General features: G+C 43.7%; 2 protein-coding genes across 2 annotated transcripts; both read left to right on the forward strand.

Annotated features, from left to right (window-relative positions):
• Positions 1-12,188: 12,188 nt before the first annotated feature.
• On the forward strand, positions 12,189-72,330 carry smg1 (SMG1 nonsense mediated mRNA decay associated PI3K related kinase). The gene is given in 68 exon segments (XM_034113789.1): positions 12,189-12,428; positions 15,550-15,698; positions 15,789-15,941; positions 17,962-18,098; positions 23,301-23,359; positions 23,493-23,706; positions 23,795-23,920; positions 24,409-24,481; positions 25,010-25,107; positions 25,406-25,579; positions 25,769-25,990; positions 26,235-26,336; positions 27,030-27,320; positions 28,203-28,333; positions 29,104-29,262; positions 30,306-30,424; positions 30,519-30,606; positions 30,696-30,797; positions 32,360-32,500; positions 32,951-33,177; positions 34,030-34,229; positions 34,376-34,537; positions 36,263-36,417; positions 36,523-36,656; positions 37,483-37,794; positions 39,142-39,280; positions 41,092-41,242; positions 41,876-41,996; positions 42,440-42,688; positions 43,337-43,488; positions 43,643-43,778; positions 43,947-44,091; positions 44,219-44,357; positions 45,199-45,420; positions 45,511-45,691; positions 51,032-51,193; positions 51,434-51,651; positions 52,098-52,252; positions 52,705-52,927; positions 53,560-53,806; positions 53,913-54,142; positions 54,244-54,489; positions 54,567-54,705; positions 55,563-55,672; positions 56,389-56,607; positions 56,862-57,055; positions 57,437-57,613; positions 58,387-58,442; positions 58,445-58,488; positions 58,490-58,528; positions 58,530-58,672; positions 59,441-59,465; positions 59,467-59,714; positions 60,357-60,591; positions 61,136-61,347; positions 62,257-62,413; positions 62,564-62,753; positions 63,570-63,850; positions 64,459-64,668; positions 65,053-65,190; positions 65,440-65,592; positions 66,755-66,934; positions 67,702-67,929; positions 68,796-69,007; positions 69,087-69,187; positions 69,939-70,115; positions 70,387-70,493; positions 71,117-72,330. Coding segments are annotated over 68 exon segments (10,977 nt in total). The 5' UTR covers positions 12,189-12,348; the 3' UTR covers positions 71,195-72,330.
• Positions 72,331-73,915: 1,585 nt separating this feature from the next.
• hao1 (hydroxyacid oxidase (glycolate oxidase) 1) lies at positions 73,916-83,465 on the forward strand. The gene is made up of 8 exons (XM_034113583.1): positions 73,916-74,666; positions 78,295-78,446; positions 78,929-79,193; positions 79,461-79,633; positions 79,739-79,830; positions 82,530-82,688; positions 82,858-82,927; positions 83,329-83,465. Exons 1-8 carry the CDS (start codon positions 74,530-74,532, stop codon positions 83,394-83,396), a joined length of 1,116 nt encoding a protein of 371 aa, XP_033969474.1. The 5' UTR covers positions 73,916-74,529; the 3' UTR covers positions 83,397-83,465.
• The last annotated feature ends 45,057 nt before the right edge of the window (positions 83,466-128,522 follow it).

Consider the following 128,522-nt stretch of genomic DNA (forward strand, 5'->3'; position numbering starts at 1 on the left):
AAGGATAGCAGACATTAGCAATAACATTGAAATAAAGACGAATAACTAACAACCATGGCTCAAAAATTAGCAGCAGTTAAATACAACCAAGTGACGTAGATAACATATACTAACAAAGAATTTCTAACAGAGCACTTATATACTAATAAAGGACTGGCTTATCTAAAGCCAGTTGAGTAGCACTTGAAATGGTTTGGCTCTATGAAACCTAATGTACTTATATGATTCTGTTTTCTTCTAGTTTATATCTTGTTGGTCGAATGCACTTATTGTAAGTCGCTTTGGATAAAAGCCTCAGCTAAATGTAATGTAATGTAAAAAGTATCGAGACCTTATAAAACTGAAATGTTGGGACATTTGAGCCTCGTTATTCTGCCGCTGCCTCATAATTAGACTTTTGATTGATAAAACGTTCACATTGACGGCCCGTCCACACAGCAGCGTTAAAAAAATCTTCCAACGCTTCTGCCCATTCACTTTGAATGGGGTGACGTCACTTTGCCTCACTTTTCGCCGAACTGCATTGTGGGAAGCAAAGCAGAGATTTCCAGGCATCTCAGGATTCAAAAGTTGAGCAATGTTCAACTTTTGAAGCTGAGGTGGAAGCATCAGCCAATCAAATCCCGTTTATGCAAATCTGACAGTACAAGCGCTAGCCAATCAAACCGCGTGTAAGCTGGGAGAGACATACCGCAGGTCATTTCCTCATATTCCAAAAAATGGAGGAGAAATTAATTATAGCGGTAGGGAATCACCCGGTGCTTTATGACCAGTCCCTATTTACCTACCGGGATACAAACCGGAGGAGCCAGGCATGGAGGGAGGTGGCAGAGACAGTGGTAGGTTTTCGCCTGTTTGGGGAGTTTATATCCAGTTTACTTCGGGGCTTTTTTGCTTTGTATGTCGGGGGCGGGAGATTCATGTGATTGGTTGTTGGTCGCGTTGCTCGCAAAAAATCCCCAAGCTTCAGATACGCCCACCTCCAAGATTTTTGTAACGCTGCTGTGTGGACGTACCGTGATCACTCTCACCTCAAGATCCACAAAGTAGTGCAGGAATGAGTCCTAAAACTCGGAAATGTGTTAGCATTCAACCACTTCCGGTTTCCTGGTGTGAAAGTCAAGGTTCAAGGTTCAAGGTTCAAGGTTCTTTATTGTCAATCTGACATAGCTACAGAGTAATTATGTAGTTGAAAATCTTATGTCACAGGCTTCTCGAACAATGAAACATAATAACATAATAACAATAAGAGCAAGAGCAATAGAAAAAGAAAAATAGTTATAAAATAAAGTGATGATGTGGAATAGTGCAGTACGAGTCTATATACAAGTTATTGGAATGATATATATATCTTAGGTATTAGATACATATTATTGAGTAGCTGAAGAATGTTTTTAAGTTGTTTCAACAGTTCAATTTTTTAACAGTCTCACTGCCCGCGGGAAGCGGAATATGTCAGTGAATATTTGAACATGTATTTGGCTGTTATCCTCAAATAAGGTCTGAGGTTAACACAAGCTAAAGAGAATTTCCCATTTTGTTCTACTACATCAAATGCATCAGTAAATGCCCACATCCTCACGCTGAACATTAGCCGCCTTTAGCTTAGCGATGGTGTGCAGCCATGTGACTAAGCTTTTCACTTCTGCCGATTGCATTTATGCTTAAAGAAAATCATAAAGTGGTGTTAATATGTGGAAATTACCCCGCTGAACAAAACATGTAAGTATCATAAACTGATTTTATGCAATATTTCAAAATGAAAATCCCATTGCTTTTTGTCGAGGGAGCTTTGTGACGCTAACTTCTGAGTAGCCCTCAAAGAATACATCATCACTGCACCTCTCTATTTCACATGATCTTCCTCTGCAGAAGTTGTTGCTTGTTGAAGCTTTTCAACTTTGTCTTGATCATCATTATCGATTTTGGAAACAGAAGTTGGAAAAACAATGCAACAAGGTTCAAAGTTCAGTTGATACAATTTACGAGTGGGAAGACGTATTCATATTATGCATATCTAAAGTGCATGTAAAAGCTAGTCATCAAGTATGTGAATACATGACATCATACACTCCCAGCCGATCCTCACGTACCACATGTGAGTGAGCCCTCTGCTCATACAGTGTATACAACAGGAAGATGACAGCATATGTAATGTGTGATAGGCGATGAGTAAACAGATATGGGGTGTCTCAATGTCGAGGAAGGCTCCTCCAGAGCCACTATTTCAAGGATGCTACGTCATCGAGTCCCGCCGAAGGACTGTTCCAATGTCCAGGATCCTTGGAATTCTACCGAGGCCGGCGTCCTTCGTTGCGGGGAATTTCGAGGCTGCACATGTGTATCCTCCGCGGTCTTAAAATCCCCACAATGCTTTGCGCACGGACCAATTTCCAAAATCTTTGGCGGAAATCGCTTAAGGCGGGGCCTCGCATATCACGCACACCTGCACACCTGTTAGCCTGTTCCACCATTCTTCGTTTTCCGAGGCTAGGAAGGATTCTTGCCTCGCTTCTGAAGGACCTGATTCGGAAGACATGTGCTACCAAGGAAGCGTCCTCGACATTGAGAAACACCCAGAGCCACAGAGTTGACTCTTTAATGCTATTTACGTAGAGAAACATGGGCCATATGTATGGAATTGAACGATAATCAATCAGCTTTTTTAGAGAAGTTCCCAATCCACACATTATGAAACCTGTGTTTTCACATTGTTCATCCACAAAAAGCTGATGCTGGTCAGAAGGTGTAAATTAAATACAAAAACAGGTTTTAAAAAAGCTTGTTTCTGCATGAATATGGCCTGAGACATGTGAGTAAGTCATCTGTTCAGCTGTAGAGGCAGAGTCATTAGGCGCGTTCACACCAAGTACTTTTCCCACAGTAGTTCATGAGAACTTTAGTTCATGAGAGTTCTTTTAGTTCTGACGAACTAAAGCAGATCGCGTTCACACCAAAATGAGTTCCTGGGGGTGGATTAGGCAAATGAGCCGCTGACGTCACTTCTTCTTCTTCTGCTTTGGTTTTCCTGGCAGGCCGCAAACAACTTCACGGCGAGTACAGTAGGTGGCGGTATGCACCTTAAAGTTGCAATCCGCCAAAAAACCGAGAGAAGAAGAAAAAAAAATTCCGCTTCCGCTGTATGCTTCTGTTTACCTTCCGACCTCAGTCAGACACGCTATGGAGTTGACTGAAGTTGTGGTTTTGGTGCTGAGTTATTTAAGCCCATAACTCAGCCACAAATACAGATCGCGGTTAAGAAGCCTTAACAAAAGGACTGGACGGCGACAAGCACACGCTATGGACATGTTTCGTCAGCTGAGGATGATGACCGTTATCACGCCCAAAGAACAGCAATGGTACGTTCAGTAAATCACATTAATACTATCTAATGTAGGATTTATGGAGTTATGTCGGGCTAATTTGTGTCTTTGTATGTGTTCCAGATATGCGGTGCTTGATGAAGCGAAACGACTGCAACATGGACAATATCAAAATCCAGGTGGCAGCATGTTGCGTATTGCATAACCTGTGTGAGCGTCGTGGTGATGAGTACAGGGAGGAATGGACTGCCTTACCGGCGACCCAGCTTGATGACAACCATTCATATTTTTTTGTTTATTACAAATGAAAGTAAAATATACACAAGTGTCTTGATTAAATGATTGTAGAATAAGGATTTTGGACGTTTGCCCTGCAGCCATGAATTGCATTAAAAGCAGCTTGAAACTTTGAATTGATTTCATTTTATACACATTTATATCTGAGTAGGCAATATCAATATAATCAATTACTGTAGTACATGTCATTCATTTATTTGTGATATAAAGTCTATGCCTAGGTGGTGCATATTCTGGAAAATCAATTGAGAAACAAAAAGAACAAAATCTCAAATTGTTTAAATGACTTCTGATTTGTCTGACCATAGGAAAGAGTTAGATAAGAAATAATACCACTAACATGTCTGTAGTATTGCACAGTAAATAGGCTCAGCAGTTAACACCTTTATTATATATCCTCCTATGTTCCCTTACTATAATTAATTAAAATATTGAACTCACAACACTGTTAATTACAAACTTAACCATTTATCTTTCTATAAATAGTGTTTGTGTTGATGGACGCCATTTTGAAATACAAATGAATGATCTTTTTCAAAGACACATATATGGGGTGGGACACAATAAATAAAGCTTCGCCAGTTTCATGGTGTCATGATAGTATCAGAATAATCACTTACATGTGATGTATAGGATGCTACACAGGTCACCATAAAGATAAAGTGTCAGGAGAAATAAGCAAGCTACATTTTCTGTTTAATCGCAATGTAGGTTCTCTTTTATTTATCAGCAGCAGATCAATAAGTGTCAGTAGTATCAAAACAATATAATAACAGTGGCATATATATATATAATCACAATAATACAAAATGAACTCTCCCAGGTGTAGGCAATTTGGGGTGAAGTGTCTTGCCCAGGGACACAACGACATCCTGACTGCAGTGGGGTTTGAACCTGTGCTCCCCTGATCCGAACACCAACGCACCAGACCACTGCACCACACGCCTCCCAACAAGTCATTGTACAGTTTATCAACGACGACAAGTTTTTCTTAATTTTTGTATTGAAGGCCTGTTGGATTTAATCAGCTCGCTTAGCACTGCCAGAAGCCCAGCCTGAAAGGTATTTTGTGGGGGGCCTTGTGTGAATGCAGCAGCCGTGCGTCGTGCATCTCCTTGGCACGCAGGTCCTCATTCTCCTTGCTGACCATGGCACGGCGGTCCATCGCCATGATGGTGTCAAGGAAGCTGTCATCGCGTGCCCACTTTCCTAAGGTGAAATATGCAAGATACAAGATCAGTTTAATCGCAACAACGACACAACATTGTCCAAATACCAGAAGGGGAGCAGCCCATAACAGAGAGCCCCCCACGTCAGAGTCATCACTGTGGGCGATCTCCACCTCTGAGTCTGTCTCTGCAGGCACACAACAGGAGGAACACGGGGAACACCTTTGATTTGACTATTAACATTTTAAATGGTGAAGGCACTAGCAATTGGGGGATGGAGGGCTCTCAGGACATGATAGGGAGGCGTGTGGCGCAGTGCATTGGTGTTCGGATCAGGGGAGCACAGGTTCAAACCCCACTGCAGTCAGCATGTCGTTGTGTCCCCGAGACACTTCACCCCAAAGTGCTCCTGTGGGGATTGCCCACAGTATTGAGTAGGTATAAGCTTTGGATAAAAGCGTCTAACAAGTGACATGTAATGATTCAAAAAGCTTTTGGCGGCCATATTGAATAACAAACCAATGTGGTTTACTTGTTATCCACAGTTTAGCTGCTAAATGTTACCTTTACAAAGCTATGCTGAAAACACAGCAAAGTTCATATAACGGTATTAGGTTAGTTGAACCTAATATTTTTATAGTTAAACTCAACACTTTTCTTTGTGCTCCACATATCTAAATGTATAAAGTGTGTTTTCACCTCCGTTCCCTCCTGTTTGCTGCAGTATGGCAGCAGCGGTCAGGATGGGATCCTCTGTGATCAGATAGTGGTCCTGATGGTGTCCGCTGACCGGGCGCAGGGTGTGGAGCTGCCTACTCTCAGCGGGGGGGAACTGAACGTGGAAACTGTGTTTCTCTGAGGGATCCTCCATGTAGTCTGAGAAGCCTTCTAAGGAAACAAGGTCAAACTATTTAGGATAATACTATGAGAAGGAACAATGTTTAGGCAGTAAATAGAATTTCAATTACATTTCTACTTAAATGTGCAAAAATATTAGAACATCAGTCTTTGTGGCATGCAGGTAATCAACTGTTTAAGCTTTTACCATTAACATGTAGAATGAATGTTGCAAATTACTTGAAATTATAGCAACTACAATCTATTGTTTACCTCTATGCATTCAGTGTAGCCACAGAGGTAGCATTATGTCCAGCTAGCATGCTAATTGCTAACGTTATATTATCGTTTTATCCCGGAGGGGAAAACTAGTTTCTAATCCTGAGAGAAACACCTCGCCTGAAACACACGATTAGTGCCATGAGTTAGTGAAGCAAATTACAGAACATTGCACACTTATTCACAAGTCAAAACGTGTTCATAGCGGGGACGGCTGAGAATAGCTAGCTAGCTAGATGTTATTAGCCAGCTTGGACCTAACGTTAGCAAGTTCTAGCATGGCTAGCTCGATCTACTGAGCAAATAAAAGTACATCTAAGACCAGTATTGTGCAGATTAAAACAGTGCAGTGCATGTATTTTATTTTACCTTCGTAGTCGTCCCGACATGACTTTGCCAGGTCTGCTAACTTTGCTGAGCCACAGAAACTTCATTCAGTAGAAGCTTCTGAATGTGGCGCTTCGCGTCCTCCGAGTAAATCGCCAGAAGCGCAGACACATCCTCATCACTCCACCGCTCCAATTGATTTATTTAGTGTTGCTATAATAACTGCTTTCACAAAAGGAATCTCTTCGGGTGTGCTGTAGCGAGGAAATACAATGGCCGCTTACAACAAAAAATTCAGAGTCAAACGGGCGTGGTTTGCATTCCGCAGAGCCAATCAGACGTACGAACTACTTTCTCCCACGACAGTCCCTGCTCTCTAGCAGGGCCTGAAAAGCGGGTCTGAAGAACTAAGTTGAGCTACTTTAGTTCCTGGGGCTTTTTGGTGTGAACGCAAATATATCGTAGTTCTGATGAACTATTGTGGGAAAAGTACACCAAAGTACTCCGGTGTGAACGTACCTAATGTGGTCTTTATTCTTTATGTCAAACAGTAAGTGTCCTGTACATGAAGATATGATCCAGAGATTTGAAGGCACCTTATCTCACTGCTCAGGAGGCCAGAGACTCTTTGCTCTGGCTACATCCAGACAGCAAGATAACAGCATATTAGGCATTTAATCAAATGAATTATAAAATCACTTTATATGCTGATAATCATATCATATTATACTTCATTGACCTCTTCACCAGTCCACTGTCTGATTAAGAGCAAGATGTGCTGCTATTTCATAAACTTAAGTCTGTATATAATACAAATAATATTCTGTCTCTGATCAATCATATATGGAATACTGACCCTTCAGGCAAGTTTATTATTAAATCACAACTCAAAGTGTTTTCCAAACAGCTAACACCTCTATGCACTTATGATATCATTAGCAGGGGCTAAGATATGATTCAACTTGAAAGATAGAACTAAACTGTCCATTACGCATTGGCTAAATGTGTAACCATCTACTCTGGAGTCACAGCGCTTAATTAAAGGGCAAAATGACCCACTTCAAAATGCATCTGGTCCCCATCCTTCACCCCCTCAGGAGCTGAATCCTCAACCTTCATCATATATATTTCATCCGACAATCTCTGCTCCTCACACAATGTGCGTTTAATTGACAATTGATACAACCCAGAACTGAAGTTGAGTGATGCTAAATGAAGTGACATTGAAAAGGAGTCAAAACAAATCTTAATTTTCATTCAATTATAGTGAAGAAATCCGGCCGCCGTGCCAACCAGAAGTGGCTCTGCATTGGTTTAGTGATTCAGGCCACAGAAGGTGCTCCACTCAGCTGAAGGGGAGTCCCTCTGGTGGTTGCAGGCTTAACTGCATCCTGATTCCCTTCCCCTCTGTGTGAGAGATAGAATCAGGAACAGGTTTATGCCAAGTAGGTTAACAACATTTGTCTTGGTGTTGTTGGTGCATATATAAACATACACACAAATTAATCAATGATAACATCTATTTCAAGAAAACTAAAATAACATTAAAATATAGCAATATTTACATTGAATATGGATGAAATACCTGTAAAAATATAATATAAAAATAATTGATGTGCAGTTACTATGTGCAATGTGCAGAATTCGGAGGTTTGTGCAGGACTGACAGTCATAGGATGAACAAGATATTGTTCACATGAGGTGATTAATGTAGTGCATAATGTTTGTGGGGTGGATAATAGTCAGAGTCAGTGGGGGGTCCCGATCCTTGCTCCGGTAGCGGAGGGGAAGAAACTGTTCAGGTGGCGAGAGGTTTTGGTCCTGATGGAGCGCAGCCTCCTGCCAGAGGGGAGGGGGGTGAACAGTTTGTGTCCAGGGTGGGAGGGGTCGGCCACTATCTCCCCTGCCCGCCTCAGGGTCCTGGAGGCGTGCAGGTCGTGGAGGGATGGCAGATTGCAGCCGATCACCTTCTCTGCAGAGCGGATGACCCGCTGCAGCCTGCCCTTATCCTTGGCTGTGGCTGCAGCGTACCAGATGGTGATGGAGGAGGTGAGGATGGACTCCATGATGGAGGTGTAGAAGTTCACCATCATCGTCTTTGGCAGGTTGAATTTCTTCAGCTGCCTCAGGAAGAACATCCTCTGCTGGGCTTTTTTGATGAGGGAGCTGCTGTTCTGCTCCCATTTGAGGTCCTGGGCGATGATGGTGCCCAGGAAGCGGAAAGACTTCACAGCAGTTACTGGGGAGTCATACAGAGTGATGGGGGCGGGCGGGGCTGCGTTCTTCCTAAAGTCCACAACCATCTCCACTGTCTTGAGAGCGTTGAGCTCCAGGTGGTTTTCCCCACACCAGGTCACCAGATGGTCCATCTCCCACCTGTAGGCAGACTCGTCCCCACCAGAGATGAGTCCGATGAGCGTGGTGTCGTCTGAACTTCAGGAGCTTGACAGACTGGTGACTGGAGGTGCAGCTGTTGGTATACAGGGAGAAGAGCAGAGGTGAAAGAACACAGCCTTGAGGGGAACCGGTGCTGATGGTCCGGGGTCAGAGACGTGTTTCCCCAGCCTCACGTGCTGCTTCCTGTCAGACAGGAAGTCTGTGATCCACCTGCAGGTGGAATCGGGCACGTGCAGCTGGGAGAGCTTGTCCTGCAGCAGAGCCGGGATGATGGTGTTGGAGGCGGAGCTGAAGTCCACAAACAGGATCCTGGCGTAGGTTCCTGCTGTGTCCAGGTGCTGGAGAAGGAGATACCGTATGTCTTTGGCTTTGCTTCATCTCATTAGAGTACTCAAGAATGACCCAGGAGCACAAAGTACCAATGAACTGGCCAGATGTATGGAGAACCGGGATGACTGGAAGCGACGATGGAGGGCTCGCCTGAGGACGACCTAGAGAGAGATTAGAGTAAAACGTATATAACTATTTTTTTGTTTTTTCTTTGCCTGATGAAGTGTTTTAACTGAACACAGTCATGCCTAGCATATGGTTGCTGCAGAAGAAGACCAAAGGCAAAAATAAGTAAGTCTACAGTATGAGAAAGTGTGTCACCAGGGGAGATATGACTGCAATAAAATATGAACAATTATGATTTGTTTTCCAACCATCTAGATATATTAAGAAAGGAACCCATTATTGCCTCATTATCTTTGAGTATTTAGCAGTAGGTCTAAGGGACACAACTCATTCAACTCAGATTGAAATTCATGATCTACAAATAAAACAGACTTAAGGGTATATTACAAGTAGAGACTCATTTATGGTTTTCACAAAAACATTAACCAATAAAGAAATACTGAACAAATAAAAACAAACCTCTTTTTAAATCGATGCATTCATGAACATGTGTTTTACAAAGACTATATTCAAGTTCATAAATCTAATAGATCTTTATTTTTGAAGGTTATGGTGTTCAATCAATCAAATAATCTTATTTTATTTATATAACCCAATAGCACAAATATGTGGTATTTACAGTGTGTACAGCACACACATGTATCACATGAAACACTACATTTCTGATACTGGGTTACGGAGATATGTATGCTCATGCTCGGACCCCTAACACAATGTCATGGGAACTATAGGGCTATAAAAAGCAACTAACCATGACACACAGCATGACATTGTTGACTTATTTTGATTAGAATAGGCTAAACCATAACAACACTAAACATGGTTTACTCAATAATTCTTCAAAATGTTTGTGAATATGCTGCTCATTTAAAATTGAAGCAGACGAGTGACGGTAATAACATTTCTGATTTCATTAGGGAACACTATATTAATAGGGACCATGAATATGACTTATTAATGCTAACACAACGTATATTGTAATATGCATGCTATGTTTTGTAGTCACATTCTTACTTAAACTTTATAATTTATTTTATTTTATATATCTCTTTATTGTAAATTCTAATGTTTTATATACAAATATTAAATTATATAAAAAAATCAGATGAACTCTGTCAGATAGACCTACCTAAAAGCATGTGCATGTTAGTTTCAGCAATTAAAGGCAGGGATTGCAAGTAACTAAATACGTTTACTCAAGTACTACTTACCGTATTTCCATTTTATGCTATACTTCATACTCTACTATTATTTTGAAAAATATATTGTACTTTTTACTCACTACATTTAATTGACAAGATTAATTACTAGTTACTTTGCAAGTTCACAGTGTTAATACAAATCAATCAAAAAATCATTCAAATGTTATTTATATAGCCCATTATTACAAATTACACATGTGTCTCACAGGCTTTACCGTGTGTACAGCATATGACAAAGTAAAGTACATTTACTCAAGTACTGTATTTAAGTTACATTTTGAGGTACTTATACTTGACTTGAGTATTTAAATTATTTGCTACTTTGTACTTCTACCCCACTACAATTCAAAGGTAAATTGTACTTTTACTCCACTACATTTATGTAGTACCGTTACTTTTCATATCAGTAATAAATATGATCAAGACTTTGGTTACACCTGGATTAAATGCACACTACCCTGCAGTAAATGAAGTCATTAACATGTGTTCCATCTTTACCAGCTTGATAAACACATTAATGTCAAAACATATAATATAGGCTATATGATTGTGAAATGGGCCAATCAACATAATGAGTACTTTTACTTTTGGTACTTTAAGTATATTTGGATGCTAATACTTTTGTTCTTTTCCTTAAGAAACATTCAGAATGCAGGACTTTTACTTGTAACAGAGTATTCCTACATTCTGGTACTTCTACTTTTACTTAAGTACAATATTTGAGTACTTCTACCACCTCTATTTTGTAAATTGTGTAATCTTTGTATCTTTAATTTTTTTTTAATGCATGCTTCTTAGTTCATATTAAGCTGTCTTTGGCTCTTTTCTCGCTGTAACAAATGCACATCCCCTAAACCAGGGGTTCCCAACCTTTTTTCCCAAGAGCCCCCCCAAATGACTCCTGTTGGAAGTTTAAAAGTCTAAAAAATGCTACAACTACTGTCACAAACTGGATGAATGTGAAGTATTTTGTTAAAGGAGGATGAAAGCGTAATCAAGGAGCACTATTGGAGTGACTTTGATGGTTATTGGACTCAGGATTAATTCATTTGGATTCCCGCTGTATCGCCACGTGCTGAAAAGTGCTATATAAATAAAATTGCCTTGCCTTGCCTTGCCTTGCTGTATGAAGAAATTAAAGGACGGCGCAAGTGGAAACAATTCACAAAGGGATTAAACTGTTTAAAACACATGCTCAAAGTAAGCCGGATTTTGCCGATGTGTTTATGTGGATACAAAAGTCGTAAATAATCTACAAAATGGAGGAGACCGATCTGATCGGAGCAACTGTGACAAATAATCTGAAACCGGCATGGACAATATGTTTTAAAAATGCGCTTATCCAGAAAAGCCTGGTTTGGACACTTTACGGGCAGAAGAAACATTTCTATTAAAGAAAGAATTATACATTTCTGTCTTGTTATGCCTATAATAGCTACTAACTTGAATTTTTATTCAAATTAATTAATTAATTATTTTTTATATGTTACTGTAATGTAGAGACAAGGCTTTTAGTGACAATCATGTATTGCGTTACAATTATATGTGAAGAATTTTTTTTAGTTTTTTTTTTAATCTAAATATGATATTTGGCCTCAAATCAAATCAAACCTGGCGCCCCCCCTGCGATCTTTGGCACCCCCCCAAGGGGGGCGCGCCCCCCAGGTTGGGAACCACTGCCCTAAACTATATAAAAAGTACAGCACTTGAGTAGACATACTTAGTTACATTCCACCACTGGATAAAAGGAATTAGAAGATTTGGGCAAACAGTCGAATGGTGAAAGTGGACAAGGCAAAACCTTGATTTGATCCCCTCACAGGAACAGGGCTGATAAGAGGCTGGAGGCTAACAACCGTTACCTCCAGAAGATGGCAGTAATGCAGCGGTCCACTGCCGTAAAACCGCAGCGAAGAAGAGCAAACAACACTACCATAAGCTAGCCATAACGACAAGTTGCTAACCGATTTTAGAGACTTGACAAGACATACTAGAGCAAAGTAACCCTGAGGAGCTCCACGGTCACCGCGGCCGGCGGGTCATGCAGCTCTCTGAAAGGTAATGAGCCGCAAAGCCCCGGGGTCTCGGCTCAGCGGCGCTGCCCACAGACTGCAGCCACACTGGAGTGACTGGCAGCCCAGGTTGGTGCTCACCTCCGGAGGAAGCTAGCTACAATACAGCGGGGACCTTATGGGCCTATGCTGTGTTGCTCAATTGAGTAATGGGATGGAAATACTGGGTGTCTCTGGACTAAAGCATTAAATGCTCACCGTTGTCTAAATGTCTGTTTAACCGCTGTATTGTCACAATAGCACAACACGCTGCAAGCTGTTGAGCCCGGCGCTAAAGCTAGCTTAGCATTGATTAGCTACATGCTGCTAACTCACTTAATTGACATAATTGACATGTTGGCAAAAATGAAGTCTCATATACCGCAATGATAACCCAATATTAATTTATGAATTAACCTCAAGGTGATACTTATTCTTAATGAGCTGTGTTAGTGTAGCTAGTTAGCATCACCACGATACTGTTGGCGCTGGCTAACACTTAGCCAGGGAAAACGCCACCATAATGCAATGTTATCAACTTCCTTCAGAACTTCCGGATATATGTATACACGGTGTGATTAAAACTGTACTCCGTCAGCCTTTTAAGCTGATAATAAATGTCTGGTTGAAGCATTAGGCTTCTGTGTTAGCATCACATGTGTAAACGTGCCTCACGACATCTGTAACATCATGTGTTTTTAGCGGGGTGACTGCAGCAGGGGCCCCTGTCGCTCATTGGCCCTCAATGCCCCATGTTCACTTTATGACCACTATTAGTGTGTCTAAATTTAGTTTAATTACACATTTCTTTGGCCCAAATTCTTGTTTTCCTGCATCGTTACCAAATCTGGGGCCCCATTGACACATAGGCTCTTGGGAAAGATCTATTGATATGACCTAGGCGTTTTGAGATTACATTGTGCTTACAGTGCACACATTCTCAAACAATTTATAGTGGAACTAAAGTTTCACAAATTATTACCTAAAGAACTGCATAATGCAGATACAGGCACCATAAATCATTTTTACCCGGGCCCTTGGTATAAACCTTGCATTTGTAAAAAGTTTTGACCAAGGGCCTAAACCTTAGGATCACTGTTTAACACAATGCCAGAACTTAAGGTTAGATGCATAATTGTAACCGTAATACCAACAAGCAGCTACTGTACCCACATGCATTGTTTACTTTTGGTACTTTGAACATTTGATTACACAATTATGAGGTTCAAGTGGAATATATATATATATATATATATATATATATATATCTCATAACGTCCCCCTCACTTTTCAAAGCAGGAATGTTAAAACAAATACATTCCTTGGCCTGTTTACTAAGCAGGACAAATGTGTACATGAGTAATGCTGCTCACAAAGCAACATAGTAGGAACCTATTATTAGTGGCGTTGTTCGTTTGATCCTACATTTCATGATCGGCAATTCAAATATGTTTTCATTGTTCTGGAAATGTTATACATAAGGCACGAGAAGAAAAATCTCTTGCATACACACATGTGGATAAACTGTTGGATGCATCATTTAAGTAACACATGAGTGGGAAAAAACAATACCATTTCCCTGTGTCTCTTAGTTTAGCAACACTTTAAATTAAGCAAATTAACTAATGGAATCATATAAAGTCAACAGATGATTTTGTTTCTTTTCAAGTGGCATTTATTAATAAGGTATTATTATATACATGTTCAATAGATTTGTGTTGGGTCGTTTTTCACTGGAACAATATAAGCTAAGACGTTTGATGCCATATGGTTGCTTTTATGATTTGTTGGGAGATAAGTGTTTGCTGTTCTCTCAGTTTTGACTTTTGGACTCTGAATGTTTACGCTTTCTGATACTGTAGCCGTTTGTCAGGCAACAAAAAAATCAGTAAATTGCTGAATTTATAAAACAGAAACCTGCCATTTCATAGTTGAGATTTCCCTGCTGTGTAGTTTAGCTTCTATCAGTTCTAATGACTTCAGTCACAATCCACTGAGGATGTGGCATCGGCTGCTTTCACTTTCAGTTCAGAGCCACAGTGTGGCAGGTAGTGATCAGGCAGTGATCAGACAGGAACAACCACATTTTCTAGAAAATATTAACAAAAAATCTGAACGAGTGATGTGCGAAAACCTTGTTTAGGAAGATGTAGCGCCTTTTATGAAATGGGGTTTTTCTCAGATTCTGTTTAATTTCTTTCCAGATAAGCATATTTGTCATCAGAAAAAGTGTTACAGCAATGGTAGGGAATACCCTCATACTGAACTGTACGGACTTCCAGAAAACTATGACTGGGTGAAAACCCTTTAATAAATAATCATTTAAAAGCTGTGCGCCAGTACAATGTTCTAATGAGTAGTGGCTCCTCTTTTGGTAGTATTGCAGCAGAATGCTTATTCTCCAGTGCTTTAAGGAAACTTGGTTACAGCACTGCTTTATTTGGGGGTGGACCTCACATCGTCTAGGGGGGTCTGGGGGCATGCACCCCCGGGAAGATCTTTTTTTAAATGTTGAAGTTAAATGCATCAATCTGGTGCTTAATGAATTTATGGATTGATTTCATATGAGTTCAACACTCAGATGAAAGGGAGATGTATACTTTTCAATAATCCAAACATCTTTAGAATATGATCACAACCAATAACAAATCATTTAAACTTGTGTATTCTTATCTTATGTTACCTAGTTGGCATTCTTTCTTTTTATTTATGCATATTTTACTAATCACTTCCCTTTAAACTGTTTTTTTTGTACTGTCCTATAGTACACATTGGAATGATTTCTTACTTTATTTTCTACAACTATATTAAATAGATAGGTGTGCTCTCTCTCTCTCTCGCTCGCTCACAGAGGCTGTGTGCTCCTCCGTTGCGATGACGCGAGCGCCACGTATTATTATTTTAATGTATAGGAAAAAAAATTAAAATATATATATATATATATATATATATATATATATATATATTTTTTTTGGTACCTGGCTGGCGCCCCTTAGCTTGTAAATCCAGAATGTATTCTGAATGAAGTTATGGAGATCTGAAATCAGTATTGGTAAGGTGTTTGTAAAATTCTCAGATTCCTCCCCTATTCAGTTGTGGAGTAAATCATTAAAAACATTGATAGATGATGACCTAGCAGTGAAACACTTTGTGAAGCCATTCCGGTACTTCAGTGACAGGATTTCTCTTTCTCATCTCTCTTTGTGTTCAGAGTTGAAAGTGTGTCATCCAGCCAGGACGGAGTGAAGTCCAGAGAGCTCGGTTCAGCAGCGGTGTATGACGTGTTGCCCCCCAGCTGCCCCGACCAGCCCGCCGTGCCCAGCGATGCCTACGCTCCTGCAGAGGCACACCAGGACGAGGGTGAGGCCTGAGTCCAATATCCTTCTAACCTTGTTTTTCTTTTTTAGCTTCCTATGTAATAAACAGTTCTAACCCCCTTGTTTTCCTCAGATGGATATGACGCTGGTCCGGGTGTCTGTGATACTACATTTGGTTGGAAGTCGGTGGGGCAAGAGTTGAGGCCAAATGACGTGACTACAGATTTGACTCCGTTTCAGCATGGAAACCGTGCTTTAGCTTCAAAGGACATGAGGAAATCGCAGGGTAAGCTCTCTGACAGATCGATGCTCTAACATATGATTCAGTGATAAGGGCTGCAGATGGCCTAAGATATGTTCATCTACTCCTGCATATTGAGGCTAATCTTTACTGACAAATGTACCACAGTAACCCTAACCCTGTAAATCTCAAATTGCCAACATATGTCAAATCTGTGATGTACCGATGCACCATACATCAGCATCAGCTCGTTCAAGCTTCATTTGTCTCATCTGCACATGGGCAAATAAGGTGACATGCACCAATGGCACTAGAGGATGTTTATGTGTCTAGCGGTGCCATGTGACTGCTAATAAACACATTTTTTAAATTAATGACCGATAGGGGTGTAACGGTATACGTATTCGTACCGAAAATATTCGGTATGGGCCCTTCGGGTCGGTACACGTGTGTACCGAACAAATATAACGTAGAACGTGAACAACTTTTTGGAAGTAATCTCAGGTGCTGCGTCGCAGTGTTCAGTGTAATTTGCTCCCATTGGGTTCAACGCGTCATAGAGCGACCAAGTCATTTAATTGGACGAGAGGCATACTATGAGAGCTGGTCACAGGGATGCGTTCAAATTTAGTCAGTAAATCTGCTACCTCTGTCCCTAGCGAGAGGGTGTTCTCCACAGCAGGAGACATTGTTAGTGCCAGCAGATCTGCCCTTTCGGCAAGCAATATGTGGACAAGTTAATATTTCTTAAAAAAAACATGAAAATACAATGACAAGCCTAATGTCAAGCTGGCAGCTTAGGTGAGTACTAGTACTATACAGTTCAAGTACAGATTATTTCAGTTCATCGAAATGCTGCACCTTAATGTTTATTTTATTATATTTTGTATTTATTTGAGTGAATATTCAGTTTAATAATAATTAAAAACCCAAAACAAATATTATGTTTTGTGAGTACTAGTACAGTAAAGTTCAAATACAGATTATTTCAGTTCATCGAAATGCTGCACCTTAATGTTTATTTTTATTATATTTTGTATTTATTTGAGTGAATACATTATTCACAGTTTAATAATAATTAAAAAACCCCAAAAATATTTTATGTTTTGTGATAATTTTTTCTGCTGTACCGAACCGTGACCTAAAAACCGAGGTACGTACCGAACCGAAATGATTGTGAACCGTTACACCCCTAATGACCGACAATATCTCAAGTTGGTCTTTAATTTTGAAGGATTAGAACAATGACTGAGGGGGATCAAATGTAACTTGATTGGCCTCCGCTGACTTCATGTGTGTTGACCTGAAAAGTGAGCGCTCAGTCTCCGTTCATCTTTATTCTCCATTTACCTAAAATTCACAAACTAAAAGATTCTTCTGTATATTTATAAGTTTTCTTATTTTAATAAATGGGTATTAATAGACTGATTGACAAAAAAAAAGTCACCACTGACTGTTGATACTTTAAATCTTCTCAATGAGAAGGCAAAAGTTAATTTCAGGAATTTGTACAAAGTAAGTGTGATGAATATTTATAGTAAATATGTTTTTGTTTCACTGGCACAAAAGGGGAATTAACTACAAAGAAAAATAGAGTAAGGTGTATTGGCATCACCCAAATTGTTAAACTTAAAAAAAATACTATCTGCTATGAAATTTGCAATCTGTGCAATCCAAGTCAACAATCAAGGCCACATTAGAATTACTCATGAGAAATGAGCAATATCCCGTGTAGTTACTTTGTGTTTTTTAGTTCATTACATTATATGTCACTTTGTTAGATGCGTTTACCCAAAGCGACTCCATACTGTGGGCAGTCCCCACAGGAGCTGCAGTATTTGGGGTGAGGTGTCTGCCCAGGGACACAGCCATATGCTGACTGCAGTGGGGATTGAACCAGATCTGAAGATCAGTGCACTTGAATAGCCGATAACAATATTTTTGTATTTCCTTTAGCGATTATAATGATATTTCCTGATGTTAAGGTTCATGTGACAGAATAAAAATGATGAGGATGAACCTGCAGAGTTGTTGACATGCTGTGTTGTTGTTGTTGTTGTTGCAGACAGAGGGATGGCTATCTCAGAGGAGTCTCGGCTGGCCAACCTCCTGCGCAGAGTCTCCAGGGAGGACGACCGCGACCGCAGGCTGGCCACCCTCAAACAGCTGAAGGACCTGATCAGTCACAGCGAGAGCAAAGTGGTCAGTCCCCCATCCTGCTAACATCAGAGAAACAACCTCCAGTGAATACTGTTAAATTGTCATAAAACCCGGAAATGAGTCGTCACTTTTACCACTTCCGGTTCCCTCGCCTCGAAGTTTACGTTTTTGGTTAGATGCCTTATGTGCAAACGGTTGTATCCGCTACTTTTCTCTTTCGTATAGCCCGTTCGTTCACACGAGGCCGTAACGGAACCGCGGAAACAGACCCCTCAAACGATAATGGGTCCCAAGGTGGGTAGATCTGCAAACGGAACGCTCTGGGGGGCCCAACGGCTCCGTGTGAACGCCCTATACGATCATTTCCTGATAACGATGAAGCCATAGCCCCGCCTCTCCCCACCTCTGCTGCTCACTGCTGTAGCATGGTCAGTAGCTATTGTCAGTAGCTACTGCTAGTGCTACTGCTACTGACCATGCTACAGATGTTAGTGCAAAATCTACAGCTCCTCTACCACAACCATCAGCAACAAGTGGACATGGAGAACTACATGAACTACATGTTCCTGAATCCACCGCGGGGCATAAACAGAAGGGCAACCATGCTCGGGGGTCTTCTTCGCTGCTTTTGGTGTGTTTTGTGGCGAAAGTACAGCGCCACTTACAGGCCCGGCATATGTACTACAGCGCTCCCGAGCGGTCTCGTGCGGAAGTACAGCGCCACTTACAGGCCCGGCATATGTACTACAGCGCTCCCGAGCGGTCTCGTGCGGAAGTACAGCGCCACTTACAGGCCCGGCATATGTACTACAGCGCTCCCGAGCGGTCTCGTGCGGAAGTACAGCGCCACTTACAGGCCCGGCATATGTACTACAGCGCTCCCGAGCGGTCTCGTGCGGAAGTACAGCGCCACTTACAGGCCCGGCATATGTACTACAGCGTCTCCAGCGCTCCCGAGCGGTCTCGTGTGAACGGAAGACTTTTTTGATATCGTATTCGGTTCGTTTGCGTTTCGTTTGCGTTTCGTTTCGTATGCGTTTGCGTTTGCGTGTAAATGGGGTCTTAAGCAAGATCTGTGCTGTGGTTAACACAAGCTTACAACTTTTAACATCTAGCATTTGTATTTTTGCTTCGAAATACACAAAGTGGCGTAAATAAGTGAAGTGTAAGTATCATAAACATTTGTTAGCCTCATATCTTATTTTCTGTAATATTCCAAAATCCCATTGCTCTTTCTGTTGGGGGAACCAGGGAGATGCTAACTTCTGTGTCGACCTACACAAATATGTGGTCACTGCACTACACTGTAAACACTCTGTTTGGATTTATCTTCTGCAATCTCTCATTCGTCACATGGCATTTCCAATCCATACTGTTTCACGAGAGTCCTCTTTTCCCTAAATCTTTACAATGGAGCAGAAAAAGGTAGCATAGTTACTATGGCTGTGCATCTTCACTGGTCTCACGATTCGATTACGATTATCCTGTCACTGATTCGATATCACGATTCATAACAATGCATTGCATCCTCAATTTTCTATATTATTGCACATGACTTCTTTTTCATAAATTAATACATGCAGTAAGATACATATGAACCCCCTTTTTATTATTTAGAAAGTGCGTCAGAAATCAATAACATAAATGTCTTGACATTAAATTATAAACCATAATAAATAAATAAATTGTATAGGTCTAGCCCAGGCATGGGCAAACTAAGGCCCGTTGGCCATATACGGCCCTTGGGTTAGCCGTTGGGCTTTTGAATCCGGCCCGCCGAATATTGGTACAAAATTGTCCAAATTATAGTAAAGACCGCATTCATTTTGCCTTTTTCCTGCAATACCCGGCATTTCAGTTGATCCCACTAGATGGCGCACTCTAGACTCAATTTACCTTTGCTGGAGTCTGGTCTATTTTCTCAGCTGGCCCCACTCGGCAACCCGGCAAGATCCAAGCACCAAATACGTCACGCTTACATTGGATGGGGTCGAGATTAACCTGAGCAATAACAGTTCATGGCGAGTACGGCGAATACAAGTTGTAACAAGCAGTAGCGCTGAGCAAAGTGACTAGAACGCAACCACACACTTATAAAAATACTTGTATAAAGTCAGGCAACACTAACCAGGCTGAGTGTGATTCTGTTTATTTTACCTTACTTTAATGACCATCCGTTCATTGTTATTGACCATTGTTAAGAGCAGGCAGACGTTTTCCTGTTGTTTTGTATTATAGCAGCTATCGGATAGAATCAATACATGGGCTACATGTGGCCATCACAAGTAAAATCATAACGAAAACTACGCCGGTAAAATATGCGTGTAGAAAACGGCTTATGCCACAACATGATAGCAACAAGTAGTCAAGATAGTTTGATTAGCTTTGGTTGCTATGCCAACATCACCTGTAGAATGCCAGAGAAACTTTCATAACAGCGTTGTGATGCCAAACAGCGTTCAGACTAAAACACATTCACTGATGGGGATGGGGGATATTTATCAGCTGCTTGTGTGACAGTCAGACAATGAAAACTTTACAGCGGCCGCTGCCGCGAGTTAACGGGAGAATAAACTCCGGTAGACGAGCAGCACTGCAGCGGGCAGTAATGCAGCTGAACCACATTAATAAACAATGCACCACGGCACTCAGGAGAAAGGTATAAAGTTTGAGAAGTAGTTCTGGCTTCGTATGATTAAAAACGACCCGACGCAGTCCTCTATTGATGTTGTTGTGAGCGGTGTTGCGGAGAAAATCAGCGACGTAAAACGCTGTGTGGGTCATAAGAAGGCACGTAAACGGTTACGTCATGACGCAAACGATGACGCAATAATTCACCTTCGAACCTAATTCACCTTTGAACCTGCATCTGTAACAATGAGTGGACCAAAGAAAAGAAAAGTCAACTCTCTCTCTCTCTCATATATATATATATATATATATATATATATATATATATTACAAATAAATAAATATGAGCACACATTGTCTCACAAGCACAAAAAACCTCAACAGGCCATATCCAAATCTGTATCAATCAAAGATTTCGAGCAAGGAACACCAACATGTTTGCATTGTCAGGCAAATGCATCTTTGATTGTAAACTGTCGGGAAGGTGGGGGCTCTCCATCTCCAGCTGCCGTGTTTGCTACCAGCTGGGAAAACGGAATGGGTAGGTTGTGTTTCAGGTGCAGTTTAAGGTTGGTCGTATCGCTAGCTTTTGTTGCTACCTTTTTAAAACAAATGCGACACACCGCCCGGCTCATTGAAGTCCGTAGGTTCGCCTCATTGATTTGGCTTAAATCCAAAATATTCCCACACCGGAGATGGTATTAGGTTTTGCAACCAATTCCATTTAACTTCAAATTCCCCTCGAGTAATTCACAAGTTGTCTCCTGCTTGTCTCTATTATTAATTTGACTGCTGCACGCGGAGTGTTCTGACCTGGCTGTGTGTGAGCCCCGCCCCTCACGGCGCGCCTGGCCAGCAGCCACAGCGCGCCTTGCAAAAATGCTGGTCACATCCTTATGTAAACAAACACGCATATAAACGGCAATTTATCGAGGTCAGAAAAGTTATCGAGTTCATTTTTATTTATCGTACGATAATTAATCAATTAATTGCTTATCGCGACAGGCCTAGTTCCATCCTCAAAAACAAAAAACTAATACTTCTGCAGTCTAGTTGCAGCTTCTAGCAACGGTCTTCTGTTAAAGAGAGGACAGTGAATGTCCTGAATGTGGCATCACACAGGACTTAAGTCTGAACACAGCAGACAACAGGAGTATTTACAACAAAACAAAAACAAAAATAGTGCATGTGGGTGCACACTTACATTCTCTGTCTCACTGTTACATAAATCCAATGAATGTATGAGATTAAGTTAGCTTCATCATATCTCAATCAGGGATTAAATGAATAATAAAGCCTGTCACTCATTCTTTTCAAGGGGGGGGGGGGGGGTTTGGAGGAACAGAGAGGAGACGGTGATCGCGGAAGCTTTCTTCCTGCCTTCACAAACTTGAAGGCAAACTTGGTTCTGGACTGAGTCAGAGCGGGTCATTCTGCTGTTGGTTCTGGACTGAGTCAGAGCGGGTCATTCTGCTGTTGGTTCTGGACTGAGTCAGAGCGGGTCATTCTGCTGTTGGTTCTGGACTGAGTCAGAGCGGGTCATTCTGCTGTTGGTTCTGGACTGAGTCAGAGCGGGTCATTCTGCTGTTGGTTCTGGACTGAGTCAGAGCGGGTCATTCTGCTGTTGGTTCTGGACTGATTCAGAGCGGGTCATTCTGCTGTTGGTTCTGGACTGATTCAGAGCGGGTCATTCTGCTGTTGGTTCTGGACTGATTCAGAGCGGGTCATTCTGCTGTTGGTTCTGGACTGAGTCAGAGCGGGTCATTCTGCTGTTGGTTCTGGACTGATTCAGAGCGGGTCATTCTGCTGTTGGTTCTGGACTGAGTCAGAGCGGGTCATTCTGCCGTTGGTTCTGGACTGAGTCAGAGCGGGTCATTCTGCTGTTGGTTCTGGACTGATTCAGAGCGGGTCATTCTGCTGTTGGTTCTGGACTGAGTCAGAGCGGGTCATTCTGCCGTTGGTTCTGGACTGAGTCAGAGCGGGTCATTCTGCTGTTGGTTCTGGACTGAGTCAGAGCGGGTCATTCTGCTGTTGGTTCTGGACTGAGTCAGAGCGGGTCATTCTGCTGTTGGTTCTGGACTGAGTCAGAGCGGGTCATTCTGCTGTTGGTTCTGGACTGAGTCAGAGCGGGTCATTCTGCCGTTGGTTCTGGACTGAGTCAGAGCGGGTCATTCTGCTGTTGGTTCTGGACTGAGTCAGAGCGGGTCATTCTGCTGTTGGTTCTGGACTGGTGTTGATTGTGTTGGTGGATAAAGCTGCTCCGTGTGTGGTGTCGCTGAGCCGCTGTCACGTCTGTTCCCTGATCTCTGCGTCATCGACCGATTTGATATTCGTGTGACAGAAAAAACCAAGCAAAGAAAACTCATTGTCCAGCCACGGCCGGAAAATCTGGAAGCAACATTACTACGCTATAATCGATTATGTTCTATCGATGCAGAATCATCCACGTCCGCATCGCGATGCATCGTAGACAGGATGAACTTCAACACCCCTAATAGTTACACAGCGACAATTTGGAAATGCATCAGGATCAGAAACACCGGAATATCCTTTTTGAAATGTGTTGAAAGTACTGACACGGACCTGTTCTCATACTTTGTGTTGTCTCCACAGACCCTGGTCAAACAGCTGGACACCATCCTCAGCACCTTGAATGACATTTTGAATGAGAGGTAAGATGGAGCTCTGGACTGGTGCTGTTATGCTATTGGAATGTCTCCCTTTTCATTGTAAGAGTGACTCCTCCCTCCTTGCCCCTAATGTGATTCTGTCTCTAACTGACTCCCCCCCGGTGTTGTTGTGTAGCAGTAAGCTGCTGTGGGAGCTGCGTCAGGACGCCGCAGCCTGCCTGGGTCTGCTCTGCACCGTGCTGAGCTACGAGGCCGAGCGCATCTTCAAGTGGCTCTTCCTCAAGTTCACCACGGGCACCCGGGACGAGGTGAAGCTGCTGTACCTGGTGGCAGCGCAGCGCGCCCTGGAGGCCGCCGGGGAGAGGAAGGCCTTCTCTCACGTCATGCAGGTAACCCCACAGGCTCTGAGCCGCGCTCTGTTCCCATATCATTCTCTGATCTGCAGAAGGTTTGATGGGAGTGTTTTGTGTGTTCCAGCTGGTGATGAGCAACCTGCAGTCCATCCTGGAGAACGTGGACACTCCGGAGCTGCTCTGTCACAGCGTGAAGTGTATCCTGCAGGTGGCGCGCTGCTACCCGCACGTCTTCAGCACCAACTTCAGAGTGAGTGCTTCACCACGGAGCGCATCAAAGTCAATGTCAGCTTTATTGTCAAAAATTCTACATGTGTTATACATCCAGAAATCTCTAAATATCGTTTCCCGCAGTCCTACAGTGTGACATGTATACATAAAACAAAACAAAAAGGGCCTAGATACACGGGGTATACATTTAAACAAAACAAAGAGCCTAGATATGTATGTTGCTCCACGTAGATATCAGGGCAGCAGAAAGTCTTATCGCAGACCTAAAAAACACCCGTTTCACCTGCACCATTAATCTTGTTTGAATGTATGCCTTGGAAGGTTTGGGTTATTCAAAGCCAAAGCAGCAGTACATACAAAGGTTTGGTTTATTGAAAGCTAATGGACTTTCATGTTTTTGCCTTTATGATTTTGTATCTTTATGTTTGATTGCACTGTAAATCGTTTTGTATAAAAGTGTCAGCTAGGCACACGGGGTTAACTAAGGTTTTTTCTGTTTTTCCACAGGACACAGTGGACATCTTGGTGGGATGGCACATTGATCACACACAGAAACACTCACTCACTCAGCAGGTTTCAGGTCAGTGGGGTTTTATCATTTGCACTAAACTTTTTTTGGTGTTCAAACTTTGATAAGTTCTCATGGGATAAGTTGGATTGACATTTTGTTTTTACTCCATACATCTTCTCTGCAATGAAATGTAATCAACCTGTTTATTTCTGTCTACCGGCCTGTGGCTTGAATTGACTGAATAGTTGATTTTAAGGGCTTGTCTACAGGGAAGGCATGTAAGCTCTGTTTTAAAGTCATCAACACTGCCAGTATCTACACAGGCTGCTTAAGGACTTCATTATTTTTCTCAGTTTTATAAGCTATCTTTAATAGATGACCCAAAAAAATATATCTGCTTAACAGGAAAAGAGCATTGTTTATAGATGAAATAGACAGTTCTGATTTTAATATACTATGAAACGAGGATATCCATTGATTAATGGTTTAATCTACTTGCACTTCATCTGACCATCACAGAAGTGCTAAACATTGTGCTGCTGTAGATGGCAGTCCAGTAGCTCATGTCCCCCCTCTGCCCCCCCTGTGTGTGTTCAGGCTGGTTACAGAGTCTGGAGCAGTTCTGGGTGGCAGACCTGACCTTCTCCACCACCCTGCTGGGACAGTTCCTGGAGGATATGGAAGCATATGCAGAGGTGACGCATTACATGAAGCTCCTGGACAAAATGCTGTTCTGCCACTTAGATACTCTACTGTTGTGAAGCACTTTTTATTGCTCTATGGTTTATTGTTTTACAGCCAAATACAAATTGTAATTTGAGACAAATGTATCAATATTAATAAATTGTATAGGTATTTATGGGTTTTAGGATTCATTTCTGCACCACTTTATTGGCTCTGTGAGTAAGTCATGTTAAAGTGATATTCTGGTGTAAAAGCTGTACATCCTGCCAGTTGGAGTTGATGAAGAGTTTGACTGTGTGCTCTGTTCAGGATCTGAACCATGTGATGTCAGGGGAGGTGCTGGATGAAGACATCCCCCCTCCCTCAGTGTCTCTGCCCAAACTGGCAGCTCTGCTGAGGGTCTTCAGTACGGTGGTCCGCAGCATCGGAGAGAGATTCAGTCCCTTCAGAGGACCCCCCATCAATGAGGTCTACGTCAACGATGTAAGAGCTACACCTCCAACAACCTGGGGGGGCAGAGTTAATATTATAAAAGATGTTCTGAAAAGCAGATCCAGTCACATGAACGCATGTGTTTATCTCTATCATTTGCTACAGGTCACTTCTACATTTGTTATTAATGTGATATTTCAGCGTCATGGTATCTGAATCTGGTCTGTTCTGTTTCCTCAGGTTCTGAGCCGGGTTCTGTCCTGTGTGTCAACGGCAAAGCAGGTCCAGTTCTCTGAGCTGGTCCTCACGGCGGGGAACGAGTGTGTGGGGGTGCTGCTGACCAGTGTGGAGCCCTACGGCCTGCTGATGGAGGCCATCCTCACCTACGGCCTGGACCAGCTGGACTGCTGTCAGGCTTGCGGCCCTGACTACAACCTGGCAGTGCTCAGCCTCGTCACCTTGGTAACGCCACTTTAAGAGTTTGATCACACCGGTTTCACTTTGATCTGATTACACTGTGGTTTCACACTGAGCGAGTTTCATAAAGCTTATTTGTATTGACAGTGTAGTTTTCCAGTCTATTTGTTGTTCTTGGAGTTTTACATCTATAAAGGTTTGTTTTGGTACCGTTTACTCTCGTGGGTTGTATATTATTCCTCTCTACCAAACTGTAGATTGATGTCATTTTGACTGCATTGTCTTACAGATCATAGACCAGATCAACACAAGGCTGCCCGCGGCCTTCGTTGAGAAATTGTTGGCACCCGAGTCCCGCCTGCTGAAGCTGCGCTTCCATCGAGAGAAAGAGGTGAGCATTTGTGTGTTGCTGTGTCAAAACATGTGGGTGTGTCACATTATGGGCCATTGGTTCATTTCCTAACATGTAAGGCTTGGTCTATTATTTCTATGTAGCTAATACGCTACGGAGCCACACATGTTGGGGTATCCAAACATTTCAGCCAGTCATATTGGAAAAAGCACGAGCATACATCTTTAACTGTTTTGGAAATGATGCAGTGATCTGCTCCCTTTCAGACTCCTCTTGAAATAAAGCTCCCTCGTTCAGCTCGCTCTGTGGGTGTGACTTTCTTGCTGTCATAATCATTCATATCTATACATCCATGATTTAATGATTGCTATGAGCACAACATTATTTCTAGCCTCTTATTTTTGCTCTCAAACTGCATTCAACTTTAAAATGTACCCTTTTTAGATTGGGAATAACTGTATTTTTACATTTGACTATAGAAAAATTAAATAATTCAATGTAATGTTTTTTTTTGTATATTGTTTAGCCATTATTAGAATTTAGGGGCCCAAAGCAGAATAAATAGACCCAGACCCAGAGAAGCATAATGACTTTAAAGTGGATTACTGTAAGGGCGAGGGCTATTGTTTCATGGTTGAGGTTTGGTTGTAATCATTTGAAACCAAAGAAACTGAAATAAAACACTATAATGTCCTCACACATTTGATAAACCTGCATGTGGTTATTCCCCAGGTGATGTCAGCAGTTCTGGCTGTGTACAAGGCGCTGCTGAGTCTGAAGAACATTCCCACGCTGGAAGCAGCTTATAAGCTGGTTCTGGGGGAGATGGCCTGTGCCCTGTCCAGCCTGACGGGGACCCTGGAGCCCAGTGAGAGTGCCCCGGCCCCCAGCAGCATTTGCCCCAGCATCCAGCACCCCACTTTTGCTTCCCTCACCCTACCCCCGGAGAAGGCACAGTTTATCGTGATCTTCAACCTCAACACCCTGACCACCATCGGAAACACCAAGAACTCTCTCATCGGGGTCAGTCTCTTTTTACTGATGCTCACTAAACAACACTCACACAGCTAGTAACGGCATGATCACTTGTTGTATCACTGAGGCTAAAGGCTGAGACAGCTGCTTACCGAACATATGAACTGGCTTGGTTGCCTCAAGAAAAGGATGCAGCCCCTTCCTGCTACATAGTCTAGTTACCTCCTGAGTGAACCTGGAAATGTTTAGGCTCCCAAAGCTTTATGTTAGAAATGAATAGTAGTGTCCCCAGCACATAGAAACTACTGGATGCTAACTTGCATATGTTAGACAGTTTGAGTGGTTTTGGGGGTTATTGAGGATGCCGAGTCCATTTCTGACATTTTCGCGAAAAAGGATGGCAGTTTTAACCATAAAGTGACGGTATTTGTCCTCTCAGTGGGCAGCTAAACACCTCTTACAACCTCGGCGCTCCTTACGCCCCAAAAAAACACACTTGTAAGGGTCCCTATGTTTGGTTTCGGTTTCATTATGGATTTAAAATGTTTCTATGAAGATTTCCTGTCCCTCCACATTGCACAACACTATCAACCCCCTCTTTCAGTTCTGTAGTCTGGCTATTTTAGCGTCCGCCCTAAGACTCTTGAGTATGGCGACCAATCAATAATGACAACCTGTGCCCGTTACGCAGCTCACTTAAGCCTTGTTGGACCTGATCATACTGTCACTCTGCCTGTTACTGTAAACACAGACTATGGACTGCAGTGTAGTTCATATGCTTTACTGATACATCTAAAAAAAGGCCATTGAATCCAGTTATAACCAGGTGAAAGTGAAATGCTGTATCACTAAACGCATTGTGGTGTTGTTGTCCTGATGAACTGTTACATGGCCGTGTGTTTATTGTTGGAGTGTCTTCTGTCTCTGAAGATGTGGGCGTTGTCTCCTACGGTCTTCACCCTGCTCAGTCACGATATGACGCTGGTCCACGCTGAGTTGGCTGTCTTCTACCCTGCCATCCAGTATGCTGCGCTCTACACCCTGTACTCCCACTGCACCAGGTAACACACACTCACACACACTCACACTCACACTCACACTCACACTCTCACACACACACACACACTTCAGTTTTTACCGGACTTTGACCATTTGGGTAAATATCTCTCCGGTCATATTGTCCAGTAAAAATAATTAGCCATTAACCACGAATTTAAAGTGTTCTAAAAATAGTCTAAATAGATGAGTCAGCATCAGCCCCATGACGCCACAAGCCACCAGCTGGCTGTGATGACAGCGCACACAGAGCCGTCTGAGCGCACCGGGACAACGCTACACAACTCAATTCACATTAAGTGCCGTACTGATGCTGCCTTTTGCATGCTCAAACCCAACGGTGGTGCCCAGGGTCAAAAATAGAGACGGAACACACGTTTACCCCAAAAGAACGATGGAGGATCATTTAACATCAGGGAATTGCTGTTGTATGGATACAAATATTTGTTCAACCTCAATTATAAATACAGATAATATTTGACTGAATATTTCACATTTGTCCAGTAAATTGAAATCTTAGCCGGCACAATTTTTTTTGGAAACACATACATACACACACACACACCTGTATCCCTGGCTTCAAAAGTATGTTCTTCCTGCATGTTAAATCTGTATTCCCTGAGGAGCTCCTAAGAAAGGAGACTCTTGATCTGGTGTGATGTGTCAGGTTTAAATGGAACATACCCAGTAGAGATGAATGCACAGATGAACAGTAACCTGTAGGAGCTGCTCTGATGTCACTGCTCCTCACTGCCTGTCTCTTCTGTTTGTTCAGACACGATCACTTCATCTCGTCCAGCCTGTCGTCCTCCCCCTCCCTGTTTGATGGCGCCGTCATCAGCACCGTCACCACGGCCACAAAGAAACATTTCAGCACGCTGCTAAATCTTCTGGGAGGTCTGCTAGCCAAGGAGCACCTCCCCCCCGAGGCCAGGTTCTTCATCACACCAACTTACACCACGACTAAAACTCAACGATGAACTGTCAGGACATTAACAGTTAAATAAAAACGACTACTTAGATAGTGATACCCATGCACAACCTCAGAATGTGCCACATGGAAAGCCATCCCATTAGTAGTCCACAGTGAGTGGTGAGCTAACGGGCACTAAGTGTTGTTCCACTAGGAGTCACTGCTGGGCTTCCCACCATAATGTCAGCACACACAGCAGGGTGGCACCATTCAGGATCAAATAACCATACTCGGGGAAAGCTTCCATTTTTGTATATATATTACCTTAATAAATAAGTAATCATTTCATTAAACAAACCTAATAATTAAATACAAATCATTGCGATTGCTTTCTATGGATATATTCTTATTTTTTAAACAAATTTGGAAGGGGTTTTCTCCGACTTCTTTCTTTATTTGAACATCTCAAGAACAAACGTACACAATTGCCATATTTACGTACTATTTTGTCCGGCTGCACCAATAATGACATTTCTAGAATGCCCAGCGTATACATACAAGTCATTTTACAAACCAAGAACAGAAACAATTGACGAAATCAAAACAATAACTACAGCAGACGCAACAAATAAATAAATGAGAAGAGAGATTTAAAAAAAAGAAATAAAAGAAACCCTGCATAGTCATAAAGGATGGATCCATCTCATGTCTGTATGTATTAACAGAACAGAAACAGGCTTATTGCCAAGCAGGTGAACACAAACGAAGGATTTGCCTTGGTGTACATGGTGCAAAGACACAGTTCAAGGAAATAAAAAGTCAAACAGCCAAACAAGAAACAATACAAAACAATTAGAAAACTATTATACGTTAAGATATAGAACATTATTTACATGAAATCTGGATATATCAAAAAACAACGTACACTATCAGTGCAAAGTACTAATGTAAATAATGTAATATGTGCAGTATCTAAAGAGTTTTGAGATGTATTCATTTGAGACAATAATGGGAGATAGCTGCTAAGTGGATCCACAGCTCTAACGGCTCTGTTGCTCTGTCAGGAGGCTGCTGCTGACCTGGGCTCAGGAGATCTCTGTGCTGATGAAGAAGTCTGACAACTACATCCCCCTCTTCTCCCTGCCCTCCTTCAACAAGTTCTGCAGAGGCCTGCTGGCTAACGGTGAGCCCCATACGTCCAGCAAATCTATATTTTCATCTTGCCTTTCCCACAGGTCAAGCGGCTGATGTTGTTCCTCCTCCTTTTCTGTGCACAGGTCTCAATGAAGACCAGAGTATCTGCCTCCAGACCTGCCACAGTCTGCAGGTCCTCTCCTCCTCTCTGTCCACGGAGCTGCTGCAGAGGTCAACATCAAACTAAACTCCAGCACAAACTGCTCTCAGGAAGGGATTTACATTTGGTAATGATTCCCTCTGCTCTGTTCTCCTATCAGGTGTGTGGATGTGTGCAGAGTGCAGTTGGTGCACTCAGCAGTGAGGGTGAGGCAGGCCTACGGCAAGCTGCTCAGGACAATCCCCCTCGATGTGGCTTTAAGGTAAGATTCAGCTCTCCACATGCCAAATCTGTTTGACTAAATGATATTACAACTGGAAACACCATGACTGTGTACCAGCTAGTGTTAATTAGCCTTTTTTAGTCTTAGTCCTGTGTTACATTTCCGTTTTAGTCATACTTAGTCACCTTCATCCTGTTTTTATTTAGTCAAGTTTTAGTCGACTAAAAGTCTGAGCATTTTAGTCTTATTTTAGTCAAAGAAAACTAATTATTTTAGTCTACTTTTTGTCAATGAAAACTGTTGAGGCTTTTTTAGTCATCAGATTATATAGAACATTTCAGTCAAATTAGTCTAGCCAAAACCAATAATTTGTCATTTTAGTCAAACTTATTTCACAATAAGATGATATCTTGTCCTTATTTGATGAAAAACACAGGTTGAATGATTAAGAATGCAGCTTTGCAGAGAGTGGTCAGGTTTGTGGTGTTTTTACCAGCTGTGTTAAGGCCACATTGCTTCCCTTCTGATAAAACAATGCATTCGCTTTTTTTCTCAGCCTCATTGTAGCGAAAATGGGCCCAAATATCACATCGTTTCTTTCTCCCAAGCAGTGGTGGCGTTAGACTTTTTCGTTGTCAGTCATTTTGACGGACAGGATCGTAATATTTCCGTCATAATCCATTATTACCCGTCGAGTGCACAATTTATCACTCACTCGCGCTGACGGGGGGGTATTCGGTTAACGCGAGTGCGACCACTGCTCCCAAGCCCTGTTGTTGCCATTTTATTTTCTGTTAAATAAGGTTAGTTAGACCATGAGTTAGACCCGAGTCTTCCTGACAGTTCATATTGTGCCGCTGCCCGGTGTAATTCAAATGTACCGCTGCGCGCAGCACAGACACACAGCTGCTGCCCAGCCGCAGCACCGGAAATGGAACTGCTGGGAGAAAAACTGACTTTCGGAGATGTAACGTTATCTTTAATAATATTTCGTCTCCTCATTTTTCGTCAACGAAAGTAAAGAGAGATTTTGGCATAGTTTTTATTTAGTAAACTACATTTTCGTCAACGATATTGCATGATGATTTTATTACAGTTATTGTTTACTGCCGTCGGTGCCTTCTCGTTCGTTGACGAACATATTTCGTCATAGTTTTAGTCAACGAAATGAACACTAGTACCAGCAGGTCTATTGAATTAAACACTTTTTTTTTTGTTCAACTAACTCAACATGAATATATGCACTATATAAGTTAGTTGAAGTAGGAGGGCAGAAAGCAATGCTTATAAATAATAGTCCTCCTGTGAGTTATTCAATTGTTTTTGGTCAAGGACCTCAAACCTTAAGGCGTAATAACAAAAAAGAAATGTGATAAATTGGTTTAGAAAGTAAATAAACCAAAAATACTCCAAGTCATGTACAGGGACTAAAATGATAATACAATACAAGTTTAGACTGAAGGAGTCATGTCCTAAGGAAAGTCCTTTTCTGGTTTTGAATCTCTTAATTGCTCCGATTTTTGATGTCCAAATGGTTTAACACAAGACAGGTGTCAATGAATGTGTCTGGTGTATGACTTAATGATTGTGTTTCCCCACAGTAACCACAGCCACCCTGAGATGAGGGAAATCTCTCTGGCCATCCGTCACAACATGAGCCGAGCTCCCAGCACCACCTTCCACCCCCAGGACTTCAGCGACCTCATCAGCTTCATCCTGTACGGAGTCCTGCACCGCGGGGGGTACGTCACGGCGACGGAGGCATTTGAAACAAGTTTCAACCTCTGTTACTGTTCTCTTACAGTCTCAGACATTTTGAAAGAAAGTCAGTCAACCTTCTAGCAAACATAACGGTGGTGTTCATCCATTAGAAGAGAGAACAGTGGAGTATTTTTCTTCTTCAGGAGGTCAAGTTGATATTTTAATAATACACCATTATTAAAAAGATTCCCCACAACCACTGCGTAATTGTCCATTACATTTACATATCATATAAATGTGTCTTTGGCACTGGCAAGTAAGATGAAATGAATAAGTGCAGAATGGTTTGTTCTTCCACTGTTTTGGATCAATTCAAGTATATCCAGTTTCTGGATGGCTCAGTCATGGATCCCAGCGAGTCCCTCTGCAGATGAATGTGCGTACTATAGCAGAATGTCTTTAACGCTGAGCTTCTCATTCCTGTCTGACAGGAAGGACCCCTGGCTGGAGCGCCTGTACTACAGCTGCCAGCGGCTGGAGAAGAGGGACGGCCGAGCGGCTGCAGACAGCTGCAGGCCGGGGGTGGTGCCGCGGGTGCTGCTGAAGACCGAGGCGGTGATGTGGCAGTGGGCCGTGTGGGAGGCTGCTCAGTTCACCGTGCTGTCCAAACTCAGAACCCCGCTGGGCCGCGCTCAGGACACCTTCCAGACCATCGAAGGTAGGAAGTCCAGATCCTCTGTGTGTCACAGGCACATACAATTCATTTGGGTTTCAAGCCTTTTTTATCTTGGAATGCTATAGCAGGTTGTTACAAACTAATGAGGCTAATGTGCATATGCCATTGTGGGTATAAGGGGACACCTCAGAATGTGTGTGATGTGGTCAATATGCAAAAGCCACCTATTAAAAATATAATAAAGTTGCGTTTTTTTAAAAGAGAGGCAGGGGGCAAAACACTGATTTTTAAATCACTCTGCTGTGTTTGAGAGATCGTAGGGAAATTATCCAATTTCACATAATTGGTCCAAAAAACATGATTTAGTTGCTGCAATTAATTTGCCATTGTTGAGTATCTGAACCTGCAAAGTAGTGTCTGGCTTATTCATGAAATACTCTTCCTTGACAGTTGGTGACAGTAGGTAGCGCATTAATGACCTTGTTAATAAAAGACAGTAGAAGTGATGCGCGGGATGTAGGGACAAGACGAACAGTAAAGGATACATATTTGAGAAGGGAAAATGCAGACTCTAAATTGGGTCCCAGACACAATTGTAACCCAGAGGAAAAGCTTAGGATGTGTGGTGGTTTATCTTACGTCTGGATTTACTTTACAAAATGTGTTTGTTCATGTTCAAAATGTACATTGTTTTCCTTGAACAGAAAAACAAGTTGAATATTCAAAATTGATATTTTCTGTATGTATAGAGGCATGTTGTAATTGTCAATAATTGTACAATGCTTTGGTAATACTGTAAGTCATTATGCCAGTCCCCCTGTTGGACATGACTTGGAGATGTTGTGGTTCACAGTGTCTCAAAGCTCCCTTCATTCTCCCCCCTCTGTGTTTCAGGAATGATCCGGAGCCTGGCGGCCCACAGTCTGAACCCGGAGCAGGATGTGGGAGCCTGGGCCGGGACTGGGGGGGACGGAGATGGTCACCACTCCAATCAGCTGCGCCTGGCTCTGCTGCTGCAGTATGTGGAGAACCTGGAGAAGCTCATGTACAACGCCTACGAGGGCTGCGCCAATGCTCTCACTGCCCCCCCGAAGGTGTGCAACCTGAAGCTCCACACTCCACAGCCTCTTCAGCACTAAAACTCAGGAGTGCTGAGACCTTAGAACACAATTGAAATATCAGTCATTAATAAAGAAGGCTTTATTAGCTTTAAGGAATATTCCCTTCTCATGTGTCCCAGGGTATCAGGACGTTCTTCTACACCAACCGGCAGACGTGCCAGGACTGGCTGACGAGGATCCGCCTGGCGCTGATGAGAGTCGGGCTTCTGTCGGGCCAGCCGGCAGTCACCATTCGCCACGGCTTCGACCTGCTGACAGAGATTAAAAACAGCAACACGCAGGTCGGTACAAACACACTGACTCATGCTCTACCTTCAGAGGCTGCAGATGTTTTGTTGCAGGTCGTAGCCTGCACACAGGAAGCACAGTTAGTCTCTGAGGCTTCTGTGTGCACCTTCCTGCTGTGGAACTTCAGGGTGTATAGTTTACATAGTAAAGTGATACTGATTATAAGGGGGTGGGGTCTCTAGGAAATCAGGTTGTTAGGGTTTTCTCAAGATTTGAATATGTGTCTTGATTAAGGAACCTGGGAACTATGTGTAACATAGTGACATCACTTTGTGACACTCAAGCTATTGGCTAGCACTCCATCACATTGTAAGTGATAGGCTAAGGGGCGGGAGAGTAAAGTTGGATGGCAAAATAAACAAAAACAAATCTATTCCAATCAATTTCATTAAAAAGCTAAATTGAGACACACTAGAACTAGTTTTTTCGATCGATACCTTAACCTGTTAAGCCCGAGAGGCCCCTAATCCGGGGCCTGCGGGGTGTTTTTTAACGAAACTGTGTCTCAGGGCTTCTTAATATTTGAAAACCTATTAATGTGTCATACCCATTTAACGGGAAGAAACTCAGCTAACTGACGATACGAACCATTTTTACCGAAACAAAACACAAGTCTCACAAGAAGCGTCTAAATGAGCCCTGAGCGAAAAAAGGCTAATGCACTTAGCACAGAATTCAAGGTCAAAATACCCTTATTACTTATCGTAACTGCACATACAATATATCACATTAAAGCTGAGATTCCACAGATTCTATAGGTATTGGTATCATCACTGAGCGATCAGAACTCGTGACAGGGGAAGCAAACACAGACATCACAACACGTAGCATTACGGAACATTCACGGGAGATCGTCTCACCTTTGCTGTTGTTCTGATCAAAAGTCGTGTTCAATGGCATTAAAACGATAAAAACGCTGCTGAAGGTTAATCCATAGGTTAATCCAAAGTGTCTGTCACTTTGAAATGATTACTGATAATCCATCATAACATTTTTATGTCAAAAACGGAGATTTCATATTAGCTGCTAATGATAGCCACCAGAGTGTATCGCAGCTTCCGGTTCCGGGGCATTCTGGCTGCGCAGCACTCATTCACCAATGGGTCATGTTTAGATGGATTTTAGGAACTCCCCCTCGATTCTATTGGCTCTAACGGTTAAAAAGAGATGTCAATCATCAAAATCGACCGAGGGGGGCCAGAGATATGGAAAATGCACCCAAATGACCCCAGAAGTGGGTTTTCTTTTCTAAATCTCTCTAAAAAGGTCAAATGTCACTTGTTTTGCATTAATCTTGATACAGGGTATTCCTAAAGCTTTTAGTCTACTATCCCATCATTCAAGGGTGGTTTTCACTATAAGTCATGTTTTTTCTTTTTTTGGATGGACACAATAATTTACATTTTTTTACTATGTTCAATCTGAATTTACTTTAAAATTAAAAAAATCTATATTGATTCTGACTTCTCTACATCCAACTCACAGGTTTATCTTTGCTTTGAGAAAAAAGATTATTAATTTAACCCTTTTAGAAGTGAAGATATGGTCATTTGTTCTGGGAATGTCATTTTCGAGCCTGAGACCTGAAAAACAGGCTCGGGGCTCAACTGGTTAAAGACATCCAGCACACATGCCTAGCACTAGTGATTTAGATGACACAGGTGTGTGGTTATCTGATGGTATAAACTGGTAGACTAACAGCATGTTCTGCCTCTCAGGGTCCAGAGATGGAGGTTCCTCTGACGCTGCTGGTGGAGGCTCTGTGTGAGCTGCGCTGCCCGGAGGCCATCCAGGGCCTGGCCGCCTGGAGCCTCAGCACCACGGGCCGAAGCCTGGGCTGGCTGCCCTCCGTGGCCCTGCAGGCGGAGGGACGGTGAGCAGCCCCACCTCACACACACATCCTCAGGGCTAAGCATATCCATGTGATTGGTTTGGCTATTTGGTTCCTCTATTTAAAAGTGTGTGTTTGTGTGTTCAGGTTTGAGAAGGCAGCTCTGGAGTATCAGGATCAGCTGTCTGCCGCCACAGGGATGGACTGCAGCATCAAAAGCCCAGAATGCAGTCTGCTCAAAATCTCCAGCAACACCAGCAGCCCCAAACACACCAGCAACGGTAACCAGAGATATCCACAGTATATGCAGGCCAACTACTCTTTTCTTACTTCTGCACCGCACTCACTATGTCTACATTGTAGTTAATGACCCGAAATTAAATAAGTTACAAAGATGAATGAATTTGCTAATAGTATAGGGGACATTAATAGAGCGGTGCAGTGACATCGTGTTTTTGTAGACGGCCCGGGGGTTAGCTAACGCTAAAAGCTAACGTTATAAAGGAACAACATCACGCTGACATAACTTTACGTCACCACCGTTTAAGCTAAAGGCGCCTAAAGTTAGGCGTGATGACGCTTCTCATTTAGACACTCGTTTGCAACCAAGTGTTTACTGACGTATTTTATGTCTTAAAACAAAATGTTATAATCTCTTCATCTTGTTTTAACCATAGACCTTATTTCAGACTTATAACCAAAAGAACAGCAAAAAAAGTTCATTTGGAAATGAGGGAGCCTGAAAGTGCTAAAAGCTAACTAATCCCCAGGTATAAGACTCATTCCTGCACCACCCTATAACTTACTCTGTGTAGCAGAGATGTGATGAAGCAGTCACTAACATCCCCATCATATCAGCTAGTTGTAAGATCAATAAAGTCAGTGAACGTAGAGTTGCCAGGTCCTTAGCTTCACCACCACTAACAATAATGTCTCTGTATTTTAGCTTGTTTAATTGTATGGGGTGAGATGGCAAAATAATGTTCTAAATGATAACCTTTTTATAATTTGCTGTAGTGTATGATTTGTTAGATACTACTGTTAAGACTAACGTCGTCATTGGACTGCTGCTTTTAATCGTTTTTTTTGGTCGGGTTCCTCTAAAAGGGGACAACAGGAAGACGGTGCTGCTGAAGTCCAGCGAGTGCTCTCCTGAGGTGATCAACTTCCTGGCCAACAAGGCGTGTCAGTGTTACGTGGCGCTCTGTGATTGGTCCTCTGTGAAGGAGTGGCAGGCCGCCGTCAACGGCCTCAAACAGAACTCCACCAACCCCGTCGGCATCAACCTGAGGACGGACTTCAACTACATCCAGGCGCTGAGCCGCTTTGAGGAGGGGGACCTGGCGGAGTGTGGGGCTCAGCTGGAGCTGCTGCCGGGGGAGGACTGCAGCGCGCTGAGCAGCAGCAAGGACAAGCTGGGTGAGAGACGGCACACACACACACACTCTTTGAACTGTAAATACTGTAGCTTTTTATACTAAAAGATGAAATGTAATCGTGTTTAAAGGTATTTATAGTAGCTTTAAAGAGTTTGTTGTGGCAATTTAGCACTCGCAACAGGAAAGAATGAAATAATGAGGAAACATTACCTTTGCTCTCAAGCAGTGATAGTAATGCTCCACAGACTAAAAAGATCGTGTGTGCTTTATACATGTAAAACACACACGAACATACACTTGAACATACAGCTAACACACGAACATAGATTAGTGGATATGTTCCAGATGTCGAAAGCTCATTATCTCATGACGTCTTTAGGAGTAATTCATATCTTATCAGGATATGAATTTCCCAATTAACAAAGCATATATATACACGTTTGCACATGGACGCACATGCAATCTTCCTTACATGAACTAACACACGAACCTCTATAATGATGATTATAATCTAATCAGCCTCTTTGTACTTCCTCTCACCCCTAATAATTGCGGAGGAGACGATGGGCCTCTCTGAATCTGGAAACTGTAATTCAATAACATACAGTTATTATATAGTTATATTGAGAAGGTCCAAGCCTGACATAACAAGTTAGATTGCATATTAGTTGTGTCAGCATTTCGGTTACAAATAATTAGTGCTGTTTAATGTGACCGGTAAGATTTCAATATACCGGACGGATGGGAAAAATGGTTGAATAGTATGCGTTTATTATTGAGCTTTTTTTCTATTGAACAATTGTGTTCATGGCAGATTATTTTAACTGGAGAATATGACCGGAGAGATGCTGAGGTGTACTTGAGCAAGTCACCAAACCCCTTACTCCTCTGGGGGAGTAAGGGGTTTGGTGGGTTTACACCTTTTTAAATAATGTGTAAAGGTCCTATTTGTACAAATGCATGTGTGAATTTCAGGCCTGTGTGAATGAATGTCAAATAACAGGCAACATTGATTACCCTCATTGATTCATAAAGTATGTCCTCTTGCTACAATACTGCTTTATTGATAAAGCACTTTAAAACCTCTAGACCAAAGTGCAGTTCAGAGAAATATATATTTTTTTAGAATAAACAAGAATACAACATTATACCATTTTAAATGCAACATTCTAAAAGGTGTCGACAGAAAGGAGGAAAGGTGAGTTTTAAGAAGCGATTTTATAAAAAAAAAAAAAAAGAAAATGTAGAGGCCTGTCTAATGTGAGGGGAATGATCGGTCCACAGTTTAGGGGCTGCAGCAGCGAAAGCAACCCTGTCAGCATCACCCTGAGGACAGATTTGGATGAGTTTGTTCTTCTAAATGTTCTTGTGTGACTTTGCTGGTCAGATCTGAAGCGGCTGCTGCCCTCCATCAGTCCTGATCCTACGGAGCTACAGAGAGCCATCGAGGTGCAGCTCCTCCGCAGCTCTGTGAGCGCCATGAGCAAAGCCCTGCAGCAGGAGCAGAGGACCGCAGCCAACCCAGAGTGAGTAGCCTATAGGGGAAAGCAGAATCCCTCATCGGTATAGCTTTGACTCAACAGATGTAGTTTGTGTGATGTACGACCCTGCCATGGTTTGTATTTATGGAGGTTTTTCTAGTTGTTCTGAAAGGCCTCACTGAAAGGAAACCATAGTGTTGCACTTGGTTGTAAACACAGTGCAATCATTCTGCAACCAATGCCTAAAATGGAATGATCCAATGCCAGTATCTTTGACGCCACCAGTTTCTATACTAATTGGTACTAGGTTATTTTAGTCCCTCCTTTTTTAAATTACATTGCATTAGCTGAGGCTTTTATCCAAAGCGACTTACAATAAGTGCATTCGACCAAGAAGATACAAACTAGAAGAAAACAGAATCATATAAGTACATCAGGTTTCATAGAGCCAAAACAAGTGCTACTCAACTAGCTTTAGATAAGCCAGTCCTGTGTTAGTATGTAAGTGCTTTGTTAGTAATTCTATCGCTCGAAGTGGAGTTGAAAGAGATGTGTTTTCAGTCTGCGCCGGAAGATGTGTAAGCTTTCTGCTGTCCTGATTTCAATGGGGAGCTCATTCCACCATTTTGGAGCCAGGATAGCAAACCGACGTGTTTTTGCAGATAGGAACTTGGGTCCCCCTCGCAGTGCGGGTGCAGCGAGCCGTTTGGCTGATGCAGAGCGGAGTGCACGTGCTGGGGTGTATGGTTTAACCATGTCCTGGATGTAGGAAGGGCCAGATCCATTCACAGCATGGTACGTAAGTACCAGTGTCTTGAAGTGGATTCTAGCAGTTACCGGAAGCCAGTGAAGGGAGCGGAGGAGTGGCGTGGTGTGGGAACATTTAGGAAGGTTGAAGACCAGACGAGCCGCTGCATTCTGGATGAGCTGCAGAGGTCGGATGGCACATGCAGGTAGACCGGCCAGGAGGGACCAGCCAGGAGGGAGTTGCAGTAGTCTAGGCGTGAGATGACGAGAGCCTGGACCAGAACCTGCGTCGCTTTCTGGGTCAGGAGGGGACGTATCCTCCTGATGTTGTAAAGCGTGTATCTGCAGCAGCGGGTTGTAGCAGCGATGTTTGCAGTGAAGGACAGGTTGTTATCTAGGGTCACACCCAGATTCCTTGCAGTCTGAGTCGGGGAAACAACAGAGGGGCCGATGTTGATTGTTAGGTCAAGGGTGGGACAATCTTTTCCCGGAAGGAAAAGCAGTTCAGTCTTGTCAAGGTTGAGCTTGAGGTGGTGAGCAGTAGGGCTGTACCCGAATATCCGAATATTCGTTCGTTGGAGTACTATTCGGGTTTCAATTTCGTTATTCGTTTTTCGTTTTTTTCCTGAGACCAGACTGGTGCGGATCCAGAAGGTTGTTCTGATGGAGATAACAGGAGAGTTGTTTAAAGACAGCGTGATTTAGACAGGAATGGGAGGAGAGAGACAGGCCTGTAGTTTATAACATCAGACGGGTTGAGAGTGGGTTTCTTTAGGAGAGGGTTTACTCTTGCCTCCTTGAGACTGTTTGGAAAGTGACCAGAAGTTAGAGAAGTGTTGATGAAATGGGTGAGAAACGGTAGAATATCAGGAGCGATAGTCTGAAGGAGGTTTGAGGGGATAGGGTCCCCAATCCAATTCCTAGCATTCATTACATTGCATTTAGCTGAGGCTTTTATCCAAAGCGACTTACAATAAGTGCATTCGACCACTGAAACCAAGAAGATAGCTCTCTCCCTTGTTAGACTTACCTAATAGAGATTTATATGAGCTTTTCTTCTACTTTTAGTTCAGCTCCACTGTTAGTAAACATGTGATGTGATGTTGCAGTACGTTGGTGCGCTGCCTGAAGCAGACGGGCCGGATCTGCCTGGGTCCTCTCCGCCTCTCCACCCTCACCCTGTCTGACGCCCTGCCCACCCTGCCCACCCTGCAGCTGCACTGCACCGCTGCCCTGGAAAACACGCTCACCGGACAGGAAGTATGTACACACATTTGGCTTTATTTAATAATCATAGAATGCATTCATATTAGAAATATCTGAATGGCTAGCTTTGTTATCTTAAAGGGTTTGGTCACTAGAAAATGCAAAAAAATGAAGAGGGTAACAAGAAAAATCCTTTGTCCCCTGTGCATGTCTGAACATATAATGATAACACTGTTGAATGACAGAGATGCTGGCAAATATATGTATAGCATTGTATATGCAGATGTGCGTCACTAAGACATCTCATTTGGAGCTGATCAAACAATGTAAACGATGATTTTAACTCGGCATTTTTTTGCACAGATTGCAAAGTGGCAAAGTATTATAACGTATTGTTCGAGCAAAGGGATTGCACAATTGTATTATGTATTTATTTTTTGGAGCACACAGACTTATTGAGCATTGTTTTATTATCACTGCTCTAGCAAAGTGTTTTCTTTAATTCTTTTGAAAGGAATGCTCACGTTCATATTGATGTATTTTGATAAATGTTAACTTTACGTGACTATTTGTGTTGGAGGGGCCCGACTTTTCTTTTTCTCCAGAAAGTTTGAGAACCACTGCGATAGACGCTCATTGTTAAACATGTTGGGGCTAATGAAACCCTGTGTGTGTGTGTGTGTGCAGGAGTGTATGATTCCTCTGGGCAGCGAGGCTCTGAGCTCCTGTAAGCAGCAGGATGTCCAGCCTTTCCTTCAGGCCCTCAGATACACCATGTTCCAAAGGCAACTGCTCCAGAAACTTAAAGGTAATTACCAATTCATACAATAGATGCATTAACCATTATCAAATGGCGATTCTGAATAAAAAGTTGAAAGGAGCTTTCCATTTTGAGTTTGCCATCCTCAGAATCAAAAGCAAACGGAACACCTCAGTGTGGCTTTTTCTTCTTCCTTTCTGCAAATATGAAACCAATCTTGTACCGCCAAACCTTTACATTTGTTGGGTCTTCCTTTCTTTATTGAAGAAGTTCACTACAAAAAAGTAGTTCCGTTGAGTCTGTGGTAAGCTTGTCCTATAACTTCACAATAAAAGCTCCCTTCTGGTTCACTAATGGGAAGCTTTTAATGTGAAGCAGCAACAGGAAATGTTGGGTTTCGCTCTGTCTCACACAGCTCTGGTATGGCTGAAGGAACATGTAGATAGTATAATAATGTTAATCCAAAGGTCTGCATGTCCATCCTTGTCCAGGTCACTCTCCCTCCACCGACAGCCACCTCATAGAGCTTCGTCTCACTGCTGTCAAATTTGCCCGTAAGAAAGGCAACATTGCCCTGGCGTCCCGCCTGCTCAGCCAGTGTGGGGACAGGACACAGGAAGAAGGGGGGCAGCAGGAGGGGCTGAGCCAGGCCTTCAGACATCTCTCCCTGGAGGGCACTGTGGGGGAGAGGTGGGGCGCAGAGCTGCAGATCGAGAAAGCTAAAGTCCTGAGGAATGCAGGTAAACAACTGGAGACATTCAAACTGCACACATAACAGAGCGGCAGCTTTGATTTTGTATTTGGAAAGCGTTAAAATTCCTTCAAACCATGATGTCAGCATGTTTTCATGCTTCCTCCTGATTTGCTGAAATACGTTATATTCTCCTGGTCTTATTGCTGATTACAAAACGTATTAGTCTATTGGTATTTATCACACATAATAGACAATCAATACATTTTATTGATGATTTGGCCAATACCAATAAAGTGATATTTTATGTATTTTTCATTATAGTACACGGTCAGACCTAAATACAATGAGTTTAGTACTATATATTATTTAGTTTAGAAGTGTAATACCTGCATTTGCGGTTGTCAAGGTAGAAATAAACAGGAGGCAGAGAGCTTATTTGCAGCAACAGGTTGCCTCATGCCCTTATATGTTTTAAATATTCTTATAAGGTGGAAAGGGGTGGGAATTTTGTAAAAAAAAAGAATGCACCAAATGCCCGCTTTTATAAAAACACGCACTGAGCCTGAGGGAGAAAACCCTGGGTTAACAAATCCAGTTGATGACCCCCTCTGTAGTACACGTTATCTCTGGTTAGGGTCTCTGAAGTCTGGTGTTGATGTCCTTAGCTGTCTCTAAGCAGTGTCTCTGTCCACAGGCCAGTCCATGGCAGCCATGGAGATGCTGAGCAGGGCTGCTCTGTCTTACTGTCACGTGGGGAAGAATGAAGGCGCCGCCTGCCGCTCCCTGCTGACACTCTGCAAATGGCTGCTGGCCGACTGGAAGGACATGACGCCTCAGCTGAAACAGGCATGCTCTCTCTTCATACTGATCTACTTTACATTTTGCCGAGCTGTGATATTTCAAACATTAAAATGACTTTTGTTTTTGTAATATAGTTCTTCACACCCAGTGTGCTCTGGCTGGTTGTATTGTTAATGAGATGCCTGATGTTGTGGTGCAGGTGGTGAAGCGGTCAGGAGCAGTGAACTCCTCCAGCGCTGTGGGCAGCATGTCTCCTCTGAGCCGGAACATCGGCGCTCTGCTGGAGCTCCCCCTGGAGGATCAGGGGATCCCCCACATCATCACTGAGACCTCAGGTAACACAGAGCACAGGAATAAATCCCAAATAAAGGTCAAATAGAAAATACATTAGACTAAAGATTTTAATATAAACAGATAAAGTTAAAGTAAAAAGTGTCTGCAAACTATGAAGTACAATACAGCAGTGTTCTAGCTCCATTTGAAAGTTGGTGTTGTCCCTGCAGTGAGTGTGGGCGTCGGGGAGCCAGACTTCGTGCTGGGGCAGCTCTACCAGCTCTCCACCAGCCTGGCTCCAGAGATGGCAAAGTCCTGGGCCGCACTGGCCAGCTGGGCCTACCGCTGGGGCCGGAAGGTGGTGGATAACGCCAGGTTAGTGCACCCAGCTTCACCTGTATGAGATAATGCAATTGAATGTACCACAGTCAATCAAAAGACATGAACACATGAAACGGCATACTGCAGGAATATTTCATCACATGATTTGTTTTCTCCTCAGCCAAGGGGAGGGATTGCCTCTTCTTCCTGGAGAGAAGAAGGAGATAGAGGAGCTGCTGCCGGCAACCACCAGTGAAGAAGACAAGGAGATCATCTTCAGCATCCTCGGACAGGCCATGTGTCGACCTACCGGCATTCAGGTAGAGTCTGACTTCAGTGGGGTATTTACTGACGTATTTTATGTCTTAGAAAAAACATTAGAATCTCCTTTTCAGGCTTCTAACCAAAAACACGTTCTTAAAACGTTTAACTTTGAGACAAGAGGCGCTTTCACACCGGAGTACTTTTCCCCGTACTTTTCCCTTTTAGTTCCGATAGTTCCTTGGATTTTGCGTTCACACCAAAAAGAGAACTTGGTTCATGAGAACTTTCCCCCCCTTTTTCAGTCCCTGCTAGAGAGCAGGCACTTTCCTGGGGAGAAAAAAGTTCCAATTTCTGATTGGCTGGGCGAATTGCAAACCACGCCCCGTAAAACTCTGAAAAGTTTTGTGAAGCCGCCATTGTATTTGCTGCCATTAGCATTATTAGCATTAGCATTAGCTCAGCGCACCAACGGAGAGAGACTAACTTATGGCAACACAAAAAAAAACATGGGAGCGGTGGAGATGAGGAGGTGTCGGCGTTCTGGCGATTTACTCTGAAGGCTTCAGTAGAAGCTGCTGGGAGTCCCAGCAGCTTCTACTGAAGCCAGTCCCCAACTCCGGGGACTTCGGGCGGCAGTATACGCCGTGAAGTTGTTTGCGGCCTGCCAGTAAACCCAAAGTAGAAGAAGTGGCTTCATTTGCGAAATCTTCCCTCAGGGACTTATTCCGGTGTGAACGCGATCTGCTCTTTAGTTCCATGGGAGAACTAAGTGCTGGGAACTAAGTATGGCAAAGTACTTGGTGTGAAAGCGCCTAAGGGCTCTGGAATTTTATACTTTTTTTTTCTGGTTTTGAGGACTAATTCCTGCATCAATACGATGCTTTTGATGTGTGTCAGGATGAGGACATGGCTCTGCAGCAGGAGGACGATGATGAGGACGACATGGTGGATGTGATCTGGCGGCAGCTCACAGGCTCCTGCCCCTGGCTGGGGGAGGCGGGCCAGCCCGTCACCGACGGTCTGATCCGGGTCTGGAGGCGGGTGGTGGACCGCATATTCGGCCTGTACCGGGTCTCCTGCCAGGCCTACTTCACCTTCCTCAAGCTCAACGCTGGACAAGTGAGGGATCCCCTTTGTACACTTACTGACTTCAGATCTGTGTGGCTGATGGAGAGCAGCCCTTCATCCTGAGTGTGTGTTGTGTTTCAGGTCCCTATAGATGAGGAAGACCCCAAACTCCTGCTGTCCTGTCAGAACAGCAAACAGAGCAACGACGACATGATCGTCATGGCAACCCTGCGTCTCCTCCGTCTGCTGGTGAAGCATGCCGGTGAACTGAGGGAGGGGCTAGAGTTGGGCTTAGCCTCCACCCCTACAGCACCCTGGAGGGGTATGTATGACTGAGGAGCAGTTATGAATGGACAACATATCTGAATTCTGACTGGGCGTGTGTGTGTTCAAGGTTCAAGGTTCTTTATTGTCAATCTGACATAGCTACAGAGTAATTATGCAGTTGAAAATCTTATGTCACAGGCTTCTCCAACAATGCAACATAATAACATAACATAATAACAATAAGAGCAAGAGCAATACAAAAATAATAATAGTTATAAAAATGAAATAAAGTTATGATGTGGAATAGTGCAGTATGAGTCTATATACAAGTTATTGGAATGATATATATATATTAGGTATTAGATACATACTACTGAGTAGCAGTTGAATGTTTGAAGTTGTTTCAACAGTTCAATTTTTTTAACAGTCTCACTGCCCGCGGGAAGAAACTGTCTCCGAATCTTCTTGTCCTTGCCAGGATGCTGCGGTAACGTCTGCCAGACGGCAACAGAAAGAACAGTTTGTGGCTGGGGTGATGGGGGTCTTTGATAATCCGTAGTGATTTCTTCCTGAGCCGCTGGGAGTAAAGGTCCTCCATGGATGGCAGCTCCGTCCTGGTGATGTGCTGTGCAGTTTTCACCACCCTCTGTAAAGCCTTACGATCGAGGTCGGTGCAGCTGCCGTACCAGGCCGTCATGCTGCCAGTCAGGATACTCTCTATCGTGCACCTGTAGAAGTTGCAGAGTATCCTGGAATCCATTTTGAACCTCCTCAACCTGCGGAGGAAGAAGAGCCGCTGTCGAGCTTTCTTGGTGATGGTGGTGGTGTGAAGAGACCATGTCAGGTCCTCAGTGATGTGGACCCCAAGGAACCTGAAGCTTTTGACTCTCTCCACCGTAGTCCCATTGATGGCGATGGGGGCGTGTCCCTCTCCCTGCTGCTTCCTGTAGTCCACAATCAGCTCCTTTGTTTTGCTGATGTTGAGATGGAGGTTGTTCTCCTGGCACCAAGATGTCAGGTTTTCGACCTCCTCTCTGTACGCCGTCTCGTCATCGTCTGTGATCTGGCCGATGACGGTCGTGTCATCAGCAAACTTCACGATGGTGTTGGAGCTGTGTGTGGCCACGCAGTCGTGGGTGAACAGGGAGTAGAGGAGAGGGCTGAGCACGCAGCCTTGAGGGGCACCGGTGTTGAGAATCAGGGTGGAGGATGTGATGTTTCCCACCCGCACTGCCTGGGGTCTGCCCGTCAGGAAGTTCAGGATCCAGTCACAGAGGGCGCTGTTGAGCCCGAGGTCTCTGAGCTTGATGGCCAGCTTAGATAGATAGATAGATAGATAGATCGTACTTTATTGATCCCAAATTGGGAAATTGTTTTTGTTACAGCAGCATAAAAGGCATTTTACAATAAAACAAAATATACAAGAATAGAAATAAAATAAAATAAAATATAAAATAAAATATAAAATATACATGTCAAAATACAAAATAGAAAATATACATACAGATATTATATATATATACAAATATATATATATTCAAAATATATGGAATTATGGAGTATTAAATATGAAACAGATTATGTGTGAGTAAAATGTACAAGGTGGTTTTATTTCTAGAGAAACTATGGAGCAGAGAGTTCTCTTCCAGCCAGAGGTGATTTGTTGTACAGAGTTATTGCAGTGGGCAGGAATGTTTTCCAGTATCTGTCCTTGTGACAGGGGAGCTGCAGCAGTCTGTTGGAGAAGGAGCTCCGTTGACTGTCCAGCTGCAGGTGGAGAGGATGGGTGGGGTTATCCATGATGGACAACAGCCTGTTCAGTGTCCTCCTCTCCACCACAGCTTCAAAGGGTTCCAGCTTGATGCCGATGACTGACCCAGCTTTCCTGATCAGTTTATTGATCCTGCAGGTGTCACCGGCTCTGATGCTGCCCCCCCAGCAGACCGCAGCAAAGAAGAGTGCACTAGCCACAACAGACTGATAGAAGATCTCCAGCATCTTACTGCATACGTTGAAGGATCTCAGCTTCCTCAGAAAATAGAGTCTGCTCATCCCCTTCTTGTACACAGCGTCAGTGTTGATCCTCCAGTTCAGCCCATTGTCTAAGTGCACTCCCAGGTACTTGTAGACCTCCACAACTGCCACATCCTCTCCCAGAATGCACAGGGGCAGAGGAGGAGATGTCCTCTTCCTCCTGAAATCAATGACCATCTCTCTGGTCTTGGCCACATTCAAAAGCAGATGATTTCTTCCAGTCCACTCAACAAAATCACCCACCAGCGCTCTGTACTCCTCCTCCCGTCCATCCCTTATACACCCTACCACTGCAGAGTCATCCGAAAACTTCTGCAGGTGGCATGACTCTGAGTTGTATAGAAAGTCAGAGGTGTATAAGGTGAACAGGAAAGGAGACAGCACAGTCCCCTGTGGGGCTCCAATACTACCAACCACCACATCAGACAGCACACTGCCCAGCCGGACGTACTGTGGTCTGTCCGTGAGGTAGTTGGTAATCCAGGAGATGGTGGACGAGTTTACCCTCATAGCCTGCAGCTTGTCACTCAGTAGCCGAGGCTGGATCGTGTTGAATGCACTGGAGAAATCAAAAAAGGTGATTCTCACAGTGCAACCCGATCCATTCAGGTATGAGTGAGCACGCTGCAGCAGGTAAATAATGGCATCGTCCACCCCCAGGTGAGGCTGGTAGGCAAATTGCAGAGGGTCAAGGAATGATCTCACCTGCGGTCTGAGATGGGCCAAGACCAGTCTCTCAAGCACCTTCATCACATGAGATGTGAGTGCTACAGGGCGATAGTCATTGAGCCCAGAAGGAGTTGTCTTTTTAGGGACCGGAACAACGCATGATGTCTTCCACAGCACCGGGATGGTCTCCAAGTGCAGGCTCAGGTTGAACAGGTGTTGGAGAACAGGAGACAGCTGGCGGGCACAGGTCCTCAGGACCCTGGGGCTGATACCATCAGGGCCAGCAGCCTTGCCTTGGTGGAGTTTTTCCATCTGACTCTGGACCTGTCCTGTGCTCACAGTGAAGCGGGGGGGGGGGCTTGATGGAAGGGGGGATAGAGGGGGGGGGGGTCTGAGGCAAGATGAGCAGAGGGGGGGGGGGGGTCAGCGGGCAATGTGAGCAGAGGGGGGGTGCAGAAGCCAGGCTGGGTGGTGGAGGAGAGGTGTGAAGTGTAGGTGGTGAGCAGAGGGGGGATGTTGACGCCAGGCTGAGAGGAGGAGGTGAGGTGAGAAGAGGAAGTGGAGGAGACAGCAGCGGGCGGAGAGCTAAACCTATTGAAGAAGGTGTTCAGCTCGTTGGCCCTCTCCAGGGTGCCCACAGTCAGTCTGTCTCTCCCTTTGAAGCCAGTGATAGCCTTCATCCCAGCCCAGACATCCCTGCTATTGTTCAGCTGGAGCTTAGTCTCCAGCTTCTTCCTGTACGAATCTCTGCCCCTCCTCAAATTGTCTCTCAGTTGATGCTGGACACTCTTCAGCATTGATTTGTCCCCAGACTTATAAGCTTCCTTTTTCTTATTTAAAAGAGTTTTCAGGTCACTAGTAATCCAGGGTTTATTATTGGGGAAACAGTTGACAGTTTTAGCCGGTAATATTGTTTGTTCACAGAAGTTGATGTATTCTGTGATGCAGTCAGTCATATTATTGATGTCCTCTCCATGTGGCACACAAAGCACGTCCCAGTCAGTGGTCTCGAAGCAGTCCTGTAGAGCCTCATTAGCCCCTGGAGTCCATTTCCTCACAGTCCTGGTGGATACAGGCTGCCTCTGCACCAGTGGGACATATTTAGGAGCCAAAAAGACGAGGTTGTGGTCAGATCTGCCCAGGGGGGGGAGGGCAGTGGCACAATATGCATTCTTGGTATTAGCATATAAAAGATCCAGAGTATTATTTCCCCTGGTGGGGCATGTCACATACTGAGTGAATGTAGGCAGAGATTTGTCCAGTTTTGCACGGTTAAAATCCCCAGTTATTGTTATGAATGCATTTGGGTGAAGAGTTTGGAGTTTGGCCACAGAAGAGTGAATGACGTCACCAGCCACCTCCGCGTCCGCGTTCGGTGGAATATAGACAGCAACTACGATGACAGAATAAAGTTCTCTAGGTAGATAAAATGGACGTAATCCCACAGCTAGCAGTTCAATGTCCGGGCTACAGAAACGCTCCTTCACAGTAACATGTCCAGGATTACACCATCGTTCGTTCACATACAGTGCAATCCCTCCTCCTTTCTTTTTACCGCTCAGAATAACGTCCCTGTCCGCCCGAACACTCGTGAAGCCGGGGAGAGCCGTGTTATTATCCGGGATGAGCGAGTGCAACCAAGTCTCGGTAAAACACATGATGCTACACTCACGGTATTCCCACTGCGTCTTCGTCAGCACGCGGAGCTCGTCCATCTTATTCCCCAAAGACCTCACGTTCCCCATTATGATGGCCGGTACACAGGGTTTGTACCTCATCTTCTTCTTCATCCTCAGCTTGGCCCCAGCTCTGCAGCCCCGCTTGAGCCTCCGAAGCTCCTCCGGGATGTCATGCCTGGCTCCGGGCAGCAGCACGGGTCGGCACAGCGCAATCAGCTGCTCACGCGTGTAAACAATGCCATCACTCCTCTGAGCATGGCTCTCCGACACAAAAAGTGAAAAAAGTAGCAGAAGAATGACCAGAAAACGTTCGAAGTAAAACGTGGCCATAGTTCGCTGCAAAACAAAATAAATATCCAAAGAAAAAAGTACAACTAAGAGAACTTGGAGGGCACAATGGTGTTGAATGCTGAACTGTAGTCAATGAACTGTGTGTGTGTGTGTGTGTGTGTGTGTGTGTGTGTGTGTGTGTGTGTGTGTGTGTGTGTGTGTGTGTGTGTGTGTGTGTGTGTGTGATGTGTGTGTGTGTGTGTGTGTGTGTGTGTGTGTGTGTGTGTGTGTGTGTGTGTGTGTGTGTGTGTGTGTGTGTGTGTGTGTGTGTGTGTGTGTGTGTGTGTGTGTGTGTGTGTGTGTGTGTGGTGTGTGTGTGTGTGTGTGTGTGGGTGGTGTGTGTGTGTGTGTGTGTGTGTGTGTGTGTGTGTGTGTGTGTGTGTGTGTGTGTGTGTGTGTGTGTGTTGTGTGTGTGTGTGTGTGTGTGTGTGTGTGTGTGTGTGTGTGTGTGTGTTGTAAATAAATGTGTTTTGTACTCAGTCAAGCAGTTCCAGAGTCATATCATACTGCAACGTGTCTTGTAACAAGAGGCAGTTTTCCTGCCCCACTCTCATACAAGAAAGAAAGCAGGATGTGCTATCTCAGTGTACAAACAATCATCATGTCTGCCCCCCCCCCCCCCTTCTGACAACCTACTTAAGGACCTGCTGCTGGTTCTTAACTGTAACATGTGTCCTCCTCAGGTATCATCCCCCAGCTGTTTTCCCGTCTTAACCATCCAGAGGCTTACATCCGGCAGAGCATATGCAGTCTGCTGTGTCGAGTGGCCCAGGACTCCCCCCACCTCATCCTGTACCCCGCCATCGTGGGCTCACTCTCCCTGGGAGGGGAGGCTCAGAATGCAGGTAAACTTAAATGACATGTGCAGGAAGTCTTTCACTTTTCTGATTGAATTACAAGGCATTTGTTTCTTAGACACTACATGATGTCTGTTGGCTGTTAATAGTTGAACTGATGACTGTCACTGGTCAAAACTCCATACACAATGGCATTGAAGTGAAAATAATTAGTAGCCATCAAAACAATAAGAAAGAGTGATGCATGCCAGTAAAATGCTAATACTGTAATCTAATATGCGTTCACAGGGAGTAAACTGCCGTCAGCTCTGCCCACCTTCCTGGGCAGCATGCAGGGGGAGGGTCTGGGTGGGGGGGAGGAAGAGCAGGCAGAGAGCGGGGCCCAGGGAGAGGCTTCAGAGGAGCTGTCCACCTTCTGCTCCAGTCAGGACCAGGCCATGATGCAGGACTGCTACAGCAAGATCGTGGAGAAGCTGTCCCTCGCCAACCCCACCATGGTGCTGCAGGTAGGAGGGGGCTGCACTCACTGATGTACTAATGCCTTAACTTAACCCCCCTGTCAGAAGTCTAACTCGAGCACAGTATCAGCACTTCATTCATTATTCAGTGATCATTTTAGTTATCACATAAACGACGGCCCAAAAGACGACCCATCTTTTGACAACAAAAAGAAACCTTTAATAATAATGCACAACGGTGTGTGTGTATATACATGTTAATATATGTGATATAATGCAGTACATCTTTACTTTACATTTGTATTTATTTATTTGAATATTTTTATTTGATCATTTTCCCCTTATTTTTGATGTTTTTAGGAGATATCTTTATTGTGTTTCATCTTTTTATGCACATACTTAACTTCTTGAGTTTATATCATTATTTGCATTCAATCTTTATGTTTTTATTTACTTCTCAAATGAAGATTAATGAAGGATTGTGATTGGTGCAGGTGCAGCAGCTGGTGGGGGAGCTGCGCAGAGTCACCCTCCTGTGGGACGAGCTGTGGCTGGGCGTGCTGCAGCAGCAACACATGCACGTCCTGAGGAGGATCCAGCAGCTGGAGGACGAGGTCAAGAGGGTGCAGATCAACAACACGCTGCGCAGGTGAGGCTCCGCACACACACACATCTAGAGGAACACTACTCGAGCTGCTTAGCCACAGCTGCCCTGGGGTTTTCTTTTCCAACTACAACAGTGCTAACGTTTATTGGGAAAAGGTATCCAACATCTTGTTGTGGGTTTAAAGCTCATGCATAGAAATCAAGACTTTTAGGCTCAACTGGACTCTGTTATTGTTGCAGTGCTATACATGTTGATATTGTAGGCCAGAGGGGCCAATTGCTAATCACTTCTTTGCATTTGAATGTTTACTTTTCAAGTGTTGTTTTCCCAATGTCCTGTTCTGCAGTAATGTAAAAGAGTAGAAACTGAACTACAGTGCGTGTTCAACCCTGTCTTAAAACACCTGTTAAAGTTCCATTCAGATATGCTCTTAGCTCCCTAATGGTTCTGGGTCAGGATGTTGTACTTCTAGTAACAACCTGTGTTGTCTGCAGGGATGAGAAGATCGCCATCATGCGGGAGAAGCACTCTGCTCTGATGCGTCCGGTGGTCTTCGCTCTGGATCACGTGTGCAGCATCACAGCGACTCCAGCAGAGACCCCTCATGAGACCTGGTTCCAGCAGACCTACGGGGACCCCATCACCTCCGCCCTCGAGCGCCTGAGAAACCCCACCAACCCCGCTAACCCTGCCAGCAGCTGGCTGCCCTTCAAACAGGTGTGTGTGCGTGTGTGTGTGTGTGTGTGTGTGTGTGTCTATATGTCTATATGAAAGTGATTTTGATGTGAGGATCTGTACCAAACAAGAACCTTTTTTATGAAGTCCTTAAAGGTGGGGTAGGTAAGTTTGAGAAACCGGCTCGAGATACACTTTTTGTTATAATCCATGGAATGCTCTTAACATCCCGATAGCAATGAATATCTTAAGAGCTTTGACAAGAAATCCATAACAAAATGTCATCTGTGGAAGCTGTAATACTGTAAATCTTGTGCCCTCATTGGTCATGTGTGCGTTCGTGTGTGTTGGAGGAGGGGCTCTATAAGGAAGTGGCAGATTTTCTCCGGTTGTGTATTTTCAAATTCTAGCGATCTCGAGCCGGTTTCTCAAACTTACCTACCCCACCTTTAAGATACCGTTTTTATGCCAGGACTTTTCTTCAGCTCCACAATACTTTATTCAGATATTTTGACTTAATAATCCACTAACTGTGATTTCTATATTGCACTAGCCCATATTGTGATTTCAATACAATTTAGATAAATTGTTCAGCTCTAATTTCAATTTGGTTGTCGGCTCATTAACGGTTAGTCATCTTCATTGATATAATGAATAAAGTTGTTTATGATCAGATCATGATGAGCCTGCAGCAGCGTTCTCAGAAGCGAGCCAGCTATCTGCTTCACCTGGACGAGATCAGTCCTCGCCTCGTCTCCATGACAACGACAGAGATGGCGCTCCCAGGTGAGGTGTCGGCATCAGATGCCGTCACCATACAGAGCGTAGGCAACACCATCACCATCCTGCCCACCAAAACCAAGCCCAAGAAGCTGTTCTTCCTGGGCTCCGACGGACGCAACTACCCGTACCTCTTTAAAGGTAGGAGAGCAAATCAGCAGGGGATGGGGGGGGAGCATGTTAGTGAGTCGGGGCTGATGATAACAAGTTGAAGTGTGTCAGTAGTGATGGAACTCTTGTCTCTCAGGTCTGGAGGATTTGCATTTGGACGAGCGCATCATGCAGTTCCTGTCAATCGTCAACACCATGTTCACCAAGATCAACCAGCAGGAGCAGCCGCACTTCCACGCCCGCCACTACTCCGTCACCCCCCTCGGGACCCGGTCTGGACTCATCCAGTGGGTAGACGGGGCCACGCCGCTCTTCGGCCTCTACAAGCGCTGGCAGCAGAGGGAGGCGGTGCTGCAGGCTCAGAAGGTAACGCAGCTCCTTTCCTGTTGCAACCCATATTAAAGCACTAAAACTAAAACGTTTTCTTTCTCAAGTGAAATTGACACACTTGTTCTTGTCCTGACCAGGCCCAGGACTCCTTCCAGCAGCAGCCGGTGCCCCCGGTCCCCCGCCCCAGTGAGCTGTACTACAGCCGCATCGGGCCGGCTCTGAAGGCTGTGGGGCTCAGTCTGGATGTGACCAGGCGAGACTGGCCCCTGAGCGTCATGAAGGACGTGCTGAAGGAGTTGATGGAGACTACGCCCTCCAACCTGCTGGCCAAGGAGCTGTGGTGTTCGTGCACCACCCCCAGCGAGTGGTGGAGGGTCACTCAGGTAACCCCTGCTCAGCGGACATGTCTGATTATTAAATGTTCTGTTTGGTTTCTAACCCGTCTCTCTCTCTGCTGCAGTCCTACGCCAGATCCACTGCTGTCATGTCAATGGTGGGATACATCATCGGCCTCGGTGACCGTCACCTTGACAACGTGTTGATTGACATGACCACTGGAGAGGTGGTGCACATTGACTACAATGTGTGCTTTGAAAAAGGTCAGTTTCATATTGCTTTGCTTGAGTTTGTGTAAAGTGAGTTTAACTGCTGAATATATGTGACCTGCTTTATTGAAATCATTCGGATGTCGCAAAGGTACATTCCCAGATCGTGGATTAATGTGAAAAATGTGTGTTTTGGTTGGTTTTAAAGTCTTTTAGAAAATCTATTTAGTCTACGATGCGTTGAGTTGGCCTAATCAGTATGATGGATCTCTGGGATCTATCCACTTTCTGTTGAACGTGATGAGAGGGACAGCCTGCTAACAAGCTGTTATATAGACCAACACAGATTTCAGATTCCCAGCTAATCCAATGGTGGTCCTAAGGGGGGGCCAAATGGGCCCCTTTTAAAATGACTATGGCTAAAATATTGTCAGCAAACTTTGAAGGCCTTTTTCTCTGAATGGTGTCTTGGTAACAGTCGTCTTGCTATATGAAACAGTGTATAGAATTGGAGGGATGAAGCCCTCTTTAATGGTCACACATGCACAGCACACAGAGTGAAATGAGTTCTCTGCATTTCCATCCTAGTACCAGGAGTCTAGTACTAGGAGCAGTGAGCAGCTATTGTACAGCGCCATGGGAGTGGGGGCAAGGGGGGTGTCCGGTGCCTTGCTGAAGGGCACCACGGCAGGGCCCAGGAAGTGAACTGGGACCTCTCCAAGTGCCAGTCCACACTCCATATTTAGGTCTGGTCGGGGACTTGAACCAGCGACCCTACAGCTCCCAGTCCAAGCCCTTACTGACTGAGCATGTCTAGATACAAGTCTATTCTATTGCTGATCAAATGATTTGTGCCGCACAACATAACAATGTTTGAATCTGATCTGTTTCCACGTTGTTTGCGTCACCAGGGAAGAGCCTGAGGGTGCCGGAGAAGGTCCCCTTCAGGATGACCCACAACATAGAGACGGCTCTGGGAGTGACGGGGGTGGAGGGCATCTTCAGGCTGTCCTGTGAACAGGTAACTGTCCTTTCACACTCCCAGGCCCCATCACACTCACACTGAACTGTGTCATACTTACAGCTCAGGACTTCATTGTTAAACTATTGGTAAACTTGCTGAAGCCAAAGAGTGTGCTTGGATTAGTTTTGATGTTTTTTTGTTTTTTTTACTTGCATTTTAAGAAATTTAAAACTTTACTGGGAATACACAAAAGGAAATTCTGTCAAAACTTAAGAAATAACATTTAAAAAATGAATCGTTTGTGGAAAACTGAGGAATGTTACCTTTGAGTTTGATTCAAAGTTTGCCACACATCTACTTAAAGATCGTTAACGTTTTTTTATATCACTATTGTATCTTTTTGGGCTTCAACTACTTTTTTAGTCAACTTGTTCATCTATAAATGTAAATCTCCTGACATAGTCATCCCTTGGTATTGTAAATGAATCAATAATCTTCTCCCTTGTACTTGGACCTTCCTCAGGAGAATTGCATGTATTGAATAGTTTGACACGCTCTCCATCTATCTGTCCTTTGACACACACTGGGCAGCTCAGATGGGATGTGGTAATGACCTCTTCTCTCGATAGGAGGAAGAGAAACCTGGGCATTAAACAGCTAATCTGGCATGTTCTGGTTTCAATGATTCATCTTCAGTTTTCATCTCTAACTTGAATGTTTACTGGCTCTTGCTAAATGTTTCTGGAGTGCTTAAGATGATGGTGTGATTCCAGGTGGTGCAGATGATGCGTCGGGGCAGAGAGACCCTGCTGACCCTGCTGGAGGCCTTCGTCTACGACCCCCTGGTGGACTGGACGGCCGGGGGGGAGGTGGGCTTCGCTGGCGCCGTGTACGGAGGAGGAGGCCAGCAGGCTGACAGCAAGCAGAGCAAGAGGGAGATGGAGAGAGACATCACCCGCTCCCTGTTCTCCTCCAGGGTGGCTGAGATCAAGGTGAGCTCCAACAGGAGCAGAGTGTATGAATGAGTCTTCCACTGAAGAGAGGACCATCTGAGTCGGAGATAAAAGTACAACACTCATCGGCAGCAACACCCAGTCTCTGCCGGCCCATCTGCTCATTGAAATGGTCTTTAGGTCTTTGTTATAAGAAAGACACGGCATGAACATGCTTCTATTCTCATTTCTACATTGACGTCACCAGCGCTATGTAGACTCATGCCTTAAGGGTGTGTGTGTTCTGTGTGCAGGTGAACTGGTTTAAGAATCGAGACGAGATGCTGGCCGTGCTGCCGCAGGTGGAGGAGGCGGTGGAGGAGTACTTAGTCCTGCAGGAGCTGCTCTGCCAGGGGGAGAAACTGCAGGCAAAACTACAGGAGGAGATGGCCTTCCTGGAGGGGGCCGAGAACCATCAGGACCACCTGATCCTCACCCTGGAGCACAGGTCTGACACCACAGAACTATACTATGTTAATATTATATTCCAAATCCATGTTAGATGAATCTTTAAGTAATCTTCCATTCAGATTGTAGGACATTTAAAAAAACATTAAGGTATTATTATTATTATTATTATTAATATGAAGACTTTTTTGTTGAATATATAAATATGATCATGAATGTGGATAAATACTGTATTTTAACAATACGGTATTCTGTTTTTCACATTTGTTATTTTTTTATTTGTTATTTTTTTTAATCTGTTCGAAATAAAGATTGAAATGAAAATGAAATGAAAAGGTTAATATGTCCCCTCAGTGCAGGGGAGCAGCTCATATGAGTGTATTCTGAAAGGGTATTTACCCCCCCCTCTTCCTCCCCACAGGTACTCTGAACACACCCAGCTGCAGTCGAGGCAGCGCACCGTGCAGGAGGCCATCCAGAGCAAGCTGTCGGACCTGGACCAGTGGATCTCTCAGTACCAGGCGGCGTTCTCCAACCTGGAGGCCACGCAGCTGGCCAGCCTGCTGCAGGACATCAGCAGCCCCATAGATCTGGGTCAGTCCCACAGGAAGTGATGCAAGCAGGCGGAATGGATCAACTTGTTAAACATTTGCAATTTCTTAAGTGCATTTTTGCATAAAATTGCTGTGTCTCAATTAAGACACTCAGTGAACACTGATGCAGTGATTGCATTTTAACGCCTCTGTTAGCTAGCAACCATATGTTTTGCAGTCATTAGACTGCTCAATTAACCCTTTAAATTGTTTTGTTTTTTCAAATCCACTTTAGTGGTACATTTATTAAATGGTGAAGAAAAGCCACATGTTAAACTTTTATTTGTGATAGCAGCCACAATCACGGCTTATCGTGTAACGCCGTAATGTAGCCAAGATGGTGATCATTGAGTGTGAACTTTTTAAATGCGAGTGCACCATTCTGATTCTTATAGTGCATTTTGCCATATTCAACAATGGGATGCACTCCTAACATTCAAAATGGCAATTGTTAGCACAGAAGTACATACATTGATTCACAGCATTGGGCTTTATGCAAGGCACTTTCCCTCAGTCTTGTCTTAAGCTTCTGTTACGTGATGCCTTTATTATTGAGTGTTGACTTTACATTATAGAAAGGACTGGGAACACTTTGACAAAGATATCTAATAACTCCAAACCTTTTTCCTGGAATACCACTGCCCTGTTCATGTGTCATGGGTGTCCATTTGTTTACTGTCTATAAATCATTGTGGTAGAGTAGTATTCTTAAAGGTGCCACATGGAGCGTGTTGTATTACTTTTCTTGAGCTGTGTTCCTGATTGTCCCCCTCCTCAGGTCCCCCCCAGCTATGTCCCCAGCGACGGCCTTCCTGCAGAACGCAGGCCAGGCCCACTGATCAGCCAGTGTGAGAGCCTGGAGGCGGAGGTGAGCGCCCTGCCTGCAGCAGCGCCGGGGGGCCCTGCGCGGCTGCCTGGAATGTGCAGCTGACACAGCTACGCACAGTGGCTCTGCTGTACCCCAGAGCCACCCTGCTGCTGCACCGCGCACACCAGTGGAAGGCCTGGCTGGAGGAGCTGCTGAGGGACATGACGGTGGAGCACTGCCAGCTCATCTACAGACAGTAAGCTGCCTCGGACCCTTTTCCTGCATGCCTAACATCGGGTTAATGGATTCTAATAAACTGTTACTATCTGGCTCGCGCTGAATGAACGAGCTGGCTAACAGTGTGTATAAACACACACCTGGGGGGCTCATTGTTTAGAACATGAGTGTCCAACATACGGGATGACTTTGCAAAGTGTATATATTAAATTGAAGACATTAACTGCTATTTTCACAGCTTTGATGTATTTTGTATGTATACATTTGACTAGGCAGAACCTGAACCTTAACTTAACCTTAACTTAACCTTAACTGAACCTTAACTGAACCTTCTTCCTTAATAGTTCCCACTTTAGTCTGTGTGGTGTCAGGATTACTACACAGATGTAGAAATGTATGTCAAATACGTTTCTACATCTTGACAAGTTTTTTAGATCCTAAAGTCAAATACTATATTGTTCAGTTCCTGATACTAAGAAATGTTGTTGAAATTGCCCTTATTTTTCTTTAATGTCAGGTTGTTCATAATGTTTTTGTAAAATCATAGTTCCTTCATTGTGAACATTTTCAAAATGTATTTTTTGCACAAAAACCAAGGGATCAATTTGGAGTTGTCCTTATTTATAGGTTATTATGCTATGATGTCACTGGTCCGGCCCACTTTGAGAACAAATGTGGCTGTATGTGGCCCCTGAACTAAAATGAGTTTGACCCCCCCTGGTTCAGGGCCTGGTGCCTCCTCCCGTCATGTTGCAATGCCTACAGCTTTGTTTCCCTCTTTTGACAGATACGAGGTGCTGTTCGCCCCGCAGCCCCCCCGCCGCCTCCTGCCAGTTCCTGTCCAGTGTGGAGCTGACTCTGCAGCACCAGGCGGCTGAAACCAACGAGCGCGTGCTGCACCATGCGGAGCGGCTGAAGGCGGAGGGCACCACGGCAGCCGCCTGCCAGGAGCAGCTGCAGGAGATCGAGCACTGCATCAGCGTGTTCCTGCGGGAGAACGAGGAGCCGGGGGCCCTCAGCCTGGCCGGCATCATCACATCGGCCCTGTGCACGCTCTGCAGGTTGGAGAGATACTTTATTTATCCCAACATCAGGAAATCATTTTGTTCCAGCAGCAGTGTCAAGTCTTCCACAATTTAATATGTTTAAAAGATTCAATAAGATACAAATATATGAAACATTACAATGAGCAGCAATTAGACATGTCTCTCATTCTGTGTTGGGGTAGAAGTACTCGGATCTAGTTAAAGCTCATACTACAGTGTACAAATGACTCAGTTTATTTTGATGCTAATACATATTTACTTTTGCTTAAGTAGCAGAAGTAAAAGTACTCATTATGCAGAATGGCCCATTTCAGCAACATATATTTTTACAAGTATCGATGCAATAATGTGTTTTATTATTTCACTTGGGTCAAATATGGGGTTTATTTGAATATACAGTAGTAGCATAATATTAAAATAGTAACTCAATTTTAACTTAACAGTAATTGAGTTATTGTTTTAGTATCACTCCACCATTGGTAAAGTACTTTCTAAATACATTCTATTTACCATTACCAAAATCATTATTCAGCTTTATTACTAAAACTTTAAAATACCACAATTACATCTAATTAGACCTAGTCCTTCAGACATGTGGTGCTTCCATAAGGGGAAGAAAGTTTCCTGTGAACAGGAGTGACGGAGGTTTTGTTCCAGGAGGAACCTGGTGATGGAGGGCGCAGCAGCCAGTGCAGGGGAGCAGCTGGTGGACCTGATCTCTCGGGACGGGGCCTGGTTCCTGGAGGAGCTCTGCAGCATGATGGGAAACGTCAGTGCTCTGGCTACACTGCTGCAGCGATGCCCCCTGCTGCCCCACGACCTGGACCTGCCGGCACCTTCAGCCACCACCCAGGCCGTGTACCTGGCCAACGCTGTCCACACCTGCTTACAGGTGGGTACACTCTCAAAACACATCAGTTTTTTAGATGTGTGTAACTGTGAGTGAGAATCAGTCTGATGTTGCGAGCGCATTCCGAGATAACATAGAAAGACAACCCTCTATTGGCTTTCAGAATATGAAAATATTATCGCCATATTCTGACAATTAATATATTTTGGAAGCTTGTAAAGACAGGGTGTCAACTTCAGTGATCACTGTCTCCTCTCACTCTGATCAGCACCGCTCCCCCCCCTCCCTACGTCTCCCTGAAGTAAAGAATGACAGACTGATAGTAACACAGCAGGGTTTTTTTCCTTCTGATTTATATATTAAAAAGAAGCCTTGGCTTTCAGAATGTTAAAATAATATCGCTTAATTCAGCGTTGAGGCTAAAAATATTGTCAGCAAACCTAAAGGCCTTTTTCTCAGAATATGGAGAACTGCCAACAGTGTGTGTAACTGAAAATGTGTGTCGGGGTCCATGTGAGTGATTTTGATGGAGCAGGTCACAAAGGTCTCTGTCAGAGCAGCGTGTCTGACTGTCTCTCTCCTGCAGGAGCTGAACACCAACTTCCGTCAGATCATCTTCCCGGAGGCTCTGCGCTGCATGGTGAAGGGAGAGCCCACCCTGGAGACCATGCTGGGGGAGTTGGAGCAGCTGGTGGAGCAGAGCTCTGACGGGCTGGGCCTGCAGGGCCTGGTGGACAGTCTCCAGGCAACCACAGGGCTGGAGCCCGACGGGCACAACCGCTGCCTCCACATCACCAGGTGAGGAACGGCTTTATACTGGAGTCAAATCAGACAGTGTTGGCTTAAGTCAGAGGTGGGGAACCTTTTTCCTCTCAAGGGCCATTTCAATTTTTTCAACATCCTCCAAGGGCCGTACAAATTATTGACCTCTGCTTAAAAATACTAAAATCACAGCCCATTAATTTCGCCTTTCTTTCATGCTGTGCAAAGAAAAAGCAACCTCTTAATCCAGATATCCAGATTTTTGCCAAAAACTGCGGCATGTGTACGGCTCCTTATGGGTACTGACATTTGTGAAGTGCCGGAGCGGCGTTCTGGTGCTCTCCTGCAGAACTGCACCCCTGTCAGACCAGACATATACCACGTGATGACACGTTAGGCTCATGTTGTGTCCAGGAAAAACAGGCACTCGCTTTTTTAATTTTTTTGCGGTCTAGATTTCTTTAATTTTTTTTTTTTTCTTCGTGTGTTTATAAATTACCTCGAGGGCCGTACCAAATGGTTTCGCGGGCCGTATACGGCCCGGGGGCTGGAGATTCCCCACCCCTGGCTTAAGTGATCGAAAACCTATGAATGGGACAATGTAGAATTGTTTTAAAGGGTCCCTATTCTGATGTTGGGGTTTCCCCTCTCCTGTGGTGTGTTCTCTAGGTGTTAGTGCATGTCAATGGTCTGCAAAGGCCAACATCCCTGTGTTCCCTCCAGAGGGAGTTTTTTTTTAACATTGAGGCATTTAACACAGTAAAGGCACAACATACAAATATCAACCTGAACATTAGCATAATAGGGCCCCTCTTATTACAGGAATTGTATGCAGGAAAGTACCGACTTGCACCATGTTGATTTGGGGATCTTAAGGATTCATGATAACCTTGTTTGTTTGTTTTTCACAAAAGAGTCTGAACAAATGTGTTTGTTTGTGCTCAGGATGCTGCGTGCCCAGTACTCTGAGCTGATCCAGCCTCGCAACATGGAGGGCCCGGGGCAGGACACACCCAAGATGTCTGCGGGGCAGATGCTGTTGGTGGCCTTTGATGGCATGTTCACCCAGCTGGAGACTGCCTTCGGACAGCTCACAGAGAAGGTAACCCTTAGCCTTCTTGCAGATGTTAGATAGTCGTTTTATATTGAGATTTCCCATCCTCATGCTTCCATTCTAGATTGTTTGTATGATTAACGGTTATTTGCAGTTACCTTGAGTCCCTTACCACATTCTCCTCTTCCTCACCTTCAGCTGAGCTCACTAGAGCTGCCGCTGGCCTGGAGGAAGGTGGATGTCCTGAGGGAGGCTCGAGCCACGCAGCTTCACTTCTTTGACAACCCGAGTCAGAGACAGCTCATGGAGGAGGTGTTCTTCCTCAAGAGGCTGCAGACCATCAGGGACTTCTTCAGGCTGTGTGCCTCCTTCGCTCAGACTCTGTCTGGTGAGACTTCTGCACTGATACAAGTAGCTGTGGACTCACAATGAACTCAGCAAGTTCTTTCAGACCAATGATCAGCCCCCATCCACTCACTTATGACCAGTCACATGCTAAATAAATAACAAAATAAGAATTTAAGGACAGAATTTAGTGTGCAATTAGCACAATTCAATTAACGTGTTGAAATGCTTGGAAGAGATTTTCACGTTTTGTTCTACGACATAAAATACGTCAGTAAATATCCCACTGGTGAGTGTCTGAAGCTTTTGCGCATCTGACAAACAGCGGTTGCTAAAACGTGTCTAAAAGAAACTAGTAAACACCATGCCAAACATTAGCTGCTTTAACATAGCGGGTGCGAAGTGAAGTCATGTGACTGTGTTGTAGTTCCTTTATAGCCTAACGTTAGCTTTTACTTCTGTCGATTGCATTTACGCATCAATATTCATAACGATTATTAATATGTGGAGATGATCCTGCTGAACAAAATGTGGAAGTATCATAGACATGTTTGACACTGATTTTATTTACTGCAATCATTCTGAATTCCAATGGAGAAATTCCATTGCCTTTTTTTTAGGGAGCCCCTGTAATGCTACCTTCCGGATCAGCCTAGAAAAATACGTCATAACTGCAACACTTTAAAGCTAAACTTTATACAAGAATTGTGGAAGAAATGTTTGATTTCCCCTCATGCAGTAACATATCACAATATTCAGACCAATTCATGCTGTACAGGAATATTTACCATTGTTGAAACTTCGCTCATCATCTCATGTACCTGCTGTCTAAAGAGTGTGTGACATCTTGTTTGTTCAGGTACCTGCCCCCCCACTGAGGATCTGATGCCTACGAATGGCCCTATTGCTCTGGGTAAGCCTCTGTACCGGCGGCCCAGCGCCTCAGGGCCCGGCGTGGCCGTGGTGAGCGAGGAGCAGATGACCCGCCCCATCAAGGCCTTCACGGCGGAGTTTGTCCGGCAGATGCTGATGGGTCTGCCGGGCCAGGCTCTGGGTCTGGCCCTCTGCAGCACCCTGTCGGCCCTCGGCCTCGACGTGGTGGCTCAGGTGGAGGCCAAAGACTTCGGAGCAGAGAACAAGGTACAACAGAGCCCGAGACCTTTGGTCTAATGTACAGGTATTTTGTACATGTGATAACATGTAGCCCCCCGCACTGGGTGGAAGCCCACTATAGTTTCTCTGATGTTCATGAAATTTGGTATCAACATTGCTCTACTGTGAACATATTACAAATGGGCTTTCATTAGCCACACCCACCCAGAAGTTGGCCATTTGGATTAATGTGCATTTTTTTTCTCCAGTATTTTTATACCAAACCTTTACGAACTCATCCTATTGAGTAGAGTGTAAAAAAAAATGACCATTTCACCATCAAATGTGAAGTTGCTTTGTCAAAGAAAAATTCAAATACTCGAGCAATGAGGTTTTTGCTCAAAGGAGAACATTTTGATGATATGCATGTGTCAAACTTCCACACCAATTGCATATGGGTTTCAGCGGAGGGTAATTTTATAGGCATAAATACAGTCACTTTGTGAGTTGGGACTCAGTGCACTTTATCTTCTGAAGATATTAAACTCTTAGCTGGGTATATTTGCTTTAAAGAAGGGTTTAGTGTTCAACATGTGTAGAGAGAGGTCCCTGCGATGGTCAGCGTGTGAGCAGTCCCCTGTCTGCTCTGTCTGAAGGTGCCTCTGGATGAGCTGTGTAAGAAGGCGGTGGAGCAGAGCCTGGCGTCAGGGCGGGGCCCCCAGCTGCTGCTGAACAGGGCCACGGTGCTGGCCTCCTCCTACGACACGGCCTGGAAGAAGGTGGACCTGCTGAGGAGGCTGGACTCAAACCTGGAGGCCGCCAAGGCCAGCCTGCAGAGGAGCCAGCTGCACATCGCCATGTTCCAGGTACACTCAGTCACCAGGAACAAATTAATCTTATAACTCACAAGGCTCAGGATTTGTACTTAATTGTTTGTGTAATAATAATAATACAAAATATATTTATCTTATTGTATCTTTTATTGGACATTCTTACTTTAACTTTAATCATTCCATTTTGTTCAATGTATCTTTGACTTTATTTCATTCTAAATGGAGCGATTGTAATCAGAACCTAATTTCCCCCAGGATGAATAAAGTACTCTGTTTCTGATCAACCTGTAATAGATGCGAGCTACACTAGCAAGTTGAGTTAGTGATGATGTCATGTATTTAACATTTTTTTAAAAAGGTCAGCACAGTGTCTTTCAGGTATACATGTGTTTTTTATTCTGAATGTTACCCCCTTAGTGGCAGCATGAGGATGTTCTGGGCCCCAACAACCAGCCTCTGAGTGTCAGCATCCCCCCGCGCTCCGTCATCCTCAGCAACATGAAGAAGAAACTCTACAAGCTGAGTCAGGATGAGGGATCCATCGTGGCTATTCAGGTCAGTATCAGAGCATTACACCGTACTGTGTGTCATCCATCAATCAAATGCCCCTCCCCTTTAGAGATGGTCCCATACTGGAGCCTTTATCAATTTAAGGAAATGCCAAACTATAAAGCATGTATTTACATTGTGAGCAATAGTTGGCACTTGTTGCCAATGATTGTAATTTGGGTAAAAAGGAAATCCTTTTTTTCTTGTTGGGTTGTTTTTGCTGAATACTAAAATGCAGTTTGACTGTGTCCTCAGGAGAAGCTGGCGGCACTGGAGGCGAGCATCGAGCAGCGCCTGAAGTGGGCGGGGGGGGCCAACCCAGCGCTCGCCCCTGTCCTGCAGGACTTTGAGATGACCATCAGGGAGAGACGCGCCATGGTGGCCCGAGAGAACCAGCGCACCAGCCAGGTAACACCACTGCTCCAAGCCCACTGTGAAACTTCCATCAGAGTTTTTTAGCAGCCCCAGCACCTGATAGATGACCCATGGTTGCATTCGAATAGTCCATTTAGCTTAGGAACCTTCCTAACGGAGTGAAATGACCCGGAAGTCCCTCAGTGGCAGCCATGATAAGTGCCGTTCGAATTCTCTAAATTAAAAGGAAAGGAGGTTTCAAACTTCCTTTATAACCTCCTTTAGCTTAGGAACCACTGGACCTCCCTAACCGAAAGGAGAGGAGAAAATGCTGCCCCACAATGCCTTGCGGCCGCAGCATTTGCCGTCACACAACAGTCGGCCGTTCACGGAAACAACCGATTATGAACGAGAAATGATATCATGAAAGTTACGGTGCTTATTAAGCTTTTTAAAACGTATGTGGTAAGTTGCCAAAGTGCTTTGTTTTGAACGTTCATCAGTATTATAATCAAAAAGAGAAATATGAACGTTAGTTTTTACTGAAATGATTAAATAAAGTCAACATTTCACAGTCTTTACTGAGCTGTGTGGGGTTTGTTCAACTTTTAAAAGATGTTTGAATGGTGATATACACAGTGATAGATGTTAAGGACTAACGTTTATAATAAATACATTTGTATTGATTTTAAGATCTTTTCATACAATCATACGTATTGGGATCATTTGTATTAATGTGGACCGGAGGGAGAGGGTGACGAGCATAAGTTTCACTTTCCTTTTTTATTTCAATTCCAACTTTGGTCATGAAGAATATGTTTCTCTGTTGTCCACGTTCATAAAGCATAAAACAACAGCATCAGAGCACGGTGCAGAGTCTCTAGATGAGTTTACAGTAGTCCCTCGTTCTTATTAAACATCCATGTTGTAGTCCGCTGTATAGAAAACTGTAGTTTCCATAGTTTCCCCACAGCAGCAGGCGCACATTTATGACCTCCGCTGGTGCATCATAAACACGTGGGATAGTGAAAGTGCAGTCGGATTCTCTAAAGTGCCGCAGTCTCTTCTCCTAAATCCTTTTGAATTCTCCTATCCACTATCCCTTAACCCCGTGACCTTTCACTCAGAGGTCAAGGAATAGACGATAGGGTTAGAACTTAGGAGCTGTTTTTTTGGAGTATTCGAACGCAACCCATGTTTGTGATCTTTTTCCCAGGTCACCTTCTTGTGCTCCACCATCCTGAACTTTGAAGGCCTCCGGACCCGCTCCCCCGAGGCTCTGAACATGGACGCCGCTTTGTTTGAGCTGCTGAAGCGCTGCCAGCAGACCTGCTCATACGCAGCCCAGTTCAGCAGCACTGTGTCTCCACTGGAGCTCCAGCTGCTGCACCGACTGGTGGGTGACCTCCGACCTGCACACAGGCTGTATACTGAGCTGCAGGAATGAGTCGTGAAACCTGGAAATGAGTTAGCATTTGACCTCTTCCGGTTCCCTCTACTCAAAGTCAATGTATTTTTAAGCGTTTTTGGTTAGATGCCTGGAATAGGGTCTGTGGTTAATACAAGCCGAAGAGATATTTATATTTCGTTCTACAGCATAAAACACATCAGTAAATACCCCACTGGTGAATGTCTGATTATAGGTGACCAAATCGACGACTAAAAGTCACGTCCAAATGTAGCCGCTTTTAGCATAGAGGTGGTGATGCACTGCCATGCGTTTGTGATGTCATTTCTTCATTAAAATATTAGGCCGTTCCTTTACATGTCAGACATTCTTACAATTAAAACATTTTAGTTATAATTAGATGATTCAGGTGCATCCTTGAAAAAACAATACAGGGTTAGGCCTGTCGCGATAAGCAATTAAATGAACTAGATAACTTTTCTGACCTCGATAAATTGCCGTTTACATGCGCGTTTGTTTACATAAAGATGTGACCGGCCACTCTACTCTGTCAGTGGTCTAAAATGGTCTTACAACGGTGCCGACAATATTATCGTTTATCGCAATAATTTCCGGGAAAATGTATCGTCCAACAAAATTAATTATCGTGACAGGCCTATACAGGGGCCCATTCGTTAAAAAAGAAACTGCCCTATAGCTGAACTAGAAGAGAGAAAGTCCACACCTTACTTTATCCTCTCTGTTGATCTGTACAGAGCCCGGGGCTGGACCTGCCCATCGGCAGTGCTGATTGGCTGAGCTGTGCCCAGAGGCAGCTGGAGGAGGAGCTGAGCGTGGAGCGGAGGACTCGGGAGGAGCGGGAGCAGCAGCTGGAGTCCTGCGGAGAGACCCTGCAGCTGCTGGTGGACTCCATCAAGACCACTCTGTCCAACCACAACCGCCAGCTGGCCGACGTCAAGCACCTGCTGAGAGCCATGTCCAAGGTAGGACAAGACACTGACCTGGACCTGCACACTGACCTGGACCTGCACACTGACCTGGACCTGCACACTGACCTGGACCTGCACACTGACCGGCACACTGACCTGCACACTGACCTGCACCTGCACACTGACCTGGACCTGCACACTGACCTGCACACTGACCTGCACACTGACCTGGACCTGCACACTGACCTGGACCTGCACACTGACCTGCACACTGACCTGGACCTGCACACTGACCTGCACACTGACCTGGACCTGCACACTGACCTGGACCTGCACACTGACCTGGACCTGCACACTGACCTGCACACTGACCTGCACACTGACCTGCACACTGACCTGCACCTGCACACTGACCTGCACCTGCACACTGACCTGCACCTGCACACTGACCTGGACCTGCACACTGACCTGGACCTGCACACTGACCTGGACCTGCACACTGACCTGCACACTGACCTGCACACTGACCTGCACCTGCACACTGACCTGCACCTGCACACTGACCTGGACCTGCACACTGACCTGCACACTGACCTGCACACTGACCTGCACACTGACCTGCACACTGACCTGCACACGCACACTGACCTGGACCTGCACACTGACCTGCACACTGACCTGCACACTGACCTGCACACTGACCTGCACACTGACCTGCACCTGCACACTGACCTGGACCTGCACACTGACCTGGACCTGCACACTGACCTGCACACTGACCTGCACACTGACCCGTACACCACTGCAAGTCTGTGAACATTTAATTCATTTGAAGTGAAGTCATAACACTTAGGACCTTATTTTATTTTATACATGGATGGTCAGTATCATTTGTGTTTCTGTGTTATTTCTCCAAACAGGATGAGGAGGCGGCGCTGGCGGACGGGGAGGAGGTGACCTATGAGGGCAGCGTGCGGTACTTCCTGTTGGAGTACAAAGCCTGGCAGGACAACATTCAGCTGGTGCTGTTCACGGTGGTGCAGGCCAGCGGGCAGCCTCGCAGCCAGGAGCAGCTGGAGCTGCTGGAGGAGATCCCCCCCACCCTGAAGGAGCTGCACGCCCAGAGCCAGAGGTGCTCACACACGCACATGCGCACACACACACACACACTGTATACATACTGTGCTAACACTGTGTGTGCTCCTCTACAGTGTGTACAATGGCCTGGTGAGCTTTGCCTCCCCTCTGGTGACAGACAGAGAGGGGGAGTGTTCCAGTCCTGTGTCTGCCGCTCAGACCAGCTTCGCAGCAGGTAGGACACTGCAGCTGTCACATCCAGAGATATATAACCCAGTAAATGATCTCCTCAGTCAATAAAAACTGTTCTTATTTTCCTTAAAGGTAGGGTAGGTAAGTTTGAGAAACCGGCTCGAGATACACTTTTTGTTATATTCCATGGAATGCTCTTAAGATATTCATTGCTATCGGAATGTTAAGTGCTTTGACAAAAAATCCATAAAAAATGTCATCTGTGGAAGCCGTGGTACTGTAAAAAGTACGACCAATCATTTTAGCCGGCCCGGCTAAAATAACTGGATGGCCTACCTGCCTGTCAGCCTTCCATCTGTGCACAAACTTATCTCGTGCCCTCAAGGGTCATGTGCGCGTTCGTGTGTGTTGGAGGAGGGGCTCTGTAAGGAAGTGGCAGATTTTCTCCGGTTGTGTATTTTAAAATTCTAGCGATCTCGAGCTGGTTTCTCAAACTTACCTACCCCACCTTTAAGTATTGTGGCAAAAACTTGTAGCATGACATTTTGCTGTTCCTAACTTGCGTGACATTGCACTTCCTGTGTTGTGACTGTTGCACAAGTCTCAATGTTCATATTGTGCAGCTCTGTCAACAAAACACATAGAGAAATAGGCACCTCTAGGTTCATGATTAGGTTTCTGCGTTAGTCCTTACCGCTTCATGGTTTATTAAACCTGCCTGAATTTAATTTGCTGTTCTCTACGATAGAACACTCATGTATGTTTTTGAACATGTCATATCTGCTTTTCCTCAGCTGTTAAATGCAGTGGGGTGAAGACCCAGCCAGACTCCATGTCCCAGAATGCACGGAAGGCTCTCCCCCGTAACCTGGGAACCCCCACTGACACCCCCCCCAGCACTCTGCTGGTGAACAGCAAAGGCCTCAACCCCAGCCCCAAGAGGGCGGTACGGGACCCCAAAACAGGACGAGGTACTTCTTCACTGACTGACTGCTCATATTACCCCCCCCATAGCTTCAGGAGCAACACAGTGACGCTGCTCAACCTTTAACTACCTGTTACACGTCTGTCACCCTCACAGCGTGACTAAACATAGACATTTGAATAGAGATGTGGCTTTCAGACTTTTAATAGACATGCTAACACATGTTGTCAGTTATTTAGAGAAGGTTGAGGTAGACTTTGAATAAAAGAAAAACTGAAAGGAGCATGAATGAACGCTCGATATTGATTGTGTTGCAGCGGTCCAGGAGAGGAACTCGTACGCAGTCAGTGTGTGGAAGAGGGTGAAGGCCAAGCTGGAGGGCAGAGACATCGACCCCAACAGGAGGATGAGCGTCACAGAGCAGGTAACACGCACACACACACACGGCACATTTAATCATCATTTCACTAGCAGGTAACACGCCACAACAATGTCATTTTAAAGATTTAATGAAGGAGGCACAATGAATGGGACATAGAGGGGGGGTGAAGGTGGATGCTGTCTGTCAGGCTGGTCTGAAGTCCAGGCACTGAGCCTCAGGGTGGGGGTTCTGTCTCAGGCACACTCCTATGGCATCCGTTTGTGTATTCATTCCATGCCCTTGATATCAGACGCTTACACTGGTTTGCTCTTTGTTAGCACTTAGTCATAGCATATTGTAGTATAGTCACAATAGCTCGGCACTCTGTTTTACTGAATACAAAATTCTACTAGTCACTCTTTTTCAGCGACTAGTGGCACCTTTGTCTGACTTGTTTAATTAACTAGCTAACAGGCACCTTAGACGGTACCTAGAATGAGACATCCAGGAATGGATAAATGGAGGGTGGGTTGAGAAAAGCAACTCATTTCAAAGTGTGTTTGTGGCTTATCAGCTGGAAGTCTCCCTGTAAGTCTCTCAGAGTCTGGCATATTATCAGTACTAATATTGAATGAACTGAGCAGTGTCTGATGCTCATGTGATCTTCATGTGTCGCTGTGTTTCAGGTGGACGTGGTGATCAAAGAAGCCACCAGCATGGAGAACCTGGCTCAGCTGTATGAGGGCTGGACGGCCTGGGTGTGAGCGCCTGCTCCTTCATGTCTTTGTTCCAGCGAAGGCTTGGAGATCCACCAGAGTCCAGCGGGTCTGGGGTGTCGGAACAGCAGCACCGGGCCACACTGGGGGGAGCGAACGGGAGGCGGATGCTCAATCCGCCTCCCAAACTCCTGGGCACCCAAACCGGTGCAGCGACCTCGTAGCACCGCTGCAACCACACCCCCCCAACCTCCGGCGAGCGGGCTAACACACGCTTTGTGGGCCTGCCGCCCCGCCCTCCTTTCTGGGGTTTGACCAGGCAACGCAGTGCCGGATGGGGGGAGGGGGAAGGAAGGAAGGCAAACGCCTCCTCACCCTCGACTTAGAAACACCTTCCCCCCCCTCACCTGCATAGCTCACCGTCAAGTTGTACCCATAAATCACTGCATCCTGTTGAGCCAATCAGAGTCCACCTGAGGGCAGGGTGAAGCAGGAAGTGAGCCGCCTCCCTCTGAAGCACACAGCCGCCGCGCTGTGGGTGGGACTTCACCGGGGGGGCTCAGATGGGCCACTCACATGGTCACACTTGTTTTTCTCTAATCTTTTCCGTTGTGATTGGCAGCGGGTTGGCAGGAGCTGAGAGCGAAGGTTCTTCAGGATCCTGAATCCACACCACCCAGCAGCTGCAGTGAAGGAAATGAAGGGGAACAATCAAAGTGTATTTTGGTTGATAAACAGTCAAAACTTTTACAGAATTGTTGATTGGAGTTGTTTTCTGAGGAGGTTCTTTGTGCTCTGTGGTTAAGTGAACGGCCTGTCATGTGACTAGTTTCTGATGTCTCATCTCGTAGAGCATGAGGTGACGTCACTCCACGAGGGCGGCCTCACTCTTTTTCTTGGTGTGTTTCTTCAGTCTGTGTGAGCTCTGTAACTCTTCTGTCCTTCTTTAGACCTGTAGATGTTTTCTGCCTTTTTTGAAATGCCTGTCACAAGCTGTTGCTTGCCTCATACATACTCCTCCCCCCCCCCCCCCCCCCCCCCCAATGCTTGCATTTTATTAATATTGACTTACTAGTTTTACATTTTTAGTGGGAGAATTGATCTTTTTGGTGATGGTGCAAAATGTTCATTCTTAAAGCTTTTATTGGATTTTGTTGGATGCCAAATAAACATTGACCTATGAAGTGTGGAGTGTTTCTAATGAACAATGAGAATCCATAGACGCAAGAAACCTCATTTATTTGTTTGTATAACTCCAGCTGTTTATACAGCTTCTAGATATTACGCGGGTCTGACTCACGCCTGCAAAATGATTAGGCAATGTCCGTCCGTCCCCCCCCCCTGCCTCCCCTTCAACACTGCATCTAAAATAAAGGCACTCTTTCGTCCCCAAACATATCCATGTCTTTTCCTGATAGTATGTCAATTAATTCAAGGAATTCTGACCAGGAGAATTCCTAAGTAAAGAAGGACGGACTGCTCATGTAAAGGACCCTGAATTCTGTTGAGTTCCCTGGTCCCCCTGAGGCTCATGTTCTATATGTGACCGCATTAAAGCCTGGCCACAGGTTGCTCTGTTACCTCGGTGAGGACACTTGGCTCTCCTCATTCTTTCATCTGTACGATTGTCAGATTGTATCAGTCAGTGCTTGAATTGGGCCGGTACTCACCGGTACACAGTACCGGCACTTCTGATTTTTACCCATGTGGTGCCGGCATCTTACTGAGTACCGGCAAGGTGCCGGTACTCAGTAAGATGCCGGTACTTAGCCGCATACTCAGCCGGCGGCACGTCATGACCTTTTATATATATATACAGTCTATGGTCATGATGCATGACAAGAAATATGCCCAGCGTAGATGCACCTAGATGCGTCATGCGTCATGAGATGCCGCTGGTTGTCGCCGGACAAGGAGCCGACTGCTAATACAGAAATGCTGTGCCTGTGTTAGAAATGTTGTCTGACGGGGAGCCTTCTCTGGTCGAGCCTCCTGCTCCAAGTTCTGTAGCACTAGCTCCCACAGAGCCTTCTCTCCCGTCTCTCATTGATTCCCTCTCTCCTTTCCTGCTGAAAGATGGTGAGTGTACTCAGGGACGAGGAGTCATTTAACCAGCCGCCAGTAGGAGTCAGGCTTTACTTTCTTTTATATCCATAAAGAAAAAGTAAATCTGTTTACAGTTCTGTTTCATATGGATGTTGAGAGGTATCTATCTCTTCATTTTGCTCTCAAAGTGCACCAGATTGATGCATTTAACTTCAATATTTAAAAAAAAATCTTCCCGGGGGAGCTGGCCCCCGGACCCCCCTAGAGGGTGTCAGGTCCACTCCCCACTTATAAAAATAGCACTTTACCCCTGCACCCCCTCTAATCTCAGATGCACCCTGAGTCATTTTGTTTAAGTACAGTGAGCCTTTCTAAAATATACAGTAAAGAGACAAACCCACCAGTATTAGGATATACTATGACTTTGAGCCAAATTCTTGTTTTTGGGCTGTATAAATAAATTGACTTGAAACAGTTGCTGATTTAGAGTACTGGCACCTTTTTTATTCCAATTCAAGCACTGGTATCAGTAGCACTAATTTCTTTTTTTTAATCTTTACTCATATCATGAAATGAAATAGACAGTTTAGCATTTTGCAGCCATGGTTACTACAGGGGGAAGACAAAGGCAGAGCAAGTTTATTTATACAGCACCTTTCAACACAAGGCAATTCAAAATGCTTTACAAAAATGAGAGACAATAAGAGCATTAAGAAATAGTGCAGTGGAAACGCAAACATTGAAAAGCAAAGATAATAAAACATGAATAAAAGTTACAGTGCAGTGCAAGATGTCAATAGTTCAGTTAAAACCAGAGGCAAAAAGAAAAGCCTTCAGCCTGGATTTAAGAGTTGCAGCGGACCGGCAGGTTTCTGGCAGTTTGTTCCAGATATTTGGAAATATCCCTAAAAGCAATAAACATACTGTTTCATTTGGACAGTATGTTTGGAACCAAAGTGAGGATTTAATTTTAGCATTATAGATTTAAAAGAATTATATATAACTACCAATAATATCAATGTCAATTTTATTTCATAATCCTCATAGACTTCAAAATAATGAAAAAAGTGTTACAATGTCTTTGTAAACATGCTGCTTGCCTAGTTTCAGCTTAAACACACTGTATAAAGGGCAGCCAATCGGAGGACAGAGGGTCTATGAGTGGTTTGGATAAAAGCTAAATAACATGTAGTGTTTGTTCTGTTATCTTGTGTAAACTGCCCCCCTCAGAAGTGATGCTTAGGAAGAGGCCGGCTGCAGCAGGTTAATGATTACAGCGGCTCTGTTTATCAGTGTGTGTGTCCTGTGTGTGAGGGACAGACGCTCAGGGGACAGCCATGGCAGGACAGCGTGTGTGTGTGTCCGACTTCGAGAAAGAAGCTGAGAAAGTTCTTCCTAAAGCCGTTTACGATTACTACCGCTCAGGAGCTGATGAGCAGAGCACACTGGCTGACAATGTGGCTGCCTTTAACAGGTACACACACACACACACACACACACACACACACTGAGCAGCTCTGTTGGACAGAGTCTTAGCATGATGTTCCAACACATCTACTTTGTGCCTCAGCCTTTAAAGCACAGCAGGAGTCTGATACAAAGAAGACAGAGTGGTTAAATCCATTCCAATATCATATCATTATTCCACCTCAGTGTCTCTGGTGCAACACCTGACTGCAGGTGAACATGTTCCTCTGGTTCTGTTGTGTCATTTCTTGTTTTCTGATTGATTTCATAATATCATTATTGTGTTTTGTATTGTCTCAAGCAGCTGTTTTTCTTCCTCTTTTTATTATCCTTGTGACAACATGTGCATCACTTAGCCTACATGTTAATAAAATGTGTGCATATACTCTAAAGGTTATTTTTGAATAATGTCCCTCCTAGGGGCCCCTCTTACTTAGAAAGTGAAACATATAATGCTTGAGGCTTCCTTCCTTTGGCAGGAGTTTAGTCCCTTGTGCCATAGCAGGCCCATATAACGTTCCTCAATGGACACTATGTATACTTGTGTATAAGTGTGTGTTTACTAAGATATGTTAGGAGATGTACAGGTATAAAGGTACATGATGACCACAATGCCCATAATCCTCTGGGTTTGTTCTGGACTTCATATTTTGTGTATAGGCCTACTGAGTGCGAGACGTACGGTGGCTGACAGGTGCAAATGCGTAACAACGGCCCAAAACACTTCCATTAGGAGAAACGTCTTCACCAACTTACCAAACGTGTTTACTAAAAGTGCTGCCTTAATGAAACGCTGCAAGAAGTTTAAAACACAACGGAGACCAGGGGACACTAAAAAGTGACGCACACAGCTGGGACCGGAGTGCTTAGTGACGTTCAGGGTTATAAAGCTGGACAACTGTCTCTGTTGTTGGAAATGTAACTAAAATGTTTGTTTTTCAGCTTATTTAAAAAATGTGATCACAAGACTCCTGATATTACTGTAGATCTGCTGTTAGCAAGTTAGCTAACCTATTCATTTCAAATATACTGGGTATACAATTATAACAGACAACAGAGACAGTTGTCCAACTTTATAATCCTGAACGTCACCAAGTGCCCCCGTCCCCGCTGTGTGCCTCACTTTTTTGTGTCTCCTAGTTTCAGTTGTTAAAGTGTTTTTGTTTTTTTGCTGCTTTTCGTTTATGCAACGCTTTTAGTAAATGTTGGTGTATCTTTCCTCATTTTACTTTTTGTTTTCTTTACCAACTTCTTTTTTAGGTTAAACGCTAACTGTGCCCCTCGTCCCTTTAAAAACACGCTGGTAATGATTAGAGCAGCTCTGCTCAGTGTTTGTCACTCATCAACTGTGCAGTACAGTGCACTGTGACTACATTCCATGTGTACAGTTTACACAAAACAAACTGTATTCAAATCAAACTGTCAGTAAGGACAGTGAGATGATGTTTGCCTAAACCTTTAATAATGGTAATCTTATCTCAATGGAATATATCAATCTGTCAAACCTCACTCAACACTGTTTGAAGGCTCCACGCCAAGAGATTTAATTTCCTTTTGTCTATAAAGTCAACTCTTCTATATCACCTGATGTTAAGCATCAGTCTGACTGTTTCATCATCTCTGGTTCAGCAAACATCAGTGTTGGTACACTGATCCCAATGATAAAGTCCCTTGTGACTGGTTAAAGCCCAACTAACCCAGCAGACTGTCACGATCTGGCTCACTAAGTTTATCCAATGCTGGGTGGATTTCATTCAAATCAATGTCTTTTTTTAAATTGGGCTACCAGTGTCTTTATTGTAAGAGTTGAAACATGCAGACAGAGGGGATGACATGTGGCAAATGGCCCAGGGCCCCAGCCGCCATCTCTAGCTATTGAGCTATATGGCGGCCCAAAATTCTATTTATTTATTTACAAAAAGTTCGAAAATATATATATATATATATATGAAATCATAAGACAGAATGGAGATACAGTATGTGAAACAGCACACCCTGATGAGCACTTTAGAATATGAGCCCAGACACTAAACAGATTCACATTTTGATTTACAATTGTAGGAGCCATTTAACTGAGTTTATTATATAAGTTTTGTTTTTATTTTAATTGTTAAATACTTACCTACTCACCTTAGTTGTTTACACCCCCAACTATATTTGTTGACACCCCTTGGTCTCCTATTTGCTATATTATGTCTGTTTATGGGGAAGGGGTTGGTGTTAGACGGGGGAAGCTAAACCAGTTCAACCACACACAGCAGACACACTGAGAAGGAAAGATGTATGTGGCGGCAATGGAAAATAAATGGATTCATCTTGACAAAATGGATTATCGTTTTGGATTATTTGTGCGTTGAAATCACACCCCCGTATGTTGGAAGTGGCTGCTCTAGAAACTTTTAAGTCACTACAACAATATTATGAAGTTATCTAAAATTGGAGATAGTTCACAGAGAAAGATTAGAAAATAAAAAACACTTACCAAATACCCTAAAACTAATATAACCCTCACTACTAAATGGTCCTTAATCATTAATTTAATCAGTCTGAACATGTGTTTAAAGTAGATAAGATGTTATAAACACTGACCCTATTGGAGTGAATATCATTTTCGTTTGGACAGTTAGTCATTCACACACTGAGCTCCCTCACTCACCAGCTGTTTGTCTGAGGCTGATTTAGTTCCAGATGTTAGACTGACCCAGTGTTCCCATAATATCACTACTAATGTAAAACACTCAACCAATACACACACCAAACACACAGAATAGAGTTATTGCAAAAGGAACTATAATGGGTACAGTGATGACGTACATTTGTAGGCTGACCCATTGCTTTTTGGGATGTAACAGTAAATAATCTCTGTGTCACCACATCTCCACATATAAACTCCAACTACAGCACGGTCACATGACTTCACGTCACCACCGCTAAGTTAAAGGCGGCTAATGTTGGGCTATAAAGGAACTACAGCACGGTCACATGACTTCACGTCACCACCGCTAAGCTAAAGGTGGCTAATGTTGGGCTATAAAGGAACTACAGCACGGTCACATGACTTCACATCACCACCGCTAAGCTAAAGGTGGCTAATGTTGGGCTATAAAGGAACTACAGCACGGTCACATGACTTCACGACACCACCGCTAAGCTAAAGGCGGCTAATGTTGGGCTATAAAGGAACTACAGCACGGTCACATGACTTCACGTCACCACTGCTAAGCTAAAGGCGGCTAATGTTGGGCGTGATGACGTTTAGTCGTCTGATTAAGAAAAAAATATTGACATTCATCAGTGGGGTATTTCCTGACGTATTTTAAATTGTAGAACAAAAGGAGAAAATGTATTCAGCTTTTGTTACCCACAGACCTTATTACATAAATCTAACCAAAGAACTTCCAAAAAATGTTGATTTATGACTTATTTCCAAGGTTTAGGACTCTTCACCTCCCATTTGACCATTTCACAATAGTATAGAAACGTGCAAAATCGAGATTAAACACACAGTTTGTTGAGTGTGAGTGTCATTGAATGTGTCACAGCTATCACACGTTATCCACAGTTAATCCAGCTTGACCTCTGTTGTTCCGACTGTGTGAAGCAGTCTGAAAGAATGAACTGGTGACGTTGTGCAGGTGGCGTCTCCTCCCCCGGGTGTTGAGGGACGTCTCCTCAGTGGACCTGTCCGTCTCTGTGCTGGGTCAGAAGCTCAGCATGCCGGTGTGTGTGGGAGCCACCGCCATGCAGAGGATGGCCCACCCTGAGGGGGAGATGGCCACAGCCAGAGGTACCACGCTGTGTGCTACTAGAAAATGAAATATAAATCACAGTTTTTCATTCGCAGGCTACAGCTCAGAACAACTTTTAATCTCAGACCCCAATCTAACGCAACCAGAAGATGGGGCCTTGGGCGTAAAGCCAGCCCACATTTCTGAAATCAGCTCGGTTGTTCCCCCGTTTGTAGAGATGTGGGTATGGAGGAAAAGAGAGAGGGTTTTATTTTCTGACACTTTGTGAGTTCCCTGACACACCGGGGACACATATTAATGTATAAAAGACATCAAAAAGTGCATTTTGCATGATAGGAGACCTTTAATATTATTACTTTGAACTAACATAATACAATTATGTGTAATCTGTCAACTTTTTCTATTTGTTTTGTGTATTTACTTCATATTAGGGGAGCTACAGAGCTAGTCAACACAACTCGTCATCCATGCCACACATTTATAGAGGGTGGAAAATATGTTATATTATGTTTCTACCCAGCAAGCCGAGCAGCGGGGACAGGGATGATGCTGAGCTCCTGGGCCACATCCACCATAGAGGAAGTGATGTCAGCGATGACAGCCACAGGAGGCGGGGTCATGTGGCTGCAGCTCTACATCTACAGAGACCGAGAGCTCACTCTGTCATTGGTCCGCCGGGCAGAGGAGGCGGCCTATAAGGCCATATTTGTTACCGTGGATACACCTTACCTGGGGAGGCGATTGGATGACATGCGCAACCGCTTTAAACTTCCCTCACACCTCAGGTAGGAAGCAACCACAACAGCAGAGTACCATCAAGTCCACAGAGTGTCCTAACTTGTGTGTGTGTGTGTGTGTGTGTGTGTGTGTGTGTGTGTGTGTGTGTGTGTGTGTGTGTGTGTGTGTGTGTGTGTGTGTGTGTGTGTGTGTGTGTGTGTGTGTGTGTGTGTGTGTGTGTGTGTGTGTGTGTGTGTGTGTGTGTGTGTGTGTGTGTGTGTGTGTGTGTGTGTGTGTGTGTGTGTGTGTGTGTGTGTGTGTGTGTGTGTGTGTAGCCTGTCTAACTTCTCATCAGCCTCCCTGGCTTTCTCTGAGGGTAACTATGGCAACGACAGTGGTTTGGCTGTTTATGTTGCCAAAGCGATAGACCCCACCCTCTGCTGGGACGACATCACATGGCTGAAAAAACACACACACCTACCTGTGATCGTCAAGGGAGTCCTAAATGGTATACACACACACACGCAAACACACACACAAACGTTTGCTTACCCCGATGAAGGAATTACCTTCAATCAACGTCAATCAACTTGGTGTGTGTGTGTATGTTCAGCTGAGGATGCTGTCCAAGCTGTGAACTATGGAGTCGATGGTATCCTGGTGTCCAATCACGGAGCTCGACAGCTGGATGGGGTTCCTGCCACGGTCAGTGTGTGTTTGTCTGTATATTGTTCTTTTTTTAAATAAATAAATGTTTACCTACAATTATTCCATATTGTATACTAACAACAGACAAACCAACATTGTAACAAACTCTTCTAATTCTAACTAACAAACTGCTAGCCGGTGTAACCCTTTAAAGGAAGTGTTATTCTCTACCTTCCCTATAGTGTGGTGCAGCAACAGGTCCTAAACCCGGAAATGAGTCCGCATTTTAGTACTTCCAGTTTCCAAAGTCTCGAAGTCAACGTTTTGTTTTATTTACATTTACCAAAATATGGTCTGTGGTTAACATAAGCTCTCTCATTCTACTGTATGTGTCATTAAAGCGGCGGTTGCTAACAAGTGACTAAATTAGACGACTAAACGTCATCACGCCCAACATTAGCCACCTTTAGCTTAGCTGTTTGATTTGATTTGATTAGATTTCTTTCGAATGTGTAAAACAATAATAAAAAAATGTAACATGAGAATTATTATACAATACAAAAAATAAGCAGTGTCAAATTGATATACAAAGATATTACTCTACTTACTACCTTTAGCTTAGCGGTGGTATTTTCCTAAATCCTATGGAGAAATCCCATTGGCTCTGAGACGAGGGAACCGGTAGTGGTAAAATGCTAACTCACTTCCAGGTTTTAGAACTCTCACTGCACCACTCTATTAGCTTAGCGTCGGTGACGTGAAGTCATGTGACCGGGCTGTAGTTCCTTTATAGCCCAACGTTAGCTTTTTACTTAAAGGACTCCTATTATGCAAAATGCACTTTTTAATGTCTTTTATACATAAATATGTGTCCCCGGTGTGTCAGGGAACTCACAAAGTGTCAGAAAACAAAACCCTCTCTCTTTTCCTCTAAAAATGGGGGTACAACGGAGCTGATCCAGATTTGCTGATATGACGTAATATCGGAAATGTGGGCTGGCTTTACACCCACGGCCCTATCAGAAACGTTGCTATGAGAAACAATGCGCGACGTGTTTTGGAAGTAATATGGTCTGTGTTAACATTAGCAAGCATTGCTAACACTCAGAGCTAACCTGTACTGGAGAGAGTATGTGTAAAAAAGCAGAAAAAAGAGGAACTCGCCACAAGAAAATAAGTATTTGAGCTCCATACTGTTTCAGAAATAATCCTTAAAGTGGTTTGGAACATGATATGGTGTTTCATCACGGCAGCATTTAGCTGAGTATCTCGGTAGAATTCTGAGCAGGCATAAGCTCCCCCCCCTTTTTTTCACACATTTTTCTCTAAAGCTACAGACCCAGAATCAGCACTTCTCTAACAGGGCTGCAATAGAGGGATATGAGGCAGGGCTAGAATGGGTGATCTGTTTGGTATTTTGAGCAAAAAACTTCATAGACATGTTTTTTATAAAATGTTTATATATCTGAGACCTATAATATATGCCTAAAAATTGTATAATAGAAGACCTTTAAAAATCATGTTAATATGTGAAGATTGTCCTGCTGAACAAAACGTGTCAGTATCATAAACGTTTGTTTGTCACACAGATTATTACATTTCTAAGTTTGACTCGAATAAAGGATCCATCAAGAACTTGATGGAGCTATGTGGCTGTGCTGTGTTGGGTTAAAATGATGTCACAGTAGTTCATTACATCGTTGCCACGCAGAGCAGTTAGGAATCCTGCCTACATTGATTGAGTACTATCTGCAGAGGAAAACAACATTGATAAAACACCTGGTACCAAAGTGAGTTGAGTAGAGTTGAGCCGAACCATTTGATTTAAATGGTTACAGCAATCCTGCACTCCAGAACATTATTTTTTGGTTAACGCAGGTATTATGCCACTGGTCCAAAGCCACTTCTGTAATGACTTGAAGTGACAGACCCAAAAGCACAGCCCAGAGAAACACAGTGTAGTAGCTTTACTAGATTCAAGGCAGGCAGGGGTCACAACCAGAAGTTCAGTGAACAGGCAAACGATTCCAACAAGGGGCAGGAAAGGGTATCCAAAGTTAAACAGTCAAGCAGAGGTATGTATTTGTTTTTCTATTTTATTATTGCAGTTTGGAACAGAACAGAGGAAATATGATTTAAAGGCAATTCTTTTAGTGGCTTCGTTTTAATCCTAAAGATTAACATTGTAATATCGAATGGAGCAGTAATTACTTATTTGTGTCGGCCCATCTGAAAGTTAGCATGGAAAGGCTTCACTAAACAATAAGCAGTGGGTTTCTTCTCATTGGATTTTGGAATATTGCAGAAAATACGTTTTGTTCAGTAGGATAATCTCCACATATTAAAACCATTTTAAAAATGTTTGCAAAATAAATGCAATCGCCATAAGTGAAGAGCTAACATGGACATGCACAACCGCAATGGCTAACGTTACCACCGCTAAGCTAAAGGCGGCTAATGTTCGGATTGATGACGTTAAGTCTCATTTAGACACTTGTTAGTAACCGCTGTTTTTAACACAGAAAAGCTACAGACATCCACCAGTGGGGTATCTACAGTTTTTTTTATACTGAAGAACAAAATGGGAACATTTTTACAACTTGCACTAACCACAGGCCTTATTTTGAGAATTTAACCAAAAACTAAAAGAAATGGTCTTAGAGACAGGATTTTGAGAATGAGAACTCATTTAAGGATTAAGGAATTATCCCTACATACTTTATTGTGAAATAAATGAGGAGTGTGTGTGTGTGTAGCTGGATGTGCTGGAGGAGGTGGTGAGGGCGGTGCAGGGGCGCTGTGACGTCTTCATGGACGGAGGAGTGAGGCGGGGGTCAGACGTGCTGAAGGCTTTAGCTCTGGGGGCCAAGGCAGTCTTCATCGGCCGCCCCGTGCTGTGGGGGCTCGCCTGTCAGGTGAAGAGCCACGCCCCCAAACACTCATAATCATAAAGTGAAACTAAATGCCTCAATGAATTTTTGACACATTTTATTATGTTTTATTTATTTGTCCAAACTAAACTCATATGCTCTTAGACTTTAATTTCATTAAGATTTGATAAATAAAGATGGTGTGTGTATCCAGGGGGAACAGGGAGTGACAGAGATCCTGGAACTTTTTAAAGAGGAGCTACGACTGGCTATGGCTCTCTCAGGTAACACACACACACACACACACACACACACACACACACACACACACACACACACCATCATTTGTAGGCATATCAACTATTTTTCTAATTTCTGTGTGTGTGTGTGTGTGTGTGTGTGTGTGTGTGTGTGTGTGTGTGTGTGTGTGTGTGTGTGTGTGTGTGTGTGTGTGTGTGTGGTGTGTGTGTGTGTGTGTGTGTGGTGTTGTGGTGTGTGTGTGTGGTGTGTGTGTTTGTGTGTGTGTGTGTGTGTGTGTGTGTGTGGGTGTGTGTGTGTTGTGTGTGGTGTGTGTGTGTGTGTGTGTGTGTGTGTGTGTGTGTGTGTGTGTGTGTGTGTGTGTGTGTGTGTGTGTGTGTGTGTGTGTGGTGTGTGTGTGTGTGTGTGTGGTGTGGTGTGTGTGTAGGTTGTCGTTCTGTATCTGAGGTCAGCAGGTCTCTGGTCAGGAGAGCAGACTTCACTTCCAGGATGTAAGAGATGAACCTGCTGATGAGGCTATATTATACTGCTATTTGTCATATTATTAAACTATTTTTTTATTCATCCGTGTGTTTTCAAATGTATTTGTTTTACTTAACCAGTTAAGCCCAAAGCCTGTTTTTCAGGTCTCAGGCTCAGGAAAAGGACATTCCCAGAACAAATGACTATAACTTCACTTCTAAAAGGGGTAAATTCATAATCTTTTTTCTCAAAGCAAAGATAAACCTGCGAGTTGGATGTAGAGAAGTCAGAATTAATAAAGAATTATAAAGTAAATTCAGATTGAACATACTGTAGTAAACATTTTTTAATTATAGTGTCCGTCCAAAAACAAAAACATTACTTATAGTGAAAACCACCCTTGAATGATGGGTTAGTAGACTAAAAGCTTTAAGAATCCAAACTATAACATATAATAAGTACCCTGTATCAAGATTGATGCAAAACAAGTGTAATTTGACCTTTTTAGAAAGGTTTAGCACACAAAAAACACTTCTGGGGTCATTTGGGTGGATTTGCCATATCTCTGGCCCCCCTCGGTCGATTTTGATGATTGACACCTCTTTTGAACCGTTAGAGCCAATAGGATCGAGAGGGAAGTTCCTAAACCCACCTACACGTTACCATTGAGGAGTGAGAGTGATGCGCACGCAGCTTGCCCAAACCGAAAGCTATGTTACGCTCTGAAAACTGAAAACTAGGTTATAGCCATAAATATGATGATGGATTATCAGTAATCATTTCAATGGCACACAGAGACATTGGATTAACCTTCAGCAGCGTTTTTATGCGTTTTAATGCCATTGAACACAACTTTTGATCAGAAAACAGCAAAGGTAAGACATATTTGCAGTTTTGGCTCCGTAAAGCTACGTGGTGTGTGGTCTGGGTTTGCCTTCGCTGCCCTGAGTTTTGGTCGCACAGTAAAGATACTTATACCTCTAGAACAGGGGTCGGCAACAGGCGGACCGCGGTCCGGATCCGGACCCAGACGCCGACCTATACGGACCCGGACCTATAATCAATACATTAATAGGGGATTTCAATTTTGACGGGGTGATTCTATTTTAACCGCTGCCAACAGGGGGCGAAAGAGACGAGTGAGCGATACAGGGAGAGAAACACAGAAGAAGAGATGAGAGAGCGGCAGAGAGAAGCGGAGAGGAAAGTGAGTAAAGAGAATAATTAGCGATACAGGCAGAGAAGACGGAGAGGAGAGTGAACAGGCGTGTTAGCGGCAGACAGGGAGAGACAAATAATGACACATGGCGCTCTCCAAGAAGAGGAAAGTGGACAGTGAGAACAGAGCTTTTAACCCTGCGTGGACGGACTCATTCATGTTCATCCGGCCCACTGGGAGCACAGAACCAGTGTGTCTCAGTTGTTCATTGACCGTGGCGCTCAAGCAGAATACAAAAATCAAGTAACTGTATTCAGCTCGCGTTATATTTGAAAAACGAGGAATCTGATTACAGTTACTTTCGTAAACCTGAAGTGAATACATTTTGGAATACTTATGGGAATTATTGGTGGAAAAGTTTCCTCATAAAATGTAATAGTCATTACCAGCAGAACTGTGTGCACACTGCACAGCTGCAGCGTGTCTGTGAGCGAGAGAGATGCAGCGTGTCGGTGAGGCCCCGCCCCCGCACGCAGATCAGAGAGAGAGATCTCTTTTAAAATATAATGAAAGTTAGAAACGGAGATGGTTCGATAAAATGTGCAAGATAACGTTTATGTAGCATTTCTTTATTGTCAAAATGATGACATTTCATAACGGGATCAAATCAAAGTGAATGGCCTGCTGCTGCTGAATGCATGGGGCAAGTGACTGGAAACAGTTTTAAAAGTTATTACGTCGTTTCAGATAATAAATAATAATGATAATTCATTCTATTTAGGGGCGACTTTCAAAGCACCCAAGGACACCTGACAATTCATAACATATTCTAAGGAAAGGTTTAAGAGAGTACAAATAATGCAGTCCGGGTGATGTTTTTTATGTGGGGTGCAGATGAGAGGGAGCTGTCCAGAATGACACCAAGATGTTGTGTTTGAGTTGTGCTCTTGATAAGCCATTAAAACAGTAAAATAAGTGTCTCCTGTTCACCAAAACATACCCATCTGTTATAGAAAAATAAAGTATTCCAAAAGTATTCTAAAAGTAATCTGAATACGTTACTTTTTTAAGACACGTAACTGTAACTGTATTCGGATTACTTTCGGAGCCATGTATTCAGTAACCGATTACATTTACAAAGTAACCCTCCCAACCCTAATTAAAAGTGCCAAAACGCCACAAAACACAAAGTGTTTGACCAAACATTCCCTCTCAAGTCAGAACTGAGGTCACAAAAAATAAGCAGTCTCAGAGCCCAATATGATCAGTCCACCAGGATCAAAATTAAAACTAAATATCGTTCCAGGGCAGGCTAACCGAGGCTAATGAGCACCTGCATGTGTGTATGAGAATGGCCCTGACAGCATTTCAGCCCAGATTTAAACTCCTGGCAGGACAAGCTCAAGCTCAATTCTCGCACTGAATTAAAGAAAAGTGAGTGAGGGACTGCAATATAAAAGGGAAAGAAAGAGAAACTTTAAAACTGTGCAATTGTTATGATGTGTAAAGACTGATATTGTTCTATAATCGTCTGAAACTGTTAAGTCATGATGTGAAACGGTTAACAAAGCTATTTTATTTATTTCTCTATTTTATTTTTAAATGCAGCCCGAGAGGAACATTACACATATCCACAGTATTTACTGTATATCTGTATAGTTCAATGTTCATTGACAATACATATTGTTGTTAATGAATTGTACTTTCTTTATTTGATTGGCAGTCAGTTGTTGATGACGTTGATAAAGCTACAGGCTACTTCAATATATATCACACTAATTCATAAAGCAAGTTAGACATTTTGATGTTCCGGACCTTTGCATGGGGACATTTTCTCTAACTGGACCTCGTTGAATTTTAGTTGAATACCCCTGCTCTAGAATCTGTGGAATCCCAGCTTTACTCTGATATCTTGTTTGTGCAGATCCGATAAGTAATAAAGTATTTATACCGTGAGTTCTGTGCTAAGTGCGTTAGGGCTAATTCAGAGGCTTGATATTACCCTTGTGTTTCGTTTAACTAAAAATTGTTAATATTGTCTGATAGCTGAGTTTCTTCCCGTTAAGTGGGTATGACACATTCATAGTTTGTTAAATGTTAAGAAGCCCTCAGACGCTGTTTCTTGCAAGATGTTGCGTTTTGCCCCCAGTACCGGGGGAATGGGGCTCAACTGGTTAAAATAGTATATCATCACATGTAATAATACTAGCTAATGACTTCAAGTGAGTGAATAAAGAGGAAATTATTTAAATTCAGCTTATGAATTTTGAAATATGTGGTAATTAAATGCTTTTTGTTTCACATTAATATTGTAAACATCATTGTCTTTATATGACCATCACTATGTTTGTGTTTTTAAGGTCATTGTGTTTCAAATAAATGCCCATTATGAAGCAGAAGTCATATTAAAATGATAAGGCTGAAAGTTAATATTGTTATTATTAATTATCTGACCTTTGAGAATCTGACAGAAGAGGTAAGGAACGTAAAAGGACAGAAACATTGAATTTATAAAATAGTTTAGATCAACAAATTATTGTTTCATCTTTAACAAGTATAAAAGTGTAATGGTTTGTTACTTAAATACTGACAAAATACCCACATGTATATATTTTATTTGTATAGTGCTGCGTTCACCAGAGCAACCGCACTCGCTGCTCGTCTCTTAATGTTCTCATTTGGATGTAATAACACAAATCAAACACTAGAGGTCACTATGTGTCCACCATTTTTTAAAGAGTCTCTGGAATGTTCCTCCTGCTTATCAAGAGCTCATATCAGATCACATATTTTCTTCATGGTTGCCACATTGTATCCATGTATCAAATATAAAACAAATAAAAAACTATAATCAAATAGCTTAAAGCGGCAATAGACAATCATTTTGCTTTAACTTATCATAGTACAATATATTTGTTAATTGTCACACAAACACACGACGAAACATATAGTGTATAGAGTGGCGAAGTCCCTCCCACTTACTTCCGGGGTATGGGACCTTATTCCGGAAAAGTTATGCATTGAAGTCAATGGGGAGAGAAAACTTATCTTTCGATCCCGTTTGAATTGTGCCATGAATTACACATATGATGTTTGTCAATCTTAAAAAATCATTTCCATGTCAAAAAAGTCACAGTTTGTCGTAAAACTGTTGAAATATAAGACTATGAAAAATACGTAACTAGAAAGACTACAAATCCCAGAGTCGCGTAAGTGATGTCACAATGGTTTACCTCCACCATTCAGATACCTAAGATCAGCGCAATATAGATATAATCTATCTATATGGCGCTGGCTAAGATAAGATAACTTTAACAAGATGCCTGTGTGCTTAGTACCAGGTTGTTATTATACCAGCAATGGGTCTTGCTCGTTCTTTTGCTTCCCGTCTGATGAAACGACCAGGAGTGGCTTGATCAAGTTAGCTACCTAGCTAGTAGCTAGCACGTTAGTTAGCATTACAGCCTTGTCATTTTTATTAGCCTTAACATGAAGTAACATTAAGTAACCCAAAATGTTAAACAGTAAGAGTAGTAGTCATATTTCGTGAACCCTTTGAATAGTACTGTCACCGGTGTGATCATTCTATAATACACCATTTCATTCCGGGGGAGAAATGCTAACGCTAACGTTAGCATCGGCGATCTTTTCTACTTCATGCTATCTGCACAAATGGTTGACATTAAACATTAAAACGACCAGGCAGTTCAGAGAGAATCAAAGGAAGGTAGGCTTTGCATGACATTCTTCAGGACGTGTTTCATTGTGGTGATAGTCAATCGTTTGTTGACAAGACAGTAGTGACGGCCATCTTGGTGACGTGTGTGGTTGACCAGAGATGTAGTTCATTGAGCCTTTCACACAAACAAATGTGTTACTTCACAGTTTTACGACACATTTTAATTTTTTTGACTTGCAAAATTATCTTTTAAATTGACAAACATCATATGTGTAATTCGTGGCACAATTCAAACGGGATCGAAAGATAATCTTTCTCTCTCCATTGACTTCAATGCATAACTTTTCCGAAATAAGGTCCCATGGGGCTCAACCGGAAGGGGAGGGACTTCGCCACTCTATGACATCATCCCATTCTTGTTGATGACTATAGAGCGACCATTTGTTGACACCTCGGTAACTATAACGGCCGTATTGATCCCTGCTGATATTATTGATTTGCTATTCACAGTTGATTGGCTGATGACTTATCGATTATGAAGACATTTTTTATTGGTACTTGATAACGCGATTTATGAAATCAGAATCAGAATCAGAATACCTTTATTAGTCCCACAGAGGGGAGATTTGCATCGTTACAGCAGGAAAGAGCCACAGACAGCTTAATGTTACCAATGTTAAGAAAAAAGTACTAAGTTATGATATAATAGAAAAAATATAATAGAAAAAATAAAAGTAAAAGGAAAAAAAAGACTTTCCAAAATACAAATCCTGTAACAGTTCTTAGGGTTGTAACAGTTCTTAGGGTTAATATGATGGTATTTAACTGCAGCAAGTTACACAATTGACAAGATACAAAATGCAAAAAAAAACACACCTTGTAACGGTTCTAAGGATTAGCAGCCAGTTATAAATTACAGTTATTAACGGCATATATATATATTGCACATATAGCACATATTGCACATAATTGATTGGTATTTAGCAGCAAGGGGTGATATAGTCTGTGTTGTGGTGTGTGTAGGGGAGGGGGGGGGGGGGGGGGTCTACTAGGGGCTGTGCTGGTTGTATAGTCTGACCGCTGCAGGAAGGAAGGACCTGCGGTATCTCTCCGTGTGACAGGTGGGGTGCAGCAGCCTGTCACTGAAGGAGCTGCACAGTGAGGACAGGGTGTCCTGGAGGGAGGACAGCTTGGCTGCCATTCTCCTGTCTCCCACCACCTCCACAGTGTCCAGAGGACTCCCCAGGACAGAGCTGGCCTTCCTTACCAGTCTGTTCAGGCGCTTCCCGTCAGCAACCGAGATGTTGCTGCCCCAGCAGGCTACACCATAGAAAATGGCTGATGCCACAACAGGGTCGTAAAAAGTCTGAAGGAGTGCCCCCCTGCACCCCGAAAGACCTCAGTCTCCTCAGCAGAAAGAGTCTGCTCTGTCCCTTCTTCTACAGAGCATCAGAATTATCAGTCCAGTCCAGTTTATTGTTCAGGTGAACACCCAGGTATTTGTAAGATTTCACAATCTCAATGTCCGCTCCCTGGATGTTCACTGGTGTCGGGGGGGAGTGTTGGCGCCGTCTGAAATCCACCACCAGTTCCTTGGTCTTCGCTGCGTTGAGCTGGAGGTGGCTCCTCTGGCACCAGAGGGTGAAGTCCTGCGTCAGCTCCCTGTACTCCCTGTCGTCCTCGTTGGAGATGAGGCCAACGATGGCGGAGTCGTTAGAGAACTTCTGCAGGTGACAGGTTGCAGTGTTGTGGGTGAAGTACCCAATAACGGATAACTTATTAGTCCTAGTTATCAGCATAATCTTTATGGACATCACCATCCTCACTGCCTGAAACTATCTCCAGAGAGATGCTGATGGAGGTTGTGTGGATGTGCCTGTGCTCCATTCATTATGGATGGATGTCCTCGGTGCTTTTCACCAGTGTCACATGTTCTCTTCTTCTCTCAGCCACTCAAATGAAAAGAAGAGCCACTCTCGTTTTTCAGAACCGTCTCATGTGATGCTGATGTGCAGTGAAGACTGCAGAGTCACAGAACCTTACTGCACCCTGCACTGGGCTATAACTGAGAGATGTGTCAAAGGAGATACAAATGTATTATTATGTCTTTATTAAACAGGACCATAATAAAAATACATTAATCTCAAAGAAAGAAGACATAATTATGCAAGATTTAGGTATTAGCTCATTTTCATCTGCAGTCCCTGAAATAAAACAGATCAAAGCACGGATCAACATATGAATACCACACTTTATTAGTACAACTATATTATTGCAATTAATTGTTAGTGTTTATTGACTCCTAATGTTCCATACATTTTAAAAGGCGAAGGTATCCAATTATTAAGTGTGTATGTGTGTCCCTGTTTGTGCGTACCTCAATCCTTGTCAGTATGACATTGTATGGCAAAAGGCACAACAAGCTTTGGATACGGGGGGGCGGAGGTATTTGTGTGTGTAATCAGGTCAAAAGTCAGAACATGATGATTGCTTTACTACCGGTAACTGAGTGATGTCATTTAGACAATTATGGTGTGTATGTGCTTTAGACTCCAAATACAAATTGTGTTGGAACTGGGGCTAAATAAAACGGAAGTTAGCATCCAAATGGCTCCCTCCACAAAAGCAATGGGATTGTTCCATTGGATTGTGGAAAGTTGCAGAAAATAAGATGTGTGGCAAACACACATTAATCACATGCGCATCACCACCGCTCAGCTAAAGGCAGCTAATGGTCACCGCAACGTTTAGTAGTCTGATTTAGTCACTTGTTAGCAACCATTGTTTTTAAGACACACATAAGCTCCAGAAATTGAGAAGCCTGACATATTTTATGTGGTAGATCAAAATCTATTAACCTTTGTTAACCGGAGATCTTAATTCAGGCATCTCACCAAGAACATGTTCAAAAGACTGTTCAATTTGAGACAAGAAGAGGCAGAAGTGGTTAAATGCTCATTCCCAGTTTTAAGTAGTTTTTTTTCATGCACAACCCTATGCACAATTCCTTTATTTGATCAGATTTAGCATCTGTAGTCCCAGGGTAAAGGCCAGCAGTGATGAGCAGGTGAACGTACAAAAAGCATAGCCATGTTTTAATGTAGATCAGGGATACTCTAATGGCGCGTTTCCACTGCAGCGCGGAGCTCGCTTTAAGCGTGCCGAGCCGTGCGGGGCCCGTTTTTGGTTGTGTTTCCACTTGGCCTAGTACCGGCTAGCGCAGGGGTGGGCATTTTACGGCCCGCGGGCCACATCCGGCCCGTTGGCCGGCCTTGGCCGGCCCGTGTGAGGTTGATCATAAATTATAACATAATGAAAAAAAACAGCAACCTTTTCAAAATAAAAGCAACACAGCTGTATTGCTTGCATGGCGTAAATACTTTTCTAACTGTGTTGCTTTTATTTTGAAAAGGGCGCTGCTGTTTTTTTTATTTATTTACGTAAACGCGCATGCCGTGAAGAGCTACGAGTGATGCTGGCCGGCTAGTCCTCGAAATGTCCGCTAAGGGCAAAAAAAGAAAGATCGATACTGAATGCCGCGTTTTCAACAAGACATGGACCGCTAAGTATTTATTTACAGAAGTGAAAGGTAAAGCTGTGTGTTTAGTTTGTGGTGCGCAGGTCGCTGTGTTCAAGGAGTACAATTTGAGTCGCCACTATGCTACCAAACACGCAGATAAATACAAGAACCTGTCTGAGGAAGAGCGGGCAAAGGGGTCGGATGCTTTGCTAGCTAAGCTGCAAAGCCAACAACACATTTCCACAAAACATTCCACATCCAGAGATGCAGCTGTCAAGACGAGTTATGTCTTATACCACAAAATTGCAAAAAAAAGTAAACCGTTTTCGGACGGAGAGTTCATTAAGGAGTGTTTGTTGGACTCTGCCGCACTAATATGCCCGGAGAAAAAGGAGGCATTTGAGAAAGTGCCGCTCTCCCGACGCACTGTTACGAGGAGGATTGAGGACATCGCGGGAAATCTGGAGCTTCAGCTGCAGAACAGAGCGGTCAACTTTGACTTTTTTTCCTTGGCTTTGGATGAGAGCTGCGATGTACGTGACACTGCCCAGCTGCTCAACTTCCTACGTGGGATAACTACAGACTTCAAAATCACGGAGGAGCTGGCAGTCAATGAAAGGGACAACAACAGGGAGTGATTTGTTCACGGAGGTAAATGCATGTGTGGAAAAGTTGGGACTGAAATGGGACAAGCTGGGAGGCGTGACAACGGATGGTTGTCCAAATCTGACAGGGAAAAATGTTGGACTATTGAAGAGAATGCAGGATAAAGTGACAGAAATTAACCCTGAGCAGAAATTGGTATTTTTGCATTGTATTATACATCAGGAAGTGTTGTGTAAGTCAGTGTTAAAAATTAACCATGTTGTTGATGTTGTAACTAAAATAGTTAACTTCATCAGGGCAAGAGCATTGAATCACAGACAGTTTGTTGCACTGTTGAAGGAAAGTGAGACTGAACATCGTGACATACCCTACCATGCAGCTGTCAGGTGGCTCAGCCTGGGCAAAGTGCTGAAAAGAGTATGGGACCTGAGAGAAGAGATTCAAGACTTCTGTGTGAAGAAAGGAAACGACATCCCACAGCTTTCAGATGCAGACTGGATGGCAGACCTTGGTTTTGCTGTAGATGTGACTGCACTAATGAGTGAACTAAATGTCAAACTGCAAGGCAAGGGCCTTTTTGTGCATGACATGTACAGTGCAGTGAAGGCTTTCATGAGAAAGCTGCAGCTTCTCTCAAGCCAAATGGAGGACAACATTCTCACGCACTTGCCAACACTGAAGGAAGCCACACCATCAGCTGATCACCTCCAGAGGTACTCATCCATGTTAGAAGCACTGCATGGTGAGTTTTTTCAAGGCGATTTAAAGACTTTTCCCCATTTACATGCCATGTGGATGATGCACCCAGTGATGTTCAGCTTGAACTCATTGACCTGCAGTCTGACACACTTCTGTCAGAGCACTTTAGGTCAGTCTCACTGCCTGAGTTTTACTCTTCCCTGAAAGAGGAGAACTTTCCACACATCAGGAGACGTGCTCAGAAGATGATGGTCCTCTTTGGATCTACCTACATATGTGAACAGACATTCTCAGTGATGAAGTTCAACAAATCCAGATACAGATCCTCTATCACTGATGATCACCTCTCAGCTGTCCTTCGCATATCCACCTCAGACATTGAACCAGATTTCCGTGCACTTGTTCAAGCCCAAGACAGACTGGATTTTTCTCACTGAACAAGTAAAATTAACTGAAAAACAAAAATCAAAAGCACTCATTTCTTTTTGTATAAAGCTGATTCATTTCTTATCTTTAACATACTGTAAAACACCTTTTCAGTATTGGTATATTGAGCAGAATTAAGTTCAACTTATTTTTGATTCGGCCCCCCAACACAGCTCGAGTTTCTGAAGTGGCCCCTTGTAAAAAATAATTGCCCACCCCTGGGCTAGCGGGTCCTAATTCACAGTTTTTCTGGCCCCATAAAATCGTGGTTCTAGGGCCAGGAACAACCAGGCTGAGTCGGGCTGAGTATGCTAAACTAGAGAGAATCGCTGGCAAGGGGCTACAACTACAACAAGATGAATATATTTGACCGTGATTTAATTGTAACACACGTTTCAAAATTATGCCGAAGTAACAACATACTGATACCGGTTAGTAAAAACCATGAATTAATGCTTTGACAAGTCTGCAGACAGTCAAAAAGGCAGGCGAAAAACCTTTTAAAATGCGTGTTGTCTAAATGGAGATCGGCTAAGCTAACGCAGTATATGCTCCGACCGTCCACACTCACAACAACGGCCTATACAGACATAAATAAAGCAGTGACTGTATTCGCCATGACACAGGCAGTCTGTGGTTTGTACTTGTTTAACTTTTGTCTAGTTTCTGAACAGATATGAGGAGCTGTGAGCTCTGAGTGCTAACAGCTAACAGCTGATGTTGGTTTTGTGTTTCGCATTGAAGATGACGTCACGGCTCCGCCTACACTGCGTTACTATAGATACTACCCCAGTTCCTAAACTGTAATGGAAATGTGCCATAAAGTGAGCCAGTCCTAACAAGGCCTAACGAGGCCTAGCCATACCGAGCGAGGCCGAGTAGTGGAAATGCGCCATAAGTGTTTGCCTGGGGGCTACTGTGGCAATGACAGTAGACCAGGGACTAGCAAACACGCATTATTAACACAGACCATTGTCAAGGAACCAGGGCATCCTTCCTAAATATTGTCATTCATTTAAACTTTAACCTGTTAAGCCCTGAGCCTGTTTTTCAGGTCTCAGGCTCGAAAAGGACATTCCCAGAACAAATGACTATATCTTCACTTCTAAAAGGGGTAAATTAATAATATTTGTTCTCAAAGCAAAGATAAACCTGTGAGTTGGATGTAGAAAAGTCAGAATCAATGTAGATTTTTTTTATTTTAAAGTAAATTCAGATTGAACATAGTAAAAAAAATGTAAATTATAGTGTCCGTCCAAAAAAAAAACATTACTTATAGTGAAAACTACCCTTGAATGACGGGATAGTAGACTCTAAAAACTTTAGGAATCCAAAGTACAACATATAATAAGTACCCTGTATCAAGATTGATGCAAAACAAGTGAAATTTGACCTTTTTAGAGAGATTTAGCAACAAAAAAAACACATCTGGGGTCATTTGGGTGGATTTTCCATATCTCTGCCCCCCCTTGCTCGATTTTGATGAATGAAATCTCTTTATAACCGCTAGAGCCAATGGAATCGAGGGAAAGTTCTACACACACCAACACATTAACAAATAAGGAGTGAGAGTGACGCGTGGCCAAAACCGGAAGCTGCATACACTCTGTTGGCTACCATTAGCAGCTAACTTTTTCTCACCAATTTTTACATAAAAATGGAATTATGGATTATAAATAATTTTTTCAAAGCGACAGATACATTATTAACCTATGGATCAACCGATTCAGCCGCGTTTTTTCTCGTTTGAATGCCATTGAACACGTCTTTTGATCAGATTGACAGCTACGGTGAGACGATCTGCCGTAAAAGCTCCGTAAAGGTACGTGTTGTGATGTCTGTGTTTCCTTCCCCTGTTGCAAGTCCGGATCGCTCAGTGATGATGCTATACCTATATAATCTGTGGAGTCTCAGCTTTAATCGGATATATTGTATGTGCAGTTACGATAAGTAATAAGGGTATTTTTATCTTGAGTTCTGTGCTAAGTGCGTTAGCATTTTTTCGCTTAGTGCTAATTCAGAGGCTTGGTATTACCCTTGTGTTTTGTTTTGGTAAAAATGGTTCATATCTTCAGTTAGCTGAGATTCTTCCCGTTAATCTGGTGCTACACATTAATAGTTTCATAAATGTTAAGAAGCCCTGAGACACAGTCTCGAAAAAAAACGGTGGGGGGGGGTCCACTGGGGGGACCGTCGTCCTTAAGAGGTTAAGGGGTAAGAGGGCAGATTTAGACCAATTAATCCTAAAGCCAGAGAGACAACCAAACTCCTCACAAATAGATAGCAATACAGGCATAGATTGAGTCGGTTTCTCCATGAAAACCAGAATATCATCTGCGTATAGCGCCACCTGATGGTGAGTGTCACGAACAGAAATCGGATGTATACTAGGGGATTGGCGTATCATTTGGGTTAGAGGTTCAAGGGAGAGTGCAAAAAGTGCTGGGCTCAGTGGACATCCCTGACGGGAAGATCTAGAAACAGGGAATAACGCGGAGGATAATTGCCCAGTGAGCACCAGAGCTGAGGGATTAGAGTACAGCACCTTAACCATATGTATAAAGCCATTACCAAAACCCATTTTCTCCAGCACCGACCACAGAAAGGACCACTCTAGTCTGTCAAAGGCTTTCATTGCATCAAGAGACAGCACCGCTGCCGGGTCTTTTTTGTCTACTGAAGCATCTATTATATGGAGAAGACGTCTAACATTATCAGCAGCTAGCTAGGGCTGCAACAAACGACTAATTTGATAATCGTTTAATCTATCGATTACTGAAACGACTAATCGATTATTCGGACTATTACTTGCGCAATTTCTCAAACGCTCTTATTTAGCCATCAACTTTTACATTTAGGTTTGAGGTTGTTTTAGGCATGTGGAAACTAACAATGAAGACAAAATAGACAAATACTTGATTCAAAAATACATATTTATTCAACTTTCTGCTGATATAAAAGATAAATAAAAAATCTGTCCGTCAACATTTTTAAACCAAGGACAGCAGCAATATAAAATAAAAACTACAGCAGTTTCCCTTAATCAAATAAAAAAACGATTTCAACTTAAAAGGGATAAACACTCTCTTGCATCTAGGCTAGATTATTCTGGGTTGAAATGGAGGAAAGTCAGCATCTCCACATGATCTCGGGAGAGGCTTGCTCTCTTCTGAGAGCAGATATTCCCCGCCACAGAGAAGATTCGCTCAGACGGGGTTGATGTTGCAGGAATGCAAAGGAAAGATCTTGCAAGCTTTGACAATACAGGGAAACGCCCCTTATTTTCCCTCCACCATCTCAGAGGGTCATCTTTTTTGTGAATGGCTGGCTCTGCGAAGTACGTCTGAACTTCGCTCCTTGCCATTTGGAGCTTTTTGTCCTCGTGAGATTCATCCTCTTCTTCACTCAGACTGTCTGTGTCAGACTGAAGGAGGTTATCCAGTGCTGATTTGTCCCCTCTGCCTGGAACACTGACCCTCTGCTGTTGAACTTGCTCACAGCCTTGTATCTCAGACCCCCTTACCTCTTTGATTGCAAGGACTTCAATTGTTCCTTGCACCCGTGTGCCATCTTCAGCTCCCATAAACTTCAGCTTTCTGAATCTTGGGTCAAGGGAAGCTGAAAGAACAATCGGGTTTTCTTTCTCTGCTGAGATGGTGTTCAGACACCCCCATCTTTCGTTTATCCCTTTTTCTGCACTTGCCAAAAATGCTTTTCCTGCGCCCGTCTCAAAACGGGTTTGCTGTGTGGACCGTTGCAGCCCTTTGACCAGCTGTGGAAGACATGAAGCGGTTGCATACTCCTGTCCACTTAGGTAAACGGTAGGGATGCTAGCGATTATTCGATTTTTCGTTACAGTCTCCATAATCGAAAATTATTTTTAAAATTCGATTTTATTTATATATATTTTTATTATTATTTATGTTTTTCTTTTTTTTCCTGGCTTAGTTTCAACCAAAATATAAACTAATGCTAATAATAGTAATAGTATTAATAATTGTAAATGGCCATTGGTCACACCACCAGTTTGTTTTACTGTAAACTTGGAGGAAGCCAGCAGTGCAGACTGCTGCTGCCTGCTACACACCGACCCCCCCCCCCCTCTCCGTCACACGTGCGATTGATTTGTTGGCGATATACAGAACAGTGAGAACAACACAACTAAAGAGGAACAAAGCTGCACGTTAAAGAAGAGTTCCTCGTGGAACTACTTCGAACTGACAAGTGCAAATGAAGTAAAATGCAAGCTCTGCGGAAATACTATTTATTTTTCCCTCCCGCGGGGGGGGGCGGCGAATAATCGATTAATATTCGCCAGGGCTGTCCGATTTTCGAATTTGATCATGGTCAGTTTCTGGCATCCCTAGTAAACGGTAGCACATTGAAAAGGCTCCAACCCTTGTGTCAGCTCTTCAAGCAGCACCCATTGATCTGGCTTCAAGTCAAAGTACTGTTTGCCCCTTGGAGTTACCTCAGGATCGGATAGAGTTGCAGTAACTGGCCAGCGCTGTTCCAGGAGTCTCTCTACCACAGGGGTGGGCAAACATTTTGGCTCGGGGGCCACTATGAGTTTTAAAATTTAACAGACGGGCCGGGCCAGTAGCAGATCGGTGAAAAAATATTTAGTTGTCCACTCCTCATTAAACACTCGGCACAACAATTGGTTACATTGTTACAGATGCAGGTTCAAAGGTGAATTAGGTTCAAAGGTGTGTTATTGCGTCATTGCGTCATCGTTTGCGTCATGACGTAACCGTTTACGTGCCTTCTTATGACAACACGCCGTTTTACGTCGCTGATTTTCTCCGCAACACTGCTCACAACAACATCAATAGAGGACTGCGTCGGGTAGTTTTTAATCATACGAAGCCAGAACTACTTCTCAAACTTTATACCTTTCTCCAGAGTGCCGTGGTGCATTGTTTATTAATGTGGTTCAGCGGCATTACCGCCCGCTGCAGTGCTGGTCGTTTATTCTACTGTTAACTCGCGGCAGCGGCCGCTGTAAAGTATTCACTCTCCGACTGTCACACAAGCAGCTGATAAATATCCCCCATCCCCATAAGTGAATATTTTTCAGTCTGAATTGACGCTGTTCAACGCTGTTATGAAAGTTTCTCTGGCATTCTACAGGTGATGTTAGCATAGCAACCGAAGCTAATCAGACTATCTCGTATCATATTGTGGCATAAACCGTTTTCTACACAAAATAAACAGAATCACACTAAGCTGGTTAGTGTTGCCTGACTTTATATAAGTGTTTTTTATAAGTGTGTGGTCGCGTTCTAGTCACTTTTCTCAGCGCTACTCAGTTACAACTTGTATTCGCTGTACTGTACTAACCGTGAACTGTTATTACTCAGGTTAATCTTGACCCCCTCCAATGTAAGCGTGACGTTCTTAGACCCCCTCCAATGTAGTTCTTAGATCTTGCCGGGTTGCCGACTCCAGCTAAGGTAATTTCTGTCTAGAGTGCGCCATCTAGTGGGATCAACTGAAATGCTGGGTATTGCAGGAAAAAGGCAAAATGAATGCGGTCTTTACTATAATTTGGACAATGTTGTACCAATATTCGGCGGGCCGGATTAAAAAGCCCAACGGGCCGTATATGGCCCGCGGGCCTTAGTTTGCCCATGCCTGCTCTACCATGTAGTATGTACTGTTCCATCTTGTACTGACATCCTGGATCAGTTTATGCTGTGGTGTGTTCATTTGCTGCTGTTTCACCTTCAGTTTTGTATTTGCCAGCTCGCTTCTCCTGAAGTGTTCAACCAAGTGTCTTGCAGCCCCTACAGCTCTGCTAATGCTGGGCTCTTTGGGGTCATTGTTAACTATGAGCTGGAGTGTGTGCCCACTGCAGCGCACATAGGCCCAGCCATGTTTTTCCTCCAGCATTCACATTGCTGCCACAATATTGGACCCATTGTCGTGAACTACTGCTTTTATTTTGGTAGGCAAGATGTCATATTTAGCCATCACCTCCTCCAGCCATGTCATGATGTTCACACCAGAATGCCTCTCCTCAAGAGGCATGGTGGCAAGATTCAACGTCTTCATTTCCCATTCTTCACTGATGAAATGGCAGGACACGCCAAGGTATGCCTCTGTTGCACGACTAGTCCAGACATCAGCTGTCAGTGTGAGGGCGCTTTTGACTTCCTTAATGGTCTCCTTTACCTTAAAAGACATCAGATGTGATCTTAGTTTAAAAATGTAAGCGCATACAGTGTATACAGTAAACATCTAACATAGAATCAGTTTAAGATGTTTGGGACACTTTATACTTTAATTTAAATACAATTATGTATCAGTGATTTTATTTCTTATTCATGAAGTCTACTTTTCAATTAATAAATACGAATGCAAATGATATTCTATGGGTCTATGGGAGTGAGAAAGTGAGTGAATGTGAGTGAGTGATAAACACTTGTTGTACCTTCAGAAAGGTTGTTTAATATTTCTGTGTGTGTGTGTGTGTGTGTGTGTGTGTGTGTGTGTGTGTGTGTGTGTGTGTGTGTGTGTGTGTGTGTGTGTGTGTGTGTGTGTGTGTGTGTGTGTGTGTGTGTGTGTGTGTGTATGTTGTTGGAGCAGAACACCTCTGCTACGCGCCGTTCGTTGGATGAGGCTGGATCTCTATTAAATTAAGAAAGGAATTGAAAACACCGGAATCAAAGTTATAACAAATTATCTGAGTTTACTTCTAGTAGGAAACCAAACACATATACAAGTTATACAGAGTACTCGAGCACTCCGGGCTTCAGGCCTGTGATGCGGTTTTACAGGTAGACAGACCAGCTTTCAGAAAACGAGAAGTATGGACTCCAGGTTTGTGATGCGGTTTACCGTCTTCTAGCACCAGCTTTCAACAGACCAGAAGCATTTTTACATACAAAACCAACCGTATACATATCCCTATTTTGGGGCGGAGATGTGTTGAATTGTTCCTTCCCACTTTTCTCCCAAGCGAATTAGAGAACCCCTGGGGAGGAGCTGTTTAAGCTGATCACCTCCCCCAAGTGTCCTGATTGGCTGGATTCGCTTCTGGTGAGGTCAATAGTTCTCACCAGGACTTGAAATTCCAAAGTCCCCTAAGGTCAAAAGTCAATTCTTATCTCTGTCCCGATCTTAACTCCATTCCTTTTCCATGAGATTTTTTCACATAAACTATCCTATTTCAGACATTTAAACTTTCCTTCACCTATTTAACGATGTCTTTAATGACTTAAAACCAACATCTGGCTTTTAGGGATGATAAGAAGCGATGTAATGTTGTCTTTAATGACCTTAATGACGACATCTGCTTTTAGGGGTAAAACAGGCAAGGTTGCTGTGTTGGAACACAGAATCTCTGGATCAGTGAGTTTGAAAGTAAGAATAACATTCCTATTCTATATATAATTACCCAAAACCGTTGTGATTACATAAAACAGTTCAAACACTACATGTTCACTAAAATACAATTCAAAATAATACATGTTTACTTCAATACAGTGTAGAATCATATCTTTTTACTTCAATCCCCCTTTTTGATCTCACCTCACGAGATCAACATATAGCATTTGAAACATTACCACTGTCATTCTTTTTTCTTACTGTGTCTGTCCCAACATTTCTATAAACCCATCAGAAGCTGGGATATAGAGCACTTTAAACCTTTAGGAACAGTCCACAACAACAACTTATTATGACAGTGGAGGGAGAATAAAATATGTCTAAAAAGCAAAGTCCTTGTCAGCTGAGTCATCTTTACTCTTCCCTCAATGGTGGAACTGATGAGTCTAACACACAGTGAGCAGATACAAGGCACACAACAACAACAACCACATGTCACTAAAATGGCAATAAAAGTAGCCACAGAAATTAGAAAAGACATTATCATACTTTTCCCTCTTTTGGTAACACATAGTTCTGTAGAATAAAAAATACCAATCCCTTAAATTGTGGGATATAAAAATAAAGTTGAAAGTTCCTAAAAAAAATGGATTGTTCAGACAAAGTTCCACACCGGCTATATCAACCTGTTTCAGCGGGAAATGGAGTTCCCTGTGCCGTCTTGGTTTGCCATGTCTTCGTCCCCCCAGCCCGCTGACGGCGGCTTCTGGGGTGCTTGCTAGAGAGATGTGGCCTGATTGTTCTCCCCCGGCCCGCTGATGGCGGCCTCCGGGTCGATGCTGGAAAGATGTCCCGATCCTCCTCCTCCGGCCTGCTGATGGCGCCTCCTGGTCGACTGTTGGAGAGATGTCCTCCCGATCCTCCTCCTCCGGTCTGCTGATGGCGCCTCCTGGGTCGACTGCCTTGACGAGAGCCAGATCTGTTCTGATGTCGTCTAGGGTCCTCGCGACGAGGGCCAACTCTTTCCTGATGTCGTCTAGGGTCCTCGCAGGTGTTTTTCCCGACCGCACACTGGCTCCAGTGGTACCAGTTGTCTCCCTTTCCATCTAGGCGGACGGCATGGGAGGTCCCCTCCAACCAGACGTAATCTGCTGTGTTGGCCTTGTGTTTCTCGGGTCCCCCTTTTGACGTCAGCAGCCTGTGTGGAGAAGTCTCATACCAAGCCCTTAAGTTGCTGGAAATATGGTTTTGAAATCATCTTTTCTACTTCTTTAGTGTTTATTGGCGGCACCAACTAGACTGGAGTGTGGACAAGAGACTATGCAGAAAATAATAAACAAAAAATAAGAATAAAAAAAAATAAAAAGAAATAAATAAATAAAAATAAAAAATAGAACAAAAATAAAAATAAAACAAAAATAACCAAAGCTAGATTATTTTAAATGTATCAATTTCTCTTAAACGCAACAAACAAAACAAAACAAAAAATACCAAAACTAGTATTTTAAATTGATAAATTTCTCCTAAAGACGTAATAATCTCACATACATATTGTCTGATGTATTTCCTATCCTTTTCCCCCTTTTACTGAAATAGAACGCCGTTAACGGTGTTCCTATTTTCAGAAATATCGAGCCTTATACATCAGTTATTTAATATCAGCTATATATTTATTATTACTATCACTTATATATCAGGCATTAAATGTCAGCCTTCTTCCATGATTGACCTCGTCTACATTATCTGACTTATATTGATACGTGTCTGTTTGTATTTATTTAATATACTGGGCAATTTATTGATAACTTTTTGAATCTCCCTCTTTTCTTAACAACTGGAGCTATGGCTACTTTGAAATCTGACTTGGTTAAGAGATGATTTGTTTATTGGTGAGAGGCACACTCTTGCCCTCGTGATTGGGTGGGGGTAGATAGTTAGGGAGAGTTCCTTACAATCTCCAGATCTTCCTCTCTGTGTTGAGGCCATAAAACCTTTTAATGGGCTCTGTGGTCTGTTCAGATTTAGATTTTCTTCCTCTCCAGAGGTCATGCCTGTCTTTGACCCTGTGTGCTGCTGTGAATCTGCAGCACCTCAGGAGTAGAGAAAGGGGGAGATCTCTTCCCAAAAGTGTAAGCTCCCACATGAGCAACATAGCTCCACATTTAACTCTCCCTGATTTGTTTGTAAAGCGTTCTTTAAGGCCTGAATTGAGTCTTCTGTTGTGTAACGGAAAATCCCATTTCCAAAAAGGGTCAGTTTAATAGTCCTTATCATATTATCGCTCTGTGCTTGCATGCTAGGACCTATTGTCTTTGCCAGAGCTGCTGCTATTCTTTCTACATGTATTAGCTCCATATTAGCAGGGTTCACTAACATGGTTGGTTGATCCAGTTTAAGATTTTCAATATCTTCCATTACTATTTCCAACATTCCTTTTCCCTGAATATCAGGTCTAACAATGTGTTTTCTTTTAGGAGTATTAGATGGGATACTCATAAGTGGCATTTGTGAGCTATTATCTCCGTAGGGTGGAGGTAGGGTCTCAGACATTATACCACCTGCTTGTTGCTCTCTGCCTCTATGTCTTCTGCAATTCTTTACCCACAGTTCTTTTTACTGGATTTGTCTCTCAAGTATTACACAGATTTGACTTAAAAAAAATCACACAGAGCTTTTCATACCTTATCATATCACAGTCAGGCAAATTTTTATTGTGCGATGTTTATTTCAACAGATAGCGTGACTTCCAGAAGCAAGCTTCTACAATCTCCTCACGGTGATTGCGGCTTCAGGTCAAGAGTTAAAACTCAGTCAACAAAATCTCTTTATCGTCACGTTTAATGAGCCTGATTATCCCCACAACAGTTTTGTGATGAGATACGGTCGTTCCAAATAATTAGTTGGAGGTCGCGTCTCTCTCCTCCTCTATCACCCACCATATAACAATTACAGACATTTTATACATTTAAAGCACCACGAAAGGTAACCGCATTAATCAATCTTATCATGATCTGCGGGGAATTTAACCCTTCTGTTTTTTACACCCTCGTAGTCTTTAACAGAAGCACTGCAAAGTAACCGTATTAATCAATGTTATTTTGACTTACGGGGAATTTAACCTATACTTCTTTTACCGCCTTACAGTCTTCGTATTTAGTGAGTGAAGGGTCGGGACTGATCTACCCGCCTCTCTCAAACACTATTTTTCCTCTAGGTCCAGGACTGAATACCCTTCTCTAAGCACTTCCCCAATATCCCCAACTTGTAATATGTATTGTATTTCCCACCGTGACTAAGAACACTGAGAACGCTGCTGACAACTCTAAATTTTTAGTATAATCAATCACAGATTTTTGATAGTCAAAACAGGCGTCTGCTCACCTTTTGTATATGGCCATTGGTTTAGTTGTCACCAGTATCTCTGTGTCCTCCCCCTGGACTGGATTCTGTCCCCTGGCTATCGGTGTTCCTTTCTAGAGATAAGCACTCACTCCGTCGGGAAAGTCACCACTTGTTGGAGCAGAACACCTCTGCTACGCGCCGTTCGTTGGATGAGGCTGGATCTCTATTAAATTAAGAAAGGAATTGAAAACACCGGAATCAAAGTTATAACAAATTATCTGAGTTTACTTCTAGTAGGAAACCAAACACATATACAAGTTATACAGAGTACTCGAGCACTCCGGGCTTCAGGCCTGTGATGCGGTTTTACAGGTAGACAGACCAGCTTTCAGAAAACGAGAAGTATGGACTCCAGGTTTGTGATGCGGTTTACCGTCTTCTAGCACCAGCTTTCAACAGACCAGAAGCATTTTTACATACAAAACCAACCGTATACATATCCCTATTTTGGGGCGGAGATGTGTTGAATTGTTCCTTCCCACTTTTCTCCCAAGCGAATTAGAGAACCCCTGGGGAGGAGCTGTTTAAGCTGATCAAGCTGATCACCTCCCCCAAGTGTCCTGATTGGCTGGATTCGCTTCTGGTGAGGTCAATAGTTCTCACCAGGACTTGAAATTCCAAAGTCCCCTAAGGTCAAAAGTAAATTCTTATCTCCGTCCCGATCTTAACTCCATTCCTTTTCCATGAGATTTTTTCACATAAACTATCCTATTTCAGACATTTAAACTTTCCTTCACCTATTTAACGATGTCTTTAATGACTTAAAACCAACATCTGGCTTTAGGGATGATAAGAAGCGATGTAATGTTGTCTTTAATGACCTTAATGACGACATCTGCTTTTAGGGGTAAAACAGGCAAGGTTGCTGTGTTGGAACACAGAATCTCTGGATCAGTGAGTTTGAAAGTAAGAATAACATTCCTATTCTATATATAATTACCCAAAACCGTTGTGATTACATAAAACAGTTCAAACAATACATGTTCACTAAAATACAATTCAAAATAATACATGTTTACTTCAATACAGTGTAGAATCATATCTTTTTACTTCAATGTGTATGTGTATGTGTGTGTGTGTGTGTGTGTGTGTGTGTGTGTGTGTGTGTGTGTGTGTGTGTGTGTGTGTGTGTGTGTGTGTGTGTGTGTGTGTGTGTGTGTGTGTGTGTGTGTGTGTGTGTGTGTGTGTGTGTGTGTGTGTGTGTGTGTGTGTGTGAGAGAGTGTGTGTGTGAGAGTTAAACACTTGTACCTACCTTCAGTAAGGTTGCTTCATATTTCTTTTCCATCAGGTGAGTAAAGTGGGTTCTGGATGGAAGGATGTATTCAGGGTTAAACTGCCTGATCATTTCACGAAACCCTTCACCATCAACCATCGACATTGGTCTCATATCCTTGACCAGCATGGTCAGGATTGACTTTGTTAGCCCAGTGGCTTGTTGGAGAGGTACAGGCCTTTTCCTTTGAAGATACTTATCCATGGCAGTGGGACTGGCACAGCTCCTCTTTGGCCTGCATTTGATATAAAAATACATATTTTATTGTCAGGCAAAAGAGTAACATTAGTTTCTAAAAACATACATTTGATTTCATTTAATATGTGTAATTCGTGGCACAATTCAAACGGGATCGAAAGATAATCTTTCTCTCGCCATTGACTTCAATCCATAATTTTTCCGAAATAAGGTCCCATGGTAGTCCCCCGGAAAGGGAGGGTCTTCGCCTCTCTATAGGTATACGCGTCGGGATCCTGATCTGCCTGATGAGGCTCCATTAAAATATAAATATTTTTTGTGAATTACTGAGTTTAGGCACGTTAATAACGTTTTAATGAAGTTGACTAAAGTATATTCATATTTGTCAGTGCCTTCATGTCAATTCGGCGAACATAAACATAAATGATCGTGGTGAAGATGATGATTAAATTAGGATTACAAATCGAGAGCCGGGCTGCATTTCCTCCCGTTCGTTTTTGGAGTCGTCGGGCTTCCTGATGTTTTTTGTACAGTAGTTGTGGACTAAACAACATTATTTTGTTAAATAAAAACATGGTGATGTTTTGTAAATGATTACATGTCTCTTATTTAGCACAGAGTATGATCCTATCCGTGACATATGGATCTTAACAAAGATCCGCTATACAGTAGTACCAGACATAAATCAAATCAAATACAACAGCACAGTTTGTTCAGAATATCAGTATGAGAAAAACGACACCCTCTGTCCTTAAATCTACCGTAGAGTTTATTTCACATGAGCTCCAGTGTGGAACCCCACTGCACCCCCTGGTGGATCAATGATCCATTGCAGCTGGCTTCATTATAATTACATTTATTAATCAAGGGGGCGGTCTCAAGTCACGCTGGAGGTTGTCCTTTGAGCGAGGGCAGAGCCTGTGCCGACCACGGCCCTCGCATTTTAAACTGTCCGAAATGAGGTGCTACATCTGTATGACCTTCACAGGAAGCTCTGGGACTTTAGGTTTCTTCTTCTTTCTTTCTTTCTTTATCCGGTGAGGGGTCCTGCTGCTGCTGGATGTTAGTGAGTCCCCCATCATCCTGGTGCTGTTGCACAGCCTCTCCAACACTCTGCCCAGGTTCATTTGTGCCACTTGTCGAAGCAGCTCTGGACCTTGAAGTAAAAAGATATGATTCTAAACTGTATTGAAGTGAACATGTATTGTTTGAACTGTTTTAAGTAATCCCATATATAATGTCTTCTCACTTACAACTCACTGACCCAGAGATCCTGTTACACACACACACAGCTCCTTTTCACCAGAGCGCACACACATGTTCTTTTCAAGGTTCTTTCTGGGTATCAGTATGTTCTTTCTGGGCTCATTATATCTGTATACAATGTTTAATTGTCTGAGAGTAACAGTTTATGTGAAAGATGCCATGGGAAAATAAGGGAGTGAATACCGGTGCAGAGATAAGATTGACTTTGACCTTGTGGAACTTTAGAATCTCACGTTCTGGTCAGAACTCTGATTCGCTGTATTGAACCCGACCAGAGGTGGATCCAACCAGTAAGGACACCTGGGGGAGTGAGCAGCTCACACAGCTCCTCCCCACGGACTCTCTGATTCGCTTCGGAGTAAAATGGGAAGGAAGAGTCGACACATCTCCGCCCCAAAATATGGATATGAATACTGTTGTTTTTGTATGTAAAAATACTTCTGGTTTGCTGAAAGCTGGTCTAGAGACAGTAAACCGCATCACAAACCTGGAGTCCATACTTCTCGTTTTCTGAAAGCTGGTCTGTCTACCTGTAAACCGCATCACAAGCCTGAAGTCCGGAGTACTCTGTAAAACTAGTATACGTGTTTTGTTTCCTACCAGTAAACTCAGATAATTGTTATAACTTTTGATTCCGGTGTTTTCAATTCCTTTCTTTATTAAATAGAGATCAGCCTCATCCAACGAACGGCGCGCAGCAGAGGGGGGGCTCTCAGCCACCCTAATAGGTGTTCTGCTCCAACAACCTGCATCACCTGTGGTAGTGGAGATGGGGGCCGTGGATGACGGATGCGCCAACAGGGCCGCCTGAGCCAGCACGGTCTTGACCTCCTTAAAGGCAACCTCAGCCTCCGCCGTCCAGTCGATCTCCTGGATGGGGGCCTTACCCTTCAATGCCCCATACAGCGGCCGCATAATGTGGGCGGCCCGGGCGATGAAACGGTGGTAGAAGGTCACCATCTCCAGGAACTCACGGAGCGATCGGGCCGTGTGTGGGCGAGGAAACGCCGCGACAGCCTCAACCTTCACCGGCAGGGGTGCTGCCCCGCCTTTGGTGATGCGGTGCCCAAGGAAGTCAATGTCAAACACCCCGAACAGACACTTTGCAGGGTTGATTATCAACCCGTGTTGGCTGAGCCTCGTGAAAAGGGCTCGGAGGTGGGACAGGTGTTCCTCCTCAGAAGTGCTGGCGACGAGTATGTCGTCCAGGTAGACGAACACAAACGGTAAGTCCCGCAGCACCGAATCCATCAGGCGCTGGAATGTTTGAGCGGCATTCTTGAGCCCAAAAGGCATCCGCAGGAACTCAAACAACCCAAATGGCGTTATCACTGCCGTTTTGGGAATGTCCAGGGGATGCATGGGCACCTGGTGGTATCCACGCACCAGGTCCACCTTAGAAAACACCAGCGTACCCGCCAGGCGCGCTGAAAAGTCCTGAATGTGCGGCACCGGGTAGCGGTCGGGTGTCGTGGCGTCGTTGAGGCGGCGGTAGTTTCCACACGGGCGCCAACCGCCATTAGGCTTGGGGACGATGTGCAGAGGAGAGGCCCAAGGACTGTCAGACCGGCGGATGATACCCAGGCGTTCCATGGTCGAGAACTCCGCCTTTGCTACTGCAAGTTTAGAAGGATTTAACCGCCGGGCCCTGGCGTAGACTAGGGGACCCTCAGTGGTGACGTGGTGCTCCACCCCATGCTTGGTGGTGAGCGCAGAGAAAGTGGGCAGCGTCAGGTCCGGGAACTCGGCCAACAACCTGAGATACCTGTCTGCACCCGACAGACTCACAAGGGAGGAAAACGTCAAGGCATCAACCAAGCGTTTGTTTCTAACGTCCACCAGGAGCCCGTGAGCACATAAAAAATCTGCCCCGAGGAGGGGAAAAGCAATGTCTGCTGTAACGAAATCCCAGTTGAACCGCTGCCCCCCAACACATAGGCCTCACGCCATAAGTGCGGATGGGGCCGCCATTAGCTGTCGTCAACTGTGGTCCGTGCCCCCCTCGAGCGACATCCTCCCTCGACGCAGGAACCACGCTCCGTTGAGCGCTCCGGGTCACAGAGAGACCAGCTTCCCGAGACACTGTCGCTAACGAAGAGAAGCCTGCTCGTGCCGCCAACGCTCAGGGCCACTACCGAGCGCCGGCCCTCTCGTTTCCCGGAGGCTTGTAGCTGCAGGGAGCGATGCACTTCTTCGCCTTGGCCCCGAACCGCGCGTGGTAAAAACACTCTCCTGTGTCCCCACGCCGGACTGGAGCTGCCGCGGTCTGCTCCCCCCAAGCCCTCCTAACTGGCGAGGGGGCACTGAGCGTTGCAGCCAGCACATCTGCACCGGGCTGCTGGGTCGCCAGGAAGAAACGGTCGGCCTCCTCAGCCAGGGCGCGGGGTTCAGTAATGGTCGTGTTGGCCAGTGCCGTCTGAACCCGGGGCGGCAAGTGGCGCAGGAACGTCTCCACAAACAAAATCCGGGGATCTTCCCCCCCCCAGCAGATTCAGCATCTTCTCCATGAGCTGGGAGGGCTTGCTGTCTCCCAGACCCTGAATCTCAAAAATCTGGCGAGCCCTCTCCTTAGCAGATAAGCTAAATGTCTTAAGGAGAAGGGCTTTAATCGCCTCATATTTGCCATGGCGTGGGGGATCTGCGATAAATCCAACCAACCTGGATGACGTGGAGCTCCCCAGCGCCGCTACCACGTGAAAATACTCCAGGTCCCCGTCACGGACCTGGCAGCAGGCAAAGTGCGCCTCCACGTGTGCGAACCACGCCGTAGCGGCATGTTCCCAAAACTCCGGCAGTTTAACATAAACATCGCGATCAGCCATGTTCACTAAGTCTTCGGAATCTATCACGAAAACCTCGGGGTCACCAGTGTAGAGCCGATGAATGGGAGTCGGAGGCGGGGGTGTTCAGTATGGAACTCCACACTTTATTTTCCATTCGTTTTACAGAAAGGTAGGAACATCTGCTACCTGCTACTGTCAAGCTAGAATGAATACAACAACACGGTACACTCTCTAACAGGTCCGTGGTGCAACACACAATATATACAATGGTGAATTATGTCCCATAATGTTCCACCACAACACTATATATAATCCAGGGAGCGGTATTGCGCCTAAAAGCTGTTTGCCAGCCGCCCTTAAACAACAAATGAAGAACAAGAAGAAAACATAACAAAACGAACAAAATACAAGAAGAAGAAAAGTTAGTATGGCGATTTCAGATAACACACAGGAGCTAGAAGACCCACCTGCTTCTTTTAAATCAGCTGTGTGGGAACATTTCGGGTTCCCTGTGGACTACAATAACGATGGAGTGCGAGTGGTGGATCGGACGAGGACGGTGTGTCGGCGTTGTTCGACAGCGGTGCGGTATGCTAATGGTAACACACGCCAAACATGCAATATCAGAAGGCATCAGCAGGGCTGGACTGGGACAGCAAATCGGCCCTGGCATTTAGACCCAGACCGGCCCAAATCCATAAAACAAACGAATAGTAGCGGTTCCTGACAAGAAGAATAACTCAGTATAATTTTAAAAAACGCTATTATTATCCTTTTTACGTACCAGGGGCAAACAAAACTAATACATACCACAAGTATGTGTAACTATCAATCATTAGAAATTAGACCTTCAAACCCTCTCACAAAGCGAACAGTGACCGAGCACTAATAGGGGGGTCTGGTGGGGTATGCCCCCCACAGAAGAAAAGTTTTAAAAATAACCCCTTAAATGATGACTTCTAGTGAATTTAGGGGGGGGGGACCCTATAGTGCCCTGCCTCCCCTTTCTATGACAACACAATAGAGATAGGACCAGATGAGTCTACAGGATGAGTCGACGGCATCTTTTTATATACATTGACGCTTTCATTTAATTTTTCCATCCTTTTTTTAATCGCTGTAATTGTATTGCCTTTTTCATCTGTACACACGACACCTATTGCACGTCTGTCCGTCCTGGGAGAGGGATCCCTCTTCTGTTGCTCTCACAGAGGTTTCTTCCTACTTCCCACTGTTAATTGTGGGGTCTGTTTTGGGGAGTTTTTCCTTGAGCGCTGCAAGGGTCTAAGGACAGAGGATGTCGTACCTGTACACACTGTGAAGCCCTCTGAGACAAATTGTAATTTGTGATATTGGGCTATATAAATAAAATGTGATTGATTGATTGACGCACGCAAGGGGCTATAGTGCAAGTCTTAGGCGGCTGGTTTCTCAGAACCTCACAGAGCACACAGAACTGAAGGAACACAGGTTTAACCAAAAATACTATCCACTGTCTTTATTTTTTTTCCTGAGAATAGGTTTGAAAGAGACAGATTTAAATTTACAAAGAGAGTTGAAGCAACATTTGACAGAAATCCCACATAAATTACAAAAGTTGTTGGAGTAGAATACCTCTGCTACGCGCCGTTCGTTGGATGAGGCTGGATCTCTATTAAATTAAGAAAGGAATTGAAAACACCGGAATCAAAGTTATAACAAATTATCTGAGTTTACTTCTAGTAGGAAACCAAACACATATACAAGTTATACAGAGTACTCGAGTACCCCGGGCTTTTAGATTTGTGATGCGATGCGGATAAATGCATCGGGACCAGACAAACTCATCAAACGAGAAGAAATTGGACTTCAAGTTTGTGATTCGATGCGGACACAGATATCGGAACCAACAAACTCACCAAACCCAAAAGCAATTTTACACACACAAACGTCAGTATTTCTATCTGTCTTTGGGGCGGAGATTTGTCGATTCTTCCTTCCCACTTTTCTCCCAAGCGAATCAGAGAAGCCCTGGGGAGGAGCTGTTTAAACTGACCACCTCCTCCAAGTGTCCTGATTGGCTGGATTCGCTTCTGGCCGAGGTCAATCAGAGTTTCGAACAGAGTGAGACCCCAAACCACACTAGGTCAAAAGTCAATTCTTATCTCCGTCCCGATCTCCCCTCCCTACCTTTTCCAGGGGATCTTTTCCTATTTTACGATGTCTTTAACGACTTAGAAACAGCATCTGGCTCTTAGTGGTGATAAGGATCAATGTTGGTGTGTGAAACACAGAATCTCTAAGTCAGTGAATTTAAAAGTGAGAATAACATTCTTTTTCTAAGTGATTATCAAAACCCGTTCAAACAATATATGTTTACTTCAATACAGTGTAGAATCATATCTTCTTACTTCAATCCCTCTTTTGATCTCACCTCACGAGATCAACATATAGCATTTGAAACATTACCACTGTCAATTTTCTTCTTACTGTGTCTGTCCCAACATTTATATAAACCCATCAGAAGTTGGGATATAGAGCACTTTAAACCTTTAGGAACAGTCCACAACAACAAATTATGACAGTGGAGGGAGAATAAAATATGTCTAAAAAGCAAAGTCCTTGTCAGCTGAGTCATCTTTACTCTTCCCTCAATGGTGGAACTGATGAGTCTTAACACACAATGAGCAGATACAAGGCACACAACAACAACCACATGTCACCAAAATGGCAATAAAAGTAGCCACAGAAATCAGAAAAGACATTATCATACTTTTCCCTCTTTTGGTAACACATAGTTCTGTAGAATAAAAAAATACAAATCCCTTACATTATAGGATATAAAAATAAAGTTGAAAGTTCCTCAAAAAAAATGGATTGTTCAGACAAAGTTCCACACCGGCTATATCAACCTGTTTCAGCGGGAAATGGAGTTCCCTGTGCCGTCTTGGTTTGCCATGTCTTCGTCCCCCCAGCCCGCTGACGGCGGCTTCTGGGGTGCTTGCTAGAGAGATGTGGCCTGATTGTCTTCCCCCGGCCCGCTGATGGCGGCTTCCGGGTCGATGCTGGAGAGATGTCCCGATCCTCCTCCTCCGGACTGCTGATGGCGCCTCCTGGGTCGACTGTTGGAGAGATGTCCTGATCCTCCTCCTCCGGTCTGCTGATGGCGCCTCCTGGGTCGACTGCCTTGACGAGAGCCAGATCTGTTCTGATGTCGTCCAGGGTCCTCGCGACGAGGGCCAACTCTGTCCTGATGTCGTCCAGGGTCCTCGCAGGTGTTTTTCCCGACCGCAGACTGGCTCCAGTGGTACCAGTTGTCTCCCTTTCCATCTAGGCGAACGGCATGAGAGGTCCCCTCCAACCAGACGTAATCTGCTGTGTTGGCCTTGTGTTTCTCGGGTCCCCCTTTTGACGTCAGCAGCCTGTGTGGAGAAGTCTCATACCAAGCCCTTAAGTTGCTGGAAATATGGTTTTGAAATCATCTCAAAAAATAAAAATCAAAAATCAAAATCAAAAATCAAAATCAAAATCAAAAATAGAACAAAAATAAAAATAAAACAAAAAAGGAACAAACTAACAAAACAAAAAATAACCAAAGCTAGATTATTTTAAATGTATCAATTTCTCTTAAAAGCAACAAATAAAACAAAACAAAAAATACCATAACTAGTATTTTAAATTGATAAATTTCTCCTAAAAACGTAATAATCTCACATACATATTGTCTGATGTATATCCTATCCTTTTCCCCCTTTTACTGAAATAGAACGCCGTTAACGGTGTTCTCATTTTCAGAAATATCGAGCCTTATACATCAGTTATTTAATATCAGCTATATATTTATTATTACTATTACTTATATATCAGGCATTAAATGTCAGCCTTCTTCCATGATTGACCTCGTCTACATTATCTGACTTATATTGATACGTGTCTGTTTGTATTTATTTAATATACTGGGCAATTTATTGATAACTTTTTGAATCTCCCTCTTTTCTTAACAACTTGAGGTATGGCTATTTTGAAATCTGACTTGGTTAAGAAATGATTTGTTTATTGGTGAAAGGAACACTCTTCCCCTCAATGGTGTGGGGGTGGATATTCAGGGAGAGTTCCTTACAATCTCCAGATCTTCCTCTCAGTGTAGAGGCCATAAAACCTTTTAATGGGCTCTGTGGTCTGTTCAGATTTAGATTTTCTTCCTCTCCAGAGGTCACGCCTGTCTTTGACCCTGTATGCTGCTTTGAGTCAGCAGCACCTCAGGACCGAGAAAGGGAGATCTCTTCTCAAAAGTGTAAGTTCCCTTTTGAGCAACATAGCAACACATTTAACACTCCCTGACTTGTTTGTAAAGCGTTCTTTAAGGCCTGAATCGAGTCTTCCGTTATGTAACGGAAAATCCCATTTCCAAAAAGGGTCAGTTTAATAGCCCTTATCATATTACCGCTCTGTGCTTGCATGCTAGGACCTATTGTCTTTGCCAGAGCTGCTGCTATTCTTTCTACATGTATTAGCTTCATATTAGCAGGGTTCACTAACATGGTTGGTTGATCCAGTTTAAGATTTTCAATATCTTCCATTACTATTTCCAACATTCCTTATCCCTGAATATCAGGTCTAACAATGTGTTTTCCTTTAGGAGTATTAGATGGGATACTCATAAGTGGCATTTGTGAGCCCTTATCTCCTTAGGGTGGAGGTAGGGTCTCAGACATTATACCACCTTCTCGTTGCTCTCTGTCTCTCAAGTATTACACAGATTTGACTTTAAAAAAATCACACAGAGCTTCTCATACCTTATCATATCACATTCAGGCAAATTATTATTGTGCGATGTTTATTTCAACAGATAGCGTGACTTCCAGAAGTAGGCTTCTACAATCTCCTCACGGTGATTGCGACTTCAGGTCAAGAGTTAAAAACTCAGTCAACAAAATCTCTTTATCGTCACGTTTAATGAGCCTGATTATCCCCACAACAGTTTTGTGATGAGATACGGTCGTTCCAAATAATTAGTTGGAGGTCGCGTCTCTCTCCTCCTCTATCACCCACCATATTACAATTACAGACATTTTTATACATTTAAAGCACCACGAAAGGTAACCGCATTAATCAATCTGATCATGACCTGCGGGGAATGCAACCCTTTTTTACGCCTTTTGTAGTCTTTAATAAAAGCGCTGCAAGGTAACCGCATTAATCAATCTTATCATGATCTGCGGGGAATTTAACCCTCTTTTTCTAGCCTTGCAGCCTTCGTATTTAGTGAGTGAAGGGCTGGGATCTACCCGCCACACTCAAACACTATTTTTGCTCTAGATCCAGGACTGAATACCCTTCTCTAAGCACTAATAATCTAATTTAACTAGAATATGTATTGTATTTCCCACCGTGACTAAAAACACTGAGAACGCTGCTGACAACTCTAAAATTTTAGTATAATCAATCACAGATTTTCGATAATCAAAACAGGTGTCTGCTCACCTTTTGTATATGGCCATTGGTTTAGTTGTCACCAGTATCTCTGTGTCCTCCCCCTGGACTGGATTCTGTCCCCCGGCTATCGGTGTTCCTTTCTAGAGATCAGCTCACAAACGTCGGGAGTCACCACTTGTTGGAGTAGAATACCTCTGCTACGCGCCGTTCGTTGGATGAGGCTGGATCTCTATTAAATTAAGAAAGGAATTGAAAACACCGGAATCAAAGTTATAACAAATTATCTGAGTTTACTTCTAGTAGGAAACCAAACACATATACAAGTTATACAGAGTACTCGAGTACCCCCGGGCTTTTAGATTTGTGATGCGATGCGGATAAATGCATCGGGACCAGACAAACTCATCAAACGAGAAGAAATTGGACTTCAAGTTTGTGATTCGATGCGGACACAGATATCGGAACCAACAAACTCACCAAACCCAAAAGCAATTTTACACACACAAACGTCAGTATTTCTATCTGTCTTTGGGGCGGAGATTTGTCGATTCTTCCTTCCCACTTTTCTCCCAAGCGAATCAGAGAAGCCCTGGGGAGGAGCTGTTTAAACTGACCACCTCCTCCAAGTGTCCTGATTGGCTGGATTCGCTTCTGGCCGAGGTCAATCAGAGTTTCGAACAGAGTGAGACCCCAAACCACACTAGGTCAAAAGTCAATTCTTATCTCCGTCCCGATCTCCCCTCCCTACCTTTTCCAGGGGATCTTTTCCTATTTTACGATGTCTTTAACGACTTAGAAACAGCATCTGGCTCTTAGTGGTGATAAGGATCAATGTTGGTGTGTGAAACACAGAATCTCTAAGTCAGTGAATTTAAAAGTGAGAATAACATTCTTTTTCTAAGTGATTATCAAAACCCGTTCAAACAATATATGTTTACTTCAATACAGTGTAGAATCATATCTTCTTACTTCAAAGTACACAACTAGCAAGATATATATACTGTATATATATACTGTACACACAAAGTAACTTATATACTAGACTGAAATAACTAAAATGAATGCTTGTTGTGGAGAGGGGCACTATGTCCAGCGTCCATTCCTCTGTGTGTGTGTGTGTGTGTGTGTGTGTGTGTGTGTGTGTGTGTGTGTGTGTGTGTGTGTGGTGTGTGTGTGTGTGTGTGTGTGTGTGTGTGTGTGTGTGTGTGTGTGTGTGTCTGTGTCTGTGTCTGTGTCTGTGTCTGTGTGTCTGTTTGCATGTGTGAGTGTAGTTGGGGGGCTTTGGGAGAGTCAAAAAGGATGCAGGTGACCTCTTTGGTCCCTGATAGAGGTCCATACAAATAGGCATTGACATAACAATACCACACAGTTAATGGTCAAAACTACATGTGTGCCTACATTTTTTCTTCTATTTCTATATTATTCATTCTATATATTGTCAATCAAAACTACCACAAAAAGCTGACTATAAACATTTTGTTCAGTCCCAAAAGACCACTGTTGCCCTTATAAACACATAAGTAAATAAACTAAACAAAAAAGCTGCCAGCTGACAGTAATTGTTCATGAATGGTGGTTAACAAAATAATGACATTCTTTCAATGAGACAACGTATCAGAGTCCCATTAAGCTATATTTTAACTTGCCAGGGAAAACCTAAAATAGCCAGCTTACTAGCTTGTAGGCTAACGAATGTTTCTCTAATAATATTTGTCTTATTAGTGCTTCATCAAGGGGATATTAATGGGTTCCAGAACTACAGAGTATCATAACCTTAATAATAATCTTTTCCTAATTTTCTTAGCTTCTGCTTACCGCGAGTTCTCCTCCCTCTCCCCACTCCCCTCTCTCCCTCTCATCATCTTCCTCACCACCACCAATATCGGCCACGGGTGCTGAATATGGACCTGCACCTGTACTAAACATGTCGGTTATTTTGACACAAGCGGCAACATCAGCACGAAGGGCCTGCTTTTTTCTTGCCCGCAATTTTTCTGCTCCCCCTTTTCGCTTGGCCTTCGTCTTCGCCTTCGCCTTCTCCATTTCTAACTCGAACTTTTTTTTTTCTCGAAAAAAAAGGCGATTTGGCTTCAACGGCCGGCTCACCTCCTGGGGGCGTGATTTAATGATGCACACCGAGCGGCCCAAAGGGGGAGGTGATTAAAGATTTGATTGGGCCGGCCCAGTGTCAATTACTAAAAACATTTAAACAGAGGGCCAATCTACCCGTCTTATGGGCCGGGACTTCAGAAAAAAAAAAAAATGACGTGTCGGCCCAAAAGGCACGTCGGCCCACCGGGAAAATGCCCGGTATGCCAGATGGCCAGTCCAGCCCTGGGCATCAGCCAGATTTGCCAATCACCGGAACCCGGCAAAAGACAACAGCAGTTCAACAGCTTATCCCCGCTGTTTTTAAGAAGCCAATAGACATGAAAGCCGAGAGACCAAAATAAATAACGGAAGCTATTGGCATATATATTTCAACGGCAATGCGCCCTGGAAACACTTTCTTATAATTTATTTTGTAATATTTTCAAGACATTCTTTTTAGTTTTAAAACTTGATGAAACCTTTTTGTTTGACATCAGCCATTATAGATAATATGGCCATCTGAGTGTGTGTGGTACTGTTTGTGGTTTGTTTTTAACTGTGTAATACAGTTAATTATTCAAAATGTTAGAGTTCCTTATTTTTATGCTGAAACTTGCACTACTGTTCAAAATAAATAAAAAACAAACCTGGAATTATGCATTTGGGACTTTTTTTTGCTTTTTCTTGTTGTACCGAACCCGTACCGAACCGTGACCCCAAACCGAGGTACGTACCGAACCGTGAATTCTGTGAACCGTTACACCCCTAATACATGGTAATTAATAAATGTCCAGGCTCACAAAGGGGGGTGCATTCTTTTATAACTAATTTGTTTAAGTGATATTAAGGATTAAAGTTGTGTGGCCACTGTGCTAGGAAATAGCTCAGCTATTTGAGTTACCTAACTTGACCTGTCGGCCGTGTTTGTGCTGTTTGTGCCTTTTGGGGGAAATTTCTTGCAAATATCCCCAAAAATAAAATGGCTTGCTGCGCAGAGACTAAAACATCTGTTTCCGTTTTTTTAAACTGGCCCCCCCTCGGTCGATTTTGATGATTGACAACTCTTTTTAACCGTTAGAGCCAAAGAATCGAGGGGAAGTTCCTAAAATCCATCTAAACATTACCCATTGGTGAATGAGTGATGCGTAGCCAGAATGCCCAAAACCGGAAGCTGTCATACACTCTCGTAGCAGCTAATATGAAATCTCCGTTATTGACATAAATATGAAGATGGATTATCAGTAACGGACCGTCCACACAGCAGCGTTAAAAAAATCTTGGAGGTGGGCGTATCTGAAGCTTGGGGATTTTTTGCGAGCAAGGCACCAACAACCAATCACATGAATCTCCCGCCTCCGATATACAAAGCAAAAAAGCCCGGTTCTTCTCCACTATTGCCAAAATGGATGCCGGTTTTGTAGCAAGGGTAGAAAGTGTACCAGCAAGGGTGAATTTAGTGTATGCAATGTCTCGCAGGAGGCCTAGTGTGCGTCGCTGTTGAGTACATCCAATACTCCGAAAACGTCTGCAACGGGGGGAATACCACGTTCTGGTCCAAGAGCTCCGTCTGGATGACCACCTGTTCCAGCAGTACTTTCGAATGAGCAAAAACGTGTTCGACGAGTTGCTCGGAAAAGTGGGTCCACTGATCACAAAGGCGGACACCCATATGCGTGTGTCAATCGGACCCGCCGAGCGACTCGCCATCTGCCTACGGTACGTTGTGTGTATTTGTACTTCTTTCATCTGACTCTGTATAGAAAGAGGGAATGCATGCCATGGATGAATGATGACTGAAGTCTGTGATTTAGTTCAGATGGATGACATTAATTAAGATAGCTAGGTAAACACAGTATTGCTCCCCTGTGTACATGGCGTGTGTGTCTGTGGTCTGTGTGTGTGGGGGGGGGATCTGTGTGTGTCTGTGGTCTGTGTGTGTATGTGGTCGGTGTGTGTCTGTGATCTGTGTGTGTCTGTGATCTGTGTGTGTCTGTGGTCTGTGTGTGTGGGGGGGGATCTGTGTCTGTGTGTGTCTGTGATCTGTGTGTGTCTGTGGTCTGTGTGTGTGGGGGGGGATCTGTGTCTGTGTGTGTCTGTGATCTGTGTGTGTCTGTGGTCTGTGTGTGTGGGGGGGGATCTGTGTTTGTGTGTGTCTGTGATCTGTGTGTGTCTGTGGTCTGTGTGTGTGGGGGGGGGATCTGTGTGTGTGTGTCTGTGGTCTGTGTGTGTGGGGGGGATATGTGTGTGTGTGTGTGTATATGTGTGTGGGGTCTGACATATATTTTTTTAATCATGTGTATATTTTTTTCTCAGGTACCTGGCAACTGGTGATTCATACAGGACCATAGCATTCAGCTATCGGGTCGGGCATGCAACAGTGGCTGTCATCGTCAAGGAGGTTGCGGGTGCCATCTGGACCGCCCTGGTTGAGGAGACCATGCCAGTACCACAGCCAGAAGACTGGAGAGCCATCGCTGCTGAGTTTCAGGAGATCTGAAACTTTCCAAATTGCGTTGGTGCCGTTGATGGGAAGCACGTGGTGATCCAGGCTCCGGCAAATTCTGGGTCCCTCTACTTCAATTATAAGTCCACCCACTCCTTGGTACTGCTGGCTGTCGTGGATGCCCGGTACCTCTTCAGGGTAGTGGATGTCGGAGGCTTTGGAAGGAGCAGCGACAGTGGGAGCCTGCGGAATTCGGCATTTGGAGAGAGCCTCAGAGATGGCAGTCTGCAGCTACCACCTGACACCGTCATCCCAGGAGCAGAGCAGCTGGGCCTTCTTCCCCATGTCTTTGTAGGAGATGAGGCTTTTCCGCTGCTGGACAACCTGCTGCGTCCATTCCCTGGACGTCACCTCACCCGTGAAAGGAGGATGTTCAACTACCGCCTCAGCCGGGCCAGGTTGGTGGTTGAATGTGCGTTTGGCATCCTCTCATCCCAGTGGAGAATGTTCAGGCGTGTCATCACCACCAGCCCGGAGGTAACAGAGTTGTGTGTGAAGGCCACCTGTGTGTTGCACAACTTCCTCCGCAGGAAGACAATAGGAAGGCGATCACGCACACCTCTTGCCGAGTCCACGGATGAAGCTACTCCAACCCTGTGTGATGCACCGAGGATGGGCTCCAACAATGCCACACGCAGATCCATCCAACTGCGGGAGACCTTCAGCTCCTATTTCAATGAGGAGGGTGCAGTGCCATGGCAGGCAAATGTGGTGTAGGGTCACCATTGTCTCCAAACCAAAAGCTCTTTTAAGAGCTACCCATATTTTCTTTAAAAAGCAAATATTCCAAATGAGCCATTTTAAAATCAAACATTCCTAATAAACATGTTTCTTGAATTGATATTATGATATGACTAACAACCTTTTTCCTTCAGTCCTGTTTTTAGTGATAAACCACTCATAATTACAACAGGTTTTCACCTGAACAATTACAGAAGACCGCACATTATATATCGACATACATGAAACTTCTGGTATGTTGCAACTGACAAACCACATGAACAAGTCAAGACACAGTATAGCCATAACATACTTTAAATAACTTTTATTTATGTAATGTTGTGAGTGAAGTGTGTGATGAGTGTAAAAAGATGTAATGTGGATCAGTATCAGTATCAGTATTTAATCTTCCTCCTGGTCTGCCTCTAATACCACCTTGTGGATGGCAAATCTGACTCGCAGCCTCTTTGCTCTTGACATGAGTCTCATTGTGGGCAAGAGACTCCTGAAGAATAACAGGTCCTCCTCCTCCTCCACCACCAATGGCATGGCCAGAATTGGAGCGACGGCAGACAGCAAATTGTGTTCGAAGGAGGACATCTCCTTTGCCCTTTTCCTTTTCCCCCGGAACGAACCACTTGCATCCTCCTGTCCTGTCTCCCCTGCCTCTGCTGGCTGACTGCCTGGCTGACTGGCTGGCTGACTGGCACCTGGCTGACTGGCTGGCTGACTGCCACCTGGCTGGCTTTCCTGGCTCTCTTCCTCTCTTACCAGGGTGGATGGAGGCAGGGTTTGCCGGGGGACATTGTTGGACGTCTCACGGTCAATCATGAATGGGTTTAAAAAACTCATGATTGCCGCGAGACGCCAGGGCTTGTATCCCCCTGAAGACCCTGCACCGCTTCTTTTAGCCTCCTTCTCCTGTTGCTTCTCCTTCCTGTACCTGTCCCTCAGTGTCTTCCATTTTTTTTTGCACACTTCCTCTAATAAAATGAAATGAAAGAATACAGTTAATTTCTTTAATTTACAACAATTATTCCTCCATTAATGAAAACCAAATCCCTTTTATCACTGTCAATTGCATAAAAGGTTTTACATGTCACACTTTATCAGAATCAAAATCAGAAACAGGTTTATTGCCAGGTAAATTCGCACATACTAGGAATTTGACTTGATGTCATGGGGCATATATAAAAAACAAGAAATCTAATATAAAACACAATGTTTTACACCGTAATAAAATACAGTTAAGTTGCAATAAGATAACAATTAAATAAAGCAGTAATTTACATGGAAATAGAATGCTATGAATGCATTTTTGCATATAAACTAAGAAATGTGAAATCAGAATATGTGCAGAAAGGAGTATGACATTGTGTGCATTAATGTGATGTTAATGGAGGGCTATGATGAACATTTATGAGATTAATGTCTGGTGCTATTTATGCTACATTCCATGCTGGCTAAATATACTGTCTATGCTTGCTAGCGATGTTAAAACGAAGTAAACTGGATCTAAAATCCCCAAACAGGCGAAAACCTACCAGTTTCACCCACTGTCTCTGCCACCTCCCTCCATGCCTGGTTCCTCCGGTTTGTATCCCGGTAGGTGAACAGGGACTGGTCATAAAGAACCGGGTGATTTGCTACTACAACAACTAACTTTTCCTCCATTTTGTCAATTTTGTTAGGAATATAGAAATGAATGTGACGGTATGTCACTCCCAGCTTACACGCCGTTTGATTGGCTAGAGCTTGAACTGTCAGATTTGCGTACACAGGATTTGATTGGCTGACGCTTCCACCTCAGCCTCAAAAGTTGAACATTGTTCAACTTTGAATCCTGAAAATCCTGAAAATCTCCGCTCGCCTGCCCACAATGCAGTTCGGCGAAAAGTGAGGGAAAGTGACGTCACCCCATTCAAAGTGAATGGGCAGAAGCGTTTCAAGATTTTTTTAACGCTGCTGTGTGGACGGTCCGTAATCATTTCAAAGTGACACAGACACATTGGATTAACCTTCAGCAGCGTTTTTATCGTTTTAATGCCATTGAACACAACTTTTGATCAGAACAACAGCAAAGGTAAAACTAATCCCGTTTTTGCTCCGTAAAGCTACGTTGTGTGTTGTCTGGGTTTGCTTCCCCTGCCGCGAGTTGTGGTCGCTCAGTGATGATACTTATACCCCTAGAATCTGTGGAATCTCAGCTTGCTAGCTGATATCTTGTTTGTGCAGTTCCGATAAGTAATAAGGTATCTCTACCGTGAGTTCTGTGCTAAGTGTGTTAGCATTTTTTCGCTCAGGGCTAATTCAGAGGCTTTGTATGACCCTTGTGTTTTGTTTAGCTAAAAATTGTTGATATTGTCTGATAGCTGAGTTTCTTCCCGTTAAGTGGGTATGACACATTCATAGTTTGTTAAATGTTAAGAAGCCCTCAGACCAGGGCTCTCGACTAACTTTTCCCGAAATACAATCTAAGCCGTCCCGAAATTAATGTGGACCGTCCCGAATTTAAAATATTTGTTTTTCTACATTATCATTAGTTAAAATCATTCAAAGTGACCTTTAACATAAATAAAACATCATACAAATCATTAGATGATAATTCATCAACCTTTTTATTTGAGTAAATCAGTCAAACACATAAACAAAGGCCAAATATATTTAAAAAAAACACACAAGCGAGAAAGTTACTCTAATATTGAATCCAATCAAGTCCCATCCGATTAACAAAGAAATCCAACACTCTGTCCTGAAGACAGAAGACAGAACCCAGAGTAACCACTAACCAGGATGACAGTCTGTAACGGCCCGTCCACACAGCAGCGTTAAAAAATCTTGGAACGCTTCTGCCCATTCACTTTGAATGGGGTGACGTCACTTTGCCTCACTTTTCGCCGAACTGCATTGTGGGCAGCAGAGCGGAGATTTTCAGGATTTTCAGGATTCAAAGTTGGGCAATATTCAACTTTTGAAGCTGAGGTGGAAGCGTCAGCCAATCAAATCCCGTGTATGCAAATCTGACAGTTCAAGCGCTAGCCAATCAAACCGCGTGTATGCTGGGAGAGACATACCGCAGGTCATTTCCTCATATTCCAAAAAATGGAGGAGAAATTAGCGGTAGGGAATCACCCGGTGCTTTATGACCAGTCCCTATTTACCTACCGGGATATAAACCGGAGGAGCCAGGCATGGAGGGAGGTGGCAGAGACAGTGGTAGGTTTTCGCCTGTTTGGGGAGTTTATATCCAGTTTACTTCGGGCTTTTTTGCTTCGTATGTCGGGGGCGGGAGATTCATGTGATTGGTTGTTGATGCCTTGCTCGCAAAAAATCCCCAAGCTTCAGATACGCCCACCTCCAAGATTTTTTTAACGCTGCTGTGTGGACGGGCCGTAACACAGTCAGGAGACCTTTACAAACTGCCCCGCCCCCTCGCACACAGACGGGGGAGAGAGCTCTCTCGTCTGGATTGGAAAGATCGAAAATTATGGACATAGATATGCCTCATAATTATTTGTGTGAACAGAAATATTATTTGTGTGTAAATATGTGATTTGTAAATGTAAAACACCATCCACAAATGCATTTAAAAGATTTGCAAACTCACAAATAAATGTGCAAATGTAAAACGGATCTGCAAATAGGCTAAATATTTTCACAAATAAAAAAAATATCTGTGAATATCTCTTTAACATTGACAACTTTCGATCAGGCATTTGTACATCCATTTTGTATTTGTCAACCAAAAATGCGCTTGTGGATCTCAAATCTCTGCTTGTGGATCGTCTTTTTACACACACGGAATTTTGAGACATACTTTCCGCCGGTCTCGGCAAAAAATCTACTCGTGTCACTCGGTTATTTTCGGAAGCCACGTGATGGCCTGCTGATGACGACATTTCCGCATGATTTCAAAGTAAGAGCATGATGGTTTGTTTAATACTCTGTTTTTGTATTATAATGAACAGCGGGACGTTAGATGCATTCTTCATCACCATCATCATCATGTTATAGTGATACAGTTAGTTTGTGTTAGTTTATTGGTTCAATACAGCATATATTGAGCACATTTGTATGCATTGATGTTGAAGTACAGGCTATGCCACTTTCGGGTCCCGGGGGAGCAGCTGGCAGCGAAGCAGCCCAGAGATAACTCTTTCTTCATTGTTTTTTGTGTATTCAGTCAAGCGGGTCAAAGTTACAAAGCACTTCACATTTTATTAATCGGCCTAGTTTTACCTTACCAGTGCAGATAAGGTAATCTGTAAAAAAGCACCGTATTTAGGTCAGCCTTCATAGTAAGGTTACATTAAATGTTTTAATATTCATTGTGTCCTTTCTACTGTATATGCATATATTCCTGTCTATTGCTTTCATTTGTATTTCATGTTATTATGTTTATACTTGTTTCCACACATTTCACAATTTGGGATGAATGAAGTATCTATCTATATGTCTGTCTGTCTGTCTGTCTGTCCGTTTTTTTAATATATGTGAAATTCGTAATTTGAAAAATGATTGATTCGAAAATGATATGCTGCTACAGTACAGTACAAGTAGCCTACTTCTGGGTGTTTCATTCAAGCTCGGCTCCGTGTGTGTGGCACGAGTGAGCGAGTGAGAGCAAGATTGTTGTTGCTGCGCTAACCGATATTAGAAGCTGTTTCTACAACTAAGTGAAAGGAAAGTCCTCTCCTGTCAGATAACGTCAGCTCAGTGAGCTAAAGCAGGGGTTCCCAACCTTTATTGTGCCAAGGACTGGTAGATACATTAAAAAAAAATCGAGGACCGGTTGTCAATTTTAACTGATTTGAATATTTACACACCACCAGCAGGTAGCAACAGAGGCTAATTGTATGTAACAGCCTGAACAAATACTAGAACAATATGCATCCAAAACATATTAACAAAGTTTAAAAAAGAAGTGTTGTTTTTTGGTTTTTCGGAAAACCAAAAAACCGACATTATTCAGTTTTTAAACCAAAACGGGAAAACAGATAAATCAACGTTTTGGTTTTGTTTGTATGATTTACGGATAATCCAGTGAATGCTGGGAAAACGAGGAGAAGGCGCATTATGAAGGAGATGTCCGGTCGCCAGGGTGTGGGTGTGTGTGTGTGTGTGTGTGTGTGTGTGTGTGTGTGTGTGTGTGTGTGTGTGTGTGTGTGTGTGTGTGTGTGTGTGTGTGTGAGTGACACTGGCATTTGTTTTCAGAAGATATTATGATAGTGTCGTTCGTTCCGGTGCACTCCCGACAGCATTTAGCACTACATCGAGATTAAGATTAAACTAATTTATTTTGGGAACAGCCGCATATATGCCGGTGTCGGACAGACACAAACACACCGAACACACAGAGCTGAGCTGAGCAGAGCACATACACACACACATCATGCGCCTTGGTGACTGACTGGACATCTCTTTCATAAAACTAATAAAAGGGGGAGTAATCGGGCAGTTCGATGTGTGTGTGGTTAACACGTAGCAGCCTGCAGTCACTCTTAAGCTGTTCTGATTAAAGGGCCCATGTCATGGCCATTTCCACTGATCATAATTACATTGTTGAGGTATACTAAAATAGATTTATACTGTGCAATTTTCCAAACTCACATTGGTTTCGCATACAGCATCTCTGTCAAGCATGTGTATTCAGCAGTATTCACTTTCTCCACTAAACGACTCGTTGGAGCTCTTGCCCCCCCCTCCCTGTGAGCCTAGTGTGCTCCGATTGGTCAGCTCGGCCACTCGTTCTGATTAGTCAACCACCAGAGAGGCTGCGCCCATGTCAGTGCTTTTCCCGGCTGCTCTCAGCGTAACATCAGTCTTATCATGGCGTCGGTACAGCGGTATATTTTATATACATATATATTTTTAACTGTTATAGAAGAGTGTGACGGCCTCAGGGCCTTTGTCTTACGGTGGGGTGGAGCTGAAGAGGGTAATCAGCGCGATCACGGACACCTCCGTAGCCGGTGCTATTAATCCCAGCGGCCCGGAGTCTCTCTCCAAAGCGGCTGCAGAAGGACGAACTGAGCGACCCTCTCCCCTCGACCACCTGTCTCTGCATTTACTACAATAAATGTGCCGTGGTTTTGTAAACTCGTGTATGTCTCCTTGTATTTCCGTTGTGGCCTACGAGCTACTCTCATAACAAAGAGTAAGTTATTTTTACCCGTTATAAACTACTACTGTTTGATGAGAAATCAAATCATGGTTTGCTATATATGAATTCAGGGAAGAAAGGATAGGCCTACTAAGTATTTCCATTAAACTTTATTTTTAGAAATGTACAAAATGAACATAAATATACATATATACACGGTATATCATCCATTCCTCCTCCTCGCATCTTGCCTGCGCACAGTCGGTGCGGTGCCTTTTAGCACCCTCAGTAGTAGTAGAATCCCTTCCCCGTCATGGATTGTCCGCCAGGATCTGGCTGGACGAAATCAAATGCAAATCACAAAATATTAGAGAAACTTAGTTGTTTTAGATTCGTTAGTAGTAGTTGTGTAATGAACAGCTTGCCTGCTAATATGCTAACCTAGCTTTGTTTACCTTGGTAGCTAACACGATATGAACGTTAGCTTGGAGGAAAGGCAACTATAATGCAGTGTAATAAAACTACTATGAACAAAAGCTAGTGGTTCATATTAGGCTAGCAATAACGTGTTTATAATTGCAATCGTATACGGGTATTCTGCTACGTTCGGTCATACAATGTAACTTGCATGAATACATTGTTTTGCGCTAGCATACAGCTAGCCTCGTTAGCTACATGCAGTATATGTACGGTCACAATGTACGGTAAATCACAGTACAGTATACTGTATGAGTATTCCGTGTGTGTGACTGCAGACATTCTCCTGCCATGACAAACATGTAAGGCCATCTGCTGACATTGTAGTTGATATATTTAAAACGCTAGCAACGTAGCATCACAAAAATGTTTTTCTGACCGAAACTAGCTCTAGCTCCGTGTGTTAGATCGCTACGCCAGCTATAATGTAATTACGTTTCGCGACTGACCGGCAAATCACCCGGAGTATACTGTCAATAGGTATTTTGTGTGTGAATGCAGACATTCTCCTGCTATGAGATACATGTATGCAAGGCCATCTGCTGATATTAGAGTTGATATATGGAAACTCTAGCAACTTAGTTAGCACTGTGTCAATGGCTTAGCAGTCCAACACAGTTTACACATTTAAACAGTCTTGTTTGATAAATACACAAATAACAATGCAAACTTACAGGTTGTATACCCAGATCTTCCCCTGCTCCAAACGGTCCAAACAAGCTGTGCATATCCGGCCTCAAACTGGGCAATGTTTTTGGAAGCTTTCGTCTGTGAAATGCCGGTTCTTCGAACCTCTGGAGGAGGAACACGACGCTGCTGGTGTGGCCATAGCTCTTCGGGATTGGTCCATTTCGTTCCGGGTACCGCATGACATCAGGCGGTACCCGGAACTAAATGGAAGACTCAAATGGGCAGTGACGTATCTCCAACGAGGCGTTTTGGGGAGGTATTTTCTGTGTTAGAGTTTTACTCGCTACAGGGTGTACTTTGAGGGTTTTGACTCTGCACACCGTTTACATGCATAAAAACCTTCATAACACACAAGGGGACGGGTAATAACCGGAAAAGCATGACATGGGAGCTTTAAGTTAAACACAGCGAAGGCAGTAGAGATGGCAAATCCGGATCCTTTTACGGACTCAGGGTCTTCTGAGTCAGTCATTGAAGAGATCCGGATCATACGAGTCATTTGAGTCATATGAGTCAGCATCACCAAGACCGTAGAAATCCTATCGGTGAAACCGAAAAGTTGATGCATTTCACGAGCATATTATTAGTGCGAATGCTGTTTACAGCATTCCACTATAGTTCTTCGAATCTTTATTCTTCCCCTTATTATTAGTGCGAATGCTGTGCCACAGGGCGATCAAGAGGAGAGAGAGAGGGCGATCAAGAGAAGAGAAAGAGGGCGATCAAGAGGAGAGAGAGTGGGCGATCAAGAGGAGAGAGAGAGGGCGATCAAGAGGAGAGAGAGAGGGCGATCAGAGAGAAGAGAGAGAGAAGAGA

This window comes from Trematomus bernacchii, unplaced genomic scaffold (assembly GCF_902827165.1).
Source record: "Trematomus bernacchii unplaced genomic scaffold, fTreBer1.1, whole genome shotgun sequence".
NCBI lineage: Eukaryota > Metazoa > Chordata > Actinopteri > Perciformes > Nototheniidae > Trematomus > Trematomus bernacchii.

Bases quoted from the DNA above. Each gene is read 5' to 3' on its own strand.
- hao1 (XM_034113583.1), top strand. From the start codon at position 74,530: ATGGCAGGACAGCGTGTGTGTGTGTCCGACTTCGAGAAAGAAGCTGAG. The intron at 79,194-79,460 runs GTAGGAAGCAAC...GTGTGTGTGTAG, and splicing joins AAACTTCCCTCACACCTCAG to CCTGTCTAACTTCTCATCAG. The intron at 79,831-82,529 runs GTCAGTGTGTGT...GTGTGTGTGTAG, and splicing joins TGGATGGGGTTCCTGCCACG to CTGGATGTGCTGGAGGAGGT.